The sequence below is a fragment of the Erinaceus europaeus genome, chromosome 12, assembly GCF_950295315.1.
Source record: "Erinaceus europaeus chromosome 12, mEriEur2.1, whole genome shotgun sequence".
Taxonomy (NCBI): domain Eukaryota; kingdom Metazoa; phylum Chordata; class Mammalia; order Eulipotyphla; family Erinaceidae; genus Erinaceus; species Erinaceus europaeus.
The window spans coordinates 87,241,753-87,385,931 of NC_080173.1; the positions used below are offsets into that span (position 1 = coordinate 87,241,753).

A 144,179-nucleotide genomic window follows, 5' to 3' on the forward strand; every position below is an offset into this window, starting at 1 on the left:
TCATTATTGTACCTATTACCATCACAGGATGAGGAAGAGCCTAACTGATGAAATGCAACAAATTTATGAATGGGTGAATGAGTAAATGAATGAATATATAGATGAGTGACATAGACACGTCCAGGACAGGATAAAGGACCAAGACTTCAGGCTCTCGGGGTGCAGAAATCAGAAGTGACATGGGCCATGTGGCCTAATGGGCAGGCAGTCCCCGGTCCTTATCAGCTTTGGCCTAACTGAATCGGAAATCACAAGCCGGTGTTGGCCTCTCCCAGCCTCACTGCTCCTCTTATCACCAGCAGCTGTCTCTGCAATGCGCTGTGTGTGGTGCCAGTGACTGTGGGCAGCCTCCCCGCCCCCCCCCCCGTCCCTGGAGAGGAGGAGGCCAGGCACCTCTGTTTGTATTTTTATCATTATTGTTAAAAATAATTGAAATTGAGAGGGGGGGGGAGGTAGGAGGAGAGAGACACACACACCTGCAGCACCGTTTCACAATCTCCATTTTGGGTGCGCACAGTGGGTGGCACTGAACCAGGAGACAGCTGTTTGCAAGAACACATTTCTTTTTAAAAATTTTTCTTTATTGGGGGATTACTGGTTTACAGACGTCTTTAAAATACAATAGTTTGTACATGTATAACATTTCCCAGCTTTCCACATTAACAACACAACCCCCACTAGGTCCTCCTCTGCCATCCTGTGCCAGGACCTGAACCTCCCCCACCCCCAGAGTCTTTTACTTTGGTGCAATACACCAGCTCCAGTCCAGGTTCTGCTTAGTGTTTTCCCTTCTGATCTTTTTTTTTCAACTGCTACCTGAGTGAGATCATCCCATATTCATCCTTCCATTTCTGATTTATCTCACTTAACATGATTCCTTCAAGCTCTATCCAAGATGGGATGAAAAAAAGTGAAATCACCATTTTTAACAGCTGAGCAGTATTATAGGAACACATTTCTTTTTTATTATTATAACTATTTTTAATTTTTTTCTTTTTAAAAAAATTTTATATTTATTTATTCCCTTTTTGTTGCCCTTGCTTTATTATTGTAGTTATTATTATTGTTGTTATCGATGTCATTGTCATTGGATAGGACAGAGAGAAATGGAGAGAGGAGGGGAAGACAGAGAGGGGGAGAGAAAGACAGACACCTGCAGACCTGCTTCACCGCCTGTGAAGTGACTCCCTTGCAGGTGAGGAGCCGGGGGGTTGAACCAGGAACCTTGAGCCGGTCCTTGTGCTTAGTGCCACCTGCGCTTAACCCCTCTGCACTATCGCCCCGACTCCCAGGAACACATTTCATTTCACTATCCTCATCGTCAGCTCAGGAGTTAGTGACAGTTGTGGAAATGGCTAAACTATAGCCTCAAGGCTCATGTAACTGGTGGTGTTGGATTTGAACCGGGAAATGACTAGCCAGGGGGTTCCCACAGGGAAGTACAGGCTGAGCCAATGCAGTGGTGCTCCCTGCCTCCCCACTTCACTGCATGGTGGTGGCATGGCTAGTCCCACCTGATGGCAAGTGAACACACACACACACACACACACACACACACACACACACACACACACCAGGAAGCAGCGGGCAGCAAAACTCCATTATACTCTAAAGCGGTGGTTCTTCCATATTACCCATCAGCCACCTGCAAGCTTATTAGCAACTAGCACTGTCTTGTTGTGAGGATGCAAAGGAAGAAATGGCAAGTGTTGCCAATTTTGCATCCACTGAAGAGCAGAGGTTGGGTTTTATTCAACTTTTCTGGGTCTCAGCTTCTGAGTGGTTGGAGAGCAGATCTGCAAACCCCTCTCCTGTTTCTGTAGCCGCTAGTCAATGCTGGTTCTGACCTGCGGCTGTAACTCTGCTCAGAGCAGTCTCTGGTCCTAAAGGTGAAGTTGCTTTGATTAGCTATGCAGGAAGGACGAGGACATTGAGTTTGGGGTAAGGTTGTCCCACATCATTCCTCCTCATCCATTCTCCTCTTTCTAGAGGTTTCTGGAGAGTTCCCTGGGCCAGCTCTCGGGCCTAGTGCAGCATTCATGTAGGATTTCCTTCCTGACAGCTTCCCAACACTGAGCAGCACACTTGTCTGGAATCCAGCCAACCCACTCAGGCCTGGCGTCCTCTTCCCCCTCCCACTTCCCACCCTTCCGTCCCACAGGACCTGTGAAGAGTATAGCTCTAAATATGAAGCCATATTTCTGCTATAGCGAAACCGTCTCTCAGATATCTGTACACAGTTTCCCTACCAGTGACATAAAAGGAGGTTTGAGAGAGCAGTGTAACTCACTGACTAAGAGCAGGGACTCTGGGGGGCCCTTCTCTGGGCCTGAATTCTGGGGCCCCTTTTTGCAGTCTCTCTCTTTGCGAATCCTTGACTTCTCTTTCAGTTTTTTAAAAAAATTTTTTCTTTTTAGAATTTATTTATTTATTCATGAGAGAGATAGGAGGAGAGAGAAAGAACCAGACATCACTCTGGTACATGTGCTGCCAGGGATTGAACTCAGGACCTCATGCTTGAGCATCTAATGCTTTATCCATTGCACCACTTCCCGGACCACCTGTCTCAGGTTTAGCATCTGTAAGATGGGTCATATGACCTGCATAAGCAGATAATCAACACGCAAAACATACAGATGGTACTTGACATGAGTACTTCATGACAGGAAATAAGAAATGAAGTAGAGTCACAGGAGGCTGGGTGGTAGTGCGCCTGGCTGAGCAAACACACTACAATGCACAAGGATCCAGGTTCAAGACCCTGGTCCCCACCTGCAGAGCAGAAGTTTCACAAGAAGTGAAGCAGTGCTGTAACTCTCTCTTCTCTCTCTCTCTCCCTCCCTCCCTCTCTCTCTCTTTCTACCACTCCCTTTTCCTCTCAATTTCTCTCTGTCTCTATTCAAAATAAATAAATAAATCTTAGAGAACACCAACAAAAAGCAAAGTAGAATCACTTGAGTAAGATAACTAACATAAAGGTGGAGGGTGACAGAGAATCAGACCACAGGCCTGCCAAGGCCTGGTCAGACATGTCCTCCTTCAGGAAGGAACTGAGATCAAGCCTACCTGTCACTGCCTGGACCAGCCCCCACCACCAGTAGCACACCAGCTGTTTGGTGGCTGCGCCTGAGGCAGCCAGAGCCTGCACCAAGTGGACTGGTGTGATTCAGGACTTTGTGAATCAGGACGCCCTGGGTTGAAGTCCTAACAAAATACCACATAAAAATGTCTCTTTCTCCTCAACCAGATCTCATTCATTCTGGGTTAATGAGTTAGTGGAGCCACTGCCAACACTCGTGTCTAGCGGAGAAGTAACTAGAGAAATCAGAACTCCCACCTTCTGCATCCCAGAAAGAATTTTGGTCCATAATCCCAGAGGGATAAACAATAGAGAAGTTTCCAGTGGAGGGGATGGGACACAGACCTGCATGGAATTTCACCCCAATTAGAATTATACCCCTAGGGACCAGGTGGTGGTGCCCTTGGTTGAGCGAGTACCTGTGTTGCAATGTGTGAGGACTGGGGTTCAAGCCCCCCATCCCCCACCTGCAGGGTGAAAGCTTCACAAGCGTCGAAACAGAGCTGCAGGTATCTCTTAAATTCTCTCCCTGTCTCCCCCTTCCTCTAAATTTCTGACTGTCTCTATCCAATAAATAAATAAATAAAAACAATAAAACTATTTTAAAAGGTTACAATTATATCCCTTACAGGCTTGTAGATCAATATTAAATTACTAACAGAGAATCCAGCTGTGTTACACCTGCTTGTGCATGAAAACTACCCATCCAACCTTCCCATTCCATGTGCCACTCCACTTGCCCCAACACCTCCCGCCGCACCCCCCATAAGGGATTGGTGTCTTTCACACTGCTGGAGGAGGGCAAGAAAACCGGGGGGGGGGGGGAGGTGGGGGGGGTGGACCTCCCCCCTCCCCCCCACCCCTCCCCTGGGAACACCTACTCCTTCTCCTACAAAGCAGGGTAAAAAAAGGTGTGTGTGAAGGGGGAATTCCTGTTTCAGTTTTGGTCTTTGCATTTCAACAGCTGGAGTTAAATTCAATCTCGTGGCCATCCTTTCCTCTCCTCTCACCACTATCCCGCCCCACAGCTGACAGTCTAAACCCAGACCTTTCGGGGAGGGCTCGATTTGGTCAGTGCTGGAAAACACTGGCTGCTGTCTTCTCTTGACATTTTCGTGGTAACGACCTAGCTGGGTTGTGATGACTATAAGGTCCAGTCATGCAGCTTCTTTTTCTTTCCTAGCACCAGAAACTCACACATATGCAATTGTACTGCTCCTCAGTCAATTCTTAGATTATTACTTAAGATAGTGACAGAGAGACGCACCGTAGCTCCATCTTCCCAGTGTTGTGTTGCTCCCACATGGTGCCAGGATTTGAACACATAGTAAGGTATGTGTTTGACTGGATGAACTATGGCCTTCCAACTCTAAATTCCCAAGGTGCACTGTTCCTTCTCATTTAGGCTGTGCAGAGAGGGGCACTGCGCAGCTGCCATGATCATACTCACCTTTCCAGGGATCACAGTCAGAACTGACAGGTGCTGTCACCTCAGTGTTTGTTCCCTCCCAAATTCATAGATTGAACCCCTAAAGAGATAGTACTAGGAAGTGGGGCTTTTGTGAAATAGTTAGGGTTAGATGAGGCCAGGAGGTTGGAACTCCTGCCCCCGCGGACTTATGTGCTAATAAAAAAGAGGAAAAGATCCCAGAGTTTCCTCTCTCTGCCTTGTGAAAACACAATGAGAAGGCAGCTGTCTGCAGCTCAGAAGGAGAGTCCTCACCGGACACAGAATCTGCCAGCATCTTGATCTTGGACTTCCTAGTCCCCAAAACAGTGAGACAAAAAGGCTTATTATTTAAGCCCTTCCACCCTGTGGTCTTTTGTTAACAGAAGTCAGAGCAGACTAAAGCACTGGAACTGTGATGTGTGCTGGGACACAGGTGTGACTGCCACGTGGAACAGACAGACATAATCTGGCACAGGTGGGAACAGTCTGCTACCAGTCTTTCTTTGTTCCCCCCGCCCCATGAGCAGGGCACCCCTTCTCGGGACTGTCAGTTTCCTTTCCCTGATTTTATTTTTTCACATGTATAGAACTCTGTGTTTTTGATTAGTGATTTAATATTTCTTTACAAAACTACAAGATAACAGGGGTACAACTCTGTACCATTCCCATTGCCAGAGTTCTGAATCCCCAATCCCTCCATTGTAAGCTACAGCAGTTCTCTTAAGGTTGCAGGTATGGGCCAACTGTTTTTCTACATCTATCTGTCTATATTTGCCCACCCCCCACATGGTCCCATCTTCTCTTCCTTTTCAAGCCACACATACACCCATTACTACATTCAAATGCTCTCCCACTCCTTTTTTTCCCCCCTCTTCTCTCTCTGCATCCTGATGGAGTTTGGGCTCAGAGCCCTCTGGTCATCTTCCCTCTATCATTTCTCCCCCACTGAGAATATGGATCAAAATTCTTTTTTTAAAAATAATATTCTTTTTAAATATTTATTTATTCATTCCCTTTTGTTGCCCTTGTTTTATTGTTGTAGTTATTATTGTTGTTGTTATTGATATCATTGTTGTTGGATAGGACAGAGAGAAATGGAGAGAGGAGGGGAAGACAGAGAGGGGGAGAGAAAGATAAACACCTGCAGACCTGCTTCACCACCTGTGAAGCGACTCCCCTGCAGGTGGGGAGCCGGGGGCTCAAAATGGGATCCTTACGCCGTCCTTGTGCTTCGTGCCACGTGCGCTTAACCCGCTGTGCTAATGCCCGACTCCTGGACCAAAATTCTTTATGGAGTGCAGAAGGTGGAAGTTCTGGCTTCTGTAATTGCTTCTCCTTTGGACATAGATATTGGCAGGTCAATCCATACCCCCAGCCTCTTTCTTTCTCTCTCTCTTTCTTTCTTTTTTTCTTTCTTTCTTTCCCTAATGGAATAGGGCTCGGAGAGGTGAGGTTCTGGGATATAGTGGTGAGGCCATCTGCCCAGTTCTTTCCCTGATTTTACAAGTAGGTTTTGAGGGAGGAAATAGTGGAATTCAGGGAAAGGAGAGAATAGCCCCTTCCTCCCACCCCAAACTTCCATACCCACAAAGAAAACCTAGAATCTCTCTTCCTGGGATAGCAGCTGACATCCCAGTGATGGCAGAGGTAGTGAGCATCAGAAGCCCTGGGCAGGCACCAGTGGGTCAGAACTCTAGCATCTCTTAGACAGATGAAGTTACAGGGACTCAGATCTCTCTAATCTTCCACTTTGAGCAGACAGAGAGGTCTGTAGGGGCTCCCTACCATCTACCATCAGGGGTGTGAGAAAATCCCGTTCTCCACAGGAAGTGTGATCTGGATGTCAGGGATCTCAGGAGAAATCTAAGAATGAGGACATATCACTACATCCAGACCCCAGAGGAAACTCTAGGCCTCCAGAGTACGAATTGAGAAACCTGCTTGATTAAAATGAAAACCATCTGTCCTGCTGATGTCACTGTGAAGAGAATAAGACAAGCCAGAAAAAAAAATAGTAACAGAATATGTCTAACAAAGGACTGGTAGCTAAAATATTCAGTGGACTCGTAAGTTTCAGCAACCAGAAAACAATTCAATTAGGAAATGAACAAATGGAGAGATAGCTCAGTCTGTTAAAACACAGGACTTACAAAAAACAAAACAAAACAAAACAAAAACACAGGACTTGCACGCCTGAGGTTTCAGAGGCCACAGGGTCAGTTTTCCAGCAGCATCATACTCTAGAGCTGAGCAGTGCTCTGGTCTTTCTCCCCTCTCTTGTTCTCTCATAAATAAATAAGCAAACAAATAAATATTTTAATAGGACAAATTGATTGGACCAGACACCTCCCCAAATAAGATGTACAGTTCACAAATAAACATACAAATATAAGTTCAACAGAATTACAAGTCAAAACAACCATGAGCTGTCACAGCACACCCTTAAGAATTGATGCAACCCTAGAGACCCATAATGCCACATGGTTGCTGTGCAGATATCCCCTCAGGTTAGTGTCAGTTCCCACGAGAGTTGGGACATTCTCGGAGCACCTGTTCCACCATTTTGTCCCCTCAGGCTAGTGCCTGTTCCCGCGAGAGTTAATACGATATTCTCGAAGTGCCCTTCCCAACCAATCCTGTCCCGGTTCGTCACTCCCAGTTTTTGCCCTTCTTCTTCCATCCCCTCTCTCTTGCCCGCTTTTCACTTCAGTGATTAGACACAGGGAAGGTTGCTGTGAGAGGTGGCCATTTTGGCTAGCTCCACATGGCCCAACCCACTGCGCTCTCACCCAACTCTGAGGTGCCCGCACGAATAAAGAATTGTGTTCCCTCTCTGCTACGGATCTCCTCTCTCTCTCTCTCTCTCCTCCGTGTCTCAGCCGACACCTGGTGCCCAACGTGGGGCTCGAACCCACGACCCTGAGATTAAGAGTCTCATGCTCTAGTCACAGGGACTCACTGTGGCTGGGGGATGCATTGGATCGACCTTCTCGTGGTGCATCCCGTGAGGACCCATTCATTGGGGAAACTGACGATCCTTCCTAGCCGACTGAATCCACATGGATCCCAGTCACTTTCAAAGCCAGCAACAAGCAGCTCCTGACAGCTTTCAAGCTGACGCTGTTGACTGGCTACGGAAGAAGGGCAAACGCTAGAACAAGAAGAAACTGTGGCTGACAAAAATGAAAAAGTACACAGACACTTGGGAACACAATTTGGCTTTATTATTATTATTATTGTTTTTTCCCACTAAAAATGCTGTGCACCATATGAACCAGCAGCTGTACTCTTCGGTGTTGACCTGAGGGAGCTGAAAATATATGTCCAAATGAAAACCTGCACATAAATATTTGTGGAAACTTTATTTATGGTTAGCAAAATTTGGAATAGACAAAGATGCCTTTTACTAAGTGGATGAATAAACAAATGGTCAATATAGTGGAATATTATTCACAACAAAGAGAAATGAACTGTGAACACAGACACACACACACACGCGTGCACGCACACACACATACACACACACACACACACACACACACACACACACACACACGAAACCTTAAATGCATATCTTAAGCAAAGAAGCCAATTTGGAAAGAATCTATAGTGGATGATTCCAACTATATGTCATTATGGAAAACCTGAAATCATGGAAACAAAAGAAAACGAGTGGTTGTCACTCTAGTAATCAAGAAAACAATGTCTCGGGCAGGATATGGCTTAATGGTAGAATAGATTTTGATGTGTGTGTGAGACCCCAGGTTCAGCCCCCAGCACCACATCTGCTGAAGGGGTGTTCTGGTCTCTCTCTTTTTAAACCTTTTTTCATCAAGTGAATGAATAAAAACTCTGAAAAACAAAACAAAACAAAACAAAAAAACTGATGCCTCCAATTTCCTTAATATGTATTAGCCTCTTCAGGATCTCCCTCATTTCTGTCAATTTGTATTTTTTAGGGGGAGGAATTTCTCCATTTTATCCAAATTGCCAATTTTCTCAATCTCTTTTAGAGTATTTCTTATCTTTTTAGTCTGTGTAGGATCTGTAGAGATGTCTTTTTTTCACTCACAATATTGCTAACTTGTCCCCTCATCAATCTTAACTGGGCAGGGGGCTGGGGGTTACTAATTATTATATTGCTTTTCTAATCCACTGACTGCAGCTTTTGAACTTATTTCCCTCTTTCTACCCTGTTTAAGACATACCTATTGGGAGTCGGGCTATAGTGCAGCAGGTTAAGCGCAGGTGGCGCAAAGCACAAGGACCGGCATAAGGATCCGGTTCGAACCCCGGCTCCCCACCTGCAGGGGAGTCGCTTCACAGGCGGTAAAGCAGGTGTCTATCTTTCTCTCCTCCTCTCTGTCTTCCCCTCCTCTCTCCATTTCTCTCTGTCCTATCCAACAACGACGACAACAACAATAATAACTACAACAATAAAACAACAAGAGCAACAAAAGGGAATAAATAAATAAATAAAATAAAATATTTTTAAAAATTTAAAAAAAAAGACATACCTATTGTTCTTTCTCTGAAATGGAAAGGAAAACAACTGATTTTTTTAGTCTTTGCCCCATCCTAAGCTATGCCTTTTATGGCAACAAATTGTCTCCTAAGTATATCTTTTTAATCTCGTGGGTTTCAATATCATTTATTTGTAACAAACTAGTTCAGAAGTCAGGGAGGTGGTGCAATGGAGAAAGTGTTTGACTCTGAAGCGTGGTGAGCCAGTTGAATACATTCTCTACTTTTCATTTTCACTCTTTCTTTCGGCCCTGGCTTGGTTGAGGACATCATGCTTGATCTCTAGGCAGCTGGATTGTATGGTGATTTTTGCAGTCAAGTGCTCTACCCCTGAGCTCTACCCCCTAATTTTTGTCACTGCTGCTGATATTCAGAAATACTGTGTGATATTCTATGTATACCTGAAAATAATGTGAATCCACCTGTTCTCGGGTACCAGATACTATTTGAAAGAGATCACATTTATTAATTGTGTTGTCCAGATCCTCTGCATTGCTGCTGGTTTTTACCAGTTCATTTGTTCTGTCAGCAATTGAGAGAGGCACATTAAAGCCCTTCACTACAACGGTGAAGAATTTAGTTATGTCATTTTTTTTTTGGTTTATAGTCTAAAATTATGTTACTGGATACACATGGATTTATAATCCTGGTTACCTTTAGTTGGACTGATCCCTTAATTTTTAGAAACATCTCTCTAGATCTCTTTATTTTTAATGACATTTCCTGTCTTAAAATCCTTTGTCTGGTACTAGCATAATCCGACTAGCTTGTTGAATTCAGTTTGCAAGGTGTTTTCATTTCTGTTATTTTGCTTTCAGCCTTTCTGTGTTAGTATATTTAGTGTCTCTTGTAAGTATGCTTCAGATATATGTATACATATATATGTGTGTGTATACACATATATCCACATGTATATAATTTTTATCACTTCAAAGATATCATTTTAGGCAGGGAGAGAACTCACCTGTAGGATTTCACCTTATGGGAGCACCAGGGGAAGCTGCCCTCTCTCTCCCTCTTTATACCTGAAATAAAAGGAAGGGACATGTTGATCCTGGAGCAGTGGAATCACCAAGTTCTGCCAAAAATGGGTGAATAAGTAAATCAATCAATCTATTGTCTTCTGGCTTCCACTGTTTCTTGAGAGGGGCTCCCAGTTTCATTGCTGACCTTTTAGAGATAAAGCGTATATTTTTCTTTTGACTGTCTTTAAGTTTATTCTCATTACCTACACACTCCCCAGGGGCATGATAATGGGGTAGGGGTGGTGTGTGTGTGTGTGTGTGTGTGTGTGTGTGTGTGTGTGTTAAACAGAACTCTAGACTTGAGATTTCACTGGTTATGCATTATCATCTTATATCTGTTTAAAGATTCAATCCATGGTACTGTATTGTTTTAAGTTTTCAGGTTTCCTTGGTGTCTTGGTCTGTGATGCTTATTCTTGTATTATTATTATTACTATTATTTATGACAGAGAGTCTAGAGGAGTACTGAACAGAGCATGCTGTAGAATGTTCCACAATCTGGGTGTGACTGATATTTTATTTTTTTCTCTCTCTCTTTTTAAACTTTATTTATTGGATAGAGACAGCCAGAAATCAAGAGGGAAGGGGAAAATAAAGAGAAAGAGAGACAGAGAGACACCTGCAGCCTGGCTTCACCACTTGCAAAGCTTTCCCTCTGCAGGCGGGGCTGATATCTTCTTCTCATGATGAAAGAGGGGTCCTAGAGTTTTGGAAAGAATCTTCAAGCTGAAATGCCCTTCTCATGGGATTTTTGTTTCCATTCTGTTGAAATTTGCTGGGCTTAGTGACTCTTTGTTGTGCTTCGCTGATCTTGGCTGACTGAATATTAGTGACCTGTGTCATTTCCAGGTTCTAGGAGGCACCCCATGTCACCAATCCCCCATACTAGCATAGTGGCCCACACTCCCTGAGGGACCTTCGGAGCAGACCTGAGCCCAACCTGCGGCTTGGAGCAAAGCCACTCTGTGTCCACTGAGATCAAGTGGCCCCTGGAAAGCCTGTAGGTGCATGACAAGAACAAAAGATGACAGTTTTAACACTGGATATTAGATATGTTCACTCTGCAGCAGCTGGCTGAATCAGAGCTGAGACAGCTCATGGTTTCCGTCTTTCATTCTGAGTAATTATCCTGGAGCCCAGTGCTTCTCTCAGGTCACAGGAGTCTTCCACCATTCATTTGCCTTCTCTTCTCTCCCATCTTCTGATCCAAGTGGAGAAAGAAAATGCAGAACCCCTGGTGCCGAACCCTCTGCATCACTCCGTCAGCAGTAATAGGCTCAGGCCTCCTCCCTGGGCCTTTTGGTTCTCAGTGTCACCTGGCTACATGGGCTTATACTCTCCAGTGAGGAGGCATAGGAAACCCCCACTGTCACGTCCTTCAGTCTAGGGATTATGTATGGGTAAGTGCGGTGACAGTTAACTAGAAAAGTGCCAGGGGGAAATTCAGCATTTTTTTTTTTTTTGCCACCAGGTTTATCACTGGGGATCTGTACCTATATGACCCAACCACTCCTTGAAGCCCCCCAACCCCACCCTTTATAAAATTTTAATTTATAAAATGGAAATATTGACAAGACCATAGGATCAGAGGGGTACGATTCCACACAATTCCCACCACCAGAACTCCATATCCCATCCCTTCCCCTGATAACTTTCCTTTCCTATTCTTTATCCCTCTGGGAGTATGGACCCAGGGTCATTACGGAGTGCAGAAGGTGAAAGGTCTGGCTTCTGTAATTACTTTCCCACTGAATATGGGCGTTGACAGGTCGATCCATACTCCCAGATTGTCTCTCTCTTTCCCTAGTGGGGCAGGGCTCTGGGGAAGCGGGGCTCCAGGACACATTAGTGAGGTTGTCTGCCCAGGGAAGTCAGGTTGGCATCATAGTAGCATCTGGAACCTGGTGGCTAAAAAAGAGTTAAGATATAAAGCCAAACAAATTGTTGACTAGTCATGAACGTAAAGGCAAGAATATTGCAGATGAAGATTTGGGGTTTCTATTTCGGAAAAAGCTAGTAGGTCTATTTTAGGTATATTCCAAGGAGCCCATGACATTATTAGTTTTTGCCTGAGCCTGACAGCTAACATGCAGGTGGACCCAAGTTATTGTCTGGGGAGGTGTTTTAAATAAAGAGTAAGACCCATGATCCTTAACAGGGAATTCTTGGAGTCCCCCATAGATAATAGGGACTTAGACCTCTAACAGATCTCTCCCTCTCTCTCTCTCTCTCTCTCTCTCTCTCTCTCTCTCTCTCTCTCCCATCACTGGTCATATTCATTGGGAACATCATCATAAACATGGGCTTCTTCGGGACTGTACCCTTGCTATGAACTAGCAACGATAGGGAATGCCACTCTCCGGAAGGGAGTGTGCATCATCCTATCCTGCCACTTGAAGAAGACAGGTTCAGAGGTGAGTGCAGCCTAGAATATTCCCAGTTGAGACTATAGACTGTGAGCTCAGTCTGACAGGGACTCAGAGATTATACAGGCTCCGGTGTTAAATATAAATAGATATGGGCTCTGGCTTAGATCATTATGATAAACATTTAGTTGCATTTATATATTTTTTAAGTTTTTTTATTGTTGGATAGAGACAGAGAGAAATTGAGAGGGGAGGAGATAGAGAGGGAGAGAGGCACAGACACCTGCAGCCCTGCTTCAACACTCTTGAACTTTTCCCCCTGTAGGTGGGGACCAGGGGCTTGAACCCAGGTCCTTGTGCTCTTTAGTGTGTGTGCTTAACCAGGTGTACCACCAGCTGGCCCCGGTTTTTTTTAAATCTTTATTTATTATATAGGGACAGCCAGAAATCAAGAGGGGAGTGGGAGATCGAGAGGGAGAGAGACAGAGAGAAACCTGCAGCACTCCACCACTCATAAAGCTTTCCCCCTGCAAGTGGGGACCAGGGGTTTGAACCCGGGTCCTTGTATATTATAACATGTGTGCTCAACCAGGTGTGCCACCACCTGGCCCCCATTTATATATACCTTTAAATCAAGTTTGCAAGCAACTCTTTGCCCTAATCCTTCTTCCTATTTCTATTTTCAACTCTGACACCATCTTCCCAGACAGTATTTCTGGTCTACCTCCACCCCCATGTAAGCTATCAAGCTCAAGCAAAGATTACTAAGACATAGGTTCCTAGGAACACACCTAAAATAGACTTCTTAGACTCCTTCCCCCCCACTTTCATCTGCTCTATTCCTACTTTTTGGTTCCTGTTTATTAAATATTTTGTCCTGCTTTTCATCTTACAGCCTTTCAGCCACCAAGTTCCAGATGCTACTATGATTCCATCTTGACTTCCCTAGACAGATGACCTCACCAATGCTCTCTGGAACTTATTGAGAAAATGGGAAGAAAAAAAATGTATATATACATATAGTTAGAGAGCTATAGAATCAGCCCATGTTGATGACCTTGGGAGAACTACTGCAGTTTCCAATAGAGGGGACAGAGACACAGAACTCTAGTGGTTGGAACTGTACGGAATTATACCTCTATTATCTCTTTTTTAAAATATTTATTTATTTTCCCTTTTGTTGCCCTTGTTGTTTTATTGTTGTTATAGTTATTGTTGTTGTTATTGATGTCTTTGATGGATAGGACAGAAAGAAATGGAGAGAGGAGGGGAAGACAGGGAGGGGGAGAGAAAGACACCTGCAGACCACTTCACCATTTGTAAAGTGACCCCCCCCCCGCAGGTGGCGAGCTGGGGGCTTGAACCAGGATCCTTATACCAGTCCTTGTGCTTCGCATCACCTGTGCTTAACCCGCTGAGCCTGACTCCCTATACCTCTATTGTCTTACAACTTTGTAAAATCGGTATTGTCAATAAGAACAGATTGAGCGACAAAGAGGAGAGACAACAATTTACCACTCCACCACTTGTGAGGCTTCCCCTCCAGACCTTCCCCCCTACCAACAGGAGCTCCCATGTGATGACCTAGGGATTGAACCCAGGTCCTTGCCCATGTGTGCACACTACCAAGAGGACCACTTCCTTCCTGACTGTCCCCCCAATTTTATATCTATACTCTATCAAATATCCCACTAGAAGTTAATTGTCATGCCACAAGAATGACTGTAAGTCATTAAACATCGTATAAATCCAGTTTTATTGGACAATAGTATTATGTTCCACTGGTTGATCATGTGAGATAAAATGCTCCCACAAAAACATATTAAAGGCAGAATGGTGACTGTTCCTTGGAGCAGTTACAAAAAAAAAATCCTCCAATAATCTTTTTGTTTGGTTTCTTTTGCTTGCCACTGGGTTTGCTGGGGGTGTGGGGGATAAGCCCCTGCAGGACAGCTGGCTCTGTCCACTTCTTTCAAGTCTTGAGTCCTCAGGGCTGCAGTTCCATGGGCTCCCAGAGACTGAGCACCTTCAGAGCAGGAGATCACAGGAGGAGGCAGGAGGAGAGCTCAGGATGTCCTTTCCCACCTCCACCAGTCTAGACCCTGAGCCAAGGCCTGCCTGTCCCCAGCCTCTAAAGTCTGCCTCAGACTCCTCCAACCTGGAGTCAAGACATTTCAGTTCTCATGTTCTATTACTCGTTCCCCCTAATCTAAGCTCGTCAGAGCCAGGCATTCCAGCCTCTCCTCCTCTGGGATCTTGCCCTGGCTCTAGAGCAGTGCCAGTGAGCTGCTGATCTGGAAGATCACATCACTCGCCAGCTCAAGGTGTGAGGGGAACAGGGGCCAACCTGAGAGAGGAGATGGGAGGGCCCCCGTGCAGCCCTCCCCGCCTTGCCCTGACAAAGGCACTTCAAGTGACCACTTCTCACCCCTCAATTTTGATCATGCCTTTCCCAGTACCTAGAAAGGCATCCCAGTGGCAGACAGGGGGGAGCCAGCAGCCTGCTATGTGCCAGCTGCTGCCTGGCTCCTTTGTGGACCATCTCATTTCAGCGCTTTAAGGAGGGCTTATACCCATCCCATCTTAGTGCTGGAAATAGAGACTTAGAGAAGTGACTTCACTTCCTTCTGGTCATTTAGCTAGAGGGTCACTGAGTCACTACTGAATCTCAGCCAGCCTTGTGTGCTGGGGACCTCAGATCCAGATAGGGGATCCAGAGAGACTCTCGTCCAGGTGCTGACAAGACAGGTAAAGTGTTAGTGCTGTTGTATAGGAGACCTAAGGAAGCTCGGAGGAAGGGAGAGAGAAAGGGAGGGAGAAGGAGAGAGGGAGGGGGAAGAAGGGAGGGAAGGAAGGAGGGAGGGAGAGAGAAAGAGAGAGAGAGAGGGAGGGAGAGAGAGAGAGAGAGAGAGTGGGTGTGTGTGCTGGCACTGAATTCAAGAAAGAAAAATCTCCAAGTCTCTGCTGTGTTTCTGACACTTTCATCCCTAGAAGAGGGACTCAACTCCCAGACACAAAGGGGCCCCCACGTTTCTGATGGAGGAAGGGTGACTCCAACTCATGTCGGGAAAGAAGCCAACTCCTACTCGCGCTTTCCAGAGGACCAGGCCTCGCTCTTTCATCTAGAAAGATGCTGGAACATTCTGGGACCTTTGGTAATCAGCCCATCCAGTCTTCTCCTCCTGCCACAAGGATGTGAGGGACCGACCGTGCAGCCAGGCCCCTTTCTCCCTGGTACCCAACCTTCTCCCAATGTTGGAGCTCCAAGAAATCTGATGGAGGCCCCAGGAAGCCTTCACCCCACTGCCCCCTGCTCACCACAGGGCTACAGCTGCACCCTGACCCAATACAGGGCCACTCAGCGGTAGGGGAGACTTGGGAAATGAGGCCCCCACAACAGACTGTCCATGTTCAGAGGAGGTTGCCCAGGTTTTCCTCCCGGCTGGTGCGGGGCAGCTCTAGGGTAGAGCTCCGCTGAACGTCATGATGGGCAGACAGAGGAGGGAGCAGAGGTCAGGTGTAGCCTGAGCCAGTGAGTGAGCTGGGTCCTGGGGTGTGGGGCTGAGGCTGCTCTTCTCTGGCTTGTAGCAGGGGGAGACTTCACACCTAGGGGCCAGGGCAGGAGTCAGGGTGAGCCTCCCATCCCCCCAGCTCCTCTGGAGTGGCGGGCGTGCAGAAGCTCACCCCCTCAGTGGGGTCCCCCCCACTCCCCACCTTTAGCTGAAGCAGACTCAGAGGTGGGGAGAGGGTTCTTTCCTTACCTGACCACACTTTGCAGGATCTTCCTCTCATCCTGATCCAGACACACAGCAAAGGGGCAGCCATTGGAGCCGATGATCTGTACCTTGTCCACTTTGATCTGGGATATGCTAATCTAGAAGGCAGGACAGGTCAGCCCACAGCCCTGGTTAGAGCTCCCTGCTCTGGGCAGTTCCTCCCTTTAGAGTGGCCCAATCAGGCCTGGGAGCTGGGGGATTGGCTGGGGTCCTAGGGCCTCCATCAGGTCATTTCCTGAGTCTAGGAGAAGCAGCTGTCCTTTGAGGAGAAACCAGGGTGCCTCGGCACAATGTCCACTCTGTCTTGGGCTGGGGGGCCCTCCAAGTGGCCACCCTAGAATCTCCCCACTTGGACACAGCCTCTCACATGGACACCCCTCCCTTCCTGAGAACCCACACCTGTGCACAACTTCAAGCTCCCTCTCACCCTATCTCTTTCCCTCTCCTCTCTCCCTCACATGTCTCACCTGCCCCTTCAGATACGGCTCCTCTCTCTTATGCAAATACACCCATAGACACACACACACAGTCAGTCAGTCATTCTCTCTCTCTCTCTCTCTCTTTCTCTCTCTCTCTCTCTCCTCCCTCTCCCTCTCCCTCTCCCATCCCCTCTCCCTCTCTCTCTCTTTCTCTCTCTCTCTCTCTAGCAAAAGCCCTTACCTGGTTAAAGCCCTTCTTGGATTTGGGGTTCTGCCTCTTCACCACTTCTGTCAGGTTTAGCGTTAGGGCCTCCATGCTGGAATCTGAAGGGCAAGAGCAGCTTAGAGGAGGCTGAGGAATCCAACCTCTTACCTCCTTGTCCCTCCGCCCAGCCCACCCTCACTCACCTAGCTCTTCATGCTTCCGGCAGGCCTTGTTGAGGTTGACGGAAGTGCAGACCTTCTCCATGTTGCTCCAGTGGCTCCGTCCACTGATGGCCCCCTGGAAATGTAGCAGACCCAGGCCCTCTCAGCTGGAGGCCCTATTCCAGCTGTGTTTGCTTTGAAGAGGTTCCAGACCCACCAGAAACAGGAGGCTGTCTGCAAACCTCAGTCTCTAAGCTTCTCTACCAAAGAGCCTTTGATGCCTATATAGACTAGACCTTATTGGCTGTAGGGAGGTGCCATGGGTCACTGGCTAGTGACCGCGTTGTACAGTGTGAGAGCTGAGAGCACCTTAAGTGGCAGTTCTTGGCCATCTTCTCCTGAGGCCAGAGTGAAGAAGAGATGAGCTCACAGGCATGGAATTCCAGGACAGAAACCCCTCCTTTGGGGGATCTTTCTGAACGTTTCTGTCATCAGGACCATATGGCTAAACCTCAAAAGATTTCCAAGTCCTCAATGTACAGCCCTAATAGGAGTATTTTGTTCAGCTCATCACTGTCCAGGCCTGAGTGTCCAGGATGGCATACCCTGGTTTCCCCAGCACTGGTCTGCTTACTGCTTCTTTGTTCTGTACAGCGATTCTCTTGTGGCCACGGTCACATGGTGCCCTGGACTTTCTTCAGGTTCTATGGTTTGTTCTACTCTCTCCATTAGGGAACTTCACCAATACCCTTTGCCCACTGTCACCTACACTCCCCTTCAAGTTTCACCTCTGAGTTCTGACTGAGCCACTCAACCACCTCCAACTCAACATGTCTCAAACTCAAAATCTCTCTTTTTTAGGCATGGTGGGTTTCTCCTGAGAAGATGACAACACTATCAGTCACAGAAGACAAATCCAGGAGTTTGGATCAAGTCTCTTTAGCCAATCTATCCCTAACCCGATTCTCAGAGAAGGAATTCACAAACACCTTCCATTTCTCCCCATCTCCACTGACACCACCACCCTAGTGCAGGCTGCCATTTTCTTCTGGACAACCACCTCCTGTACCCACTTTGGACTCAGAGTAGCCAGAGAGAGCTTCCAAAATTCAGACTTGATCATGCCCTGTACGTTCCTAGTTCTGACCCAAACTTAAGCCCCATTCAGTGGGTTCTCTTCATAGTCAAAACCCTTGGTATTCTGGCCCTACCTAGTTCATTATATTTATTTATTTAGTCTCCAGGGTTATCGCTGGGGCTTGGTGCCTGCACTACAAATCCACTGCTCCTGGAGGCCACTTTTTCCATTTTGTTGCCCTTGTTATTGTTACTGCTGCTATTGTTGTTGGATAGGACAGAGAGAAATCGAGAGAGAAGGGGAAGACAGAGAGGGGGAGAGAAAGGTAGACACCTTCGGACCTGCTTCACCGCCTGTGAAGTGATTCTCTGCAGGTGGGGAGCTGGAGGCTCAAACCAGGATCCTTAAATCAGTCCTTGTGCTTTGCGCCACGTGCGCTTAACCTGCTGCGCTACTGCCTGGCCCCTAGATTGTTATTTTTACATAAGCACCATGTCCTCATTCACGCTTTCCACCCCACCCTTCTGTCAGTGCCCTTTACATCCATATTTTTTCCTACCACAGGACCTTTGCACATGTTCTCTTTGCTTGCAAGGTACATACCCCTTTCTTTGATTAATTACTTCCTAGTTTTCTCTCCAACTTAATATCCTTACTTCAGAAAATCTTTCAACCTCTCTGAGTTGACTACTCCCCTTAGAGATTCCTTTACCTTGTCTGTCATAGTTATAATTACATATCTTGTGAGATCAACCAATGTCTCCCACCCCTTCTCGACTGTAGGAAAACATTCACTCTTCTGCATGTCCCTGTGCCTAGAACAAATCTGGGGGCACAGTAAGTGTTTAACAAGCATCTGGCACATAACACTAAGTGTGTCTCTCCTGCTCCCCCTTCTTGGTCATCAAACCCAAAGTAGCCCGGATGTCATTCCCATCAGCCCTTTATTGCCTTGTTGGTTTCATACTCTCCGACAGCATATATATATATTTAATTTTTATTTATTTATTGAATAGAGACAGCCAGAAATCAAGAGGGGAGGAGGAGTTGGAGAGGGAGAGAGAAAGAGAGACACCTGCAGCACCGTATCACCATTTGCAAAGCTAACCCCCTGCAGGTGGGGACAAGGGGCTCAAACCTGGGTCCTTAACACATTGTATCATGTGTGCTCAACCAGGTGCGCCACCACCTGGGCCCTCTCTGACAGCATCTTAACTACCTGTTTCCTGATTCCTGTCTCTCTCACTTCCTTCCCCTTCCTTTCCTGCCCCCCCTTCTCTCCCTTCACCCCCACCCACCTGGAGCCAGAATCCCAAGCAGGAGCTATTTCATCACCCTGGGCCGTTTTTTTCATTCAGAGAGAGAGACATAGAGAGAAGAAAAGAGAGAGACACCACAGCACTTGGAATTCTTCTAGCACTATAGCACCTCTCTCGGGATGCTGGAGGATCAAATCTGGGCTGCAAGAGAGGGAGCAGAGTACTGCTCAGCTCTGGTTTACAGCAGTACAGAGGGAGAAACCAGGGGGCCTCAGCTGTGCAAGTCATATGGTCTCACACTGAGATCTCTCTCCTGCTCCCGCTTTCTTGTCTCTCTCCTCCCTGAAGGAAAGTTAAGGGGAGGGCCTAGTCTTCTCCGACAACTGCTATTTCCTCTGGTCTAGCACAAGGCCTGGCATAAATAATACCTTTTCACTAGTGAAGGAAGGAAGGACTGGAGGAAGGAAGGAAGGACTGGAGGAAGGAAAGACAGAAAGCCTTTCCATCTGTGAGTCAGGCCTCTCTCCTGGCTTAAGTCAGGGGTGTGACATGTTCAGACCTCTTTCATGCTCATGGTCAGCAGCTCCACGCTGCCCCCTATGTCTCTTCACACCAGTCCTACCTCCCACACCCCCAGCCAGCCACAGGAGCCTCATAGCATAGTTGGCCTCTCTCTCACTCTTTCCCTGAAAGCTTCATACTTGCCCCATGCCCACCCACAGCCTTGTAGCCAGGCCCTCACACCTGACAGAAGCTGCTCTGTTCACTGTGGGAGAAGGGGGCAGCTTTGGAGGTGGTGATGGGAGGGATGTCCACTCCCTCTCCCACTCACTCCCCCTTCTGCCGCCTGCAGACTTCCAGGTTAAACATGGGGGCTCAGGACCCTGTGGATGAAGCTCTGAGGAGGGAGAATCAAGAACAGATTCCAGTGGCGAATGGGTCCCAGCAGGGATCTTACCTTGCTGTAAATAATCTGTAGTGTTAGAGGGACGGCCTCACGGTCACCATCAATGCCCAGCCTCTTGCTGCCACGACCTGTACCACACAGAGACCTTCTTTCTCAGATCTTGGGGTCCCACCTCTGGACTCCCTTCTAGCCCTGCCTCCCAACTAGCCTCCACCAACCACACCAGCACCCACCTGAAGCCTTGATGGCCCGTGTGGTTGCAGAGTGACCCAGCTCCAGGGAGTGGATGAAGATCTCTGACGTCTTCTCCCCGGTGATGAAAGTCAGCTGGAGAGGGAGAGGGTCCAGGCATCAGAGAAAGCCTTCCAGAGGGGCCCGTCATGTGGGTCCAGCAGGGCACAGGCTGGGCCTGCCACGCAGGAGACAAGTGGCCAGTGAAGGGAGGAGAGGCAGTGCAGGCGGTAGGGAGGCCTTACCTCTGTCTGATAGACCTGCAGCAGCACCGGCCGGGCCGCAAAGCGGCAGTAATAAAGCAGCATGTCCGCCAGGATGGGCAGCTGGGCAGGGGAGCCTTCTAGGGTGCAGGGCTCAGCCTTCAGAGACTAGTGGGGGTGGCGGGGACCCAGAGAGGCAGGTAAGTGAATAGTGAGGAGAGAGGGAGAGGGAGAGAGAGAGAGAGAGACCAGCACAGAGAGAAAAAGAAACAAATAGAGCGAGGAAGGGGAAATGAGATAGAGGAAGGAAACAGAATTGTCAGGGAGGTGTTCACTCTCCAACCTTGTGCCCCTCCTCCACTTACACATGGGCCACGAGAAAGGCCTTGGCTGGCCTGAGCAAAATGGGGGCTGGCTAAAAGAGGGGGAGTGGCTAAAGCCTCAGGTCCCCTGAGCCCGAAGGATCCTTGTTTCTGAAGTGATGCCATTCCATCCCTCGTCCCCAGTGCCCAGGGTTCAGGCTCAGTTCTGATAACCATGCCTCTGACTGATTCCTAAGTGAGCTCTGGAGACAGCTGGTGAGCTCTCACCCTCTTGCTGGGGACCACTCACCTGGCAGAGGACTTCAGGGGGCAGGTGCATGAGGCCCAGCACATTGCGCTCATACCAGGGGTCCAGCATGCCGAGGTAGTGGGAGATGTCATTGGTGCTCTCCTCCCAGGGGGCGGTGCCCAGTTCCTGAGGCAGAAGGGCAGAGTCACTCCCAGCCACCCTGGGAGGCTGCTCTCATATCCCCAGGGCCCTGGCTGGCATCTGCAGCCCCCATCTGAACTTCTCCTGGACCTCGCAGCTCTCTGACATCTTTCAGTCTATGCCATACAGAGAAATGCCCCCCCACAAGTGCAGGACAGAGGCTATTTCAGGGGGTGGGCACCAAGCTGGAGGAGACCCCCCTAACAGTGACTGCTGTTAGCCACTCCCCCTAGCTCCTGTCCAGTCCTATAGAGCCCCACATGTCCACTCTGCTTCCCACCCCTTTAGACGCAGGGCTAGGGACCTACTGCGGAACTGGGGTGCCTCGCAGCATCCGTGGGGAGCGGGGGCATCCGGCTGGGAGGGCCTGGGCTGGGCCCGGGGCTTCGTTTCATGGGCACATAGAAGAACTGAAGCTTGAAGAAGCGCGTGAGAAGAGGGCGGCTGCTCTCCAGCCTCCTGGCACAAAGTGGGGAAAGAAGAGAGGTCCTTGGTCCCTCCAGGACCCCAGATGCCAAGCAGCACTTCTCACTGCTTGCAACCCCCCCACTACAGCCAGGGCAGAGAAGCCCCCGCCAACACACACACTCAGACACACACACACACACACACACTCACACACTCACACCAACACACACACACCAACACACACACCAACACACACACTCACACCAACACACACACTCACACACACACTCACACCAACACACACACTCACACCAACACACACACACCAACACACACTCACACCAACACACACACTCACACCAACACACACACACTCACACACACACACTCACACCAACACACACACTCACACTAACACACACACACACCAACACACACACTCACACCAACACACACACACACACTCCAACACACACACACCAACACACACACCAACACACACACACACTCACACCAACACACACACTCACACACACACACACTCACACACACACCAACACACACACTCAAACCAACACACACACACCAACACACACACACCAACACACACACCAACACACACACTCACACCAACACACACACACCAACACACACACACCAACACACACACCAACACACACACACACACACCAACACACACACACTCACACCAACACACACACTCACACCAACACACACACTCACACTCACACACAAAGACACCAACACACACACACTCACACACACACTCACACCAACACACACACTCACAAAGACACCAACAAACACACCAACACACACACACTCACACCAACACACACTCACACACACACACACACCAACACACACACCAACACACCAACACACACACTCACACCAACACACACACACCAACACACACACACACCAACACACACACCAACACACACACTCACACACACACACACCAACACACACACACACTCACACCAACACACACACTCACACCAACACACACACTCACACTCACACACAAAGACACCAACACACACACTCACACACACTCACACCAACACACACACTCACAAAGACACCAACACACACACTCACACACACTCACACCAACACACACACTCACACACACACACCAACACACACACTCACACACACACTCACACACCAACACACACACTCACACCAACACACATACTCACACACACACACACCAACACACACACTCACACTAACACACACACACACCAACACACACACTCACACCAACACACACACACCAACACACACACACACCAACACACACACTCACACCAACACACACACACCAACACACACACCAACACACACACACACACTCACACCAACACACACACTCACACACACACACTCACACACACACCAACACACACACCAACACACACACTCACACACACACCAACACACACACTCACACCAACACACACACTCACACTCACACACAAAGACACCAACACACACACACTCACACACACACTCACACCAACACACACACTCACAAAGACACCAACACACACACCAACACACACACACTCACACCAACACACACACTCACACACACACCAACACACACACTCACACCAACACACACACACCAACACACACACACCAACACACCAACACACACACTCACACCAACACACACACACCAACACACACACCAACACACACACTCACACACACACACACCAACACACACACACACACACTCACACCAACACACACACTCACACCAACACACACACTCACACTCACACACAAAGACACCAACACACACACTCACACACACTCACACCAACACACACACTCACAAAGACACACACGCCAACACACCAACACACACACACACACCAACACACACACATCAACATAACACACACACACACTCTTCTTACCGCAGGTTGCTGTATGCCCGCGCCACCTTCCCGGAAATTCGGTCGGAGCCAAAGACCACGACGCGCAGGGTGGACGCCTTGGGGTCTTCGTCCCCGCTGAGGAAGGGGCGGCGGCGCTGGTGGCGGGAGGCGGGCGCCAGGAGCCAGCCGGGCAGCTGGGCGCAGAGCCGGGGCTGTGGCAGGGAGCGTGAGCGCTGGGCCCGCGCGGGTGGCGCCTGCTCGTCCAGGGGGCTGCAGAGGCTCCCGGTGCGCCGCAGGGGCAGGGCTGCGTCCAGGTTGCCCTCCAGGCCCCGGGAGTCCCTCCGCCGGACCAGCTGGCTGGTGCTCTTGAAGAGTTTATAAATCCTGTTCAACTTCTGCCCTGATCTGCGGGGCCCCCTCCGCTCCTGGCCACCCGGCCTCCTGGGCCACTCAGAGGAGCTCTCCTCGCTGTCCTCCACGTAGCCGCTGTCCATGCCATCGGAGGAGGCAAAGGAGCTCAGCAGTTGGTGGGGCAGGGTGGAGCCCGAGGCCTGGGACAGGGACAGTGACACGGCAGAGTCTCGAGAGACCACCGAGCTAGTGGACAGCACTGAGTCCCGTTCCGCACAATGCCCATCGGCTTCCAAGTCCTCCTCCTCTTCTTCCTCTTCCTCCTCTTCTTCCTCCTCCTCCTCATCGTCCCCTAGGATCCCCGGCTGCAGTAGCTCCTGTTCCTTGAGCAAGATCTCCTGCAGGATGTCTGCGGGGAAGCAAGGGAAGCCTCACCTGGGGGGGTCCAGATCCTCGAAACCCCTTCCTGCATACCCTTGGGAGGGAGGCAGGCAGAATGGATTTGGGGAGAAGAGGGCAGAAGAAGGGTCAAGGTCATCCCAGGGCTCAGGACACTGCCCTGCTTGCTACCTGCCCAGGAAGAAAGAAGAGGGTGGGAGGCAGCAGCACAGATCAGAGGCAGGAGGAGAGCTCACACAAGTTTGGAAGTGGGTGCCAGGAGGGGCCCAGCCAACCACTCACCAAAGCTGTCCTGGTTCCAGCTGTAGGTGTAGCACCTGGCCACTGGGATGGGGATGGTGCGGAGCTTGCTGGGTTTTTCAGTGTCTGTAAGAACAGGTGGGCAGGAAGTGAGCATGGGGAAGGGGCCTTGAGGCTGACTGGCATAGTCCCTTTACCTTAGAGAAGACACCACAGCAGGCAGAGGCCTCTGGCCCACGGGTGGAGGTCTGAGAATGAGCCAGAAGCTGGGCGCCTGGCTGGCAGCTGGAGCGCCTTCTACCAAAAATGTGTCACAGATGCCAGCCAGGTCCTTTGAGAAGTGGCATGAACGTGGTCAAGCCGTACCTTTGGGGCTTCGTTTTCTAAGGTCCAGATGGGACAGCAATGGCTCTATCTTGCTGGGTGTCCATGGGGAATGAGTGTCTCTATCTGTGGTGATGGGGTTGGAGAAAGGAGGTTCCCCAGGCTTCTTGAGCCAAGGTGGAGCCATGGGACTAAGGTGGATTCCTGAGGGTGTGATGCCTGCGGCTTCTGCCTTCTCTTCAGCATTACGATCGAAGCCCCTGGAGACTGGGAGATAACTCAACCTGCAGAGCACACGCTATGCTGTGTGCAAGGGCCCAGACTGAAGGCCCTGGCCACCAAGCCGGAGCACCATGTAAAAGGGAAGTCTTCATGAGCAGTGGAGCAGCGCTGTGGCGTCTTTCCTTTTCTTATTTATTTATTTATTTATTGCCACCAGCGTGATTGCCGGGGCTCAGTGCTGACACATATGTTCCTGGCAGCCACCTTTTAAACTTTGTATTTATTTTTATTCGACAAGACAGAAAGAAATTGAGAGAATAGAGGAGCTAGAGAGGGAGAGAGAGACACCTGTCGACCTGCTTTACCACTTATGAAGCTTTCCCCCTTCAGGTGGCGAGTGGGGGCTCGAACCCAGGTCCTTGCGCTTAGTGATATGTGCACTTAACTGGTTGTGTCATCACCTACCTGGCCCCTCTCCTTTCCACTCTATTTCTTGCCCTCTATCTACAAAAAAATTAATGAAGAGGCTGCCAGGAGCAGTGGGATTGTGAGAATGTGAAGCCCCAGCTGAAATAAATAAATAAATCCCTAGTGGCAAAAAAAAAAAAATTAACAAAATTAAAACCAAGTCCCTTGACCTCAATGATATAGGATTGTGTTCTCCTCTGCCCACAAGCTTCCACAGAAGAGCAACCCAACTCGAACCCTGCAGGCAGAATCCAGACCTCGAGAGCCTGTGGAGTAACAGGAAGTTGAAGAACTTGAATCCCTGAATGATGGTGTGGGTCAGAACCACCCAGTCAACCAGGAGTGCTCACCAGGATGACTCAGAGCAGGTGCTGGGAAGGTGCCCCACTCCCCACTCCAAGGAGCCTCACCTAAGACTCTGGGGAAGCCAGCTTTCTCTCCCACAGCCTGCAGCTTGGTCCTGAGCCACTGCCGGGCCTCAACAGCATTGCCAACGCCAGCGGCCAGCTCCTGAGCTTCTGCCGTCTCTGTGAAGATGTCCTCAAGTTCCGCCAGTGTCTTGGACTGAAAGCCCAGGAGACAGGATTATTCCTATACCACATCCAGGCTGCCTGATTCTTCCAGCTCCCGGTTCTAATGGGGGGTTGGAGTGACCAGCACTGTCCCTGATTTCACCACCTACCTCTACTCATGGCTTCCTAGGGAACCAGGCCTCTTCTCTCCATTCTCAGGAAATATTCATAAGTAAAAGCCCCAGAGACACCCGCCCTGGAACTGCAGATTTGGGAGGTACTACAAACATGCCATGGCAGCCCAGACAGGGGAAGGAGCTGTCCAGGACCACAGAACAGGCCTGTTAGAAAGCTCAGACCTTCAGCTTCTGGGAGAAGTTCATTCCCGTATCACCTGGCTAAGACCATTTTCTGAGGCTCTGTGCATAGCCCCCCCAGGCTGCCTCGCACCCAGTGAGGACCTAGCATAATAGAAACCCTCTCTATGAGAACAGCCCTCCAGCCACTGGCCCTTAAGGTCACTCAGGGTCAGGTAAGCCAGTGATGGCCGCAAGGCAGGGACTCAAGCTCTCAGAAGAAGAGTTCTATAGGGAGGGGCCAGTGAACCCCAGAGTCCTTGACACGTACCTGCAGCCTACCATGTAAACCCGGGAGGTCACATTGAGTCCCAAAGGTGGCCTGGAAGGCATGCAGGAGGAGGGTGGTGTAGGTGCTGTGGGGTGAGTGCCCGGGAGCACTCAACTGATTAGCCACAGACAGGAACTCAGCCTGCACCTCCACGGGGTTCAGCAGCAGCACAGTGCTGGGGAAACAGAGCCGGCTGTGAGCACTGGGTCCCAGCTGCACACCTCAGGCCTCCTGGTACTCAGGCCTCACTGAGGCAAGAGCCTCTTCACAGCCCAGGCAGGGCCCGTGGCCAGGAGAGGAACTGGAGGCTTGTAGGTCTCACCTAACTAGTTCCAAGGTGAAAGCTTATGGGCTGCTTTGAAGTGTTGTTCATCTGGTGTTCTCATCGCTCTTTTAAAGATTGAATTCAATTTTTAAAAAGTTTTTAATTTATGAAATGGAAACACTGACAAGACCATAGGATAAGAGGAGTACAACTCCACACAATTCCCACCACCACCATAACCCATCCCATCCCCTGATAGCTTTCCTATTCTTTAATCCTGTGGGAGTGTGGATGCAGGGTCATTCTAGGGTGCAGAAGATGGAAGGTCTGGCTTCTGTAGATTCTCTAGTATTTTAGGTGTGCTTTTTGAATGGTTGGTAATTCTCTTTCCTCTGTCTTTCAGTGAAATTTAATTTGGCACCTTACTCCCAACATCTACATTCAAAGTAATAAATTATTCTTTTGCTTGAGGCAGCATGCATCTTTTGATTCTTAGTGGAAATCGAGTGGCTTGGGGACTGACATTAATTCTAAAACATCTCTCTCTCTTTTTTAAGGGTTCAAGAAATTTTTCTACAATTTCAAGAACAGTATTACTAAAAATGGTGGATTTCTTAGTATATCACTAAGCATGCTAAATTGTCAAATTCAATTCTTTAAGAGCTAAACTTTAATTTTTCTTTTTAAAAATGTTTTTTTGTAATTTTGTTTATTTTCCCTTTTGTTGTCCTTGTTGTTTTTTTTTTTTTTTTACTGTTGTTGTAGTCATTATTGTTGTTACTGATGTCATCATTGTTGGAGAGGACAGAGAGAAATGGAGAGAGGAGGGGAAGGAAGACAGAGAGGGAGAGAGAAAGATAGATACCTGCAGACCTGCTTCACTGCCTGTGAAGTGACTCCCCTGCAGGTGGGGATCCAGGGCTCGAACCAGGATCCTTATGCCGGTCCTTGCGCTTTGTGCCAAGTGCGCTTAACCCGCTGTGCTACCGCCTGACTCCCAATTTTAATTTTTCTATGAACCTATTTCCTGACTGGTAACTGAATCAATGGAAGTCTGCTTAATGGAGGGTCATAGTTTATGTGGAGTGACTCCAAGCTAGGCAAACATTTTTGTGACATAAAATGTATGTCTGATTGTAGGTTCTGGTCCAAAGAGTTTGCAAAAAATGTAGAAAGGCATCATAGAAAGAGCATGGGAGGTAGGGTCAGCAGTTGGTTAAGCACAAAGATGGGCTCCATGATATGAGTTTGAGCCCCTGGCTCCCCACCTGCAGGGGGGATGCTTCACGAGCGGTGAAGTAGGTCCGTAGGTGTCTCCTTTTCTCTCTCCCTCTCTATATCCCCCTGTTCTCTCAATTTCTCTCTCAATTTCTATCCAATAAAATGGGAAAAAATGGCCTCTAGCAGCAGTGGATTCATAGTGCAGGCACTGAGCCCCAGCGATAACCCTGGAGATTAAAGGAAAAAAATGAAGAAGAAGAAGAAAAGGTAAAAAGAAAGAGCATAGACATTTGAGTAATATGGAGGTTCAAATGCTGCTTCCAATACTTAGCAGCTATGTGACCTTGAAGAAGTTGCTTGACCTCTCTGATCTCCAGCTTTCTCCTCTGCACAGTGGGAAGGAAAGTGAAGTACCGGGTGTAGGTAACTTTTCATCTGTTTTTAATTTTCTTCTTTTAAGTCTCAGACTCATCTAGGAATCTAATACAATGATACTCCATCTGGGGGGCTGGGAAGGGGTGTCCCTGTATCCGAAGTGTCAGCAGCAATTCCAACAAGTCCGTTTCTTGGTGGATGGGGTGGTGGTGGCAGAATGGAAAGGCTGGGAAGGTGGGATGGTCCCCGATCCTCTCCTCCACCCCTCCCCACACACTTCAGCCTCCCGGGAGCACTCACACGGTGGAGCTGCGATGACTCCGGATGGACAGGCCCTGCTCGGCCCTCACCAGCCGCTGGTAGGAGATTCCTGTTGCAAACAGACAAGCTGATGGGTTTCTGTGTTCCTTTAGCTCTGTGCCTCCCAGGAACCCAGCACTCAGCTATTTATACTGGGAGCTCCTAGATGATTCTCAGGACAAAGAGGCCCATTAGCTGTGTGCCCCCCATCACATTTAGGCTCATTCCCAGGCTCCAATTTAGCTGCAGGCAGTCAAACTTCACTGTTCAGGATCAGTGTGCAGAGCACCTTGGAGAGAACTGAGGCCCAGTTGTTCCCTCTCTGCTGGCCCCCACTGGCCTGCTGGTGAGCTGGGCCCCCCTCAGCATTTCTGTCAGGCTTCCCACAACCTCTCAGGGGTGAGTCTCCTTTGGTAGTGCTCCTTAGTAAGGCTGAGCACAATCTATCCTCCCCCATGACTTCTTCCACCTCCCTATCTCCTCTAACTGCCAAAGTGCAGAGAAGAAATGTGCCAGGGTAGGGCCCAGCGGTGGCGCAGTGAATTAAGTGCACATGGTGCAAAGCATAAGGACCATTGTAAGGATCCTGGTTCGAACCCCTGGTTCCCCACCAGCAGAGGTGTCAGAGGAGAGGCGAGGAGAGGAGAGGAGAGGAGAAGAGAGGAGAGGAGAGGAGAGAAGAGGAAAGGAAAGAAAAGAAAGAAGTTGGCGGTAACGCAGCAGGTTAAATGCATGTGGCGCAAAGCGCAAGGACTGGCATAAGGATCCCGGTTCAAGCCCCTGGCTCCCCACCTGCAGGGGAGTCGCTTCACAGGCGGTGAAGCAGGTCTGCAGGTGTCTAATTTTCTTTCCCCCTCTGTCTTCTCTTCCTCTCTCCATTTCTCTCTGCCTATCTAACAATGGCAATATCAACAACAATAATAACTACAACAATAATAGAAAACAAGGGCAACAAAAAGGGAAAATAAATACAAATTTTTTTTAAAAAATTTAAAAAAAGAAAAGAACAAAAGAAATGTGCCAGATGCTTTCCCCCTTATCCTTATCATTTGATGGCGCTCTGCAGTTGGGAAATGGATCCTAGTGCTATGCACTGAGTTCTGTGTCAGCTACTGGGAGATTAAGTGAACCCTTTCAGGGGTTGGGGTCACAGAAGCAGGAGCTGGGAGATGATATAAAGGTTATGCAAAAGACTCTCATGCCTGAGTTGCTAAGGTTCCATGTTCAATCCCAACATCACCATAAGCCAGAGCTGAGCAGTGCTCAAACCAAACAAATAAATCATCACAGGAGTCACTACTGGGGAGCTGGGCCACCCAGGACAGCATGTGAGCTGAAAGAGGGCCAGCTCCCGAGATAAAAAAGCAAAGAATGGACTGGGGTTAGAGACAGCTGTAAACAAAAAGGCCTTGATTTCTGTTCAGAAAAAAAAATGGCCTATTTATGCTATTAGAATTTAAGATCTGGTTGACTTGATTTGGAATCTTCTGTTAGATATTTATTTTCCAGAGGACGATGAGTATGGGACGATCCCATTCATAGACAGAAGTTGAAAAATAAGAACAGAAGGGAAAACATAAGCAGAACTTGGACTGGAGTTGGTGTATTGCAGCAAAGTAAAGGACTGGGGGGGGGGGGTTTCAGGTCCTGGTGCATGATGGGAGACGAGGACAGGGGTGTGTGTGGGGGAGGCCTAAACTGTTATGTGGAAAACTGAGAAATGTTGCACATGCCCCAACTACTGTATTATACTGCTGACTGTAAACCATTAATCTCCCCAATAAAGAAAAAAAAAGATTTCTTTCCTGTGCATAACTATCACATATCTGGAAGTTCATTGTTACGCTATTCTCATAGGACAGTCCCTGAAACAGCCACCAGGGTTATCACAGGGACTCAGTACCTACACAAAGATTCCACCACTCTACTCCTAACCGCCATTTTTTATAGAGATAGAAATCGAGAGGGAAGGGGTAAATAGAGAGGGAGAAAGAGAGGCATCTGTGATACTGTTTCACTGCTTGTGAAGCTTCTCCTCTGCAGGTGGGGACTGGGAGCTTGACCCTGGGTCCTCACACATAGTAATGTGTGCTCTCTATTCGGTCACCACTGCCTGACCCCAGGACTCACTTTTCTTTCATTCTCTTAATGAGAGGGAAATTAGAGCAGTGTTCTAGCACATACAGTATTGTGCATTCATGAGTGCAAAAAAGTCTACCAGATAGCCTACTTCCCTTTTTAGAATTGTAAACAGGGCCATTCTGCCATCAGACAGCTGACTATGAAGACAGAAGAGGCATGGCAGTCACCACTTGTGCAACCAAGTAAGAACTGATACTAGTGGGGCTGGGTGGTGGAGCACCTGGTTAAGTGCACATGTTGCAGTACACAAGGACCTGGGTTCAAGCCCTTAGTCCCTACCTGCAGGGAGACAGCTTCACAGGTGGTGATGCAGGTCTGCAGATATCTCTCTGTCTCTCTCCCTCTCTATCCTCCTTTCCTCTTGATTTCTGACTGTCTCTATCCAATAAAGATAACACAAATAAATAATTAAAATATATTTATAAAAATGATTTTAAAATAACAGATACTAGTTTAATGATACAGACATACACATGCTGGTGGTGTGTGGTAAAGAGCAGTAAGTCCAAAATTACTGTCGAGGCCCTTGGAGACGTGCCATTACATGAACTCATGTTTGTAACAACATCAATTCTACCACACTCTTATAGCCATAAACCCTCTTATAGCCATAAAGCCAGTGAAGTTTTTGTGGCATATTGCTGGTGGTAAAAACATCACATCACCAAACTTCTAAATAAATACCCAAGCTTGTCTATTTTAACAATAACTTGTAGTCATTCACTGATTTTTCAACCTGTTTATTCCAGTTCAGGGTGGAAGGTGGCTGGAGCCTATCCCAGCAGCTCAGAGTGCAAGGTAAAGCAGCCCTGGGCAGGGATCCCTCCCATCACAACCTCATTTAGCCCTGAGAGTGTACACACATCAGTTATCCTAGCTGTGCACATCTTCAGGATCAGTGAGGGAACCAGAGTTCCCAGTGGAAACTAACACAGACACAGGGAGAACTGCAGTGGCACTGGATGGACTTATTCCCTCCCCTCCCCATCAATGTTATAACAAGATGACAGTGAACAAAACAGCTTAGGCCCGATGGATTCCACCCTGTGACTTTTGGAACATCGACCTTCCATTCTCTTCCCAAAACTTCCTGTTATGATATTGTGATATAATAAGAGATGCATATTTGGTATCCATCCCAATTCCTGGAACAGAGATCCTAAAACCCTTGTATTTCCTGAGAGGTGTTGTTTTCGCCAGGCTAGGTTGTTTTCGCCGGGCTGGCTTCACGGGCGGGTAACAGACGACCAGGGACTCATGGTTGAGCTGTAGGCAGTATCTCTTTATTCATGCAGGACGCAGCACAATCTAAGACGAGCTAAGCTAAACTCAAGTACCCTAAAACTCACAATGCTGTCTTTATATATACTTGCCAAGTAGGGTGGAAACAGGATGTGACATAGAGAGGGTGGAGAGAAAAGTGACTGGTGAAAATCAGAGTGTGACAAGGAGGGGGCAGAGCAGGCGAGAATCCTCTCACTGAACTACCAATGCCCTGGAGTGCTTTATGTAAATGTAAAAGTGATTTATGTAAATAGACCAAAGCTTTGAATGGGATTAAATCTATCCCTATATAGGCATATGGTTAAGCAGAAGCCAGGGGGAGCTGGCATACTATCCAACAGAGAGGAGCATCTTTTGCATTCATAACAACTCCTTTGTAACTATACCTGAGTTTATGTTCATGAGGTGACTGAGTAGACTCCTGGACAACTTCAGGGTGGGGTTTGTTTATTTTTAGCCTGCAGGAATCTATCATATAACTAGAGGGCTAGAGCTTTTCACTCTCCTCAATCCCAACTTTTGGAGCAGGGAGCACTGAAGACTGATAAAATCACCAATGGCCAAGATTTTACTATCATGGCCTACATAACAGGACCTCTATAAAAACCTTAAACAATGGGATTTAGAGAACTTCTAGGCTGATGAACACAACCACACATCAGGAAGGCAGGCAGTGCACCCCAACTCCCCAGGGACACAGTCTCCTGCACTTAGGCCCCTTCTGTGCCTCGCTCTACGTACCTCAATGTCTGCTTGCTTAATCTGATCTTTCATAATGTCCTTATAATAAACCAGTGAGTATAAGTAAAGGGCTTTCCTGAATTCTGTGAGCCATTCTAGTAAACTTACATAACCTGAGGAGAGAATTGTGGGACTTTCCCAGTGAAAAGATGGTGGACCAGAAGTATGAGAGACTGAAACCAGTCAAGAATGGGAGACTCGACTTTGCAATGGGAGTCTGGAGTATGGTAGTCTGTGACACTGAGTCCTTAACCTTCGGGGTCTAGGCTAACTCTAGATGGTTAACATTGGAATTTAATTGAGTAACTGGACACTGGACACTCCATCCATGCCTACAGGGCTGGAAAATTGCTTGGTATGGAACTAGAAGTCATATATCATGGTAGAGGGTTCTGTGAATAAAAGCAGCCCATACCCTCATTGCTCATCAGTGATGGTTGACTTTCTTTCAAGCAGTCTAAACTGTTCATTCCATAATCAAACACAAAAAAGTCATTGCAAATGTCTCTTATGAGTAATAGTCCAAGGGAAACATTTCCACTAAAGAATATTTAGGATTTATCTGCTACCAGTTGATGGGCAAAACTGATCTAACTAGTCCAAGTCTGTTCCTGTTTCAACCGGAAACCAAAGGGTGAAGAAGCAATACATTTCTGAAAAGGAAAGAAGAAATTGACCAAGGCAGAAGGTACTTATGAGATGGCAGGTGAGTAGCCCAGGGTCTTTATGAGGCCCAATCATCTGCCTACTTGTAAGTAGAAACACATCTTTTTTTTTCCTCCAAGATTATTGCTGGAGCTCGTGCCTGCACTACAAATCCACTGCTCCTGGAGGCCAGGTTTTTTTTTCCATTTTATTATAACACAGAGAAATTGAGAGAGATGGGGGACATAGTGATAGACACCTGCAGACCTGCTTCACTGCTTGTGAAGTGACACCCCTGCCCCCAGGTGGGGAGTTGGAGGCTCAAACCAGGATCCTTGTGCCGGTCCTTGTGCTGGTCCTTGTGTGGGTCCCTGTGCGGGTCCTTGTGTGGGTCCCTGTGCTTCATTCTATGTGCACTTAACCTGGCACGCTGCCTGGCCCCCAGAAACACATCTCTGTTCAAGTATGTCAATATCAGACAGATCAAGTTTGAGTGCTAGACCTCTTGTTATCTATGTTGCCTTAAAAGTGACTTAACTATCTAGCCTTCAGTTTCATCACCTGGAAAATGGAAATAATAGCAAATACCCATGGGGCTGTTCTGAGCATAGACAAGAAAGGCCTTGGCAGTATTTAATACACAGTAATCATATAGTAAATGCAGCCATCACCATCACTGCCACCATCATTGTGAGTGACATTAGGAACAACAATTGCAGAATTACTTTTGACAAGCAGACTCAGAGAGCTTATGTAACCTGTCCAGGATGATAAACTGATAAGTGACAAAGTATTTATCTCTATCATACCAAGGCTCGAGTTCCTTCTCTCATGCTTGACTCTATAGACTGGGCAAGAAGCATTAGGCTTGGATGCCTTATGTATGAGTTAGAAATAATATTGTTCTTCACTCTGTAGTCCAGGCATGATAAGATCCTTGAGAGCTGCATATTCTGAAAACTACAGAATGACTTGTATATAAAATGCCCACTTTTGTCCCTTGAGGATTACAAATAACTCCTGTGTAGGCGAGTGTTGTGGCCTGCACAGTTGTGTAGGCACAGAGCACGCACCCAACAAACACGTGGGCTGAGCCCAAAAAGGGGTTGTGGTGGGTAGAACCTGGCAACACTGATGTGTGGTTTCCTGTCACCCCTCTGTAGGCAACCTTATTGGGGGTGGAGTCAGGAAGAAGGGGGAGGCCCACAGTCATGGTAACCTGCCTGCTTCCTCTGCCAAGTCAGCCACATCAAAGTGGTATAAACTGTTTCACTCATCTCCATGGCAACAGACCCTCTAAACCTCCATGGGTGGAGGGCCCAGCCCCCCAAGTCCCTTGTCATCTTCTCTCTACAACCTGGCCAGGAACAACCTCTTCAGCTAATGTCTCTTCAACTCCTGTTGCTCAGCCAGTGTGAGTGAAACCCATGCCAGCCAACACTGATTCTTACAAACTGCTCCCAGAGGAAGACAGTGTTATGCTCCCATTTAACAGATGAGGACGGCAAAGCTCCAATCAGTTAAATGTCTCATCAAAGACAAGATGTCTAGTATCAAGTACTGACAACCACTGAATGATTCAGTGAGGCCTCAGCCTGTCTTCCAAACACGTATTCCCCAGCCTGTCTTCCAGCTCCTTCTCCACTTCCTATATTGCCTCTTACCATGGAATAGTTGGGGCAGAGAAGTTCTGAATCACACTAAGTCATTCCCTAGCCTAACAGTCATATAGAAGAAAGTCATTTGAGTGGTCTGGGAGGTGGCACACTGGATGAAGCATTGGACTCTCAAGTATGAGGTCCTGAGTTCAGTCCCCTGCAGCAAATGTACCAGAGTGATGTCTGGTTCTCTCACTCCTCCTATCTTTCTCATAAATAAATAAATAAAATCTTTTTAAAAAAGGTGTTTGATTTAACTACTTTTTGTTATTGATGAAAGTTCAGGCTTTGTGAAATTAAAGGTTCATTTATGGATGGGAGATAAGTGATATTTGAGGTAGTTTCAAGCACAAGGCCCAGAGTTTGATCCCCAGCACCATATCTGACTGAGTAGTGCTCTGGTCTCCCTCAGAAGTAATCTCCTTTTGTTTCCATATGTAATATTGACTAACCTTGCAATCTTTTTTTTCTTTTTTTCTTTTGCCTCCAGGTTTATCGGTGGGGCTCGGTGCCTGCACTACAAATCCACTACTCCTGGAGGCTATCTTTTTCTTGGTTAGGGCAGAGAAAAATGGAGAGAGAGAAGAAGGGGAGACAGAGAGAGGAGAGAAAGATTGACACCTGCAAACCTGCTTCACTATGCTTGCAAAGTGAAGCCCCTGCAGGTAGAGAGCAGGGGGCGGGGGGGCTGGAACTGGGATCCTTCTGCTGGTCCTTGAGCTTTGCACTTTGTGTGCTTAACCCGCTGTGCTACCTTCTGGCCCCCTAACCTGGTAATCTTATTGAAGCTTATGTGAGAAAGCTCTGTCAGCTTCTTGTACCTTCCTTTAATCAGCTCCATCTTGCTGTGATATGAAAGACATACCAGAGATACATATAACTCGCTATTTAGACACCTGATAATTTGTCCTATTTTGCAATTAATAAAATGGTGGCAGGCAACAATACTACTTCACCCTTGCATTTAAACTGTCTGGGAATATGTGGCTATAGTTCTGTAGAAGAAATCGTTTATTATTGTTTACCAGCTTGTAAAACTCTAGTGCAAGAGCTTGACATCTAAATAAATAATGAAAGACATTCGTCATCATTGAAAAATAAAGACATAAGCAATAAGTAGGCCTTTAAAAGACCCACTTGACAGTGTATGAGTGTTAGGATTTATTTATTTATTTATTTATTTCCTTTTGTTCCCTTGTTTTATTGTTGTAGTTATTATTGATGTTGTCGTTGTTGGATAGGACAGAGAGAAATGGAGAGGGGAGGGAAAGACAGAGAGGGGGAGAGAAAGATAGACACATGCAGACCTGCTTCACGGCCTGTGAAGCGACTCCCCTGCAGGTGGGGAGCCAGGGGCTCAAACCGGGATCCTTAATGCCAGTCCTTGCACTTTGCACCACATGCGCTTAACCCACTGTGCTACCGCCTGAGTCCGGAGTGTCAGGATTTTTAACTGTTAGAATATGATGACTTTCTGACCTGAGAAAGAGCTAAAGCTTTCCTAATTTGGTTGTTTTCCCTGGAAAAGAAGTTCCTAGTTAGCCAGCCTGATATGAACCTCCCACTCTAGAATTTTCCTTTTTCTTAGTTGCCATAATATCTGAACCCTGGCACAGTCCCAGGATACCAATAAAGGTTCTTAAGTCCCTCCCTGTTCTGATTCCAAGGACCCTTGCTGTGGAGATAGCATAAAGGTTATGCAAAGAGACTCTCATGCCTGAAGCTCTAAAGTCCCAAGTTTAGTTCCTCACACAACTATAAACTCTTTAAAGCTGACAAGTGTTCTGCTTAAAATCAGTTCATTAATTAAAATGACAGAAGAGAGAAGGAACCACATGGTAGTGCACCCAGTAGCATACACATGGTAGTGCATGCCACCATGCACAAGGACCTGGATTAAGCAAAATAATGGTTACACAAAAAGACTCATGCCTGAGTTACCAAAGGCACTAAATCCAATCCCCAGCACCACCATACGCCAGAGCTGAGCAGTGTTCTGGGAAGAAAAAGAAGGAAAGAAGGGGAGTCGGGCAGTAGCACAGCAGGTTAAGCGCAGGTGGCACAAAGCACAAGGACCAGTGTAAGGATCCTGGTTCAAGCCCCCGGCTCCCCACCTGCAGGGGAGTCGCTTCACAGGCGGTGAAGCAGGTCTGCAGGTGTCTGTCTTTCTCTCCCCCTCTCTGTCTTCCCCTCCTCTCTCCATTTCTCTCTGTCCTAACAATGACATAAATAACAACAATAATAACTACAACAATGATAAAAAAAAAACAAGAGCAACAAAAGGGAAAATAAATAAATATAAAAAAAAGAAAAAGAAGGAAGGAAGAAAGAAAAGAGAGACAGAAAGGGAGGGGAGAAAGAAAGAGAAGGGAAGGGAATGGAAGGGGAGAGGAGGGGAAGAGGAGGGGAGGGGAGGGGAGGGGAGAGGAGAGGAGAGGAGAGGAGAGGAGAGGAGAGGAGAGGAGAGGAGAGGAGAGGGGAGGGGAGGAGAGGAGAGGAGAGGAGGGGAGAGGAGAGGGAAATAAAGGGAAGGAAAAGAAGAGAAAAGTTTACAAGGGTACTCACTGTTCTCACCTCCACGGGCAGTTCTGCCTGACTCTACCAGGCAGGCTTAGCTCCCCACAACCCCAGAGTCTAGGCCTCACAGCAACCACCTCCCCCCCCCCCCCAACACACACACATTTGCCTGCTGTGCTGCCCACAACAGTGTTCTTGCTCAGCTGCCACAAAATAAACCATCTCAAAGCATTCAGCTGAGGGGAGGCAGCTGGTTCTGCTTGAAACTAGGAAGGGATCATCCTTCCTGCTCAGAGGGGCCAGTCTTCCTTTGTTCATTGATATCTCCTTTGTTCATTTCAAAGTGAGTAAGAACCATTGAGATCTCTGACACAGATTGAAGGGTCTGACAAAGCATTTGCACTTAAGGCTACCATTATTTTTTTTATTAAAAATTCAGAAGGAAAGGAACATCGTGAGATCTGATTAAAGGGATTGTGATCACCAGGAAGGAGAAGGAGAAGGAGAAGGAGAAGGAGAAGGAGAAGGAGAAGGAGAAGGAGAAGGAGAAGGAGAAGGAGAAGTGAACTAGATCCGTTTGGCTGGGGGTAAGGGGTGTGCAGTGGGGAAGGAGGAATGAGAATGATTTACCTAAAATTGTGTTGTTCACTGAAGGCACCATGCAAAGTTAGACTGGCAGACTATTTTTCGTAGGTGCTTGAGAACCTTCCTCAGTCCTCTTCAGAGCCCTCTGGTTTCTTAATTTTTCTATTTAAGTGCCAATCATGAAGTGGAGTTCATATAATAATGGGTGGACCACCCCAGTCTGTACTTTTGTTCTGTGCCTTTGTAACAACTCAAAGCTGATTGGTTGGGCAGAGAGACCAGCTGACTGGTAGGTCAGCTGATTGGTTGGGGACAGACAAATCAATTCATAGATATTCATAGATATTCATAGAGAAGGAAGTCATGAATCTGACAGCAGACAACAAATTAAAGGATTCTAAGTTACAAAAGAAGAAGGAGGAGGAGGAAGGTGGGGGTCGGGTGGTGGCGCGTGGTGGCGCAGTGGGTTAAGCGCACGTGGTGCAAAGCGCAAGGACCGGCTTAGGGATCCCTGTTCGAGCCCCCGGCTCCCCACCTGCAGGGGAGTCGCTTCACAAGCGGTGAAGCAGGTCTGCAGGTGTCTGTCTTTCTCTCCCCCTGTCTGTCTTCCCCTCCTCTCTCCATTTCTCTCTGTCCTATCCAACAATGAACAACATCAACAATGGCAATAATAATAATCACAATGAGGCTACAACAACAAGGGCAACAAAGGGGGGAAAATGGCCTCCAGAAGCGGTGGATTCATGGCACAGGCACCGAGCCCAGCAATAACCCTGGAGGAAAAAAAAGAAAAGAAGAAGGAAATTCTTATTTCCAGATGATATGATTATATAGATAGAAAACCCTAAAGATGGCGTGTTGCACTAAAGTAAAGGACTCTGGGGGTGGAGGTGGAAGTGGGGGCCGGGGAAGGACTTGCATGTTGGGTAGTATGCCAGCTCCCCCTGGCTTCTGCTTAACCAAGTACTGGTATGCCTGTATAGGGATTGGTTTGATCCCATTCAAAGCGATCTATTTACATGGTTTGATCCCATTCAAAGCGGTCTATTTACATAAATCACTTTTACATAAAGCACCACACTCCCTCCAGGGCATTAGTGGTTCAGTGATAGAATTCTTGCCTGCTCCGCCCCCTCTCCTTGTCATACCCTGATTTTCACCAGTCACTTTTCTCTCCACCCTCTCTGCTTTGCATCCTGTTCCCACCCTACTGGGCTAGTATATTTATAAGGACAAGATTGTTTGTAGTAGTTGAGTTTAGCTTAGCTTGGTATAGATTGTGCTGCGTCCTGCATGAATAAAGAGATACTGCGTACAGCTCAACCATGAGTCCCTGGTCGTCTGTTACCCGCCCGTGAAGCCAGCCTGGCGAAAACAACACTTGCAGATCCTGGTGCATGATGGTGGAGGAAGACCTAGTCTGGGGATGAGAGTTCTGCAGAAAACGGAGAAATTTTACACAGGGATCAATAACTGTGTTTAATGTAAATCACTAATCTCCCAATAAAAAAAGAACAACAGCAACCAAAGAAAAAGGCTAAAGACTCTATCAACAATTAATGAATACAATAAAGTAGATGGTTACAAAATGAATATACAGAAGCCTATTGGATTCCTATAGGAAAATAGCAAATGTGAAGAAAACGGGGCTGGAGAGGGCACACTCTGCCATGCATAGGGACCGGGGCTCAGGTCCCCTGCCGCCACCCTGTGGGAGCAACTGCAAAGGAAGCTTCAGAAGCAGAGAAGTAGTGTCACAGCATCTCTCTTCTCCCCTTATTTATTTTTCTCTCCCTCTCTGTTTCCCACTATCTAAAAAGATAAAATAGGGCAAGGGTGATTTTATTGTAAGGATTGTATGATAAGGATAGAAAAATCAATGAACCAACAAAAATAAAAAGACAAAGCAGTGGATATAACAATAGAACTCTGGTTACCTGGTGAGAAGGCAAAAGGAGAAAGACAGGAGCTAGTACACGAAGAAGGACATCATGAACCCCTTCAAAGGAACTTGCACACAGCATTTCAATCTTGAGAGTCCATGAATTGCGAGGGAGTGAGACAGGGTACTTCTCTACTGGCTGTGTTGAATGTGTATGATAAGAATTAAACTCTTTGGGAGTTTGGCAGTAGCACAGTGGGTTAAGCGCGGGTGGCGCAAAGTGCAAGGGCCGGATTAAGGATCCCGGTTCCAGTCTCCAGGTCCACACCTGCAGGGGAGTCACTTCACAAGCCATGAAGTAGGTCTGCAGGTGTCTATCCTTCCTATCTTTCTCTCCCCCTCTCTGTCTTCCTTCCCCTCCTCTCTCCATTTCTCTCTGTCCTGTCTATCCAACAACAATGACATAAGTAACAATAATAGCTACAACAATTAAGAAAACAAGGGCAACAAAAGGGAATAAATAAATATTTTTAAAAAGAATTAAACTCTTTGTGTACTAAACATAGGCTGCTGATGCATATGGAGATTTATAAGGGGAAATGAGGTTTCAGTAGACATACTATCTGGAGACCTGCTATTTTTCTTTTTTTCACCAAGTTACTCAACAGCTTTTAATGACAGTAACTAGTTTTCTGGTATTGGTTTCTCATTGGATGAATGGCATTGCAGCAAACAGCTTTGTCCCCAATATATCCTAACGTGCTCAACATTTAGGTCTGTGGGAACTGACTGCTTATTAGGAAGACTACGTCGGTGAATATCCTTGTAACTCCTGGTAGTACGAGGAGTTTTAACTTTGTTAAATATTTGTACAGTCGTAGATATTCACCTGGAGGTGTTTCTAGGACACAGACTGCTGGATGAAAGTGTGCTTTTACTTTTTGATGCTTTCCAAAACATGCCCCTTTTTCTCCCCCTTTTCCTTCTCACCAATCCTGGTATTTTCATGCTGTTTTGTCTTGACTTTTATCTTTGCCACTTGGATGGGGGGAAAGTGTGGAAAAAAAGGTGTTTCATGTGATTTTGCATTTTCTTGATTACTAGTGAGGGTGTATATTTTTGGAGATGTTGGTGAGGCTTGTATGGTTCTTTTGGGATGGCTCGAAGCATGTTCTTTGTGCTGATTTCCATTGATGTGTTTCATTATTTTAAAATTTGACTCAGAAGAATTTATTCATGGCTTTGATTTATTTTTCTTAAGTATCATTTCCCTTTTACTTAGAATATACTTGAAATTTCATACACTCAAATTTGTTGGGATTCTTTTTATAATGTTTATCTTGGAGGAGCATGTCTGGGAAGGCTTCTCCATTCTAGGCCCTTCTAACCTACTTTCCTTACCATTATTTTTCACACTAAACATTTAATTCACCTACAGGTTATTTTCATATTTGAGCTCATACTCTTAATTTCTTTTTTGAGATAGAATTATAATTCAGTTTTATAGTCTCTTGGTCATCCTAGTACAGTTTATCAAATGATCGATTTTTTTTCAACCACTGGATTAAGGATGTCATTTTGTTATAAATAAAATTTTATATTTTATTCTGGTTCTGTCTGTTCTATTTTGTTCCATTAATGAATCTGTCCTCAAACCCGTAATTCATTCATTTTTATGACTATAGCTTTATATTACCTTCAAAAACCTGGTAAAAGAAGTAACCCAGTCGGGATATAGGCATCACCATGTCCATAGTGACTTTATTCACAATAGCAAACACTTGAAAATAACCAAAATGTCCTTCGACAGATGACTGGATAAAAAAGTTATGGGAATGGTGTGGGAGATGGTGCAGTGGATATAGCACTGGACTCTCAAGCATGAGGTCCCCAGTTCAATCCCCAATAGCACATGTACCAGAGTGATGTCTGATTCTTTCTCTCTCTCTCTTTCCACCTATCTTCTTCATAAATAGATAAATAATTTTTTAAATCCTTTTAAAAATATTTATTTATTTATTTTCCCTTTTGTTGCCCTGGTTGTTTTATCATTGTTGTGGTTATTGTTGTTGTTGTTATTGATGTTATTGTTGTTGGATAGATAGGAGAGAGAGAAATGGAGAGAGGAGGGGAAGGAAGACAGAGAGAGGGAGCGAAAGATAGACACCTGCAGACCTGCTTCACTGCTCGTGAAGTGACCCCCTAACAGATGGAGAGCCGGGGGCTCGAACTGGGATCCTTATGCTGGTCCTTGCACTGGGCACCATGTGCGCTTATCCTGCTGCGCTAACACCTGACCCCTTAAATAAATTTTTTTTGAAGTTATGGGACGTATACTCAATGAAGTATTATTCAATAATAAAATGGATAATATTGTGGTCTTTGGGATAAGAGGATGAAATTGGAGAAGATCATGCTTAGTCTGAATATTGGCCCCAGATCACATCAAATCGATGGGGTTTACAGTCAACAATATTTATACACCTTTCCCATATTTGGGAGCTACTCTCTTCCCTGACCCAGTTTTCTGGTCCTTTTCCCAGCCATAACATCATCTCCCCAGACAATAACTAGTATCCACTTGCATAGGCCCTTTGGAATATAACTAAAATATGCCTACTAGCTATCTACAAAACAGAGCCCCCCCACCCCCACCCAATTCTTCATCTGCACTACTCCAGCCTTTAGGTTCATGATTAGTCAACAACTTGTTTGGCTTTATATGCTAACTCTCTTTTCAGCTACCAGGTTCCAGATGCTAGAATGATGCCAACCAGACTTCCCTGGATAGACGACCCCACCAATATGTCCTGGAACTCCACCCAACTAGGGAAAGAGAGAGGCAGACTAGGAGTATGGATCGACCAATCAACGTCCATGTTCAGCGAGGAAGCAATCACAGAAGCCAGACCTTCCACCTTCTGCATTCCACAATGGCCTTGGGTCCATACTCCCAGAGGGTTAAAGAATAGGAAAGCTATCAAGGGAGGGGATGGGATACAGAGTTCTGGTGGTGGGAATTGGGTGGAGTTGTACCCCTCTTATCCTACGGTTTTGTCAGTGTTTCCTTTTTATAAATAAATTAAAAAAAGATCATACTTAGTGAAGCAATAAAGGAGGTGAAGGGCATCTACAGAATGGTTTCTACTCATATGAGGAATATAGAGAATTGAACATATGAATGTGAAAAAAAAATGTCAATTTATATCTAAGACTGTGGGAGAATTAGAGTGATTATCTATGGGGGTGGGGCTGGGAACACAGACGTTTGGTGATGGGAGTGTTGGAGAAAAAAAAAGACTACCCTGTAAACCATTACTTAATAAATCTCTAAAGTTAAAAAGAATAATAACCCAGTCCTATTCTTTCTAGAGAATACATAGAGGCCATGTGGTGGCGCACCTGGTTGAGCACATATGTTGCAATGCGCAAGGACCTAGGTTCAAGCCTCTAGGCTTCACCAGTGGTGAAGCAGTGCTGCAGGTGTCTCTCTGCGTCTCTTCCTCTCTACCTTCCCCTCCACTGTCCATATCTGGCTGTCTCTATCAAATAAATAAAGGTAAAAAAATTAAAAAGAATACACAGCTACATTATAGATTCTCCTTTTTTTTTTTTTTGTTTTTACTAGAGCAATGCTCAGTTCTGGTTTATAGTGGTATAGGGGATTGAACCTGGGACTTTGAAGACTCAAGCATGAGAGTCTCTTTACATAACCATTACGCTTATCTACCCCCCCATAGATACTTCTGTAAGACATTTGTTCTTTCAATTCACTGATAAATTATCAAAAGATTATTGATATTTTGATTATAGTTACACTTATTTATTTTTTAATTCTTTATTTATTAGATAGAGACAGAAATTTAGAGGGGGAGGAACAGATAGAGAGGGAAAGAGACAGAGAAAGACACCTGCAGTCCTGCTTCACCACTTGTGAAGCTTCCCCCCCTGCAGGTGGGGACCAGAGGCTTGAACCTGCGTCCTTGTGCACTGTAAAGTATGCACTTAACCAGGTGCACCACCCCCTGGCCCCTACACTTAATTCTATAACATCTGCCATTGCTACAATATTAACTCAATTTAACAACAGGTCTCTTAAATTATCCTTTACTGGATTTGTCTCCTCTGCATACATGGTTCACATTTCTGTTCTATTTCTATTATTATTGTAGCTTAATGTTTTTCCACCCTGTTTTCTTACTATATCTGACAGATTCTTGACAGAGCAGCCACTGTTTGATCTCCACATGATCATAATATTAGCTTCTCCATAAGAAGAATCACTCTTTAGTTTGCATAGGCAAAATACCTATGTGCATAAAGAGGAAGGTTATTGACCCACATAGAAATGCCTCTAGTGTTTCTCTATGGGCTGTTACCTCCTAAGGACATTTCCCTACATTCTCAACTAGTAGAGGGGTTTTGAATGCCAGGAATGGGCATGGATCTTTATCAAGTGTTTTAGAGGGATCTCTTGAGACGTTTATGCAACTTTGGTCTTCTCACCTACTGCTGCATTCAGTTACTCTCACATCGAGCCACCTCTTGGGAAACTGTACTTGATGAGGTTTTCTCTCATTCTATTCTTTTCTTGGACCTCATTTTCCATTTACTATATCAACTAGAACATCTCAATAACTCCAAATTTTCAACCCCCCTCTCCCAGATGAAACTTGGTACCAGACCTTGTCCACACTTGCCACGGTGTTCATCAGCCTGAGCTGTCTGGTATGAGACACCTTCCAGAAATGAATTTATTCACACATTCATTTCCGTGTTTGCAAAGAGAACACATAAGGGCCTCTTTCAATATCATGGGGGCTTCTCTGTGTGATGTAGGAAACCTTATGGATCCCTTAACTTTACCCTTTAAAAAAAAAGATTATTTATGTATTTATTAGAGAGGTAGAAGGAGAGAGAGAAAAAGAACCAGACATTACTCTGGTATATGTGCTGCCAGGGATCGAACTCAAGACCTTATGCATGAGTGTCTAATGCTTAATCCATTGCGCCACCTTCCAGACCACTTTTTTCTTACTTATTGTCACCAGAGTTATTGCTGAGGCTCAGTGCCTACATATAAAAACTGCAGCAAAGGTGGGCGCGTGGAATAACATCATTGCAAGACTGGCCAGCTCCTCATGGGGCGCGAGCGCTTCCACACTACGATCATCATCTCTGGCATTATGCTATTCCACTGCAGAATACTGTGCCCCAGGATGGTTCCGTAGCCCCCATGTCCACTCGGTCGATTCCAAATTATATTCCTCCATGAGGATAATTTCTGGAACCATCTGTTCCACCCCGGTCCCATGGCTGCCAGTTCTTAGCAACATCGCCCCGCCAGATATTCATCGGGATGCGGCATCATCTAAGTTCATTTCCCACGTCTACACTCGACCGGACCTGCCAATATACGTGGATATCTTCACCCACCCTGTCCAACGCTTGACGTCTCATCACCCAATCTGGTCCCCTACGCCTACACTGAACTTCTCTGTTCCAGACTCTTGGAAACAGAGTTGGCAGTCAGCTGAGGTCAAGAACAAACACCTCATCACAGACCCCTGCAAGCGTCAACCCGGCTTTGACCTAGCACGTTATGATTGGGCCCTCCTCAATCGCTATGGAACAGGCCATGGCCGGTGAGCCGCTATGTTCCATCGCTGGGGAGCCAGAGACGACCCGAACTGCCCCTGAGGCTCCAGACAGACTATGACCCACATAGTCAACGACTGCCACCTCTCCAGATTCAAAGGAGGTCTCGAAACTTTACATCAGGCTCAACCTGACGCTGTTGACTGGCTACGGAAGAAGGGCAAACGCTAGAAGAAGAAAAGTGCCTATATAGTAACTGTACTACATTATACCCAGTGGCCATTTTTTCCTTTTTTTTTTTTACTGGACAGAGAGAGATTGAAAGGAGTGAGGAGATAGAGAGGGTGAAGGAGAGACACGGACAGATCTGCTTCATTCTTTGTGAAGCTCCCCTACTGCGGGAGAGGGATTCTTGTGCACGGTAACATGTACATGCACTCAGTCAGGCAAGCCACCACCCAGCCCCCTCCCTTGACTTTCTAGAGCAGTGATATTGGCTTTGGGCCTAGGCGAGATCAATATGCCCAAACTCTTGTAAGAATTCCTAGTCTGTTGGTATGCATGAGACCCCTTCTGTTTCATTTGGTTTAAATCCCCCCCTGCTTAACACTATTCTATTTACATAACCACTTCATTCTATTTATATAACCGCTGTTAACAAGCACCTCCCTCCAGGGCATTGGTTCAATCCCCACTGTTTCATGATATGTTTTTGCTCCACCCCCCCTCCTTGTCACACTCTGATTGTCACCAGTCACTTTTCTCTCCACCCTCTCTATGTCACACCCTGTTTCCACCCTACTTGTCAAGTATATATAAAGACAGCATTGTGAGTTTTAGAGTACTTTACCTTGAGTTTAGCTTAGCTCGTCTTAGATTGTGCTGCGTCCTGCATGAATAAAGAGATACTGCCTACAGCTCAACTATGAGTCCCTGGTCGTCTGTTACCCGCCCGTGAAGCCAGCCCGGAGAAAACAACCTAACCCGTCGAAAACGACATATGGCGCCCAACGTGGGGCCAGACCTGCACAACTCCCAGATAAGTGAAGACTTTGCCTACCTATGCACTATGGTCTTTTACTTACGAAGAGGTTTGCCAAAGCCTCTACTGTTTCATCATGAGACCGTTACTCTGTCTCTGGAACATTTTGCTCTGGGCCAAACTCTGTTTCCCTGACCGGGAACTTTGGTTTCTTATGACCGGGATCATAGAGCTTGGGAGATGCATGGAGATTTCTCCTTGGACTTTCTGGATTCCCTCTCCCATGTTTCCTGAGGAAAAGGACTACATTTTGCTCCGGGCCACAGTTTGGTTCTTTATGACCGTGATCGTAGACCTTGGGATATGCATGGAGATTTCCCCTGGAACTTTCTGGACTTCTTCTCGAATGTTTCCCATGGAGAAGGACTACTCTAATTTGAAGAACATTCTCGAGTACCCTGGCAGTTCCCAAGTATGGAGACATGTGGTTAGTTCTACTCTCCTGATTGGATTCTTTCTTCAATGGGAAGACACTTTTAAAAATGGGTGCCTGAAGCAATCCAGCAGGAACAGTCAGAAACACCCTAAATGGAATTTCGAGGAGCTTTTTGGACTAGGTCGCCCTCCGGGGATTCTTAATCCTACATGGTGAGATCTTGATAATCTGGTTCAAGTTGCGTTTCATAAGAGAATGATTTGAATGACTGAATTTTTGTTTGACATTGACTTAAAAAAAAAAATGCTGGACGCAGCCATGATTTCTAGAGACATCCAGAAACAATCCAAAAAATTGTTTTTTTCCTCTTTTGATTTCTCTTTTACGTCTTGACATGAATCTGAAACGTTTAATCCTGAAAACTGTATGAGTTATGGGTGGGGCAGATAGTGCAATGATTATGTTAATTATTCTCATGCCTAAGGCTTTTAACCGTGGTTCTTCTGTTTACCTTTCCACATTTTATTGAGTTTAAAGTGTTTTAACAACCTTGAAATGATACTAGAAAGGACTTCCAATTATAATGGAGTTATCAATGATAGTAAACTTCTAATCTGCTACAAGTTTTGTTTGACAAGTAAGTGAATTTCAGCTGTCAAGTCTTCACATGAAAAAGCATCTACTCAAATGGAATTCCCGGAAATCCATTTGGACCCCTGTTCTCTGACATCGCCCCCGGAAACCAATGATGTGACCTGGCACGACCTGAAGAAACAGATTCACAGACTCGAAAGCTCACTCTCTACAGAAAAGCAGAATTCTGGTGGCCAACATTCCCCATCGAGACAGACGTGCAGCGTTTCATCCTCCGGCATTTTCTTCTGTGGTCAGCTACTTTGGACTGACACCTCCATCGGACTTACTGGTACACACAGCTGTGTTTCTCAAAGACTAACTTCAGCCAATTGCCTTGAAACTTTATAGACCATGTCCCCTCGCCTGCAGGCTCTGTCCCAGAGGCAGAAAGCTCCCCCTCCTTATTAGGTTATGCCCACAGAGGCATGAAGCGCCCCAAGAGGCAAGAGATGCCCACAGAGGCAGGAAATGCCCTTTGAGGCAAGAGATGCCCCCAGAGGCATGAAGCATTCCCAGAGGCAAGAAATGCCCTTTGAGGCAAGAGATGCCCCCAGAGGCATGAAGCATTCCCAGAGGCAAGAAATGCCCTTTCGCCTGCTAGGCCTTGCCCTTTGAGGCAAGAAAAGCTCCACTTGGCATCACACTGGTTATTGCTGCTCGCATATTTTGTTTTCCATGTCTTATGCCAGTTCTTTTGAAAACGCCTGTACGATATACGTTTCTGTTCACCCCGCAATGGCCATTAGTTAAAAAGAAAGGGGGAATTGTTGGTATGCATGAGACCCCTTCTGTTTCATTTGGTTTAAATCCCCCCTGCTTAACACTATTCTATTTACATAACCACTTCATTCTATTTATATAACCGCTGTTAACAAGCACCTCCCTCCAGGGCATTGGTTCAATCCCCACTGTTTCATGATATGTTTTTGCTCCACCCCCCCTCCTTGTCACACTCTGATTGTCACCAGTCACTTTTCTCTCCACCCTCTCTATGTCACACCCTGTTTCCACCCTACTTGTCAAGTATATATAAAGACAGCATTGTGAGTTTTAGAGTACTTTACCTTGAGTTTAGCTTAGCTCGTCTTAGATTGTGCTGCGTCCTGCATGAATAAAGAGATACTGCCTACAGCTCAACTATGAGTCCCTGGTCGTCTGTTACCCGCCCGTGAAGCCAGCCCGGAGAAAACAACCTAACCCGTCGAAAACGACACTAGTCAGAAAGCTTCCTGTGAGCACTGCTTTCAGCCATCTGGCATTGAGTGCACATGAAATGTTTGCAAGGTTTTAAAGCAGGATCTTGGGCCAAGATGAGCTCACAGATGTGAGGCAGGAGGGTCACAGAAAAACAAAAAACAACATTTGCAAAAGACCTAGATGCCTCTGGACAGGAGCATCCTTGCTGCCTCAGCACTCACCTGGGGCCTTGAGTTCAGCATCGATAAAGGTGAGCAGTTCCTGACAGATGCTGCAGTAAGGAACAGGCCAGGTCAGGAATCGATGGTAGGTTGTGGCTGCTTTCAGAAGGAGATCTGAGTCTGGGGGAAAGTGTGGAGTCTAGGGTGGAGAGGGAGAGAGAGAGAGATCTGGGTGAGAGACAGCTTTTGGTGTTCCAGTAGAGGCCTTGCTCCCTTTTGGAATGTTCCACAAAGGACATATATTTTCTGGCAGCAGAGTATCAGAAGAAAGGAAGAATTGAAGGTTACTCACAGGGAGTATATTACAGATGAGAAATAGGGTACCCAAGGTTATGTCTGCAAGAAGGGTCTAGTTTTTGCCAAACATGGTCTACACAATAATCAAGAGTGAGGGCCAGGCTGTGGCGCACCTGGTTGAGTGCACACATTACAGTGCACAAGGATCCGGGTTCAAGCCCCTGATCCCCACCTGCAGGGGGAAAGCTTCACAAGTGGTGAAGCAGGGCTGCAGGTGTCTCTCTGTCTATCTCACTCTCTATCTTCTCCTCCCCTCCCAATTTCTCTCTGTCCCTATCCAATAATAAATAAAAATATTTTTTAAAAGAGAGAAAAAATAATCAAGAGTGATTCTCTCCCGCTCTTTTCTTTCTTTCTTCTTCTTTTTGCTTCCAGGGTTAGCAGTTAGCTGGGGCTCTCCTGTCGGCATTACAAATCCACCACTCCCAGCAGCCATTTTTTTTTTCCTTTTTCCATTTTATTTGATAGGGCAGAGAGAAATTGAAAGGGGAGGAAAGACAGAGAGAAAGAGAAAGATAGACATCTGCAGACCTGCCTCACCACTCATGAAGCTTCTAGCCTGCAGATAGAGAGCAGGGGATTGAACGCTGGCCCTTACTTGGGTTCACAGTACTCTGTGTGCTTAACGGGTGACTCTCTTGGGGGCTGGGGACTGAGTGGGGGTCTGTCACCCTGAATGAAGCTCATTCTAAATGGGGCCACTGGTGCTACTCACTTCAGGAGGATGGTATTTAATGCCTAACCACTTTTATTTAAATATTCTACCAGAGGTGGGTGTGGTGTGGAACTATAAACTATAACCCACTCTTAATCACAAATAAAAAAATGAAAAAAAAATAAATGTTCTACCAGAAGCAACCATTTCTTTGAAGTGGGTCCACTCAGTGTATATGGAGTCATTGGTTGCCACTGGTTTGGTAGAGACAGATGGTGATTACACTGGGTACAACTGATCTCTGGCATGCAAAATGAAGTGATATAAAATCCCTCCACTGAAGGTCTCTATGACAGCTGTGACATCTCCACCAAGCACCACGGTGTGTCCACATGGAATTAATTACCAGACAGCTTTCAAGACGGCTGCACAGAAGCCATCAGAAATGTGAGCCCACCTCCAGCGGCCCCGCTTGATGAGTACTATCCTTGTACCTGTCTCCAGTGGCATGAAGGCTACGTTCCCTGGCCCCACCCGTGAAGATAGCTCTTTCCTCTCTCCCCACTCCCCTTCCTCCATACTCCCTGGCCTGGCGCATGGTGGAACTTACACCGAGGACTGTGGAGTAGAAGAGCAGGGCCAGGGGGGCCAGGAGGTCATAGGTGCCCTTCTCCTGAACCTGTGGAGAGATTAGGGAGAAGTGAGACTCATTCACAGGGTGCAGGGCCTGTGCTCTCTTGTTCTGTATCTTGTTCTTGTGACAAGTTATGTGGTCACAAGACATAAAATTGGAAATCAGCAGTTAGAAGGGGGGGGAAAAAACCCAGCTCAATTACTCAATATTAACCCTTTCTAATCACAACTATAGCTGATGTTACAATGTACTTCTCCTTACTCCATTTTTTTGTTGATTTTCTTCTACAGTTATACTCACTGCCTGCACGTTTTTCTCCAAATGTCTTTTATACAGAATATGTACACGTTTCACATATAATATTGACATATGAACGAATTTCTGATTTGCTATGTGGTCTCCAAAACCACCTCCCCCTGGGCCGTCCCCTCTCTTATACATTAATCTTTTATTTGTGTTGCCGTTTTTTTTTTTTTTTCCAGTTTGCTGTTTATCTCTTCATTTTATAGACTTTTTTAATGAACAGCAATTACAAGTATTGAGTTTTCTCTGTACAAGGTTTTGTTGATTATGTAACATAACTTCACCCTTATGTTTCTTGAAGCTTAATTTTTAAAAAAAAAATTAAATCTTTTAAAAAAAATTTTAAATATTTATTTATTTTCCCTTTTGCTGCCTTTGTTGTGGTTATTGATGTCATTGTTATTGGATAGGACAGAGAGAAGTAGAGAGAGGAGGGGAAGACAGAGAAGGGGAGAGAAAGATAGACACCTGCAGACCTGCTTCACCGCCTGTGAAGTGACTCCCCTGCAGGTGGGGAGCCGGGGGCTTGAACCGGGATCCTTACTCTGGTCCTTGTGCTTTGTGCCATGTGGGCTTAACCCACTGCACCACCACCCGACTCCTGAAGCTTCATTTTTCTCTTTCTTTCTCTTTTGTCTCTTCTTGTGATCAGGTTGCTTGATTCAGATCAAATAATACATGCTATGATTCTTTTCAAGCTCAGCATCACTTTATTGGGGGAATATAGATTTGCAGGATTGCTGGTCTCACTAGGGCACATTTCCATATTTCCCAATACAGATGTCAGACTACCTCACCTTCCATTAAATCTGCCTCCCACACTACCTAAAGGACTTAGAGTCCCATTTTCTCAGATGAAAATCTTTAGTTCATCTTTAATTTCATTTATTATAGGGTATGAATTGAGAAGCCCCTATTCTGTCTTTCTCTTAATGTCTAGTCAATTTTCACTCCTGACCATCTAATAAATATTTCTGATACAGTTTCACTGCATATTAAATTTTGTTTATGTTTTGGGACATTACCTATCATTTTTACTGACCTCAGACTACTCCTTTTGACACTTCTCCAAACTTTTTTTTTTTAGATTTATCTTATTTTTATTTTATTTATTTATTTTTTCACCAGAGCACCGATCAGCTCTGGTTTATGGTGGGGCAGGGCATTGAACCTGGGACTTTGGAGCCTCAGGCTTGGCAGTCTGTTTGCATAACCATTATGCTACCTACCCCTGCCCCCAGCTTTATCTTATTTTTATACATTTTTATTTGTCCTATTTTCATGAAAGACAGAGACACACAGAAAAAAGATACAGAGACCAGAGCACTGGTCAGCTCTGGCTTTTGGTGGTGTGGAGGGCTGAACCTGGAACTTTGGAGCCTCAAGTTTGAAAGTCTTTTTGCAAAACCATTGTTAACTTCTCAGTTACACTGAATTTATTTTAGACATTTGAGAGGATTACTGGCCCCCCTTTTTTTTTTTTTTAGAAAACAATTGTTTATTTTATGTGAGAGGGACTCTACAGGAGCACTCAGCATATGTGGTACCAGGATTTGAACTCAGAGCTTATCCTGTGCAAGTCCTGCACTCTAATACTAAAGGGGTTCCTAGCCACCAAAATGATTTTCTTGCTATTCAAAAGATTTTTTTCCCCTTTTGTTGCCATTGGTTGTTTTTTGTTGTTGTTGTTGTTATAGTTATTGTTGTTGTTATTGATGTCATCGTTGTTGGATAAAACAGAGAGGAGGGGAAGACAGAGGGGGGAGAGAAAGTTGCTTATGAAGCGACTCTCCTGCAGGTGGGGAGCCAGGGGTTTGAACCAGGATCCTCACACCTGACCTTGCACTTTTCACCACGTGCACTTAGCCCACTGCGCTACCGCCTGACCCCCCTCCTCAAAGATTTTAACATTCTTTATCTTTTAGGTATTTTATTTGTTCTTGTGGTGCCAGGGATCAAACCCAGGGCCCCATCAGGTAGAGCAAGACCCCACCACTGAGCTATACTTTTGATCTTTGAAACATATCACCAAATGGCTTTTTAAAACCTTGCACATATGAAAGTCCCAGTTAGCTGTACCTTTCTCCCACGTGGACTATTATACTTCTCCCCACCCCCAATTTTCTAGGCAAAATTTGTCTTGTTATGGTTTAAATTTACATTTATTTTATTTCAACTGAGGCAACACTCTCCCCATATTTGTATACAAGTCACTGACAGTACCACCTGGCATATCACCTGTAGAATCCTTTGGTAAAAAAACTGCTAAAGGTCTCTCAGTCTGTCCTGGAATGCAGGGGAGCTGGAGAGGCAGAGAGAGCTCTACCACCCCTAATGTACCCAGTGGTCTTGACAGGCTCATATGGAGAATTCTCCTGCTCTTTACTCTGAGAAGACCAAGTAGCTGATACATCTGCTGCTAGAACCTCTTTCAAAATCCTCTCTGAGTGCTACAGGGTAGTTGATCCTTGACAATGAAACTGGTTATAAATGTAATACTCCAGGAGGATGGGCGGTAGCGCAGCGGGTTAAGCACCTATGGTGCAAAGCACAAGGGCCGGCTTAAGGATCCCGGTTCGAGCCCCCAGCTCCCAACCTGCAGGGGAACCGCTTCACAAGCAGTGAAGCAGGTCTGCAGCTGTCTACTTTTCTCTCCCCCTCTGTCTTCCCTCCTTTCTCCATTTCTTCATTTCTCTCTGTCCTATACAACAACAATAATAACGATAAACAACAAGGACAACAAAAAGTGGGGGGATGGCCTCCAGGAGCAGTGGTTTTGTAGTGCAGGGACCAAGCCCAGTGATAACCCTGGAGGCAAAAAAAGTATTACTCCAGAAAAACATCTGCATTGTTCTGCTTATGATCAAGGTTCAAAAGAACCAGGTGAATGGTGCTGCCAGATTAGAAACTTGAATGTCTTGATAAGCCAAGACTTTGTTGCGATATGGACGGCTAATGAAGAGAAGATCACATACTATCCAGATTGCTCATGTATTTAAAAGAGCTGGGGAAGAGCTGGGTGTTGGCGCACCTGGCTGAGCACACATGCTATGGTGTGGAAGGACCTGGGGTTTGAGCCCCCGATCCACATCTGCGGGGAGAAAGCTTTTATGAGTGGTGAAGCAGGACTGCAGGTATCTCTCTGTCTCTCTCTCTGTCACCCCCTTCCTGCTCAACTTCTGGCTGTCCTTATCCAATAAATAAAGATAATTTAAAAAATTAAAATAATAATAATTTTTTTTAGATTTAAAAAAATTCTATTTTACTTATTTTCCCTTTTGTTGCCCTTGTTGTTTTTTATTGTTGTAGTTATTATTGTCATTGTTGTTGGGTAGGACAGAGAGAAATGGAGAGAGGAGGGGAAGACAGAGAGGGGGAGAGAAAGACAGACACCTACAGACCTGCTTCACCACTTGTGAAGTGACTCCCCTGCAGGTGGGGAGCCCAGGGCTCGAACGGGGATCCTTATTCCGGTCCTTGTGCTTTGCGCCACGTGTGCTTAAAAATAATAATAATTTTTAAAAAGCTTAAAAGAGTCAGAATTCTCTGTAGGGATTCACAGCTATTCTGGAATCAAATACCAGTTCAGCTCAGTGTTCAACACACTCCTTAGATTTCAGCTACCTTTCCAAACATTTTTTTTAATGTTTTTTTTTTTTGAGGGGAGGAGAGAAAGAGAGAACACAGCACCAAGGTTGTCTTCAATATGGGGGGGACCAGGCTCAAACCTGGGTTGTATGCATGGTAAAGCAGCACACTATCCAAACAGCTACTTAGCTGCTCAGTGAGCTTTCTCTTTCATATCTGCTTTTATGGATGTTTCTGAGGGAAGGCACTGGACACAGCTTCCTCCCTCCTTCCTAGCTAATACTGTGACTAACCAGCAGTGTGTACTTCCAGAAGTATCTTCAACTCAGAACCCTGGTTCACACATCTCACGTCCTGATTGAAAGTACCCCATACCACTTCTGAGAAACCCTCAATTCACAAGTGCCCTTGAAACAGACTGTTCACAGGTTCCCAGGCACCTGGGTCTGACATTCTGTTCTCTGAAAGCAATCCCGTCTCTGCCCTTCAATCGCTGGCTGCGCCTCACCTCTCGAGTTTTCTGCAAGATCAGTTCTAGGAGGATAAGGAAGTGGCCTGGGTCCCTGCTGACCAGCTCCTGGAGACTCCAACAGTTCAGACATAGCCCAGCTGGAAAGAAAGAAATGGGTAGGCAGTCAGTTTGGGACTGGGGAGAAGTAGGACTCCCTGGGGCTGCCCTGGGATATTTCTTTCTAAAGTAAGAGTCCCAAAGAATTCTGGATGGGCACTCAGTTTTAGCATGCCCAGGAAGATGCGATCCCAAGTTTCTAAGCCTTTTGCATAAACAGGATACTTAGGAAACACAGAGGTGGACTGAGACCCTCATGAGAGGCACTGAGCTGGTCATGATTCTGCCCCCTCCCTGCCCCTTCCTACCACCAGTTCTCCCACAACCTCTTCCACCCCTGTCCTGGTTTCCTTAGTGGGTATGGGAACCTCCTAGACCCAGGGAGTAGGGCAGAGGCAGGGTCTGCTGAAAGCATTGAGAAAGAAACCACAGAGAGTTCAACCCCAAGGTTCAAGGTCAAGTCCACCTCAGGCAGAAGCCACTGGGGCTTCTTGGGGCAGCCTGGCAGTAGAGGCCAGGAAGGGGAAACTACATCCATTCATATTTTGAGAGCTACAACAAGCATGTTGTCACTCTGTAACTTCCCCAGATTTCCCTGTTCTGTCACTCTTTGTTTCCCTGCAGTCAGCAAGGGTAAACCCCTAAAAATTCAAGGGGCATTCATAGAGGCCCATATGTGTGCGTGAGGGTGTGTGTGTGTGAGGGTGTGTGTGTGGGGGGGGGGCGTGCAGTCGTGGTAGAAGAATTTGATGGAACTTAAGCTCCAATAACTGTCATGTCGATGGGCTCCTTCGAAGGCCGTGAGACCCCTGACTGGGTTCATATGTCATGGGTCTTTGCAAAACTTGCGTAAGTCAGAGTATTCTGTATTCTTTTATAGAATGATAGTCCCTTAGATTCTGTAAGAATGGGTTCTCTTAGGCTGGGGAGACAGCATAATGGCTATGTAACAGCAAACTAAAAACAAATAAACAAAAACTTTCATGCCTGAACCTCTGAGGTCCCAGATTCAATCCCCACCACAAGCCAGAGCTGACCAGTGCTTCAGTAAAAAAAAAAAAAAAAAAAAAAAATCTCAAAATGTGAGTAGGAGGCAAGAAAGAAGAAGACTATCATTTCAGTGTGGAAAGTAAGGTTCCCTAGAGGATAAGAGGTTATGCAGACAATGAGAGAAAGATTTAATCCATTCTGCTTATGTCCACAGGAGAAGGCAAGCCTCTCAGAGAAAGTGACATCTGAGCAGAGAGACCAGAATGAGAAGGAGCCAGCTATGTGCTACAAGAGGAGAGTCCCAGTCTGCAGAGTCCCTGGGGTAGGAATGAAATACGTATGTCCCAGGAGTGATAGGTAGTTATCTCATGGGGGTAGTTAGGGAGGCGAGTGAAACATGAAATGTGAAAACAATTTGTAAGCATAAGGAATTATCACAAGTAGACACTAGAATTCAGACACAACTCCCCTAGCCTCCAGAGAACCCCCTTTTCTCAGTCCTGGGGAACAGGGAACCGGTTTCCATGCCTGGTCCAGGAGTCACCACAGTCCCCGAGGTGTCGTCCTTGGGCCCAAAGATGTTCTGCCAAGTACAGCAAGACTTACCTGACCAGGAGGTAGAGCGACGGTTGAGGCTGAGCCCGTGCAAGCAGCGCTCCAAGGCATGCAGGATGCGGTCCTCCGTGCACGTCGTGGCCCCTGGCTGCATCCTGAGTCATCGCCTACAAGGGGGGCAGATTCCAGTCACCCTGGAGAACCCCAGACTCTAGGAGCACATGGCCCAGCCAGCAGCAGAGCTGCAGAGTGAGGGGTCAGGGTAGGAGCAGAGAGGTGGACAAGAGCCTTCCTGCCACCAGGCAGTGCCAGGCACTTCCAAGCACAAGGAGAGTGCCCAGGGAATGTCCCAACCCCAGTGGGCTGAGCAGGAGAACCTCAAAGGAAAAGCATAAAACACTTGGGGGATTATTTCTGAATTTCCACACCTGTGCCTCCCATGGATGGGAATGGGAGGGTGGCCAGGGAACGCTGCAAGAGCTCCCTCAGTGTGCTGGGGGTTCGAAAGCTGAGGCTCAGCGGAGCTGTTTTCATGTATTCCCCACCCTTACCCCTGTGCTTAGATGTCCAGACTACAGGCACCTGGTCCTTTTCTGCCTTCACCTCCATTCTGACCACCTTCCCTATGCTTTCTCTGAATTTTGTTAAGAGTTGTAGCTATTCAAAGACCTCACTTGCCCCCCTTACTTTTGCCCCAATAGAGAGATGGCAGCTTAGCTCAGATTGAAAGGCTGCCAAGAAGGGGGTTTAAGACAGGTTTTTTTTTTTTTTTTTTGGGGGGGGGGAGATGCTCCGCCTATTAGAGCAACAACCTGCATGCCCAAGGACCCAGAGGTCCCAGGTTCAATCCCTGAGACCACCTGATGCCAGAGGTGAGTGTTTTATTTTTTTAATTTGGTTGGTTGTTTTATCTTTTTCATTTTTCCTCTCTCTTTGTCTCTCATAACAAATAATAAAAAGAGAACAATTAGCCCAAGAGGGGGAATATGTAGAATGTCAGATTCTGAGAGCCTTCAGCAGACCCAACTCATCTTCTTATGTCAGAGCTGCCTGCCATCCATTGGACAGCCATGACAGGAAGTGAGGCCCCGTGATTCTGCCTGGTCTCCAGCATCAACAGACTTAGCTTCAAACCTCAGCTCTGATACCTGTGAGTCACCCAACTGCAGGCACATTTCTGTAATTTTCTGAACCTCAGTTTACTTACCTGTGGGGGTGATAGTGGTGCTCCTGGCCCCCCACCCCTGCCAGGGATCTGCCATGCTGAGAAGCTTTCAAGAGCCAGAGTTACCATGCCACAGCTTTCACCACGGCCACCCTCGCCCTCGGGAATCTCCCTGCATTCACCCCATCCAGGCATGGCCCAATGCTGGCCAGTCAGTCCAGGTCACAGGGGAAGCAGTGGTCCAACTCCACAGAACCTGGGATGGACCAGGAAACCACAAGCAGAAGCATATGGCTTGGAACAGCCATGCAAACTACATGCAAAGCAATGTGTAACCCTCATAGTGCCCAGCAGCAGGGCTGGGGAACTAGGCTCCAGAGGCCTTATGCAGGCAAATCACACCCTCCCCCCATGGGGTACAGGAAAATCACTCCCTACACCCTGTGAGACAGATGCCTCTGTCCCTTGTGAACCTCCCAGCATCACTTTTCCTCAGGGATGTCCCTGGCATCATGCAGGGCTGGGGTGGCATAAAGTCATCCATTCTTCAAGTATTTGCTGACTACCCATGATGTGCCAGGTCCTAGGGGCACAGCAGCAGTGACTAAAGCAGGAGGCACAGATACAAAGGCTGGGGAGATGGTTCACTGGGCAGGGCGTGCCATGCGCAGCAGCACTGGAAGATATTCAGTGTTGTGATATCTCTCTTTCTGTAATTCCACCTCTTTCTCTCTCTCTCTCTCTCTCTCTCTCTCTCTCGCTGAAAAAGTCTGCCTGGGAGCAGTGAAATCACACCTGTGTGAGGTCCTGGCTCCAAAGAAAACACACACACAATCAATTTACGAAGAAAGGGTTCATCAAAGAAGCAGGTGCATGCTGTGAAGAAGGTGACGGTGCTGGGGGGTGCTGGATAGGGGGCCCCCTTTCTATCACTGGAAGGTCAGGGAAGCCCTCAGAAGGGTTATTTAAGCTGGCTGAAGATGCTTGGAGAGAAGGTGAAGGAACATTCCAGAGAGAGAAGACAGCGTGTGTGAAGAGTTAGGCGCAGGCTGAGCCTACCAGGGACTGAGACCCCAAAGTCTGAGGCTGGAGTCCCAGCCTAGCCCAGGACACACACCAGCCTGTTTCTCCTACATCTTACAGCTGGTTTTTGTTTATTTGGTTGTTTTTTTTTTGTTTGTTTGTTTGTTTGCTGTTGTTATCACTGGGGCTTGCTTTAAAACAAATCCACTGCAAAAAATCACTGAAGGAGAGAGAGAAAAGAGACACCTGTAGTGTGCTTTTCCCTGCAGGTGGAGACAGGGGTTTGAACCCAGGTCCTTGCACATGGCAATGTGTGTATACTATCAGATGCACCTCCACCCACCCCCATCCTTTCCTCCAACTGTTGAGTTCAGAGACACTCTCACTGGTGAGTCAGGACCACAGACCTTCGGTGTTTCCACTGACAGCACCTGGCTGCCCGAAGCCCTCCTCATGATCCTTCCTCCACAGTCATCCTTGGGCCTCTTATCAGCTGGCACCTCCTTGGGAAGCCCAGGTTGTAAGCTCCTCAACAGGCAGATATGAGGCTCCTGGCCCCTTCCCTCATGTAGAGAGTGCTGGTTGGGGATCTATGTCCCTGGGAATGAACACTGGACCCTCTGCCTTGAGTGGCAGGCCAAATACAAGGGTCTCTCAAGGGCGGCCCTATTAAGGATTAGGGCTAATAGCAGAGGTAGATAGCATAATGGTTATGTAGACAGGCACTCAGGCTTGAGGCTCCAGGGTCCCAGGTTCATTTCCCCTGCACCAGCATAAGCTAGAGCTGAGCAGTGCTCTGGCAACAACAACGACAACAACAACAACAACAACAACAACAAAAGGTTAGGGTGAATAGCAATTGCTGGGGGTAGGGGTACGGTAGACTGAGCACCTTCTAAAGGATGGGTTTGGGCCTTGATGGAATGGCCTGGCTGTCACCAATGGACCCCGTACCCCGATAGGCTAGCTCCCTCCATCACTTCCATCCTCCTTTTTATGGCAAGTTCTTGGAGGGAATTCAGGTCAGTCTCCCGTAAGCCTCTCATGTTACACAAAGGGGAGCAGCCTGGAGGCGAAAGAAGCAACAGAGTCAACGGCCAGGGGTATCAAATGGACCTTTTGTTATGGCCAAGGGTATCAAATGGACCTTCTGTTTTTTCCCAGTGGAGGCTAAAGCCCAGCTCAAGGACAAAGAAGCCCAATTACTTATATGTTAATGTCTCAGTCACAGCAAGCAGTCAGGAAATGAGGACAGAAATCACACAGGGGGTGGGGTGATGGGATATGTCAGTCCAGAATATCCCAGGGGCCCACCTACCCTGGTCATATGGCCTTGTCAATGCAGGAGGACTGAGGAGAGACAGCTTGTGATCCATTCAAGAGGGCCCTCCTTTGTCTCTCCAGAGGTGGGAGGGGGAGTTTCAGTGACTTCTTTACATACACTGGATGACTGACAGATGAGGTGCAGCCATTGTGTCCTCAGTTCTGTCTTAGCCAGTAGGTGTGCTCTCATGCTACCCATAAGCCACGGCAGGTAGATAGAAGGTGTGGGGTGAGGGAGCAATTTGCAGGCCCATTGGCAGGCAAACACACCCCTCTTTGTGTGTGTGTGTGTGGAGGGTTAGATAATAGGGATAAACTGGACTTGAGGGAGTCAGGCAGTAGTGCACCAGGTTAAGCGGACATGGTGCAAAGTGCAAGGACCAGCCCCTGGTTCTTCACCTGCAGGCCGGGGAAGGGGGGGGAGGTCACTTCACAAGTGGTGAAGCAGGTCTGCAGATGAGGTTTCTATCTTTCTCTCCCCCTGTCTTCCCTTCCTCTCTCCATTTCTCTGTCCTATCCAACAACAATAATAACCACAACAATGATAAAACAACAAGGGCAACAAAAGCAGAAAAAATAACCTCCGGGAGCCATGGATTTGTAGTGCAGGCACAGAGCTCCAACAATAACCCTGGAGGCAAAAAAACAAACAAACAAAAAAAAAAAACAGGACTTGAGTTACTTCCTTGATGCTTCCCCTAGAGGGCCCTTGGCAGGTTGTGGGGAACTTGGCAGGTCTCTCTTTGGGGCCAGGTGGTGGGGCAGTACAGCACACACATTACCATGAGCCAGGACCTGGGTTCAAGTCCCCAGTCCCCCCTGTTGGGGGGGAGCTTCACAGGTGGTGGAGCAGTACTACAAGTCTCTTTCAAAAAAAAGCTATGGAAAATATATAGCACAGTTCAGCAACTTGCCTGATGTCACACAGTGCAGTGCTGGCAAAGCCAGGATGTGAACTCAGGATTCCTGGCTTTTACCCGCTGCAGCAGTGCCCCTCGGCTCAGTCAGAGACAGTCACAAAAGGAAAACAAAGCCACTTCATGTTTCTACCCCAGCAAGTGAAGACCTAGTCTATAGCCTCCAGTATAACCTTGCCTAAAGACAACAAGAAGAAGCACAGTGGCTGGATCTGGAGTAGGAAAAAGCAGGTACTGGCAACCATCTTGAGCACACCATTCCAGTCTACACCGGCTATCCCCTGCAGCCCGGCCTTCTCCAGAGAGAGGGTAAGGCCTCGAAGCAGCATCAGCAGTCTAGCTGGAACAGGGCAGACCACGGTGGCTTTGCCAGTCTGGAGCGAAGGCCGAGCCATGTGAGCTGGGGCTTTATAAGACACTCTGTCAGCCCCTTCGGTGATGAGCAAGCTAGTTGTGTCACAAGGCATAAATGAATCAGCCTGCCTTCCCGTGTCCCTGTAACTCCTGCCAACACTAGATGCAAAGGAATATGATGATCTCAGTACAGCTCTGTCCTCCTGGGGTCGGAACACTGTCCTGTGGCTGCCAGGTGCTTCCCTGCATCCCTCTGGTGGTTGCCAGTCCCTGCTTTTTCCTGCTCCAGATCCAGGCATCTTTCCTATCTATGGGCCTCAGTGCTTTGAGCCATTCAATAAAGACAATCTAGGTCTCCTTGGAGGGCAGGGTATACCCAGGGCACTGGGCAGAGGTGCTGCAGTGCCAGACTCCCTACCATACTAACACCATCTCAAGTTCTCCTTGGAGGCAGGACTTGCCCAAGACACCAGACCCAGGGAGCCCAAAGGCCAGCTGAAAACTCTCCGGCTGAACTGCTGGGAACAGAGGTGAGAGGAGGAGTCTGGACCAGCACGCAGAGGCTCAGTGTCCTTTGGCTTTTCGGCAGGCTCATTTCCGTTTGATGAGTCAGTCACCAGTCGTTTCTTGTGACTTGTCAGCAGAACCCTGGTGGCTTTGGGGGTGGAGATGTAGGGAGAAGCATCCTCTTCTCCCTCCCTGAGGATGATGTCTTTTTTTTTTTCTTTTCCAGTGTTTTGACAGGCTAGGCTTGGCCTCCCCTGTACCCTCACTTCCAGAGCTTTTCTTTGTCTTGTCTTGCTCACAAGAGTTGCTGTTGTGAAATTCTACTGGTTGCTGCGGATGGGAATAAACCCCCACTTTCCATGGTGGGGAGTGTTGAAATATGCAGTAATCGGGCCTGACCCCATCATCAAGTTCCTCTTCTGAGCCTGTATGAGTGAATCTTTTCTGGGGACTCCGAACATAACAGTGAGGTCTGGAGTTGAGGAGGAACCCCAGAGGCAATGAGCGAGGCCTCCTTTCCACACACTGACATGACTCTAGGATGCAAGACGGGGTCGTCTCAGCTCAAGTGCAGGGCTAGACAGAGGGCCAAGGTTTGCCTAGGCCCACATGGTACATGACAGAGGGTTTCGTCTCTCATGGGGGTTCGCAAACGGAGTGGAATGGCCACCTTGGGGTGGGGGTGGGGGAGGCAACATCTCATGGGGGCAATGGTCTTGCAAGATCTGACAGGCCTTCCACACCACAACCTGGATGCTCTAAAACATTCCTGGTCCATGCTTTAACACCATAGAGACAGAGATGGGAATCGGTGAAGGACCAGGGTATGTTGCTTCTGCATTGATCGCACCTGCTTCAGTCCTGGGTCACACCACCCCCTTCCTGTTGTCCCCTGTGGCTTGACCTCCCTGCTCAGGCCCTTCTCTCCTCCTCATGATGGCTTACGGTACAGTCTGTTCTCTGACCTAATTTTTAAAATTCTCACATTCAGCACAGGAAGGATATATCAGAAGCTAAAGAGACTGGGGTGGGAGAGGAGAGGAGAGGAGAGGAGAGGAGAGGAGAGGAGAGGAGAGGAGAGGAGAGGAGAGGAGAGGAGAGGAGAGGAGAGGAGAGGAGAGGAGAGGAGAGGAGAGGAGAGGAGAGGAGACAGGGAATGTGAGAAATAGTAGTGATGGAGGAGGGACTAGCTATCACCCTGAGTCTTAGAACTATAGCAACATCTCACAAGCACCCCCCACACACCCAATTAACTCCAGTTAATCTGGATTTAGCTAATAGCATAAGTACTTAACATAATCTCATTCAAAGGTATGGGGAAATGAACAATCTAGCCTGTGTGACCTTAGAAAATAGTTAATACTATTGATATAAAGCTAAAGACAGAGAGTCAGGCAGTCGTGCACGTGGCACAAAGTGCAAGGACTGGCTTAAGGATCCTGGTTCCAGCCCCTGGCTCCCCACCTGCAGGAGAGTCGCTTCACAAGCAGTGAAGCAGGTCTGCAGGTGTCTATCTTTCTCTCCTCCTCTCTGTCTTCCCCTCCTCTCTCCATTTCTCTCTGCCCTATCCAACAATGACATCAATAACAACAATAATAACTACAACAATAAAACAAGGGCAAACTCCTCCTGTCTTCCCCTTCTCTCTCCATTTCTCTCTATCCTATCCAACAACAACGACATCAATAACAACAACTATAAAACAACAAGGGCAACAAAAGGGAATAAATAAATATTTAAAACTTTAAAAATAGGGAGTCAGGCGGTAGTGCAGCGGGTTAAGTGCACGTGGCACAAAGCACAAGGTCCAGCTCAAGGATCCCGGTTCGAGCCCCCGGTTCCCCACCTGCAGGGGAGTCACGTCACAAGCAGTGAAGCAGGTCTGCAGGTGTCTGTCTTTCTCTCCCCCTCTCTGTCTTCCTCTCCTCTGTCCATTTCTCTCTGTCCTATCCAACAACAACAACAATAAAACAACAAGGGCAACAAAAGGAAATATTTATTTTTTAAAATTACAAAATAAAACTAAAGACAGAAAAGAACTACATATAGATATTTTTGTTTGCTTTATTTATTTATTTATTTATTTATTGCCTCCAGGGTTATCGCTGGGGCTCGGTGCCTGCACTATGAATCCACTGCTCCTGGTGACCATTTTTTTTTATTGGATAAGACAGAGAGAAATTGGGGGGGAGGGTAGAGAGGGAGAGGGAACTGTTTTACTGCTTGTGAAACAATCCCCCTGCAGATGGGGAGCTGGGGGCTCAAACTGGGATTCTTGCGTGGGTCCCTGTGCTTTGTACTATATATTATGTGTGCTTAACCTGGTGTGCCACTGCCCACCCCCATACAGATATTTTTTTATAGTTATTAAAGCTGTTTCTCTAAGGGTGTGAGTTAAAAGGTCAAAAATCAGGCAGGTGGGGGCGTAGATAGCACAATGTTATGCAAACAAACTCATACTTAAGGATCCAAAGTTCAATCCCCTATACCACCATAAACTAGTGCTCTGGGGGGAGGGGGAAAAGGTTCAGAAATTTCTCAATACTTGCTCTAGGATTGGACAAATAAGTGAATAAATAAGTCATAAAGAAAGAGAGCCAGTTTCCAACTGTTGGAGAAATAAATTATACAGATAAGGACAGAGAGAAGTCTAGAATGAGTCAGTCTCGTGGCGTTGAACTAGAGCTGGAGAAATCAACATGAACGCGTGGTTACAGAGAGCTCGTGTAAAAATTGTGTGGATGGTTGGGTCAATGCACATGCATGTGTTATTGAGCTTTGTCTATTCAGAGGGCATAGAAATGATGTCCCAGCAGCAGTGAGCACACCTAGTGTTCAGATCTTGATTTCTAAAGACCATTATCCAATCAGAAGAAATGGGGCTCTGTATAGGAGTGGTGGATTCTAGGATTGGGGCAGGAAACACACAAGATAAATTCAGAGCATCGCTGAGTGTCAGAAAACAAGTCAGTCTTTGAAAATGATGTTATTAAGATAACTGGCCAGTCCTTCTCAAAGTGTCAAGGTATCCAGTCAAAGAACAATCTAACTACTTCAAAGATGGGCAAAAGGCTTAAATAAATACTTCTACAAAGTTATATAGATGGTCACTAAACACATGAGATATTCAACATCACTAATTATGCAAATGCAAGTTGAAAGCACAGTGAGCTATCACCTCATACTTAAGATAATGGCTACTGAGGGACCACAGAGATTGCACTGGGTAGGGGGCATGCCTTATCATGCATGCAGCCTAGGCTTGAGCCCCAGCACCATGTCAAAGGGTCTTGACAACAAGGAAGGCTCCAGTGCTGGTTTTTTCTCTCTCTCAAAAAATTTTTTTTCATTATCTTTATTTACTATTGGATGGAGACAGAAATCGAGAGGGAAAGAGGAGATAGAGAGGAAGAGAGACACCCCAAGCCCCAGGTTCAATCCCCCACACCACCATAAGACAGAGCTGAGCAGTGGTCTGATGTTTCTCTCTCTCTCTCTCTCTCTCTCTCTCTCTCTCTCTCTCAAAAAATAAAATAAAATAAATAATATATTTTTTTTAAAAAGAGAGAGAGAGGGAGAGCGACAGAGAGGCACCTGCAGCCCTGCTTCACCACTTGTGAAGCTTTCCCCCTGAAGATGGGGCCCAGGGGCTTGAACCTGGGTCCTGGTGCACTGTAACATATGCGCTCAACCAGGTGCACCACCACCCGGCCTCTCTATTTCTATTTCTGTATTTTTCCTTCTCTACCTGAATGCCAAAGCCAGGGTGGGAGGTGTTAAATTGTGCATGTACATACAGAGCTTGAGCTCCTCAACACACAAACAAAACTAAAAGGAAGTGAGCACTAATAGAAAGGTAGAGGAAATGGAATCTTTGCACACTTTGGGGGAGCGTGTCTAATGGACTCAGCCACCATGGGAAACACTATGGTGCTTGCTCAAAAAAAAAAAATTAAGAAATAGATCCAGTAAATGATTCCAAAATTCCCCTTCTGGGTCCAGTATCTGATTCCAAAATCCCACTTCTGGATCTAGAACCAAAAGAATCAAGCATAGGAACTTGAGCAGGCCATGGTCATCAAGGAGTCATTTGCAATATCCAGAGAGTAGAAGCAGCCCAAATGCCCATTGACAAAATTGAGTGTAACAGACTCTACCATTCAGCCTTAGGAAGAAAGAACATTCTGACCTTGATTTCACTCATAACATGAATGAATCTTGAGAACAGGATTCTAGTCACAGAAAGACAACGATGGTATTCCACCTATATGAGGAATCTAACACAGTCAATTTTGTAGAGATATAGAGCACAATGGGAGTTACTGTTTCATAGGTACAACATTGGATTATTTAACAGGCAGTAATAGTTTAATAGGAACAGTGTTTTACTTTTGCAAGAAGAAAAGAGTTGTGTAACGATGTGGTGACATCTTTGGGGTAGGTGAACTCCCTCTAAGTTTGGGTCTAAAGAACAGGATTGGAGGGAAAGACAGAGGGAGAAATGAAGGGAGGGAGGAAGGTTTCAATGAATGGTTTTTTTGTTTTGTTTTTTATCAACTACCATCCTAAGCATTTCCACTTAATTGCCTAGTTGAATCATCTCCTGATATATTCATGACTATTCACGGTTCCTTCAGTTTCAGAAAGGCCAGTCGTTAACTTGGCCAAGTCCCTGTGGCCACAGTTCTGACAGCCTGACCTGGAAGCATGTCCAAAACTAATTTCCAAAATGTCTATTCTTTCTGTGCCATGATCACAAGACATCATTTCCACTTTTTCCTAACACTGCAGAGACTGAGTCTGCAATTTTATCTCTGTATTATCATTTGAAGTTTCTAGGGAAGACATTTTGCACAAAAAATTGCCTGGATCCTCTTTCTCAGTGAGTCCTGTTCTAAGGATAAGGGTTGTTCCATTTCTCCTGTAGCCTTTTTTTTTTTTTTTACAGTGTGAGTCTTGAAGGGACATTTAATTAACAAGTTGAGTCTGTTATGCTGGGGGGATGGATCATCCTGCCAGTGCCCTTGTCCAGTGAAGAAGCAATTACAGAAACCAGAATTTCCACCTTCTACACCATCCCAATACCTCAAAAAGAGTGGTAGAAATGTTAGGGTAAGATGACCAAAGGTCTCTGAACTCCAACTCCATCAGGACTCAGAAGGAAAAGAAGAAAGAAAAATAAATAAATAAAAGAAAGGATCTTTGGAAGTAGTCATCAGTGTGGGTCTGACTTAGAAAATAAGAGAAAGGGGGTCGGGCGGTAGCGCAGCAGGTTAAGTGCACGTGGCACAAAGCGCAAGGACTGCCGTAAGAATCTCGGTTGGAGCCCCCAGCTCCCAACCTGCAGGGGAGTCGCTTCACAAGCAGTGAAGCAGGTCTGCAGGTGTCTGTCTTTCCCTCTCTCTGTCTTCCCCTCCTCTCTCCATTTCTCTCTGTCCTATCCAACAACAAACGACATCAACAACTACAATAATAACCACAACAAGGCTACAACAACTAGGGCAACAAAAGGGGAAAAAAATGGCCTCCAGGAGCAGTGGATTCATGGTGCAGCCACTGAGCCCCAGCAATAACCCTGAAGGCAAAAAAAAAAAAGTAAGAGAAGGCAGGAAATAGGAAAAATGGGCAAATATACACAAATATAGGCAGATAGTTATAGAGATAATAGTTAACCCATATCTACAACCTTAGGAGAACTACTGAGGCTTCCGATGGAAGGAATAGGGATCCAGAACTCTGGTGGTGAGAATGGTGCAGAATTATACCTGTTATCTTATCATTTTGCAAATCAGTATTAAGTAACTAATAAACTTTTAAAAATAAACAAATGATACAAAAGAAAAAAAAAGAGATGTAAAGGGAGCAGGGAGAGAGAGAATACAACCACTTGTAGCACTGCTCCACTGCTTGTGAAGTGTCCCTCCTGGAGCTCAGAACTGGGGGTTGAACCCAGGTCCTCCCACAATGTAAAGCCACCATCTGATTTCCATAGACATTTTTCTTATAAAGACAGTTATGACTGTGGTCCAGGAGATGGCTCAATGGATAAAGCATTGGAATCTCGAGCATGAGGTCCCGAGTTCAATCCCTGGCAGCACATGTACCAGAGTGATGTCTGGTTCTTTTCTCTCTCTCCTCCTATCATTTCTCATGAATAAATAAATAAAACCTTTAAAAAAAAAAAAAAAAAAGACAGTCATGACTTGCAAATCCAAAAACAACCTCCCCCCCAAAAAAAAAGTGAGTCTGTTATAGCAGTTGACTGTGGCTAAGGGGCTGCCAAAGGATTTGAGGTGAGAACAAAGTGGTGATGGTGTGGCGAGGAGTAAAGAGAGAAGAGGATGAAAGAATACATAAAAGGAGAACCACTGAAGCAGAAAGGGGCTAGGTGTTTGCCTGCTCCCCAGCATCGCTCACACTCTTCTTTACCAATGCAAGGGCACAGGAGTGCTCAGGAAGACGACAAGACAGCGCTGTGTTATGGTTAAGAAGAAATGGAATGGGGAATGGAGGAGGCAGAAGGACATTAGTACGTATGCAGCACTGGCTCCAAGCCAGATTCTCTGCTTAGGGCTTGAAGCGCATGCTCTCGTTTATTCTGAATGGACCCACAGCTCTCTGGACATACAAAGGTCGGTCAAGTAGAGCTCCTGAGGCTCCATGACTTTCACAAAATCACACACCAGCGAGTATCACAGGTCGGACTTGAACCCACATCATTCTGACTCCTTTTTACTCAGTCATCTCCAAGAGTACTGAATAAAAACAAGATATACGGTGTTGTCTTTGCAAATAACTACAGTCATAACAGCTGTTAGTCATAACAGTGAATTAAGGGCTTACCGCATGCTAGGCACTGTTAATTAGCTTTTTTTGGGGGGGGGAGCTCTGCATATACTTTTCCCCAGGGGCTGCACCAGCATTCTTTTCTCTCTAAATTCTTGCCAACATTTGTCATTTCCACTTTTTTTTCCCAGTGTGGGACACATTCACAGGCCATGGCCGGTGCGCCGCTATGTTCCATCGCTGGGGAGCCAGAGACGACCCGAACTGCCCCTGCGGCTCCAGACAGACTATGACCCACATAGTCAACGACTGCCACCTCTCCAGATTCAAAGGACGTCTCGAAACTTGACATCAGGCTCAACCTGATGTTGTTGACTGGCTACGGAAGAAGGGCAAACGCTAGAAGAAGGACTGGTGTGAGGTGGGATCTTATTGTGATTTGAAGTTTGCATTTCTCTAACAATACGTGATGTGAAACTTTTTTTTTTTTCAGATACTTGTGGGCTATTTGTATGTCTTCCTTGGAAAGTGTCTGTTCAGATCTTTTGCTCATTTTTTAATTAGGTTGCTTGTTGGTTGTTGTTGAGTAATATGGTTTCTTTATGTACTTTAGAGCTCAGTCACTTGTCAGATAATTGATATGGAAATATCTTCTCCCATTAGTTTGGTCACTTTTTTTTTTTACTTTTATGGTAGCTTCTCTCTATGTATAAAATTTTTTTAACTCCATGCAGTCACATTTCTTTATGTTTGCTTTAGTTTATTTTGCCAATGGAGTTGAATCTCCAGATACATCTATGATGTTAAGGTCCTGGCCTGCACCAACAATGTTTCTTTCTATACCCCACATGTCAGTAGTTTCAGGGCTAATATTCTAGTCTTGAATCTATCTTGAGTTAATTTTTTTTTTGTATGGTGTTAAATGATAGTCTGGTTTTCTTTTTCTGTACATGGCTCTCCAGTTTTCCCAACACCATTTGCTGAAGAGGCTTTCTTTCTCTCCACTGTGTGGTTTTGGCTCCTTGGTCATATACTAGCTGTCTATATCTGTGTGGCTTTATTTCTGCATGGACTGTCCTTTTGAATCTAACAGGAAATGTTTGCTCTCAGTACCAAATGTGTAGTAATCTTATTTAGCCTTCTCCTTTTCATTTCCTTCAAATTCTTGCCCAGTCATATAGCAAAAGTCCCTCACTTGTCCCTTTCTAACCCATTCATGAATGTGATTTAATTAGGACAAAGAGAAGCTTCTTTAACAAGAAAAAACTATCATGAAGGCTTGTGAACAGAAGTGCAATCAGGCACTCCTCCTGATACATGACCAGGTATGGCTCATGACTTTGAATGAAACAAAACCTTGATTTCCAGAGCCCTGTTAAGCTCAGGCTAGAACTCTCTAGGGCTCTACAGTGTCGTTTATTAAGATATCAGAACAGAGAGCACTGATACAGTCTCTCTAACTTCTCACCAAATAAAACACTGAAGACAAAGAAATAAGGAAAAGCAGGTGCACCACCACCCAAAGTGAGAACTACTGAAGACAACACAGTCGGGGACTGACACTGCGTCTAGGTCAGATGAAAACTGATTAAAGAAAACCAGGCTTCCTTCAAGTCAAATCTCTATAGAAATGGACAGAGCTTTATCCACGGTTGATTAAACTCTGCTCACCAAGTAGGTCTGTACTCTTTACAGATACTTGATTCCCTCTGTCTTTTCCTGTAATAGTGATGGGTGGGTCATCTGTGCTGAGGTGGGGAAGTTTGGGAAGAGGATAATTTAGGAGGAAAAAAGTAAAGCCAGAATCATGTCTTGGTCAAGTTATAGTCCATTTTAACCCGACAAAGAGATCCAGGTTGCAACTCTAGACTTGAGAGTTAATAAAACATAGTGATCAGTGAGGTTAGGAACAGTGTGAAGAGAGAAGTACAGGGAGCTTAGGACTCAGCCTCAGGGCATTCAGGGTTAAGAGATAGCACACGTGGGGGGCAGGTGATGGCACACTCAGTAGAACACATGTTAGAGATAGCACATGTTCAGGGATCCAGGTTCAAGCCTCCAGTCTCCACCTACTGGGGGGAAGTTTTATGGATGGTGGAATAGTGCTGCAGGTGTCTCTCCTTATCTATGTCTTTTATCATCTATCAAAACGAAAGACAAAGTAAAAATGGCCACAGGGAGCAATGGAGTTATGTAGGCTCCAAGTCCCAGTGATAATTCTGATGGCAAGAAAGGAAGAAAGAAAGAAAGAAAGAAAGAAAGAAAGAAAGAAAGAAAGGAAGGAAAGGAAGGAAGGGAAGGAAGGAAGGAAGGAAGGAAGGAAGGAAGGAAGGAGAGAAAGAAAGAAGGAAAGGAAGGGAGGGAAGAAGGAAGGAAGGGAGGAAGGAAGGAAGGAAGGAAGGAAGGAAGGAAGGAAGGAAGGAAGGAAGGAAGGCCAGACGGTGGTGCATTTGGTTGAGCACACACACTATAGTGCACAAGGACTCTGATTTGAGTACCTGGCTCTCACCTGCAAAGGGGAAGCTTCGCAAGTGCTGAAGCAGGTCTTCAGGTGTCTATTTCAGAAATAAGCACAGAAATGGGACAAATTTAGGTGTGTGTGTGTGTGTGTGTGTGTGTGTGTGTGTGTGTGTGTGTGCGTGTGCGTGTGCGTGTGCGTGTGTGTGTGTGTGTGTTGTGTGTGTGTGGTGTGTGTGTGTGTGAGTGCGTGTGTATATGTGTGTGTGTGTGGTGTGTGTGTGCGAGTGCGTGTGCGTGTGTGTTATAGTCACTTTGTGGTGTTAATGAAGACCACCATCTTGGATTTCCTTTCCCATCAAACAGTCAGTAATAAGCCCCTTCCCCACTTGGGTGGTGTCAGAGGAAGCCTGGTAGGGGAGTCAGGACTTTCACTTCTGTCCAGTGGTGATGAGGTCACTTCCTCTCCCCTGTGTTGTCTCTGGGGTAGTACTGAGCCAAGGGAGTTACCAGTGGGAAGCTGAATCTCCTACTTCGCGCAGCAAGAATAAGAAACGCCTTCCCAATGTCAGTGGAAACTGAGAGTAGAATCTGGATTTTAACTCACCGGCAATAACAAGGTAGTGGCCCTCCAACTTCTCTTTTCAGAGAAATGCTGGAAAAAAACCAGTTAAACTAGAAGGCTTAAGTAAGATCTAGAGCTCCTCACTTTCATAATACTCAAAACACCCAGGTTGAAAAGAATTTTTTTTTTTTGTCCAGAGCCCTGCTCAGTTCTTGCTTATAGTGGTATAGAGAATTGAACCTGGGACTTTTGGTGCCTCAGGCATGAAAGGCTTTTTGTATAACCCTTATGCTATCTCTCCAGCCCTAAGATAGAGAGGCAGAAAGTAAAAGCGACCATAGTACTGAAACTTCTATAGTGCAGTGAGGGCCAGGCTTGAATCCGGGTCGCACACATGACAGAGCGGCACACTATTCAAGTGAGCTATTTCACCAACTCAGAAATAAGTTGTCATAGCAAGAAGTTATCTCAGGGACTGGGTGGTGACACACCAGTTGAGCACACATATCACCGTGCACAAGGATCCTGGTCCAAGCCCCCAGCCCCCACCTACCTGTAGGAGGAAAGCTTCACGAGTAGTGGAGCAGTGCTGCAGATGTCTCTCTCCCAATCTATCATCCTGTCATCCCCTCCCATCTCAATTTCTCTGTCTCCATCCAATAAATGAACAAATAAAATGCTTAATAATAATAACACAAGAAGTTATCTCAAACTGAATGAAAGAAGGCAGTCAATGAATGGCAGTACCAAAATGATAGGTGATAAAATTACCTAACAAATGAGGAAGAGGCTGCTGGGGGATCTGACATAATGCTTATGCAAAATAGCTTTCACAGCTGGGGAAATGTGGACTTTTTAGCCAGAAAGAGATTACACTGCACTGGAATAGCTAAAACATAGCAGATCAACAATACCAAGCTGGCAAGGATATGAAGCCACTGCTTGCTGGTAGTTTTAAATTCAGGCTGGCGGTTTCATGAAGGTGAACGAGTACCGTCACTCTGACCCAATAATTCCAGTACTCTACCAAGGCAGATGCAAAAGCACATCAATGGTTCTTTGTAAGGTAATGTGTGAACACAAAACAATTTCAGGTGCTGTTAACTTATTTGCTTCTGTGCACTGATCCTTCTCTAGGGCTGTCCCCATGCTAATAAGACAGCCACCTGAGGGAATGTTCATGCAGGAAAGGGAAGGAAAAAAAAACAAACACATGGGAACTGAGCAAGTTTCTCTTTCTTTCTTTCTTCCTCTCTTTCTTTCTTTCTTTCTTTCTTCCTTTCTTCCTTTCTTTCTCTTTCTTTCTTTCTTCCTTTCTTCCTTTCTTCCTCTTTCTTTCTTCCTTTCTTTCTCTTTCTTCCTTTCTTTCTTTTTCTTTCTTCCTTTCTTTCTTCCTTCCTTCCTTCCTTCCTTTCTTCCTTCCTCCTTTCCTCTCTCCTCCCTTCTTTTCTTCTCTTTAGATAGAGGCAGAGAGAGAAAGAGCAAAAGACACCCCAGCACCAAAGTTTTATTCAGTGCAGTGAAGGTTGTACGCACGGCAAAGCAGCACTCTACCCAAATAAACATTTCACTGCCCGGCTGTCAAGCTTTCTAATAGTTTTCTGTTGCCACAGGATAAACTTCACCTCCTAATCCAGTTTACAAGTCACTGAGAAGCCTAAGCACGGTTCCCTGACCAGTCTGTCACCCTGTATTCCCTCCCCATAGTGAAACTCTTCTTGTATGGGCTGTGACAGAAGCATTACCACTTGCCTGACCTGTTTTTGATGCACCTCCAATGAACGCATTCTCCTGCCTTCCATTTACAATGGTCGCTTCTTCAAGGAAGGCCTGAGCATATCCGGGTTGATTTGGATGCCCATTCCAACCCTCTCTGTTCCCCCACTGTCTTCACACTATCACTTTGTTTCCTGGACTCAACTTTCAATTTTGGTACACATAAGGATGTCATGTTACGCATTTTTTTTTTTTTTTTAACTAGCACACTGCTCATCTCTGGCTTATGGTGGTGCAGAGGACTGAATCTGGGACTGCTAAACCTCAGGCATGAGAGTCTTTTTGCATAACCATTATGCTATTTCCCTGACCTCTTTTTTTCTTTTCTTACCCAGAGCACTGTTAAACTCTGGCTTATAGTGGCGCTGGGAATTCAACCTGGGACATTTTATGCCTCAGGCATAAAAGTCTTTTGCATAACCATTATGCTGTCTCCACAGCCCTCATATTAAGGATTCTAAACGCAGTATCTACCTCAGGATCCAAAAAGTCTCCCTGATCAGTTACACAGGTGAGGAAATGTGTCCAAGTGTGAAACCATGATGTTGTGACCACACAAGCAATAGGGGAAATTCTTCAGAACTCAAGGGACAATCACGTCTATTGTAACTTCCCAGTGAGTCAGTCCTCAGAGGTGTTGAAAGAGTCATTGTTGGCCACCCAAGATATGGACAGGTGCACTAGAGAGAGACCTGTTTCCTCCTGTATTTCCTCGGTCAAAGGTCAGGGGAAGAAATTCAGGTCAGAAACCAAGTCTCCAGAGCAGTGTATGGATACAGGGCATTCTTGGGAGCTCTTTGATTCTGTGCAGCTGTGTTTCCTTTCCTTGGCCTCTCCTCATGCTAATAAGACAACCACCATGTGAAAAATGCTTGAGGAAGGATAGTGAAAAACTGAGCTCCTGGACAGCTCCCGGCAGGATGGGCGTGGCTCAGAACTGGACTTCAGTTGATGTAAAAAGATTTAGAAGAAATGACCATTTCTTTTCTTGTTACTGTCTATAATTCTTTCAAATTTTTTAAAATCTTTATTTACTTATTGGATAGAGACAGCCAGAGATCAAGAGAAAAGGGGGTGATAGAGAGGGAGAAAGTCAGATAGACACCTGCAACACTGCTTGTCCACTCACAAAGCTTTCTCCCAGCAGGTGGGGACCGAGGGCTTGAACCTGGGTGCATTGCAACTTGTGAGTTCAACCAGGTGCACCACCACCAGGCCCCCAGACTATATATAATTTAGAGTAGTTTTAGGTTAGAAAAGTTGAACAGAAAGTACAAAGTTCCCATATGTCCCCACTCTCTCCACCCACAGTTTCCCCTACTATTAATATCTTCTATTAATGTGGAATCTAAGAAACAATTGATGGCCCAGTGTTGACACAATAATATTAACTAAAGTTCACAGTTTACATTAGGATTCACTCTGTGTTGTACAGTTCTATGGGTTTTCCCAAATTAAAAAAAAAGTCATATAGCCACTGTAATCCATATATAACAGTATCATACAAAACAGTTTCAGTACCCTAAAAAGGTCATAAAAATTTGGGGGAGATAGTTTAACTTGTTAGCGCACAAGGTTTGCATGCTAAGGTCCCCAAAGTCTCAGATCCAATTCCAGCACCAACATAAGCCAGAGCTAAGTAGTGCGCTGATCTTTGTGTCTCTGTTAAAATTATTGGGTTGTCATAAAAGTCATGACACATTTTTGCATAGAAAAAGATGGCATGACTTTTCCAACAACCGAATAACTAAATAATAGGGATGCAGGAGCTACTAATATAGTTTGTTGCCAACATTCACAACAGAAAGAAACACTAAACTTCCTTTACAGCTAATTAAAAGTTTAAAAGTCATATATACCTTTCAGCCACGAAGTTCCAGATGCTACTATGATTCCATCCTGACTTCCCTGGACAGACACCTCACCAATGTGTCTCTCCACAGTCTTATCCCACTAAAGAAAGATAAAAACAAGCTGGGAGTATGGATAGACATGCCAACATCCATGTGTAATGGGGAAGTAATTATAGAATTCAGAACTCCTTTCTGCACCGCAAAAAGAATTTTGGTCTATACTTCCAGAGGGAGAAATGATAAGGGAAAATGACCAGAGGGTTCTGAACCCCAGATTCATCAGGACCCGGAACGTTTATGACCAGGAACCTTGGTTTTTTGCCTCATTATTGAGAAGGAAGAGAATCTGAAGAACACCTGAGGAAGTCAGGCCCTGTTTCCCTAACCTGAGAGGGAAGAGTTAAAGGAAAGTCACTCAGAAGTCATAATAGGTGTAGGTGTGGCTTAGAAAGGATGTGAAGGCAGGGTCTTAGAAGTAAATAAAAACAGGCATCAGCTTCCACATGGGGTTATCAGTCTTTGCTCAAAAGGTCCATGTACTTCTCTGGTGTGTGCCTTTTCATTTTCCTGATTAAAATTTAAGATATCAGGAAAAAACAGAACCCTATGAGAAATATTTAGAGTTAAAGGTGGGGGGAATCTTTAACAACAGAATAAAAATCACTTATTTGAGTCTTATAAATACAAAAACAATAAAACACACACACACACAAATCCTGGGACATATGCTCAGTGGAGTATCACTAAGTTTTTTTTTGTTTGTTTGTTTTTTTAAAAAAAGACAATTATTTTGTCCTAAGGGATAAAGTGAATGGAACTGGCAGTGATTCTGCTTCATGAAGAGGACACCTATAAAGTGATTTCACTCAGATGTGGACTGTAGAGAGTCTAAACACATAAACTTGAAAAGAGGAGAAAATGCATATATGAACTGTCAATCCATATCTATGGCCTTGGGAGAACTATGGTGGTTATTGTTGGGGGGGGGGTCGGGGGCACAGACCTTTGGTGGTGGGAGTGATTATTATCTTATAATTTTGTAAATCACTAATAAATGTTCTTTAAGTTATGTACTCCCTGTGTAAGGCCATGTGACCCAGATGAATAAAAATTTAGGCTACTATGGGGCCCCAGGTCAGATTGATGGGGTTTACAGTTGACAGTAGTTATATACTTTTCTCATATTTGAGAGCTACTCTCTTACCTGATCCATCTTTCTAGTCCTATTTCCAACTCTGACACCATTTCCCAAGACAATACCTTTAGCCTGCCTGCATGTTAGCTGTTGGGCTCAGGCAAAAATGAGTAAAGTCATGGGCCCTTTGGAATATACCTAAAATAGACTTCCTAGCTTCTTCCAAAATGGAGACCCCCAAATCTCCTTAGAGCAAAGGTCCCTGAGTATTAAACAATTTGTTCTGCTTTATATCTTAGTGTTTCTTCAGCCACGAAGTTGCAGATGCTACCATGATGCCAACCTGACTTGCCTAGGCAGATGACCTCACCAATGTGTCCTGGAACCCCACCATCCCAGTGCCCTACCCCACTAGAGAAAGATAGAAACAGGCTATGGGTCGAACTGCTGATGTCCACGTCCAGCAGAGAAGATATTACAGAAACCAGACCTTCCACCTTCTGCACCCCATAATGATACAGGGTCCATTCTCACAAAGGGATAAAGAATAGGGAATCTTCCATGAGGGGATGGGAACTCTGGTGGTTTGGAATTGTGTGGAATTGTACCCCTCTTATTCTATAGTCTTGTCAATCATTATTTTAAAAAAAGAAAGAAAGAAAGAAAGAAAGAAAGAAAGAAAGAAAGAAAGAAAGAAAGAAAGAAAGGATATGGAAGCTTCCAGTGGAGGGGATGGGACACAGTTCTCTGGTGGTGGAACCGTATGGAATTGTACCCCTGTTATCTTACAATCTTGTGCCATGTTCACTTAACTCACTGCACCCCCCTCTTACAATCTTGTAAACCATTATTAAATAACTAATAAGGAGGGAGGATATAGGCTAGGAGAGAAGGGTGTTCCTCCCCTCCTGTGGGGCATGGGATTACCTTTAGACCATGGAGTCCTAGTAGGAGAATGGGTCCCCTTCCTGCCCACTCTCTCTCATTAGTGCATCAGATTTTAAATCCATTTCTTTTCTGGAAAGCTCCCTAAATACAGTGACTTAGACTGGCCCTTCATCTTAGTCCTCCATACCCCCACCTCTCTCTCTGGACAGTTCAATGCTATAAGAACAAATCCTCCTGAGAGGTGTGGGGAGTCTCTAGTTTCTTATGTTGGGCTTGTTGTATGACTTCAAAAGGGCAGCCCCTAAGCCTGGTTCCCTTGAGAGAGGGCAAAGCCATAGAAGGGAACCATGGAGAAAAAGCAACTCCCTGTACTGAGAACCACTAGCCTTCTTGGCTCCTGGAAGCCTGCCTGGAATTAAGCTGCTCTGAACCTCAGTTTCTTTATGCATAAAATGGGAGAATGGGTCCCTCCATGGCAGCACCTGTGGGTCAGGATATACTGAGTAAGAAGGCTGGAGCACATTTACAGACCAGCTACCAGGCCTGCTCTGCGCTCACTCCTGACAAGAAGAGACCCAGGATAATCCTGCCAAGCAACTCCAGGAAGCAACAGCACTTTCTAGTGTTTCCTTCAAGGTCCAATGCACAGAACAGTCTTTGCTAGCCTCCACTCTGTATTTCTAAGACACAGCCAGGAGGGAGGGGCTGGGCTGGAGCAGGTCAGAACTCAGAGCCACACCTCACTCCCTACTTACAACAGCCCCTTGATTATAATTTTGTGTATATGGAGCCAGAGAAAGACAGAGAGCAAAATACCAGCACTCCCCTTGGAGTGTCACAGCCCCTTGGACCTAGGTATTGGACAGTGCTGGGATTTGGATCTGGTTTGCACAGGCAACCTATCCAGTAGGCTATTTCTGCAGCCCCATTGTTCCTCATTCATTAAGCCCTTCAGTCTGGGGCCTTTGGAGAACCTCCCCCATCCCCCTCAGTTAATGTTTTATTTTTTGCTTGCCTCCAGGGTTTTTGCTGGGGCTTGGTACCGACACTATAAATCCACTGCTCTTGGTGGACTCCCCCCCCCCCATTTTATTGGCTAAGACAAAGAGAAATTGATAGGTGAGGGGAAGATAGAGAGGGGGAGAGAAAGACAGACACCTGCAGACCTGCTTCACTGCTTGTGAAGTGACGCCCCTGCAGGTGGGGATATGGGGGGGGGGCTTAAACTGGGATACTTGTGCACTTAACCCAGTGAGCCACCGCTTGAACACCCACTTCCCCCCAGCACCCCCTTCTCTCTCAGTTTCAATGTCTCAAGGATAAAATGACTTTGAGAGCCCTTGGGGCTGTGGCATGACCCAGGAGGGATGAGGCATGTCCCCTTCCTGGTCACATCACCCCCACCCCTTGTCAGCAAGACGACATCTGTCTTAGCAGCGACAGGTCCCAGTGCAGAGACCACTGTTTCCTGATTAACCACAGTGACAAAGGAGGTGGGACCCGAAAGGGTGGGAAGGGGTTGAACAGGTGCAGGAGAACCAAAGCACGTGCCGAGTTACATACATCACCAAGACAGGGCACCAGCTTCCACGATGGTTGCCTTGACCTGTCCCCTCCCCTCCGCAGTGATTAGGGGGAGCAGGAGAAAAGGTGGCAAAAGATCAGGGGGAGAGAGAGAAAAGAGGATGCCCAGGAAGGGCAAGGGTGGGGGAGATAGGGAGTCCCGAAGAGCAGAGTCGGGCAGAAATGTCCTAACAGCATTCTGAGACTGAGAAAGATGAAAGGAGTTCAAAAACAAAAACAAAAAAAAAGTCAAAATGTACACCCAAAGCCCCAATGTTTCCTGTTTTTCTAACAAATCACCAATGATTTCCAAGAAAAGCTGCACTGCACTGCACTCGGCCCTGGGCACAGCCACAGAATTTGCACATCTGGCCTGTGCTTCGAGAGTAAGCCAGGCAGCGCCTGGGCACAGGATGTGGCAGGGCTGCCCCGGCTGCTGCAGCTGAGGGTGCTCTCCAGGGAGCCCCCTGTCACATGTGGTCTGCTGCCTGTGTCAGTCACCAGACACACAGCAAGAAAAGAGGTGTTTTGGAACCCTTGCAGAGGACTGGGGTGGGGGGTTTAGTCTCTGTCTCTGCATAATCTGAGAACTTCCAGACAGGTGGGAGCAGGGGCTCCAGGCAAATATAGGGAGACACAGTTCTCGACACAGTGGAAGAAGATAAATCAAGGCAAGTGTGAGGCCCTGCGCCTACTCTCCCCACCCCATCTTAGCTCCTCTTCTGAGCATTTCACAGGGTCCCCCAGATCTTTCCTAGCCCCAGGAGGGGTCTGTAGACCCTACAGATAGGACTAAAGATTCACCTTCACCCGGCAAACCAGACCCACCAACCCCTGCTGACTGTGTCACCTGCTTCTCTCACCAACTGTGCAGGACCCACACCCTCCCCTGCCCCCAGACACCAGGTAGGAATCTATGGCTCCCCTCGCCTTCTTCCCTCCTCCAACCCTGATCAGAGCCTCCCTGAAATGCCTTCCCTCCCCCACCTGTGGTGGTGATCATGGAAGGGGGCCAGGGCACAGAACTTCAGTGGGGAGTGTGTGTAATTACACCCCTCCAATCCTGTAATCTTGTAAACTATATGAAACCACTTATAAGAAGAAAGTATTCCTCTACCCACAGCTCCTGATGCACCAACACTTAGAAAAGATGCCACTTTCTCAGCTGTCCTTCCATGCTGGGGAGCCAGGGCTCCTTTGCACAAAAAAACTAGGAGTCGGGAGTCGGGCGGTAGCAGAGTGGCACAAAGCGCAAAGTGGCACAAAGGGCAAGGACCGGCGTTAAGGATCCTGGTTCGAGCCCCTGGCTCCCCACCTGCAGAGGAGTCGCTTCACAGGCGGTGAAGCAGGTCTGCAGGGGTCTGTCTTTCTCGCCCCCTCTCTGTCCTCCCCTCCTCTCTCCATTTCTCTCTGTCCTAACAACAACGACATCAACAGCAACAACAATAATAACTACAACAATAATAAAAACTAGGGGGTCAGTCCAAACCTGAACATATCTGAAGTGCAGAAGCTCCACTGAACACTGCCTCCCCATCCCACACACATCCACACAAACACAGGCTGTGGGTGATAGTCGCAGATGGGAGAGCCACAGAATACCCCAGCCTCTGACCTTTGGTCTTATTCTTATTTGGTAGGAAGGTCTAATCCTCAAATCAGCAACACACACACACACACACACACACACACACACACACACACACACACACCCTAAGCCATTTAGAGCAAAGGCTATTTTCAGGCTGTGGATACTATGACAAGTCACTCTAAATATTAGACCAGTCCATATTAAACATGACCTCACATTACACATGCTCAGATGTAAACTCTGTTAAACTTGAGCTCCAGAAAATTCAGGCAGTTTGATACTTTAGCAAGCATCTCTTAAATAGGAAGGGCAACTCTCCCTGCTGATGACACATCATCACACCCAACAAGCGGAGAGGAATGGCACAGTGTGGTCTGTTCCGCTTCAGAGAACCTACTCTCACAGAACACCTGCTCTGTGCCTCAGTCCCACCTGCAGAGGTTTCATCTGTACAAAGGCAGCAGGGGAAGGAGGGAGGCTACTGACTCCAAGCATAAACACCCAGTGTTTATGTGGACTGGCCACAAATGAACATCTAGACACTCACCCAGTCCAGTGATAACACACAATAAGAATTCTTCCCAGGCTGGGTAGTGGTGCACCTGGTTGAGTGCACACATTATCAGGAGTAAGGGATCCAGGTTCTAGTCCCCAGTCCCTACCTGCAGGGTGGAAGCTTCATGAGTGGTGAAGCAGTGTTCCAGGTCGATCAATCAATCTATCTATCTATCTATCTATCTTCCCCTTCCTTATCAATTTTTCTCTGTCTCTATCCAAAACAAACAAACAAATAAGAGAGAATTCTTCCTCAGAGAAATAGAAGAGAAAAAAAATAAAGGCATATGAGTCTGTTTTGCAAAGATAGTCACACTCTCTATCCCATAGCCTGTTCTACAATGCAGCCTTACCACACACCCTCAACTAGGGGTGCAAACAAATTTCTTTCCCCATAAACCTGGGTGGACTCTTACAACGGCTTCAAGCAATAGAGGACAGTGAAGGTGACACTGTGTGGCTTCCACAGTCAGTCACAGCGAGGCAGTCTCACTTGCCAGGACACTGGTACTTAGAGCTCTGAGCCATTTCATAAGAAGTCTGACCATCCTTCAGGGTATAAGGAGGCCGGGGACACACGGAGAGGGTACTTTATGGGCATGCTGGTTAACAGTTCTAGCTCCACCCCCACCCCTGATGGACAAGTCTTCCTCCTCAAAGCCCAGACACAGTTGAACAAGCCATCACCACTGACCAAGTCTCAGGCAGCAGCATACTAACTAAACTGGCTGCAGTCTTACACTCCCACGTTTTGATTACACAGCCGTAGTATCGGGGATATGAATATCCACCGAAGACCCACACTAGGACAGAATCCAAACTGTAGGGCTGGAAGTTACTAGATGTGTGGGGTTTTTCTTTTTTGTTTTTGTTTTTGGAGCACAAATACAATTGCTAGAAAGAATACTACTCAGAGGAGCCAGGCGGTGGCACACGGCACACCTAGTTAAGCACACACACTACAGTGCACAAGAACCAGGTTCAAGCCCCTGGTCCCCACGTGAAGGGGGGAAGCTTCATGAGTGGTGAAGCAGGGCTGCAGGTGTCTCTCTGTCTCTCTCCCTCTCTTCTCTTAATTTCTCTCTGTCTCTATCCAATAAGAAATGAATATATATATATATATATATATTTTTTTTTTTTTTTTTGCCTCCAGGGTTATTGCTGGGGCTCAGTGCCTGCACCACGAATCCACTGCTCCTGGAGGCCTTTTTTTTTCCCTTTTGTTGCCCTGGTTGTTTTTATCATTGTTGCAGTTATTATTATCGCTGTTATTGATGTCTTTGTTGTTGGATAGGACAGAGAAAATGGAGAGAGGAGGGGAAGACAGAGAGGAGAGAAAGATAGACACCTGCAGACCTGCTTTACCACCTGTGAAGCGACTCCCCTACAGGGGGGGAGCTGGGGGCTCAAACCAGGATCCTTACGCCCGTCCTTGAGCTTTGCGCCATGTGCGCTTAACCCGCTGTGCTACCACCTGACCCCCGAATAAATTTTTTTTAAAGAATACTACTGGGGCCGGGTGGTGGTGCACTCGGTTGAGCACACATGTTACAGTGTTCAAGGACCCATGTTCATGCCCCCAATCCCCACCTGCAGAGGAAAAGCTTCATAAGTGATAAAGCAAGGCAGCAGGTGCCTCTCTTTCTCTTTCCCTTTCTATCACCCCCTTCTCTCTTGACTTCTGGCTGCTTCTAGCCAATAAATAAATAAAGATTAAAAAAAAAAAAAGAATGTTATCAGAGACGGTTTCATCCACCAAGTACCTAAGATAACCACGACAATTTAGAGGTGAAAGGATCCACCTCAGAGAATGAATGTCCAACTTAAACTCACTTACTTTGCTGGCAGATACAAAGGCGACTAACACACTGTCCTGAATTCTGGTTACTGAGCTGTGCTAATACCAGCACAGAAGCTGCCACATTCTGAAGATGAGCATGAACACCTGCTTCAGCACCTTTGCACCTACTGTTCTCCCAGCCTGGAAGGTTCTTCTCCCAGGGGCCATCTTGCTTCCCACCATCACCTTTTTCCAGTCTTTATATTATGTTCTTATCAAGACTTCTGCTTAATTCCCCACCCCCATCTCTTAAACACCAGCTGGTGGTGCTATACTTATTCCTCATATCATACTTATTGTAGGTCTCTTTTCTCTGGCCCCATTAGAATGTCAGCTCCATACTGTCTTCTCTGATCCTGCTTTCTGGTCCTTTTCCAGCCATAACCTCACCTCCCCAGACAATAATTTGGATCCACCTGCATATCAGATTTCAGGCTCAGAGGAAAAAAAAAAAAAAACTAGTATAGCCACAGGCCCTTTGAAATATAACTAAAATATGCCTACTAGCTATCTACAAAATGGAGGACCTCCCCCCAACTCTTCATCTGCACTATTCCAGCAATTAGGTCCATGATTGATCAACAATTTGTTTGGCTTTGTATGTTAACTCTCTTTTCAGCCACCAGGTTCCAGATGCTACCATAATGCCAACCAGACTTCCCTGGACAGACGACCCCACCAATGTGTCCTGGACTTCCAATTCCCCCAGAACCCTGCTCCACTAAGGAAAGAGAGAGGCAGGCTGGGAGTATGGATCGACCTGTCAATGCCCATGTCCAACGGAGAAGCAATTACAGAAGCCAGACTGTCCACCTTCTGCATCCCACAATGACCTTGGGTCCATACTCCCAGAGGGATAAAGAATAGGAAAGCTGTCAGGGGAGGGGATGGGATACAGAGATCTGATGGTGGGAATTGTGTGGAGTTGTACCCCTCTTATCCTATGATTTTGTTAATGTCTCCTTTTATAAATAAATAAAAATAATTTTTTTAAAAAAAGAAAGCTCCATGCCAGCAAAAGGCAATTCATGGCATATATATCCTCAGTGAACAAATGGAGAATGAGTGGATATGTAAAGAGTGAAAAGGTCTGAATGAAATAAAAGACTGAAACACCTGGGATCACACACAACTTGACTGAGAGAGGGAAGCTGTGTTCCTTATAGGAATCATAGAAGTGACCCACAGCTAGACCTATCCAGGGCTCATTGGGTTAAAACTGAAGCATCAAAGAAGCCCTCTGATAGTCCCATCTCTAGGAAGCTTCAGGGAAACAGTGGGGGAAAAAAACCACTTCCTATTTTTTATTCTGACCAAAGGTAATGAAAAGTTTGTATAAGAGACAGCACCTTAAAGTCTCACTAATCGTGGGGAAAAAAAAATGCTAGTCACACTCAGACACATTTCTTGGGCTTTTTAAAAAGCAAGATTCTAAGAGTTTGGGAGCCACAGAGGAGGGCTTCACAGATAAGAGGACTCTGAAAATTAAATTCTGGAGGGACAGAAATTGGAGTCTCATGAGAGAGGGCAAAGGGGGCCAATTTAGAAGGGCCAGTGTGACTTCCTGGGGTATACACAAAAGATGGAAGGTAATCTCCAAAGATCAATGGACAGAAAACAGAAAGAATGGGATCACTGAAACCAGGCTTTAGAAAAACACTGGTGATACCAACAAGGGCCTGTCGATGAGTTTCCATGCCCAAACCTGGATACATCACAGTTGTAGATAAGTCACAACTGCAGATAGAACTATCATTATTTTTCTCCATCTGTTTTCTTTTTTAAAATATTTTATTTATTTATTATTTATTGTCTAGAGGCAGAAGTTGAGGAGGGAAGGTGAGACAGAGAAGGAAAGAGAAAGAGAGACACCTGCAGACAACTTGTTTCACTGCTTGTGAAGCTCCCCACCCCCACCCCCACCCACGAAGCTTTCTTCCTGCACGTGGGTTCTCCATCTATTTTCCCAAGGAGAAGAGTTATCCTGTCAGAAAGTGTGTATCATCAGTGGGTTATTTAGCCAACAGCAAAGATAGATTGAGGGTCCACTATTTAAAGGAATTCTAAACCTGGGGGTTCAGGAATCTTATAGAACTCGTGGTCAGAAGAGACGAGTCTCTTAGAGGTCACCATACCATGTGAGAGAAGGAATAACAATAATTAAAGACAGACAAACCTGAAAGAAAAACAGATAACAGAATAGAATGGACCCTTCAGAAAAGATACCAAATGTCTGATAAACAAATGCTCCATTTCACTAGTCATCAGGAGATTACACATTAAAACCACAGTTCAATAGCACTGAACCCTACAAGGGTGCAAACAAACAAAAGATGGAAAGTCCTGTCAAGAAGTAAAGAAGCTTGAATGCTAATAACTGCACGTGGCGGTCTACGTAGGTAGAACCAACCACTTTCCAAAGGGAAAACCATACGGCAGTACTTGTGAACATCCACAGCCTGAACCTGTGCATACCCACCCCCCAGGACACAGCAATCCCACCCACCCCAGGACACAGCAATCCCACCCTAGCTCTGTTCCCAGAGGACATGTACCAGAATGTTCACAGTACTGTTCTCCCAGATCACCTTCAAGCTGGACCCTTCACAATAGGTTAGGTGTCCAGTGGATGTGAGGATGAGGCAGGTGCCTAGAGATAAAGAAAGTTGATTCACAAAGCTTCTCTAAGAGGCTCACTCTGAAGATAAGGCTTCAAGACAGAAAAAAAAAAAAAGCATTCAGGGGCCTGGGTAGTGGCACACCTGGTGGAGGGCACACCCAGCCTGAACCAGGTTCAAGGTCAACCCAGGTTCAAGCCTCTGGCTTTCACCTGCCAGGGGGAAGCTTCATAACTGGCAAAGCACTGTTGCAGTTGTCTCTTTTTTCCTCTTTCTTCTTCTACTTCCCCCTTTCTTCTCAATTTCTATCTCTATCCAAAATAAAGAAATATTTAAAAAGAAAGAAAGAGCATTCACCGTTCATGCAGGATAAAGTGTGGTATGAAGTACACTGAGAGAGAAAGCTCTTTGCGTGGGGGGGTGGCAGAATGTAAGTAGCTTTCTTTGTTTAGTTTTAATTTTTTTAATTACCTTTATTTACTTATTGGATAGAGACAGTCAGAAATTGAAGGGGGAAGGGGAGATAAAGAGGAAGAGAGACAGAGAGACACCTGTAGCACTGCTTCACCACTCACAAAGCTATCCCCCTGCAGGCAGGGGCTGAGGGCTCAAACCTGGGTCCTTGCACACTGTAATGTATGTGCTCAACCTTGCACACTGTATGTGCTCAACCAGGTGTGCCACTGCCTGGCCTCTCTTTTTCATATTTTCATTTATTTATTTTTATTATTGGATAGAGACAGAGAGAAATTTAGAGGAGAGAGAAGGGGTGAGACAGAGAGAGACACCTGCAGCCCTAACTTCACTACTGGAGAAGCTTTCCCCCAATAGGTAGAACCAGAATCTTGAACCTGGGTCCTTGTACACTGTAATGTATGCACTCAACCAGGTGTGCTACCTCCTGGCACTGGCAAGTGGCTTTCTATGTCATATTAATGCTCAAGGGCTCACACAAAGGCCATGTGGAGCTGTTGCGAAGGTGAATGACATACAGGTGAGATTTAGGTCACACCTATAAGGAGGCTGGGGAGAGTGTCCTGGCACTAAGGGGGGAAGGGTTCAGCCTAGAGGTCTCTAAAGTCAAATCGGGAACTTGCTGCTTGAAGTGAGGATAATATGTCTCAGAGTCATAAAGAAACTTGAGGCTGTGAGTAATTACTGCTACGTGGCCTTTTGAAGAATTGGAGAAAATGAAAGATGTACAGGGAGTGTGAAATAAATGAAGAAAGACACTTCGAAAGGGCTGACCCCATTTGGAGAAGGTGAAAACTATGCAATCTTAGAAACTACAATTTCTGGCAGACCATCCCCCCCCCCCCCCGGAAAGTTCTGTCCAAGCCACTACAAGGCAGTTTGTGAACATTCTAGAAAGAGTCCAGGCACCAGGAGGGGCTAGAGTGAGCTCACTAACTAAACAAGCAATACAATAAAGTAACAATTTTAAAAAGCCACAAAATTAGCGTATCTGAATTTTAGCAAGTTCTGCTATGGTCTCAAAACAGCCTGTTAAAATGTGAGCTCTGACAGCTTGGCAGAGGGTGAAATGTATTGACACCTATCTTGGGTGAGAATGTGCACTGTGAGAACAACAACCTATAACTCCACATTCTCTCAATAAAGTGAGGCTGGAGGTGAAAAAAAGGAAAATTTTAAAAAAGAAGAGGGAAGGGAAGGGGAGGGGAAGGGAAGGGAGGGGAGGGGAGGGGAGGGGAGGGGAGGGGAGGGGAGGGGAGGGGAGGGGAGGGGAGGGGAGGGGAGGGAAGGGGAAGGGGAGGGGAGGGAAAAGGAAGGGAGGGAAGGGGAGGGGAGGGGAGGGGAAAGGGAGGGGAGGGGAGGGGAAAGGAAGGGAGGGGAGGGGAGGGGAGGGAAAAGGAAGGGAGGGAAGGGGAGGGGAGGGGAGGGGAGGGGAGGGAAGGGAAGGGGAGGGGAAAGGAAGGGAGGGGAGGGGAGGGAAGGGAAGGGGAGGGGAGGGGAGGAAAAAATAAGAGGGAAGGGAAGGGAGGGGACGGGAGGGGAGGGGAGGGAAGGGAAGGGGAAGGGGAGGGGAGGGGAGGGGAAAGGAAGGGAGGGGAGGGGAAAGGAAGGGAGGGGAGGGGAAAGGAAGGATATTGTACACCTATGTTTATAGCAGCACAGTTCATAATAGCTAAAACCTGGAAGCAACCCAGGTGCCCAACAACAGATGAGTGGCTGAGAAAGCTGTGGTATATATACACAATGGAATACTATGCAGCTATTAAGAACAATGAACCCACCTTCTCTGATCCATCTTGGACAGAGCTAGAAGGAATTATGTTAAGTGAGCTAAGTCAGAAAGATAAAGATGAGTATGGGATGATCCCACTCATCAACAGAAGTTGAGAAAGAACAGAGAGGGAAACTAAAAATAGGATTTGACTAGATCTGGAGTAGGGCACCAAAGTAAAAACCCTGGGGTGAGGGTGAGGGTGGATACTCTGCTTCCTGGGGCAGTGAGGGGAGGTGGGGGGTGGGGGGTGTGATGGGACACAGTCTTTTGGTGGTGGGAATGGTGTTTATGTACACTCCTATTAATTTGTAGTCATATAAATCTCTAATTAATATGAGAGGGAAAAATTGACTGTATGTCGCAAACTTTTTAAAGCACAGACTGAGTCTTTTTAATACATAGGCTGAGTCTTTGATATATTGACTCTCTCAAAAGCCTAGACCATGGAAAACAGAAGCAACCAGTGGCACAGCTGTATACAAACAATGTCAAAGGACATAAATTATGGTGATGTTGGGTATTATACAGCAAATCCTAACAAAGGGATTTTTCAAAGTTAACCCAATTACCAAACAATGTGATTATAATAATAACTATCTATTGTCTTCTTGAACCCTAAGACAGCAGGAACCTCACATTTCGACTATAGAGCCTATATTTCCCCCAGTCCTGGAACCTTAGAGTGGGGCACACTTTCCTGCATGATTCTCTTAATTCATACCAAATAATATTGCATCCGCTGATCCCAACCTAATCAACGCAACGAGTACCACCTCAGCATGCTTCACTTCAGACTGTGTCCAGGGACTTCAGGTGTGGAATGACAACCCTTCAGCTTCATTACTTGGGTGACACCTTTCCTTTCATAGTATTTTCTAATTCCATTCCAGATGGTTCACTTTCTAACAGTCCCAAACCTAGATATAGACTAGGTCCCGTGAGATAGAGCATATGTTCACATGTATCCATAAACTAGGGCAAAATATATACCTGAAAGCAAAAATACACAATAGTCTGCAGTGAGTACCCCCTAACACTTCATCTGCACTATTCCAGCCTTTAGGTCCATGATTGTTCAACAATTTGTTTGGCTTTGTATGTTAACTCTCTTTTCAGCCACCAGGTTCCAGATGCCAGCATGATGCCGACCAGACTTTCCTGGACAGACAACATCACCAATGTGTCCTGGAGCTCCACTTCCCCAGAGCCCCACTCCACTAGGGAAAGAGAGAGGCAGGCTGGGAGTATGGATCAAACCAGTCAACACCCATGTTCAGCGGGCAAGCAATTACAGAAGCCTTTACCTTCCACCTTCTGCATCCCACATTGACCTTGGGTCCATACTCCCAGAGGGATAAAGAATAGGAAAGCTATCAGGAGAAGGGAGGGGATACGGAGATCTGGTGGTGGGAATTGTGTGGAATTGTATCCCTCTTATCCTATGGTTGTGTTAATGTCTCTTTTTTTTTTAAATAAAAATAAAATAAAAAATTCTGGACCATTATTCTCAGACTGGTACATGAAAGAGAAATAAACTTCTTTCTTATTGAAGACATTGCTAGTTTGGGTCTTTCTGCTATAACAAACAAACCAATAAGTAACTAAGATTTTAGTCATACTGAGTGATCTAAGAAGCAAAACCACATTTTCATTTGCCTGTTCATATGTCATTTAGATAAAACTGTTGGGGTTTCCCCCAGATTTGTAGGGTATGTTTCATGGTCTGACCTTAGATTAAAAAAAAAAAAAAAAAAAAAAGTTGTACCCAAAATTCCCTTGTAAAGGGACAACCCATAAAAACGTGTTTCCCCTTCAGAGAAACAATATGCATTTTACACCTGGCTTGTTCATTTCTATATATTCAGCCCTGGGGCAACAACAGCAATGATTGATTGGTTTAAAAGTCAGACACTGCTAGTAAACTGGGTTGGTGAATTAGTATTGAACCTATTCAAATTGAGAGGGTGCTCTTTAGGCATATGAATTAGAAATCACCTAATTCTGATGAGTGAATATTTACCTTGAGAATAAAGAATGCATATTACAAAAGCCTTCCTTCCTAAACAAGTGAAAAATAGTGACTTTCTCAAGGAACTAGGGGAACAATAAAAAGATCAAATCAATGATCACCAGGTGAATAGGCGGGAGTTTTTTTCATGTAGTGAAAATACTTGCTGTGTTCTAATAGTAGTTGCAAATCATTAGAATACACACCAGTCAGAGTGAACCCTAATGTAAACTCTGGACTTGGAGTGCTTACAGTGAGTCAACATAGGCTCACTGTTGGTAAAAACAAAGGTGTCATTCTGGTTAGCAACGCTGTTAAGTGAGAGAGATTGTGGGTCTATCAGGATAGAAGGTATATGGGCAATCTTTATAGCTTCCCTTCATTTTTATTGTGAACTTAAAGTTGTTGTACAATTAAGCCTTTGTAAAATAATAATAATGATAGTGATAATAATAATAATGTTTCCATCTACAAAGTCAGTGAAAAGTCATCCCTGTCTTCACTGAATGAGTAGGAGGAGTAGGAGGAGGGGAACAGACCTTTCTTTTTTTATTTTTCAGATAGAGATAGGGGATGTGGTGAAGGTGGAAGGACACAGCGCGGAAGCTTTTCCCAGTGCAACTGGAACCAGGTAGGAGCCCGGTTCACACGCAGTAAAGTTCCCACCCCACCCCCCCAAGAGCTGTCTTACCGGTCTCTGTTGGTTACTCTCTTTCTTTGTATTTTTTATTATCTCTATTTGTTTATTGGATAGAGGCAGCCAAAAATCAAGAGGGAAGGAGGTGACAGAGAGAGGGAAAGAGACAGAGAGACACCTGCAGCCCTGCTTCACCACTTGCAATGCTTTCCCCCTGCAGGTGGGGACCGGGAGCTTGAACCCCAGACCTTGCACATTGTGACATGTGCGCTCAACCAGGTGCGCCACCACCCGGCCGGCCCCGTGGTTCCTTCATCTATAACCATTATATCCAGTATTGACCCCGTACTGAAACTTGCTTCTATCAAATCAACCCAAACACCACCAGTATGCTTTTCTAGAGGATTCAATAGCTTCTAGAACAACGACCTCTGCTGAACTCCAAATACTCGTGTGCTTTGGGTAAGAGCTTAGATTCACTACTTAGGACATACATTTTCTTGATCTCATTCAGCTCCATCTCCTAATTCTGCCACCCAGGTCAACCTCTACATATCTCACACAGAAATTTTTCATCATCTTTAATGAGTACCGTGGTACCATGACCCTCAGGCTAGTTTGTTAACATCACAGGAGTCCTGTACACATTTACCCTAGAGCCAAGTGGCTCATGTTCTGTATCCTTTCTCTAATAAATTCAGAGACAGGATTCACCACAGAAAACATCCTCAGGTCAGTGAAAATTAGGTAGTGAGAGCAAGGCCCATCTTTGAATCATCTACTTCAGAACTGCCCATATACTAGAGAAGGAAGATAAGAGTAGTCCTGAGAGCCGGGCGGTAGCGCAGTGGGTTAAGTGCACGTGTTGCAAAGCGCAAGGACCATAGTAAGGATCCATGTTCAAGCCCCTGGCTCCCCATCTTCAGGGGAGTCGCTTCACAAGCGGTGAAGAAGCAGATTTGCAGATGTCTATCTTTCTCTCCCCCTGTCTTCCCCTCCTCTCTCCATTTCTCTCTGTCCTATCCAACAACAACAACATCAATAACTACAACAAGGACAATAAAAGGGAATAATAAATAAGTAAATATTAAGAGAGAGAGAGTAGTACTATCCCTAATTGAAGAAAACCTGAGGCATTTCCCCAGATCTTTCTAGATCTCCAGATTCTAGTCAAGCAAGCAGTCAGTCACCAGACTGGGTGTAGATCCTCAGGGCCTCTCCTGCTGTCAGCCTCCGAGAAATTCTCAAGTTAGGTCTAACTAATGTGGAGGGTGGGAAGAGGCATTCCAAGAAGCAGGGTCCCAGCAGCACCTGCAGTTTGTCAGGGCCTCATAAGGTCTGAAGCAGCCCAGAGACCCTTGACACAAACTTCTGTTCTTGTGGGTGCCATGTTGGCAGTTCCAGGCTAATGGAAAGGAGCCACAGGACAGCCATGGTCCTCTGAGAAGGCAGGAAGCCAGCCAGCTTCTTGGGCCAGTTTATTGAGTGTGTATAGGAAGCTGCATCATACCCACCTTAGATGAACTCAGAACACAAATGGAGGGTCCTTCTCCCAGAAAATCCTCTTACCTCTCCTTACAAAAGAATACTGGCGGAGCCAGGAGGTGGCGCACCTGGTTAAACACACACACTACAGTGTGCAAGGACCCAGGTTCAAGCCCCTAGTCCCCACCTACAGAAGGGAAACTTCACAAGTGGTAAAGCAGAGCTGCAGGTGTCTGTCTATAGCTCTCCCCCTCTCTCTCCTCCCTCCCCTCTCATCTCAATTTCTCTCTGTCTCTATCTAATAATAAATAAAAAAATTTTTTGAAAGAATACTGCCTCATTATGTGGAAAATTAAGAAATGGTATACATGTAGAAACTACTGTATTTTACTGTCAACTCTAAACCATTAATCCCCCAATAAAGAAATTAAAACAGGGGCCAGGCAGTGGCTCATCTGGTTAAGCAATCACATTACAGTACACAAGGACCCAGGTTCAAGCCCCTGGTCCCCACCTGCAGGGGGAAAGCTTCACAAGTGATAAAACAGGGATGCAGGTGTCTCTCTGTCTCTCTCCCTCTCTATCTCCCCCTCCTCTCTCGATTTCTGGCTGTCTCTATCCAATAATAAATAAAATAAAATAAATTTTTTAAAAAAGAAAAATTAAAACAAACGAATAAAAAAGAATACTGGCTCAGGAGGTAGAGTGGTGGGTAAAATACTAGACTTGCAAGCACAATGTTCTGAGTTTGACCCTGGGCACTGTATGTACCAGAATGATGTTTCAGTTCTCGCTCTCTCTATATAGATTTTTTTTTTGCCTCCAGGGTTATCACAGGGGCTCCGCGCTGGCATTACAAATCCACTGCTCCGGGTGGCCATTTTTTCCATTTTATTAAATAGGACAGAGATTGGGGTGGGGAGATAAAGAGGGAGGGAGAAAGACAGACACCTGCAGACCCGCTTCACTGCTTGTGAAGCAACCCCCCTGCAGGTGGGGAGCTGAGGACTCAAACCCGGATCCTTGAGTGGGTCATTGCGCTTTGTACTATGTTCACTTAACCAGGTGTACCACAGCCTGCCCCCCCCAATAGAGGACTAAATATTTTAAAGAGGAGGGAGGAACAGGAGAAGGAGGAGGAAAGAGAAAGGGAAAAAAGGAATTTCATCCTTACTTACTCTGACTCCTACAGTTTGAGAGCGACAGAGGAGAGGCTGTTTTTTGTTCTAAAGGGCTCTCTATCTTAGACTAGTTGGCCACACTTCTGACAACGGTAAGCTGTAAAAGAGGACATATAAATTAATACTGATTAGTAGTAAGACCTTTTTATGTCCCAACTTAAAAAACTTGACCCCTTGACTTCTTACAGGGTCAGCATGGCCCCACACCCCAGAAGAATATCTAAAAAAAATTCTCAAAACCCTGCAGACAGTTCTTTGCCCCACTCTCCCTTGAAAACACAGCTCTTGGTTGCCCCACAGCCGCTGGCCCGGTAGGCGGGACAGGAAGCCCCTCTGTCATGTAAACACTCTGTTGCAAGCAGATACTTCTCCAAGTCAGTCACCAATCTGGGTGTGGTTTGCTTGGGGGTGGATCTCAGGTGTCAGCCTTAGAGATTCTCAAATTAGGCCGAACTAACGTGGAGGGTGGGGGGGAAGCATTCCAAGAAGCAGGGTCCCAGCAGCACCTGCAGTTTGTCAGGGCCTCATGGGGTCTGAAGCAGCCCAGGAGTGGGTGGGTTTCTGCCTTATCCTAAACTGGAGGGTGAAAACACAGGGTTGTGCCTCTTCCAGTGCCCACAGAAGTTCAGTGAAGTGCCTGGGAGGTAACAGTCCTTGAGCAACGAACCCCCAAAAGATCTAAGAGTTGGGGGGCTAATAGGGGGTCCATTCCACCAAATTAGCTGCCATCTGAGTATGAGCTCCCTCCATGCTGGCTGTCATTCATTCAGGAAGCACTGGCCAGAGCTGGCCCCACTAGGCACTCACTGGTGAGTCAACACTGAACAAAATGGCAAGGAAGTTATCCCCAACAGGAAGGAGATGGGAGAGGCAAGAGCACACATTAGGCCTTGGGGAAAACTGAGCTGAGCATTCAGCTAGAGGAGAGGATGAAGATTTATGGACAAGGGGCCAGGTGGTGGTGCACCTAGTTGGGTACATGTTACAGTGCTCAAGGGCTCAGGTTCTAGCCCCCAGTCCTTACCTGCAAGGGGAAAGTTTTGTGAGTGGTGAAGCAGTGATGCAGATGTCTCTCTCTCTCCTTTTCTATTTCCCCCTACTCTTTCAGTTTGGGGTAGGGGTGTCTCTAGCCAATAAATAAAGATAAATAAAAAAATAAAATAAAATAAAATAAGGATTCCAGTTCAAGTCCCTGGCTCCCCACCTGCAGGGGAGTCGCTTCACAAGCGGTGAAGCAGGGCTGCAGATGTCTGTCTTTCTCTCCCCCTCTCTGTCTTCCCCTCCTCTCTCCATTTCTCTCTGTCCTATCCAACGACGACAGTAATAACCACAACAATGTTAAACAACAAGGGCAACAAAAGGGAAAATAAATAAATATAAAAAATTAAAAGAATAAATAAAATAAAAAAGAGATTTATGGCAAAAGAATGGGACTCAATTTTTTTTTTCCTCTAGGGTATCACTAGAACTCGGTGCCAGCACTGCGAATCCACTGCTCTTGGTGGCCATTTTTTTCCATTGTTGTAGTTGGGTAGGACAGAGAGAAATTAAGAGGGGGAGAGAAAGACAGACATCTGCAAACCTGCTTCACCACTTGCAAAGTGACCCCCCACACACACACACACACACCTGCACGTGGGAGACAGAGGCTCGAACCAGGATCCTTGAGCCCATCCCTGCGCTTCGCACAATGTGTGCTTAACCCGGTGCACTACCGCCTGGCCCCCTGGGACTCAGTTATTAAGCTGGAATACAAGACTGAGAACTTGGGATTTTCCACCTGAGTGGAGATGGCAGGAAAATCTCTGAGCATAGTGGTGACAGTCTTCTTAAGGTTCTCGCGGTGAAGCAACAAATACACTGTGACCTGGAAGGTCCCGTGGAAGGCAACAAAAGCTGACGTGGGTGGCAGAGGAGACAATGGAGAAGTGAGAGACGTGAGAACCCCAGAGGAAAGGAAGAACTATGCCAGCCAGAGAACAGGAAGACAGAGGGCAGACCCAGAGATGAGTCCTAAGTTTTGGGACTGGGAGTCCGGTTTCACCGGAGAGAAAAATGGGGAAGTCTGCAGAAGACACCTGCTTTGTGGATGAAGAGCTGAGCTCTGGATTTGTGTTCGAGTTGAAACTGTGAAAAGAACAAGAAAGTCTTGAAGTCAAGGGTTTGGACAGGAGAGATAGACATATTCAGGGGTGGCAAGAGAGATTGCAGAGGAGCACTGAGAGGTGTATTTGGCAAGAGAACAAATCCCAAGTGAGAGTACTAGGCATCAAAGGCTGTAGAAAATGTTTAGAAGGAAGTCGGGTGGTAGTGCAGTGGGTTAAGCGCACGTGGCAGGAAGCCCAAGGACCGGCTCAAGGATCCCGGTTCGAGTCCCCAGCTCCCCACCTGCAGGGGAGTCGCTTCACAATCAGTGAAGCAGATCTGCAGGTGTCTGTCTTTCTCTCCCCCTCTCTGTCTTCCCCTCCTCTCTCCACTTTTCTCTGTCCTATCCAACAATGACAACATCAGTAACAACAACAATAACTACAACAATAAAACAACAAAAAGGAAATAAATAAATATATATATAAAAAAGAAAAATTTTAGAGACTTTTAGTGTGCACATGTTATGATGCTGAAGGACCTGAGTTCTATAGGGGCAAAGCTACAGGAACAGTGAAGCTATGCTGTGGGTCTCCTCTCTCTCTCTTCCTTTCTATCTCCCCCATCCTTAACAATTTCATTCTGTCTTTAATATATATTTAACAAAACAAAGTTCTGGGGCTGAGTGGTGGTGCACCTGGTTGAATACACATGCTACAATGCACAAGGACCCAGGTCTGAGCCCCCAGTCCTGCAGGGGGAAAGCTTTGTGAGTAGTGAAGTAGGGCTGCAGGTGTGTCTTTCTCTCGCTTTCATCTCCATCTCCCTTTCCCACCCAATTTCTGGCTGTCTTTATCCAATAAATAAATAATCATAAAAATATTTTAAAGAAAGAAAGGAAGGAAGGAAGGAAGGAAGGAAGGAAGGAAGGAAGGAAGGGAGAAAAAGAAATAACTGACTGCCATGAGGGAGGGGGGCAGGTCCTTTTTGCTAAACTCACTGGAGTAAAATTCTTACAGTCCTAAGCTGAAGAGCAGTCTTTGAAAACTCACAGGGGGGCAGGGGTAGATAGCATAATGGTTATACAAACAGACTGTCATGCCTGAGGCTTTGAAAACTCACAGGGTGTCAGAATAATAGAGTCCATCTGATTCAGGAGAACCACTTCAGAGAGATGAAGAATAAATAAGGGGGCAGGCAGTGGCTCACCTTGTTAAGCAATTACAGTGTGCCAGAATCGGGGTTCAATCCCCTGGTTCCCCCACACATGCAGGAGGAAAGTCTCACAAGTGGTGAAGCAGGGCTGCAGGTATCTCTCTGTCTCCCTCTCTATCTCCCCTCCCCCTTTCAATTTCTCTCTGCTTCTCTTTTTCAAACTTAAAAAAAAATTATAAAAAATCTTTATTATAAAATATTTATTATTATAATAAATCTTTATTTATTGGATAGGGACAGCCAGAAGTGGAAAGGAAAGGGGGCGATAGAGAAGGCAAGAGACAGAGAGACACCTGCAGCCCTGCTTCACCACTTGCAAAGCTTTCCTCATGCAGGTGGGGACCAGGGGCTTGAACTCAGATCCTTGTGCATTGCAACATGTACGCTCAACCAGGTGCATCACCACCCAGCACTCTCTGTTTCCAATAATGTATAAAGAATATTTTTTTAAATGAGTAAGTAGGGAGTCGGGTGGTAGCACAGTGGGTTAAGCGCACGTGGCGCAAAGCGCAAAGACCTGTGTAAGGATCCCGGTTCAAGCCCCCGGCTCTCCTGTAAGGATCCCGGTTCAAGCCCCCGGCTCTCCGCTTGCAGGGGAGTCGCTTCACAAGCAGTGAAGCAGGTCTGCAGGTGTCTTTCTCTCCTCCTCTCTGTCTTCCCCTCCTCTCTCCATTTCTCTGTCCTATCCAACAGCAATATCAGTAACAACAACAATAATAATTACAACAAGGGCAACAAAAGGGAATAAATAAATAAATACTTAAAAAAGAATTTTAAAAATGAGTAAGTAAAAAAATAAATTTAAAAAAGGGAAGAGCTGGAACCTGAGATCACATCTTCTGCTCTCGTCCTGTCCTGTAGTGTGATCATTATGTGACAGACTCAAGAAAACTTGAAGCTCTGTAGTTTTCTCAAAATGAAACTCCTGAGATGTCAGTACAAAAGTGAATGTAAAATCAAAAGGGTTATGTTATGTTGGTCCAAAAAAACCCAAGACTGAGAGGCCATTAATAACCAGTCCAGCCTGGAGTCTGCATAAGATGGCCCTGAAATGGGACTTCATTAGATCATTTCACCAGATTTGGGAAGGGAAAAAGAAAGAAAGAAAGAAAACAAAACAAAAAACAGAGAAGTGGTTGCATGGGTTCTTGGATCATCTCTATTTATGTGAGTAGACACTAACATACATTTTTCTCTGACTCTTATTCTAAACTTAAATCTGTCCTCTGGCGGGGTGGGTAGCAGAGAAGATTTCTTGTAAGAACTCCATCAGATACAGTAAATCTCTTTAATCATCTTGGAAAGTGGGCAGAAATTGGGGCTTGCTGAAAAATCCAGAAAGTGAACACAGGGCGGAGGTGGGGTGATTGGTCAGGGGCTCAGGCCCCAGCGCACACATCACCTCACGCTATCACCAATGAGTCACCAGAAGCCTCACTGCGGTCTGCAGATTTTCATTATCATCATTATCATCTCTCTCTCTCTCTCTCTCTCTCTCTCTCTCTCTCTCTCCTACACACACACACACACACACACACACACACACACACACACACACACCACTTGCCTGTGACAACAGCTTACTCCAGCATGGAGCTATGCTGGGCTTTAGCCAAAGAAGTCCTGTGAACTACAGATGTCCGAGAGGATCCTTACATTTTAAACGTTTCTCTCCTTTAAAAGTTTCTCTCCTCTTTTAAGTTTAAAAGAGAAGGAGAGGGAGTCGGGCAGTGGCGCAGTGGGTTAAGCGCACGTGGCGCAAAGCACAGGGACCGGCGTAAGGATCCGGGTTCAAGCCCCCGGCTCCCCACCTGCAGGGGAGTCGCTTCACAGGCGGTGAAGCAGGTCTGCAGGTGTCTATCTTTCTCTCCCCTCTCTCTCTGTCTTCCCCTCCTCTCTCCATTTCTCTCTGTCCTATCCAACAACAAAGCAACGTCAACAATGACAATAATAACCACAACGAGACTGCAACAACTAGGGCAACAAAAAGGGGGAAAAAATGGCCTCCAGGAGCGGTGGATTCATGGTGCAGGCACCGAGCCCAGCAATAACCCTGGAGGAAAAAAAAAAGAAAAAAAAGAGGAGAGAAACTATTCGTGCACATGCAAATGGGTGGGGAGGGGGAGATGAGTTATCACTTTTTTTTTTTTAGTCCCTACCTGCAGGGGTAAAGCCTTGCGAGTGGTGAAGAAGGGCTGCAGGGGTCTCTCTGTCTCTCTCCCACTCTATTTCCCCCTTCCTTCTCAAAATCTGGCTGTCTCTATCAAATAGATAGATAGATAGATAGATAGATAGATAGATAGATAGATAGATAAGATAGTGGTCTGGGAGGTGGTGCAGTGGATAAAGCACTGCACTCTTAAACATGAGGTCCTGAGTTCAATCCCCGGTAGCACATGTACCAGGGTGATGTCTGGTTCTTTCCCTCTCTCCTCCTACCTTTCTAATAAATACATAATCTTTTTTTAAAAGTATTTGATATTTATTTATTTATGGATAGAGACACAGAAGGCAGAGAAGCAGAGAAAGTGAAAAAAAGAGCACCGCATTGAAGCTTCTTACAATGCTATGGCGGCCAGGCTCAAAGCTGGGTCTCAAACACAGCAAAGTAGTACACTGTGCAAGTGAACTATTGTGCCGGTCCAAGTACTTGTTATTTACCTTTAGGTCTAGAATTAATTTTTGTGTAGGTGTTAGGAAACGAATTGAAAAAATAAACAAAATAAAAAAATTAATGGTGACTGTTTTGTAGTTATGTTTACCTTCTAGATTACTTTATTTTTTCAAAAGATGTATTTATTTGCTTAATTAGGAAAGGAAAAGAGACAGAGAGAGAACCAGGGGCCAGGTGATGACGCACCTGGTTGAGTGCACAGGTTACAGTGCACAAGAAGCCAGGTTCAAGCCCTTAGTCCTCACCCACAGGGAAAAAGCTTTTTAAGTGGTGAAGCAGTGCTGCAGGTGTCTCTCTGTCTCTCTCACTCTCCATCACCCCCTTCCCTCTAGAGTTCTGGCTGTCTCTATCCAATAAATAAATAAAGATAATAAAATTTAAAAGAGAGAGAGAACCATACAGCACTCAGGCTCATGACTGAACTTGACTTCACCTATGTAAGTCCTATGTTCTACCACCGAACCACCTTGCTGGATTCTCTACATGATTCACTTTTTTTTTGTTTTTCAAAGAAGGCCATTATTAAGAGTTTGAAACTCTACTTTAGAAGCCGTACGTGTAGATGCAATCTAACTGACATACAAAATACAAAGAAAGGGGGGGAAAATGCAATGAGGAGGTGGCTACCTCAACCGGGCTGTGTGAAGATCTGCCTGACAAGAACCAAAACCACCACGCCATTCAGGAGCAAACGCTCAGGCCACAAACCGAGTGGCAGGCCTACAGAGACCTCTGCAGTTCTGGGAAGACAAATTGGGATGAGGAAGAAGGATGCAGGAGCCAAATGAGCAACTTCTTGGTTGCTAAGGAAAACCCAGGTTTCCTAACCCTGTGAGAGCAGCAGCTCCTGAGTAAAGGACTGGAGGGAGCTTCAGCACATAACACCACGGAGCTGTCTGTGGAGGAGTGTGTCCTCATGCTTATGGAGAAAAAGAATGACCGCAAAGCACAGATGGATGCAGAGTAAGAAGCCCACAGCTACAATCGCACTGAAACATGCTCTCAGGTGGCTATTAGAAGAAAAGAAAAGAGAAGCAACCTGTAATGGTGTGTACACGTTTAGTGGGCTGCACTTGGCCGTTGAAGTTGGGGGCTGGACAGCGAAGGCTAAGATGGGGTTCAGGGGATAAGCCCCTGGTCTATGCTGGACAACCGTCAGTCTGTATCTCATCTGATCAACCTTCGTAGGAGAGACACTGCCAATATTCCACAAAGTTGCTGAAAGAAACACATGAGAGGAGGCCAGGTAGTGGTGCACCCAGTTAGACACACGTAGTACTAACAGCAAAGACCCACCTAGTAGACCAGCAAGCATACAGGTTCGAGCCCCCGCCCCTTCACCTGCAGGGGTCTGCTTCACGAGCAATAAAGCAGGTCTGCAGGTGTCTATCCTTCTCTCTCCGTCTCTATCTCCACCTCCTCTCTCAATTTCTCTCTGACCTATGCAATAAAATGGGAAAAAAAAATGGCTGCCAGGAGCAGTGGGTTTGTAGTGCCAACACCCAGCCCCAGTGATAAACTTGGAGGCAAGAATAAAAAAAGAAAGAAAGAAAGAAAGAAAGAAAGAAAGAAAGAAAGAAAATACACGAGAAGATATATCCAGAGAGCATGCATCTGCTATTTCTATTCGCATCATTATTTTCTTTTATATTGATCTGGTACCAAGGGGCTCTGTATGAGTGCTGAGTCAGCACACAGAATGTTGACAGTTAAGAACCTCCTACAGAAAGGTCCTAGTGCCACACTTCAAGGTGGCTGGGAAACTGACACCCAGAAAAGTGTGAGCACTTAATCACAGTCACACTGGAGAGGAGGACTCAGGCAGAAACAAGACTCCCAACTCCAGAGGAGTCAGAAGCCTGGGAGCCATCTTGCCCTCACACCCAGCCTTGCCCTGCCCCCACAAGGAAACCACACATGCTCATTTGCCTAAGTCAACAACAGCAGCAAGAAGACTCTGGAAGACCTGAAAATGAAAAGCATGCCACTCCCTTGGGACCCCACCCTTTGCCCCTCACCAGGTTCTCCCCCAGGACAGCTTGCTTTGCTGATACGCATGAACCTCTTACTTAGTATTGGGTGATTTTGTGGTAACAGCTTAGTAGCCATGCTGAGTACTCAGTGACTAGCAAGCAAGCCATCAAGCCACTGTTCAGATCCTATAGACCAGGTGATCAGTGGTCTGGCAGGTCAAAAGAGTCATGGTAAGGATGGAAGGAGGGGTGGTCAGTGGAGGATAAAGAGGGAACTTAGAGAAAACTTCAAAGATGTGAGGTTTATGTAGGGCATCAGAGGATGGATTCAGTCTACCAGACAAGTGGAGATGAAGAGCAGTGTGGGGAGGGAGCAAGACCAGCATGTGCAAAGGCACAGGGCTTTTGCCTGAGGTTCAGAAGATGAAGTAGGTGAAGGGGTAGCTATAGTAGGCGGTTGGGACCTTCTCCCAAAGTGTAATGCAGCTCTGAGAGTTCACAGTGGAAAAGTGACTTGCTCAGAGTTGTTGTCCAACATTACTGTAGTAACAAGAGAGACTAGACTAGGACTGGAGGAAGGCTCAAAGCCTAGTACCCCAACTGGTAGACCGAGTAGACCCCGTGTCTGTTCTGTGTCACCAGTCACATCCTTTAACCCCTACCTCTTTATGTTAGTGAGTACACCTTACTATAGGTATATCTCACTTATGCAGAAACTACTTAAACAATAACCCCAACTATCCAGACCCTAGATTCCAGTCTAGTGACAGAGTGATCTGTGGACATCCACCATTCACACCCCCAGAGTTAGGCCCTAAATGGCATGTACTTCATACCTATGGGTACAAAAGGGCTGTCATAATGTCTTGATCATCTCTGGTGTAAAGCAGACTCCAGAGTCATCCAGCTTTGGCATTTTCTCAGATAAAATGGGAACAATAACCATGGCTAACTTTAGAATGTGACTGTGAAGATAAATGACATGAAGTATTGGGCCCAATGCTCGAAACCATAAATTTACAGCTAAGGGGGACAAGGCAAAGAGAAAGGTTAGAGAGGAAGGACAAAAAAGTGTACCCTAAGCAGAGCCAAGATACTAAAGAGTCATTTGATATTTTCAGCAAATTATAAAGTCATCTGCAGTGTGCTATATTTCTAAAGACATGCAGCATACTTCACAAAGATTTCCATTAAAACTAGCTACAATGGAAAGTTTTGGTGTTTAGGAAATAGATGCACTGGAAAATTTATATATGCAATTTCACTTATGGGAATGCCATATTCTGTGTACATCTATGCACATTCAAATATCTCATCAAATTTGTAAAACACACATTGCAATTTGAATAGGATCTAAGATACCATCAGTGGGAAGAAGCACCATTATTTTGTGAGCCACTAAGGAAGGAATATTTCTGTCTATTACAAAATGGTAAGATGCCGCAGATAGCTAAGATACATTTGAATATTTAGAGTTATTCTAATGTGAAAGTATGGGTGGGCAGAGATAGCATAATGATTATGTACAAAGACTTTTCATGCCTAAGGCTCAGAGATGCCAAGTTCAGTCCTCCAAATCACCATAAGCCACTGTAAGTCAGTGGAGAAGTGCTCTGGTAAAGAATTAAATAGGGGGGGGGGGGCAGGCGGTAGTGCAGCAGGTTAAGCACACATGGTACAAAGTCCAAGGACTGGCTCAAGGATCCCGGTTCGAGCCCCCGGCTCCCCACCTGCAGGGGTGTCCCTTCACAGGCAGTGAAACAGGTCTGCAGGTGTCTGTCTTTCTCTCTCCCTCTCTGTCTTCCCCTCCTCTCTCGATTTCTTTCTGTCCTATCCAACAACAATTAGCAACAACAACGATAAACAACAAGGGCAACAAAAGGAAAAAAAGAGCCTCCAAGAGCAATGGATTTGTAGTGCAGGCACTGAGCCCCAGCAATAACCTCAAGGCAAAATAACTAAATAAATAAATAAAATGTGAAAATGTGTACATCTTCAAATCAATGTTATATCCTAACATGCAATATATGACTGAGATGAGAGCACCTTACTTCCCCCTTGAGCAGAAGTTCCACCTAGTCTTTCATTTGAGCCCCCTCCACACACACACCAAATGCCAGAGACTCAGAAATTTAAATGTAACACCTTTCCCTAGAGCTGATGATGATCTCTACTCTAGAAGCTTCCTCTCTCTAGAAGATTCCTCTCTCCCAAGCTTCAGGACACCTACTGCTGAGTCACAGAAGTCTTCTGACTTGTGGCAGTCCACCGGGTCCAGTCAGCTCTGTCCCTAGGGGCAAGTCACTTCTGAATGAAGCTCAAATCTACTCAGGTTGACTGAGCAGTTAAACCCAAGCTTGGGCTTCCAACTGCAGGTTTTAAAAGCCTATGAGCTCCATCCAACACTCAAAAGACCCTGAACCTTCCTCCCCACCTCATGATCCCCACCCCATAGTTATGCTTCAAAAAGCTAAGTGGGGTATCTCCAGCAGGAAGAGAGAATGAGGTCATCTGAAACTGTCTTCTTTGCCTTCCATAGACCCACACCACCATGGCCACACTGAGGAAGTAGGGAAGCACTTGACACAACTCCGTTGGTCGGCAAACACACAGGGCGCAACTCTCATGTGGAGTCACCCTCACCAGGCTTTTCATTTGCTTTTCCCCCACCTCTGTGAGGTGCTCTTACAGATGGGGAAACCAGGTAGAGAGAGGTGGGTAGTAAGATGTTCTAGGAAACACAGCTGGGTCTGACTGGACTCAAATCTCCTTTCTACACCACACGGGGCTCCCAAGCAAGTGTTCCAACAGCATCATTTCAAGAACTCAATCGAGTTTTCGAAAAATACACATTTCAAACCCCATCCCTGGAAAATGGCATGGTAGGGCTGGGACCAGGAGAACATGTGCTCTGGGCATGAGTGGGAAGAAAAGGAAGGTGTGAGTGGGAAGACATAGGGATCGTGGGAGAAAGAGAAGGAGAAGCCAGAAGGAACCTTTCAGGTAGACTTGCCTACTTTTAGACCTCGATTTTTTTTTTTTTTTTTGCTCAAATCCACTCCTCTCTGCACTGAGGTTTGTTAACTCACTGGATACCACATCCTGTGGCTTTCGTCTAGTCTTCCTTTTTCCTCCCAATAATATCCTTGTCCCACTGACCTGAACTTCTCGCTCCTGTACCCCGTGCCTGAGGTGGGCCGCATCGGCTCAGAAGAGCAAGACACCGGGGTGTGAAGAGCGCCCAGCACGCAATTCCATAGAGCAGCCGCTGTCTGCAGATCCAGCCACAGCAGCAAAGGTCCAGCTGAGGCTGACAGTTGTCCCCCCCACACACACACACCCACTTTCAGGTTCTGATGACAGACAACCCCCACACACACACCAATGCTCACCAAAACAGCTTTTGGGGGTGGGGGGGGGAGACAGGAGGGGACTCCCTGATCCCTGGACCAGACTGGCTGCAGCACAAAAGTGTCCAGCAGTGGCTTACTAGACAACCATCGACAACGTTCCCGGGGGCGCTCCTTCTGTCTGTCTGCGGGGTTACTGGGAACGCCCGCTTGCGGGCCTCGTGCCCTGGCAGCGGGAGCAGCACGGAGCTGGGCGACAGACAGCGGGTTCTGTCCTGCTCTGCAGAGCCCTGGCTCCCCGACGGCCCCTAGCCCGCTCAGGCTCAACCTCTTGACCCCGCGCGTGCCCCTGGCCCCCTAACTCCCACCCTGATGTCCCCCCAGACACCTGCAGTCTCCGCCGGGCGTCGAGCCCCACTCCAGCGGCCACTCCCTGCGACCCGGGACACCGTCGGGACCACAGCTCCCGGGCTGCCGCGGCGCGGGATCCCCAGCATCTATCAGCCTCACAGCAGCCTAAGGGGGCGGGGCCACCTGCTGGGCGTGGTCTGTGGTGGGCGTGGTCACATAATGGGTGGGGCGTGGTCGCCGAGGGGCGGGGCTTTCTCTCCCCAAGGCTCATGCACCACGCCCAGCCCGCCTTCCGCGCCACCTGGTGGGCGGGCCTGGTGCCACCCGGGTTCCCAAGCCCACTGCAGCCCCCAGCTTTATGCAGCTCTCTGGTCGAAAGGAGCAGGCGCTGCTGGACGGGTGACCAGCTCTGGCGACTCCCCGCCTAGACCCGGGTAGTGGAAGCCTGGCTTCGGTTCCGGGACGAGCGGTGGGCGGAGCTGGGGAGAGGTTTGGGGTGGGGGCTTCGGGGAAAGAGGAAAAAAGGGAACCTCAGACAGACTGCTTCCTTCTCTTACATCGACCCAGCGCCCCACTTCCTCCTCTTACTTCTATTTTCTTTTGAGTGCCCTTAACCTTTAAAGTGCCTGTACCCGTGAGGGCAGACGGACACCCTGACTTTATTCTTGACAGAAACCTTCCTAGAAATACCAGCCAATCCAGACTTCTGACGCCTCACACCCAAACACCCCTTCCTTCTCTCTTCTCCCCCATGGGACATCTCCCCCAACACACACACACACACACACACACACACACACACACACACACACACACACATACACACACACACACACACACACACACACACACACACACTCACCAGTCTTGGTGACTTCCCTGCTTTCCCCAGGCCAGTGCCAGATGTGGCTGTTACTGCAGCCTCTGTCCAGCTCCTCCAAACTCCTGTCTCCAGAGGCAAGACCCTTGTCGTGGCTGGTCTTTCCCCACAGACAAGTGCTGTTATGAGTTCAAAGAACTTGGCGTGGAATCCTGGAAGCCGCCATAAGTCCGTGTCTCAATTTCCTCATTTGCAAAATAGTGGTGAGGTTGGCTACCGTGTAAGCAGCTTTTTAAAAAAATTTCTTTATTGGGGAATTAATGTTTTACATTCGACAGTAAATACAATAGTTTGTACATGCATAACATTTCCAGGTTTTCCATATAACAATACAACCCGCACTAGGTCCTCTGTCATTCTTTTTGGACCTGTATTCTCTGCCTCCACTCACCCCAGAGTCTTTTACTTTGGTGCAACATGCCAATTCCAGTTCAGGTTCTACTTGTGTTTTCTCTTCTGATCTTGTTTTTCAGCTTCTGCCTGAGAATGAGATCATCCCATAATCAGTCTTCTGTTTCTGATTTATTTCACTTAACATGAATTTTTCAAGGTCCATCCAAGTTCGACTGAAAATGGTGAAGTCACTGTTTTTAATAGCTGAGTAGTATTCCATTGTGTATATAGACCACAAGTTGCTCAGCCACTCATCTGTTGTTGGACACCTGGGTTGCTTCCAGGCTTTGGTTATTACAAATTGTGCTGCCAAGAACATATGTGTACACAGATCTTTTTGGATGGGTGTGTTGGGTTCCTTAGGATATATCCCCAGGAGAGGAATTGCAGGATCATAGGGTAGGTCCATTTCTAGCCTTCTGAGAGTTCTCCAGACTGTTCTCCACAGAGGTTGGACCAATTTACATTCCCACCAGCAGTGTAGGAGGGTTCCTGTGACCCCACAACCTCTCCAGCATTTGCTACTGTTACCTTTTCTGATGTATGACATTCTCACAGGAATGAAGTGGCATCTCATTGTTGTCTTTATTTGCAATCAGAGGCTTGGAGCATTTTTTCATGTGTTTCTCGGCCTTTTGGATCTCTTCTGTGGTGAATATTCTGTCCATGTCCTCTCCCCATTTTTGGATGGCGTTATTTGTTTTCTTGTTGTTGAGTTTGGCAAGTTTTTTATATATTTTGGTTATTAGTCTCTTGTCTGATGTATGGCATGTAAAGATTTCCCATTCTTTGAGGGGTTTCTTGTGCATGCAGCTTTTGTAATGAAATGAGCTCTCTGCGTTGAATTTTTTTTAAAAGGTAAGTCAAGGGTCAGGAATTAGCTCACTCAGTAGAGTACATACTACTATGGCAGAGAGCCTGGGTTCGAGTCTCTGATCACCTTGTGGGAGCATCATTCAAAGGGGATGCTTCAAGAACTGTGGTGTGTCTCCTTCTCTCTTCTCTTTCTCTCACTCTTTATGTGGAAAACAGTAAGAAGGGGGAGGAGAAATAAGTCTACAGGGAGAATGGCATCTGGAAGGCCCAAAATTCTAGTGATAACTTGGCCAAAAAGAGAGAGAGAGACTGAAATCACCACTTCACAGTTGAATGATACTCCTTGCCACAATTTCTGTTCAAGATATTCCAGATCTCAGGCAAGATAGCTCACATGGCAGGGCCCCTGCCTTGCTATGCAGAACTCAGGCTCACCCCTCCCTTCACCTCCCAAAACACACTATACACCTCATGGGGTACTGAGGAGGGGAGCACTGGGGAAGCTTTGGTGCTGTGATGTCTCTCCTCCTGTCTGTCTGTCTGCTTCTCTCTTTCTGAAAATTAATGTGGTAGGGGAGAAATCTTGCATGCAAGAGTCCTTAGAAACGCGCACACACACACACACACACACACACACACACACACACACACACACAATAACCCAACCTGAGACTTTGAAAGATGTGCACATCAATGAGTTTTCTTTTCCTGACTCCCTAAATATGAAGAAAAAGCAACTTCTCCAAAGGCACAGAAACAGAAAGAGCCCTTTTGTGAACCTGTAGTTCTCATTCCATTCTGTGGCTTGACACAAGGAAAGGTGCTCAGAACCCACTGGCTGAGATGGGTCCTCCTACTTCTTTTTTTTTTAAATTTTTTTTAATTTCTTTATTGGGGAATTAATGTTTTACATTTAACAGTAAATACAATAGTTTGTACATGCATAACATTCCTCAGTTTCCCATATAACAATACAACCCCCACTAGGTCTTCTATCATCCTTAATGGACCTGTATTCTCCCCACCCACCCACTCCTGAGTCTCTGACTTTGGTGCGATGTGCCAATTCCATTTCAGGTTCTACTTGTGTTTTCTTTTCTGATCTTGTTTTTCAACTTCTGCCTGAGGTCCTGAGTCCTCCTGCTTCTTAACCACTGCATCCCACACCAGCATTCTACAAACGAGGCGGAACCAGGACAGGGAGAGAACACACACAGATCCTGCAACTGGGCAAGGGCGTGGTCTCCTCAATCCTAGTTGGAAAGATGGAGGCAGCTCCTAGGTGATCAGGGTAAGGAGGAAGCAGCAGAAACCCCCGGGAATCAGAAACTGATTAGCAAAAGTGACCCTGTTTGCCAGTGCACATGTTGGATTAAGATTTGAAAGGCAGATGGAGTAAATAGCATAAGGTTATGCTATATGTTATAAATAGCATAAAGGCAGGAGTAAATAGCATAGTGGTTATGTAAAGAGACTGCCATGCCTGAGGCTCCAAAATTCCAGGTTCAATCTGCTGCACCACCATTAACCAGAGCTGACCAGTGCAGTGCTCTGGTGAAAAAAAAGAAAAGAAGGCAGATGAAATGCTGAAAAAAAAATTTAATTTATATTTATTTATTTATTTTCCCTTTTGTTGCCCTTGTTGTTTTTCACTGTTGTAGTTATTGATGTCGTCGTTGTTGGATAGGACAGAGAGAAATGGAGAGGAGGGAAAGACAGAGAGGGGGAGAGAAAGACAGACACCTGCAGACGTGCTTCACCACTTGTGAAGCGACTCCCCTGCAGGTGGGGAACCGGGGGCGTGAACCCAGATCCTTAGACCAGTCCTTGAGCTTTGCACCACCTGCACTTAACCTGCTGCGCTACCGCCCAGCTCCTGAAATGCTGAAAATTTTATGGCATCCTTAGCTTCTTCCATATCCTCATGCCTTTAGTATGACTAAGGGAAGCTGCAGAGATATCTCTTAGAGCGCTGTATATCTAGTGATACCGTCCTACCCCGCATCACTTCTGAGTGGGAAATCTGTTCTCCACCAGCAGGTGTGACCCAGATGTTGAATTTGCAAGTTATTCATCCCTTCACAGTTTCCCCCCTGCCCCCTTGTCCCTAGAAGACCAGCCACCAAGCAGGAGGTCTGATCAGCACCTGACACCTATTGGCCAGAACTGAGAACTACAACCACTAAACAGCTCTGCCCTCCCACCTTCCCAAAACTACCTCTTGTGGCGCCTAGAGAGAGAGGTCTTTGTGCAACTATGTTGTTGCTTCATTTTGAAAATGTGTCTGTTTTTTAAACTCTTTCCTATCACCACCTAATGTTCAAAGACTGTACTATCTCCACTTCCTTATTTGTATTTATTCCTCAATACTCAGAAAAGGCCTTCTTCTAGCGTTTGCCAGAAAAGGCCTGATCTAATGGTGTAATCGTCTTACCTCACTGAAACATTCTATGCTACACCTTGACTTTGCCTGCTCAACCTCTGATCAATACTTTTTTTTTCCTTATCAATGATTAGTACTTTACAGAAAACAGTAAAGTACAGTAATTGCTACAAGTGTAACATTTCTCAGTTTCCTCCTCTGCCATCCTGTTGCAGGACCTGAGCCCCCACCCTTCACCCTAGAGTCCTTTGCTTTGGTGCAATACACAAACTCCAGTCCAAGTTCTGCTTAGTGTTTTCTTTTCTGTTCTTATTTTTCAACTTATGTATATGAGTGAGATTATTTCCATATTCATCCTTCTGTTTCTGGCTTGTCTCACTTAACATGATTCCTTCATGCTCCATCCAAGATAAGGTGAAGAAGGTGAATTCACCATTTTTAATAGATGAGTAGTATTCCATTGTGTATATAGATCACAGCTTACTCAGCTACTTATCTGTTGTTGGATACCTAGGTTGCTTCCAGGTTTTTGTTGATCAATATTTCTGTTTTATCTTTCTGGCTTCACTTTCATAAAGACAGAAATGTGTGAGGCTTTTTGTGAGTCTCTTTCTCATTCAGTCCCATCATGCTGAAACCTTTCAGAGCTATAGCACAGACCTCTATCATGAGCCCCTGATTTAGAACTCCAGATGTTTACCTATCCCGGGACAACCCAAAGGCATATCATCACTCTATGATTTGAAATGGATTCCTCATCTTCCCCCCACCCCAACTCTCTTTTCATTGCCTTTTCCACTTCTTCTTCTTCTAGCGTTTGCCCTTCTTCTGTAGCCAGTCAATAGCATCAGGTTGAGCCTGATGTCTGCTTGTTGCTGGCTTTGAAAGTGACTGGGATCCATGTGGATTCAGTCGGCTAGGAAGGATCATCAGTTTCCCCAATAAATGGGTACTCACGGGATGCACCACAAGAAGGTCGATACAATGCATCCCCCTTTTCCACTTATTTTAAACAGCAGAAACCTTTCTATATAATTAGCATATCCGGAACATATAAAACAAACAAACACCCACAACTCAATTTTTAAAAATTTTTATTTATAAAAAGGAAACACTCACAAAAACCATAGGATAAGAGGGGTACAACTCCACACAATTCCCACCACCAGAACTCCGTATCCCATCCCATCCCCTGATAGCTTTCCTATTCTTTATCCCAGGGTCAGAAGGTGGAAGATCTGGCTTCTGTAATTGCTTCCCCACTGAACATGGGCATTGGCAGGTCAATCCATACTCCCAGCCTGTCTCTCTCTTTCCCTACTGGGATAGGGCTCTGGGGAAGTGGGGCTCCAGGACACACTGGTGAGGTTGTCTGTCCAGGGAAGTCCAGTTGGCATCAAATTAGCATCTGGAGCCTGGTGGCTGAAAAAAGAGTTAACATATAGAGTCAAAGTCGATCTAGGACTGGGAATCGGCTCAGAGGGTGATGTGCACAACTTCCATGCCTGAGGCCCTGGCTTTGCTCCTCACCACCACAGTGGAGGCTCCATGAACAACTGCAAGGAGACTTGGTAGACTGTGGAGTTGCACTTCAGTGTCTTTCCCTCTCATCCGCCTCTTCCTATATCTACATGGATACTGAGCACAAGATTTCCATGCAAAGGTCAAGGTTCAGCCCTGGCACTTTATATGCCAGGGCTTAATGGTCCTGTAGTTTCTTTCTCTTAATGAAATAAGAACAATTGTTTTTTTTAAAATTGAATGTGTGAACAACTGTTTTGTAAACCATTAAACCCCCTCCACATTAAGAAAGGGGAGAAAAAAATGGAATCCGTGTTGCAGCACCTTTGGAAAGCTGTGGAGAGTCCTTAAATGAAGAAAAATTGAATTATCTTTTGATCCAGCAATATCACTCTTAGGCATTTGCCTAAAAGACATGCAAACACTAATTTGAAAGGACATATACACTGCTATGTTCATAGCTGCGTTATTTACAATAGTCAAAGAGTAGAAGCAGCCTAAATGTCCGTCAAAAGATGACCGTATGAAGAAGTTATGGAATATATACCTCGTGGAATACTACTTTGCCATCAAAAAGAGGATATTGTGTCCTTAGAGACAAAGTGGATGGAACTGCAGGTGATGATAGTAAAATAAGTAAAGAGGTAACGAACTAAAACAACAACTGGATGGTTTCACTCATATTTGGACTCTAGAAAACTGGAACACATGAACTTGCAAAAAACAAAATAGTCTTCGGGAGGCAGGTAGCGCACTGGGTTAAACACACATGGTGTGAAGCTCCAGGACTGATGCAAGTCCCGGCTTCCCACCTACAGGGGGCGGGGGGGGGGGGGGGGCTGGGGGTAGGGGGGTTGATTCACCCCTGACGATAACAAGGGCAACGAAAGGGGGAAAAAACAGCCTCCAGGAGCAGTGGATTCGTAGTGCAGGCACCCAGCTACAGTGATAACCCTGGAGGCAAAACAAAACCAGTCTAAGACTTTGTAAGAACTATGGCAGTTATCACTGGGAGGACTGAGAACACAACTTTGGTGGTAGGGATGGTGTGGAACTGTATCGTGTAATCTTAGAATCTATAGATCTCTATTAATCACATTTTTTTAATGGCTTAACAACAAAAATTGAACCAGTAAGTCTGCTCTGCGGTGTTGCACATGCGCAAATCTGTGAACTAGCTCCCCGGCACTGCATTTTAAAAAATGACAGTTCGGGAGTCGGGCTATAACGCAGCGGGTTAAGCACAGGTGGCACAAAGCACAAGGACCAGTGTAAGGATTAGGTTCGAGACTTCGGCTCCCCACCTGCAGGGGCGTTGCTTCACAAGCAGTGAAGCAGGTCTGCAGGTATCCATCTTTCTCTCCCCCTCTGTCTTCCCCTCTTCTCTCCATTTGTCTCTGTCCTATACAACGACAACATCGATAATAACAACAATAAAACAAGGGCAAAAAAGAGAATAAATAAATATTTTTTAAAATAAAAAAATGACAGTTCATCTTTAAAGTGAGCAAACAGCGGGTTAATGGACAGACTTGTGACAGGCAGGCAAATGATATGTGTGTGTACTTCCTAGCTCTGTTGTCTGGCTAGAAGCAATGATACTCCAGTAACAATGTGGAACCTAGCTCGCAGCTCTTACAAAGACAGGAACCAGGAAGTGATATGAAATCTGGACTCCGTGGGAAAATGATAAAAAGTACTGGTCAAGGGAAGAACATCAATCTAGAACTTGTGGTACTAGAAAGTAATAAGACACTCAAAACAAATTATTCAGGGTTTGGGGCTAGATAATAGTGCACCCAGTTAAGCGCACACACTATCGTGCTTGAGGACTTGGGTACAAGCCACCTGCAGCGGGAAGCTTTATAAACAGTCAAGCAGTGCTGCGGGTATCTCTCTCTTTTTAAATTATTTTAATTATTGGATAGAGATAGTCAGAAATCAACAAGGAAAGGGGAGAGAGATGGAGAGAGACAGAGAGACACCTGCAGCCCTGCTTCACCACTCGCAAAGCTTTCCCCCTGCAGGTGTAGACTGGGGGTTTGAACCCAGGTCCTTAGGCATTGTAACATGTGCACTCAACCAGGTATGCCACCACCCATATTCTCTCTCTCTCTCTCTCTCCCACTCCCTCCCTCTCATCCTTTATCCAAAAATCTAACCCTTGTGGCAAAAAAAAGAGAAAAAATGGGAGAGATAGTGTGATGTTTATGCAAAGAGATTCTAATGTCTGAGGCTTCAAAGCCCAGGCTCAGCCCCCTGTACTGTCATAAACCAGAGGTGAGCAGTGTTCTGGAAGGGAGGCAGAAAGAAGAGCACAGGGCCAGAGAAATAGCTCACTCGGAGAGTGTGCTGCTTTGCCATGCATGAAACCCAGGTTTGAACCTGGCCCTCATCACATTGAAGAAAGATATGCTACTGTCCCCCCCTTTCTCTTTCTCTGTCTCTGTCTCTGTCTCTCTGTCTCTGTCTCTCTCTCCCTCAACAAAACAAAGGAAAACAGGAACAACTTGGAGGGACCCCTAGTGGCCAAATTTTGAACAATTTGAGCAGTACAGTAAATAAGAACAGTTATGGGGAGTCAGGCAGCGGGTTAAGCGCAGGTGGCGCTAAACGCAAGGACCGGCGTAAGGATCCTGGTTCAAGGCCCGGCTCCCCACCTGTAGGAGAGTCGCTTCACAAGCGGTGAAGCATGTCTGCAGGTGTCTATCTTTCTCTCCTCCTCTCTGTCTTCCCCTCCTCTCTCCGTTTCTCTCTGTCCTATCTAACAATGACATCAATAATAAAAACAATAATAACTACAACAATAAATGAAATTTTAAAAAAAGAACAGTTATTCCTAGCCCCACAAGTTCATACTGACACAATGGTTAAATGTAGAAGAGACAGTGATCCTTAAAGGCAGAAGGAATGATCATTTTATACAGCCATCATCTGGTAAGCCTCACAGCAATAATATTGCTTGCAAGAATCATCAGTGGATGATTTGGAACTGCTAAATGTCATGGGTAAAGGTATAGTAAAGAATGGGTATTCATTTAGACTGAAAGTGGAATAAATAAAATAAAACGCTTTTTAAAAAATATTTATTTTCCCTTTTGTTGTCCTTGTTATTTATTGTTGGTGTAGTTATTATTGTTGTTGGGTGGGGGCGGGGACTTGAACCCCAGACCTGGAGTGTTGTGTCATGTGTGCTCAACCGGGTGCACCACCACCTGGGCCCCTGCCCCCATTTCTCTTTAAGTTTCTTTTTGACTTTTCTGCATTTACTAGAGACTTCATAATCAGAAAGAGGTACTTGTGCCTAAGTTTATTCAAAGACAACACGTCACACAAATATCAAAACTAGCAACAGACCTTGGGGTCTGAGAAACAATTGGTGTGGAGATAATAGGGTGTGGGAAAGATGCAAATGAGGGGTCCCCTGAAAGGGTTGCCTGAGGCCCAGCTCTAGCCCACCTTGACCTTAGTGGGAATTCAAGTCAGAAGATCTGAATTTTAAAGGGAAACCCAAAATTGCCTAATTTTTTTTTTTGTTTTTGCTGCTTTTTTTTCTTTTCTTTTTTTCTTCCAATTTTACGTGATAGAACAGAGAAACCCAGGGACCAGGCAGTGGTGCACCTGGTTAAGCACTCACATGACAGTATACAAGGACCCAGGTTCAAACCCCTAGTCCCCACCTGCAGGGGGAAATCTTCACAAGTCGTGAAGCAGGGCTGCAGGTGTCTCTTGGTCTCTCCCCCTTCCCTCTCAGTATACCTCTGTCTCTATCCAATAATAAAGAAAAAAAATTTTTTTAAATAGAAACTGAGTGGGTAGCGCAGCGGGTTAAGCGCACGTGACACACATGACACAAAGCACAAGGACCGGCATAAGGATCCAGGTTCTAGCCCCCGGCTCCCCACCTGCAGGGGAGTCGCTTCACAAGCGGTGAAGCAGGTCTGCAGGTGTCTATCTTTTCCCTCCCCCTCTGTCTTCCCCTTATCTCTCCATTTCTCTCTGTCCTATCCAACAACGACATCAACAACAACTACAACAATAAAACAACAAGGGCAACAAAAAGGGAATAAATTAAATAAATAAATATTTTTTAAAAATAGAAACTGAGAGGGGAAGGTGGGGAAAGACAGAAAGAGGCCCAGTTACACATATCACCAAGCTCAGGGACCCAAGTTCAAGCCCCGGCTCCCCACTTGTAGGGGGTACAATTCATTAGTGGTGAAGCAGGTCTGCAGGTATATAGCCTGTTCCCTCTCTATCTCCTCACCTCTCTCAATTTCTCATTGTCCTGTCAAATAAAAAAGTAGAATGTGTAAGAGATGGTTAGGTCTTAGGTTCAAAGTAACATGGTTAGAAAGATCAGTAAAAAAAAAAATGTACATTGTTAATTATAGTCACCTGTGGTCAGTAATTCTGCATTCTTTAAGTCAGATAACAGTTACATGCAGTGCCTGCTAACCTTCCAATAGAAACTCTCTTCCTTTCCCTATTTAGACAACAGAGAGATTGTAAACTCTGAAGCCCAGCCCAGGGATGGAGGAGACAGTTCTACGTCAGGCATGAAAGAAGAACAGGGTGAGGGTTGCATGCTGCTGCCTGACTGACTGCCACTGTTGGCCGCACACCTTTTTGCAAAAGAATAAACACCTTGCTTCAACTCCTTATCTTTTGCCTGAAGAAGTAATTTTAATTCAACATCATTTACAACAAAAGGAAAAAGTGGCCTCAGGGGAGTTGGGCGGTAGCGCAGCGGGTTAAGCGCACTTGGCGCCAAGCGCAAGGACCAGCATAAGGAGCCCTGTTCGAGCCCCCAGCTCCCCACCTGAAGGAGAGTCGCTTCACAATCGGTGAAGCAGGTCTGTACAAGCGGTAAAATGGTCTCTCCCCCTCTGTGTCTTCCCCTCCTCTCCATTTCTCTCTGTCGTATCCAACAACAACATCAATAATAACAATAATAACTATAACAATTAAAAAACAAGGGCAACAAAAGGGAATAAATAAATAAATAAATATTTTAAAATGGCCTCAGGTAGCAGCGGATTCATAGTACAGGCACCAAAACTCTATTGGCAATGACAGAGAGAGAGTCAGAAAGAGAGAGAGAGAGAGAAGAGAGAGAGACAGAGAGAGAGTCAGAGAGAGAGGGAGAGAGAGAGGGAGAGAGAGAGACAGAGAGAGTCAGAGAGAGAGAGAGAAAGAGAGAGAAGAGAGACAGAGAGTCAGAGAAAGAGAGAGACAGAGAGAGTCAGAGAGAGAGAGAGTCAGAGAGAAAGAGAGAGAGAGACAGAGAGAATACCTGAAGTATTCCCCCTGCTGGTGGAAAGCAAGGGCTCTAACTCGGGTCCTTGTAAAGTGTGCATTTAGCCGAAGTGGCCACCACCCAACCCCTTTGATGCTCTCTTATAAGTGACACTTTTTTCAAAAAATATCTATTTATTTATTGTACAGAGACAGCCAGAAATCAAGTAGGAAGGGGGTGATAGAGAGGGAGAGAGACAGAGACACCTGAAGCCCTGCTTCACCACTTGCAAAGCTTTCCCCCTGCAGGTGGGGACCAGGGGCTCGAACCCAGATCCTTGTGTTTTGTAACATGTGCGTTCAACCTGGTGTGCCACCACCCAGCCCCATAAATTACACTTATATTGGTTTGTACTATTGTAAATTTTGGAAGCACAACTTCAAATCTCTGTCTATATAACCATACCCACTATTCCCTCTCTACTCTTTCCTTCTACCTCGCCTCCCCTCCCCCTGCTGGTGATTATCATCTCTGTCACAGAGTCCTAAGAGTTATCTCTTGTGATTTGCTCGCTAGTTTGCTTGGGGCTCTTATAATTTACATATGATGGAAACCATTCAGTAGTTGTCCAAAATCTGGAATTCTTATCTGAAATCTGATTTTTAAATGCTGGAAACTAATTTAAAACAGTATTGGAAAACCTCTTGCAGACCAAACCAGACCTGACCTGGCAACTTTCAGTTTGTGACAGCTGTTCTATATTATCCTGATGGGACCTGCAGCAGTGAAATCTGAGTTATTTCTGTTAAGTGAGCTAATTTATTCCCACTGGCTGGGGAGATGCTTAGTTTATAAAATATTTAAAGTGTATTAATGTTGTGTGTTATATGAATATGAAACAAGACAGGAAAAATGAGGAAATGATTTTAGTGAGTTAGCCCCTGATGAAAACTCTAGTAATTGGTGCTTTTTTAAAAAAATTTTTTTAAGTATTTTATTTGTTTTATTTTTGAGAACGATACAGAGAGAGAAAGACACAGAAACACCAGAGCACTGCACAGCTCTGGCTTATTGTGGTGTGGGGGATTGAACCTGGGACTTCGGAACCTCAGGCATGAGAGTCTCTTTGCATAATCATTATGCTATCTACCCCCGCCCTTTTAAAAAAATTTTGTATTATCTTTACTTATTGGATAGAGACAGCCAGAAATTGAGAAGGGGGGGGTAATAGAGAGGGAGAGAGACAGATACTTGCCACACTGCTTCACCAGTTGCAAAGCTTTTCCCCTGCTGTTGGGGACTGGGGCCTCAAACTTGTGTCCTTGAGCATTATAACATGCGTGCTCAACCAGCTGCATCACTATCCGGTTCCATGACTGGTGCTTTAAAAGAATGTAAGGGCAGGGAGGCAGTAGCACAGTAGGTTAAGCACACAGCTTACCATGCATAAAGATCTGGAGTCGAGCCCCTTCTCCACCTGCAGGGGGCGCTTCATGAACAGTGAAGCAGCTTGGAGGTGTCTTTCTCCCTTTCTATCTCCCACTCCCCTCTCAATTTCTGTCTTAACAAATAAAACGGGGGTGGGGGGGGATGGCGGCTGGGAGCGGTAGATTTGTAGTGCCAGCACCAAGCCCCAGGGATAACCCTGGTGGCAATTAAAAAAAAAAGTGTCAAAATGATAAATGAGGTGGAGAGATAGCTCTGGGTGAGGCCCGTGCCTTGCTTTGTGTGTGTGTGTGTGTGTGTGTGTGTGTGTGTGTGTGTGTGTGTAGTTCAGGTGTGAAGCTTTGCTTCACACGAGAGTGTCAAAGCATCGTGGGACGCTCTACTGCTGTGATGTCCCTCTATCTACCCAAGTTTTTTCTTTCTTTTTTTTTTTTTTTTACCACCAGGATTGTTTCAGGGGTGTGTTGCCTATATAATGAATCCATTGCTTCTGGTGGCCATAGGTTTTTTTTTTTTTTTTTTACCTTTTTTATTTTTTGATAGAGACAGAGAAAAATGGAAAGAGGAAAGGGGGAGAGACAGACAGACAGACACTTGCTGTACTACTTCACACCTCATGAAGCTTCTCTCCTGCAAGTAGGAACATGGGCCTTGAACCCAGGTCCCCCTCCCCATACAAGGCGATGTGTGTGCTCTACTGTGTATCATCACCCAGTCCTTCTATCCAATTTGGTTTTTAAGTAGCTGGCCAGAGAGCTAGCTCAGCCTAATAGATCCCCAAGTTGTATATCTGAGGCCCAAGGGGTCACAGATTCAGTACCCAAGTTGAGCAGTGATCTGTTCTCTTGATTTCCTTTCTCATTCTCCCTGAAAAATAAGTACATAAATAAATACATCTTTTTTAAAAAAAATTTACTAAGAGAAGCAACCTGGAAGTGATATAACTGCACATACATAGGGCATAGTTCTGCCCAATAAATCAATACATTTATGCACCTATTTCAACTCAACAGACATTATGGTAGTGGGAGATAACTTAGAACTGACAGCAAATATAGTCCTTAATAAAAGGGCATTCCTTTGAAAATGAAGAACAGATTGACAACCATATATTCTGCACATAGTGACAGATTTGACTATTCCTTCCATATTTCTTTCTTCTCCCATTGTCTGTCCCTGAATTACAAACAATAAGAGAAGAAAAATAATTTTGCAAGAAGTAGTCAAAGTTATCATGATTTGCAGAATACATGATTATCTAGTTGAGAACCCCTAGCTAATGGTCTGAAGAGTGTTGAGTAGTTAGACACACACGACAAATATGAAATTCAAGTTTTTATATCCAGTCATCAAATTAAAAACAAAACTCATTCAGGTCTGGGTGGTGGTGCATCCAGCTGACAGAATCCAGCATTACTGTGCATAAGGACCCAAGCTCAAGCCGCCAGTCCCCATCTAAGGTGGGGCTTCACAAGTGGGGAAGCACTGCTGCAGGTGTCTCCCTCCCTCCCTATTTTTAGCCCCCTCAATTTATCTCTGACCTATCAAACAAAACAAATACTTATAAAATAATAAAACATTTATCCAGCAACAAAAATATCAAGGAACAAGAAATCAAAGAAGTCATTCTTGAAAAAAGTATAACGTGGATGGAGGAGTCAATTTTCCTGATTCCAAAGCTTAACACAAAGCTATGGTAATTGAGATACTGAATACCAGCATAAGGATAGATGTATCTATCAGTGGAATAGAAATGAGAGTCCAGAAATAAACCACCACATATACAGTTAGACTGTTGACAGAGGTACCAATACAATTCTAAGGGGGAAAGTTTTTTTTTTTTTCTTTTTTCAAAATGATGCTGAGACAATTGGCTGTTCATATGAAAAAGAATGAACATGGTCCCTTTCTCACCACTAACAGAAAATTAATTCAAAATGGGTCAAAGACCCAAATGTAGAAGTTAAAGTTACACAGTTCTTAGAGGTAAATATAGACATAAGTCTTTGTGACCCAGGGTAACGTGATGGTTCTTTTAAATATGACATTGAAAACACGGGCAACAATAGGGAAAAACATAGCTCAAGTGGACATCATCAACATTAAAAACTTATGTGCTTCACTGAGCCCATTAAGAAATGAAAGGGGAGTTGAGAGTAGCGCAGCGGGTTAAGCGCAGGTGGCGTAAAGCGCAAGGACCGGCGTAAGGATCCCTATTCGAGCCCCTGGCTCCCCACCTGCAGGGAAGTCGCTTCACAGGCGGTGAAGCAGGTCTGCAGGTGTCTATCTGTCTCTCCCCCTCTCTGTCTTCCCCTCCTCTCTCCATTTCTCTCTGTCCTATCCAACAACAATGACAGCAATAACAACAACAACGATAAACAGCAAGGGCAACAAAAGGGAAAATAAATAAATTAATAAATGTAAAAAAAAAGAAAGAAATGAAAGACAGCACACAGAATGAGAGAAGATGATGGCAAAGCATATACTTAATGGACTTGAACTAGAATATATAGAGAATTCCCGGGCGTCGGGCGGTAGCGCAGCGGGTTAAGCGCACTTGGCGCCAAGCGCAAGGATGCCGGTTGGAGCCCCCGGTTCCCCACCGGCAGGGGGGTCACTTCACAAGTGGTGAAGCAGGTCTGCAGGTGTTAATCTTTCTCTCCTCCTCTCTGTCTTCCCCTCCTCTCTCGATTTCTCTCTGTCCTATCCAACAATGACGACAGCAATAACAATAAACAACAAGGGGCAACAAAAGGGGGGGGAATCGCCTCCAGGAACAGTGGATTCGTAGTGCAGGCACTGAACCCCAACAATAACACTGGAGGCAAAAAAAAAATGAAAAAGAAAGAAAGAAAGAATTCCCTTCATTCGACAATAAAAGAACAATACCCAAATTAGACTTAGAGAACTGATAAAAATAACTATTTCTTTTAAGATATACAAATGGCCAAAAGGCATGCAAAAAAGAAATGTTCAACATGGTTAGCTAGCAAGGAGATACAAATAAAAACCACATTGAAATACCATTTCATAGCCACTAAAGTAAAGACTGATAAAAATAAGTGTTGACAAGAATGTAGAGAAGCTGGCACTCTTACACAGACATTGCTGGTGAGAAGCTGACTTGTCCGTCAGTTACCATATGAGTCGGAAACTCCCTTCTGAGCGTCTGTGTGGGACGAGTGAAAATATCTGTGCACGTCAATACTTGCATGCGAGTGCGCCTAACAGCACTATTTATGATGGTCAAAAAATGGAAACAGCACATATGTCTATCAGCTGATGAATGAAAAAATAAAATGTGGTGTAGACCATCCATGGAATTTTTATTTGGCACTGGGTAAGCAGCATAATGCTCATGCATAAAGACTCTTCCTGGCATGGCCACTACAGCAAACATGTTGTAATGTGCAAGGACCCAGGCTCAAGCCCCCCGTCCCCTCAGGAGTGACGGAGTACTGCTGCAGGTATCTCTTTCTCTGGCTGCCTCTCCCTCTCCCTCCCCTCTGCCTCTGCCTCTCACATCAAAAAAGAAAACAGGAGAGGGAAAAGAGAGAGAGAGAGAGAAAATAATTGTCACTGGCATCAGTGGAACTGTACAGGTTGAGTGTGCAGCAGAGGTACCCTTTAGAGCACACATTATTCGATGACCAGGCTCAAGCCCGCCAGTCCCCACTTGCAAAGGGAAAGCTTTAGGTAAAAAGGGGTGCTGCAGGTCTGTCTGTCTATCTATCTATCTAATCTATCTCCCTCTTCCCTTTCAATATCTCTCTATCATATATATAGACATATACACACACACACACACATATATATATATATATATATATATATATATATATATATATATATATATGTGAAAAAACTAAAGACTTTCATGTCTGAAACTCCAAAAGTCCCAGCTTCAATCTTTGGTACTACCACAAACCTGAGCTGAACAGTGTTCTGGTAGAAGGAAAGAGAGAGGGAAGGAGAGAAGGAAGAAAGGGAGGGGGGAAGGAAGGCAGGAAGGAAGGGAAGGAAGACAGGAAAGAAGAGAAAGAAAGGGAAGGAAGACAGGAAAGAAGGGAGGGTAGCAATAAAGGAAAACAGATGCTGATACACGCTACAAAATGGGTGAACCCTGGAAACATGCCATAATGAAATCAGATAAAGGACCACATACTATTTGATTTCATTGATATAAATGTTCAGAATAGGTAAATCCATAAAGCTGAAAATTAAAACAGTAATTGCCTACGGCTGAGATAGTTGGAGGGAAATGGGAAAAAAATGAAATTTCTCTCTGGGGATGGCGAAGAGGGTCACAAATGGACTAGAACAATGACTGCACAAATCTAATACATCAAAACCCATTTAGCCCTACACTGTAAATGGGTGAGTTGATTAGTATATGAATTATATGTCAAAAAAGCTGTTATTCTTTATTCTTCTCTCCCCAGAGCTGTTATTCTGAAAATTACAAACTTTATTATGGCACACAAAAAATGTCTTACATAAGTGGAAAGAAATCTTATAGTTTTGCATTGGAAAATGATATTATAAAAAGAGATCCATACTCCCCCGCCCCCCCCCCCAGCTGGGTATATAAGTATCATGCAGTTTCAATCAAAAGACTTTTCAATGAGGAGGAGAAAGGAGATTGGTAAAATCAGTTTACATTTCACTATGAAAAATAACTGTATAATTTAGCATTAGAGAAACGCAACCAAAAACCACACTGAGACTCCACCTCACACATGTGAGGATGGTTTACATCAAAAAGAATGGACATAGAAAGTGCTGATGAGAATATGGAGAAAAAAAAAACACACCAAGGTACACGATTGGTGGGGGTACAGACATGTGCATACCCTGTGGAGAATATTATGGCGTGTCCAAAATAAATAAAACTGCAAATACATTGTGATCCTATAATGTCACTCCTAGGCATAGATCCAAAGAACATGGAAACACTCATTCAAAGGGACACATATACCCTGCGTTAGCTGTATTATTCACAGTAGATAAGGAATGGAAACACTCTAAGTGCCCACCAACAGATAGTTGGATAAAGAAGTTATAGGACATATATACAATGAAACACTACTCTGCTCTCTCTCTCTCTCTCTTTTTTTTTTGTTTTGTTTTGTTTTCCCCATCAGAGCACTGCTCAGCTCTGGTTTATGGTGATACAGAGGATTGAACCTGTGACATTAGAGCCAAAAGCACAAGAACTAAAGACTTCATGTATAACCATTATACTGGTCATACATTTTACTGGTTATACACGACTTTCCACGTTTTCTAACCAACAGATTATTATAAATTGGGAGTTTCCACCGGCTTCTCCTAAGGTCTGATCATTTGCTAGAAAGACTCACCTATGACACTCACGTATGCTCTTTACTTATATTGGCTATTTTATTATAAAGGACCCAACTTAGCAACAATCAAATGCATAAGATACTTAGGACAATGTGTGTGTGTGTGTGTGTGTGTGTGTGTGTGTGTGTGTGTGTGTGTGCAAACAGAGCTTCCATGACTGCTCCAGTATAATACTCTCTCAGAACTTTGGTGTCTACCAACATGGAAACTCAGCCAGTCCCATAGTTCCAACAGGTCTATAGAACTTAATCTCAATCACTAGTTCCATCCTGGGACTATCTGGAGGCCCCACCCTGTCACTTTTTATTTTATTTTATATCCATTCTGTTGGATGGGACAGAGAGAAATTGAGAGATGGGGGGGGTGAGACAGAGAGGAAGAAAGAAAAATACCTGCAGACTTGCTTCACTACTAGTGAAGCGTCCTCCCTCGCAGGTGCGGAACGGGGGCTCTTGAACCCAGATCTCGCACAAATCCTTGTGCGACATAGTACTATGTGCACTTAACTGAATGTACCACCACCCGCCACCCCCTACCCCCATCACTTTATGTGTCAACTCCATTGTGATCAAAGGGGGCTTATGAATAACAAAAGAAACTCCATCATTCGGGAATGTGGACAAAGATCAAACACATTTTTTTTTTTGCCTCCAGGGTTATCGCTGGGGCTCAGTGCCTGCACTATAAATCCACTTCTCCTGGAGGCTATTTTTTCCCTTTTGTTGCCCTTATTGTTTATTGTTGTTGTTGTTATCATTATTGTTATTGTTGTTGATGTTGTTGGACAGGACAGAGAGAAATCAGAGAGGAGTGGAGACAGAGAGGGGGAGAGAAAGATAGACACCTGCAGACCTGCTTCACTGCTTGTGAAGCGACTCCCCTGCAGGTGGGGAGCCGGGAGATCAAACCGGGATCCTTGAAAGGGTCCTTGTGCTTGGTGCCATGTGCACTTTACCCGGTGTGCTACCGCCTGGCTTCACGATCAAATACATTTTATAGTTAGTCACAGTCTGGATTCTTTTACTCAACATGATTGTTTGAACATACATATGTGTTGGTGCATATATCAAAGGTTTGTCTCTCTTTCTTGCTAAATAATATTCCATTTCTCTTCCCATGACGTCCATTTACCACTGATGAACGTGAGCTTTTCCCCACTTGGGATACTACTAATAAACCTGCTATAAACATTCATGTACATGTCTTGCATACGTGATCTCATATCTCATATTTCATGTCCATGTCTTGCGTATGTGATCTCATATTTCTTGGGCCAATGTCTAGGATGGAACAGCTGTGCTGTATGGTAGGTGTACACTTAACATTGTAAGACATTGTCACACTCTCTTCCAAGTAAGCTGTGGTATTTTACATTCCAACCAGTAAAATATGGATTACAGTTGTTTCACGTCCTTGCTAACGTGTAATAATGTGATCTTTTTAAAGTAGTCTTTACTGCCACCAGGGTTATCACAGTGTCCATAACAATGAAGCTACCACTTACAGTTACCATTTACCTCCTTCCTTCCTCCCTTCTTCCCTTCCTTCCTTTTATAGATAGAAATAGGCAGCGAGAGAGAGAGCATTTACGAGGAACTAACCTTTTTCTACTGTACTGCAATTATACATTTTGTGTTGAACTATATATTCACTTATCAATACTATCTTCTACTATTAAAACCACAAACTCGGGAGTAGGGCTGTAGCGCAGCTGGTGAAGTGCACGTGGCAGGAAGCGCAAGGACCAGCATAAGGATCCCGGTTTGAGCCCTTGGCTCCCCACCTGCAGGGGAGTCACTTCACAAGCAGTGAAGCAGGTCTGCAGGTGTCTATCTTTCTCTCCCCCTCTCTGTCTTTCCCTCCCCTCTCCATTTCTCTCTGTCCTATCCAACAACGACATCAATAACAACAATAATAACTACAACAATAAAACAAGGGCAATAAAAGGGAATAAATAAATAAATAAATATAAAAAACAACAAGGGCAACAAAAGGAAAAATAAATATAAATAAATATAAAAAACTTTTAAAACAATAACTACAACAACAATAAAAAATAAGGGCAACAAAAGGGAAAATAAATAAATATAAAAAATTAAAACCACAAACTCTTAATTTCAGATAGTGTATTTCTTAGTTCTAGAATGTCCACTTATTTTTTTAAAACTTATTTTATTCATCCATTTATGAGAGATAGAGAAAGAGTTTCCCAACCACCATGTCACCCCTGACATTCAGCAAATATTCCATAGGGAAAAATAAGAATCCTCTAGATCCCAGTCCATTATGTCAGCCCGTGCAGCCATTAAAAAGCACTGCTGTCCGGGGTCAGGCTGTGGCACACCGGGTTAAGCACACATAGTGTGGAGCCCCCAACTCCCCACCGATGGGGGGTGGGGTGGTCGCTTCACAAACAGTGAAGCAGGTCTGCAGATGTTTTTCTCTCTCCCTCTCTGTCTTCCCCTCCTCTCTCCATTTCTCTCTGTCCTATCTAACAATGATGACATCAATAACAACAACAATAATAACTACAGCAACAATAAAAAAAAACAACTAGGGCAACAACAAAAGGGAAAATAAATAAATATAAAAAATAAAAATAAATTTAAAAAACAATAGCAGCAACAGCGTCAATGGGAAAAAAGATGGCCACCAGGAGCAGTGGATTCGTAGAGCAGGCACTGAGCCCCAGCTGATAACCCTGGAGGAAAAAACAAAACAGAACAAAACACTGCTATCATCCAAAGGGCGTGCACTAGCTTGCATTCCCACCAGCAGTGTAGCAGAGTTCCCTTCTCCTCCACAACCTTGCCAACATCTGTCATCTCCTGTTTGGTTGATGTATGCCGTTCTCACACACGTGTGAGATGGAATCCCGGTGACGTCATAATTTGCATTTCTCTAATGGTAAGTGAAGTGGAGTATTTACTTATATGTCCGTTGGCCACGTGTGTCTTTAGAAAGCTGTCTATAGGGAGGTGGGCAGCAGTGCAGCGGTTAAGGGCACGTGGCACAAAGCTCAAGGACCCGCTTAAGGATCCTGGTTTGAGCCCCCGGCTCCCCACCAGCAGGGGGGTCGCTTTACAAGTGGTGAAGCAGGTCTCCAGGTGTCTCTTTCTCTCCCTCCTCTCTGTCTTCCCCTCTTCTCTCCATTTCTCTCCTTCCTATCCAGCAACGACGACATCAATAACAGCAACAATCATAACTACAACAATAAAACAACAAGGGCAACGAAAAAGGAAAATGAATAAATAAATAAATATATTTTTTAAAACTCTGTCTATTTAGTTCTTTGGCCCACTTTTTTTTTATTGACTAATTTTTTTCTTTTGTTGAGCTGTATCAGTTCTTTACAGATGTTTGATTATCAGTCACTTGTCAGATGTCATCTACTGGGTTGCCTGGCTACCCTTGTGTAGCTGACTTTTGATATGTAGAAGCTTTTTTAGTTTGGTGTGGTCCTACTTATTTACTCTTGCTTTCATTTCCCAGACCCATGAGTTGAGTCTTCAAATGCATCTTTGATGTGGAGATCCTGCAACTTTCCACCAATGCTTTCTTCTATAAATTTAAATTCTCTGTCCTAATATTCAGCTCTTTCATCCACTTTTATTTGATTTTGGTGTATGGTGATAAGTGGTGGTTTATTATCTCTTCATGTGACTGTCCAATTTTTCCAACATTATTTCTTTGCCCCATTGAATGGTTTCGGCCTCTTCATGATATATTAGGTGGCTGTATATGTGTGTATATTCATTTCTGGGCTTTTGATTTTGTTCCATTGATCTAAGCATCCATTTTTATTCCAGTACCACAGTGTTTTAATTATTACTACTCTGTAATTTATTATGACCCAGGAATGCTACTCCTGGGCATTTATTCACAGTCTACGCATTCTTCCTGCACCAGAGAAATAGTACAGCTATTCACACAACAGAACTTCATCAAACACTTAACAGGAATTGGAGGGGTAAAAGTTCTTCCACTTCTGAAACTTTCATTAATCTCATCTCTGCTTCCACAGCTCTTTGATGTATTTGAAAAATATTTTTATAAATTATCCAGCTGTTTCTATTGCTTTAACAAAAGTTTATCACTACTACTATAGCCTGCCTGATAATAGACGCCTCCCACATAGATTCACCACTTACCTGTGGAAAAGTGAAAGGTAAAAAACACTGAATGGAAGACATAAGAGAATGTCTTTATGACCATGGGTTAGCTATTTCTCAAACACAGTAAAAAGGCACACATAATGAAATAAGATTAAAGTATTTAAAAGCCTTTAAAATTAATATCGTCTACTAATTAGAGGACACTACAGAGTGGGGACTGGGTGGTAACATACTTAGCAAAGCATACATGTCATAATATGCAAGGACCCAGAATCATACCTCTGGTCCCTACCTGCAGGGGGAAAGCTTCATGTGCAGTAAAGCAGGGCTGCAGGTATCTCTCTGTTTCTTTCTCTCTCTATCTCTATCTCCCTCTCCCCCCCACCCATCACTATCCAATAAATAAAATATATTTTTTAAATAATGTATTTTTTTTAAAAAAAAGATACTACAAAGGATCAGGGTGTAGCTCATCTGGTAGAATGCACACTTCCACCTGTGTAAGAACCTGGGTTCAAGACCCTGGTCACCACATGGAAGTGCCTTGCAGTAGGGAGACTTTGAGAATGTTGAATGGTGCTATACTATCTCTCTCTGCCTTTCTCTGTCTTAAAAAGGAATCTGTCGGTAGCAGTGAAACTGTCCTGGTACAAAGTCCCAACAAACGTTCTGTAGGTCTGTTCTGATCTAGCTTTCTAGTCTGACACCATTTTCCCAGGCAATATTTTTAGTAAATGGCCACAATTATGGACCCCTAGGAACAGGCCTAAAATAGACTTCCTAGCTTCTATCCACCTGAAGATCCTTATTCCCATCTCCTCCTCGATTCCTTCTTTCTGGTTCCTGCTCAGTAAACATTTTGTCCTTTTTTATATCTTACTGCATTTTAGCCACCAAGTTGTGGAGGCTACTATAATTTCATCCTGAACTCCTGGGACAGAGCACCTCAGCATTGTGTCCTGGAACCTCATCTTTCCAAAGCCCTCCCTCACTAGGGAAAGAGTGAAACAGGCTGAGGTGATGGATCCACCTGCCAACGTCCATGTCCAGCAGAAAAGCAACTACAGAAGCCAGACCTTCCACCTTCTGTACCCCATACAGATCTTTTGTCCAATACTGTCAGAGGGGTAAGTATTAGGGGAAAGATGACTAGAGGACTCCGAACTCTTAATTCTCTCAGGACCCAGAGAGAGAAAAGAAAGAAAAAAAAAGGGCGTGGGGCGGCAGGGAGGACACTCAGAAGTAGTAGGTGTGACTTAGAAAGGAAAAGAAAGCAGGACCTAGATAGGTACTTACAGAAATAATAATCAACACAAATCTACGATCTTGGGGAAAGTACTGCAGGTTCCTAAAGAGGGAATGGGGACACAGAACTCTAGTGCTGGGAGCTGGGCGGTGGCACAGCAGTTTAAGCACACATGGTGTGAAGCGCAAGGACCTGTTTAAGGATCTGGGTTCGAGCCCCCAGCTCCCTAACTTCAGGGAAGTCCCTTCACAGGCGGTGAAGCAGGTCTGCATATGTCTGTCTTTCTCTCTCCCTCTCTGTCTTCCTCTCCTCTCTCCATTTCTCTCTGTCCTATCCAACAACAATAACAACAATACTACTAACAACAATAATCATAAAAGCAATGATAAACAACAAGGGCAACAAAAAAGGGGGGGATAGCCTCCAGGAGCAGTGAATTCATGATGCAGGCACCAAGCCCTAGTGATAAATGAATAAACAAATAAATAAATAAATAAAATTCTAGTGGTGGGGAAGATGTGGAGCTATACCCGGTTATCTTATAATTTTGTAAATTGATATTAAATCACTAATAGATTTTTAAATGACTAATAAAGTTTAAATCCTATAGGCAAAAAGTAATAATAAATTTAAAAGACTACAAAAATGAAAAGATTAACTTTTAGCTTGGAATATGTATTTTTCAGTACATATAAATAACAACATATATAAGATGATTTTGTAAGATATGAAGTTAAAAATATATATTTGAATAGAAGATGGCCATAAGACATAAACTAGTATCTCACGGGAGGGGGAGCATAACTAATAAGCTATCAGAACATGTTCAGATCTTATTAGTAACCAGCAACTGAAAAACTGAAATACAAATGGAGAGAGTGGTTACCTCGAGGAAAGAGTTTTGTGTTACAACCACAAAGAAACCTTGTCAGGCTCAAGAAGGAGGAAATGTCTTTATTTCTTGGTAGTAACTACACTTTCCACAGTTGTGTTTCAAGCTATGTACCTATGCTGGGTACCTTCTCCTGGCATGTGCTATTTGTCACAATAGAAATATTTTTAGGGAGTCAGCGGTAGCGCAGTGGGTTAAGTGTAAAAACCTGAATAGGGATCCCAGTTTGAGCCCCCAATTCCCCACCTGCAAGGGGCGTCGCTTCATAGGTGGTGAAGCAGGTCTGCAGGTGTCTGTCTTTCTCTCCTCCTCTCTGTCTCCCCTCCTCTCTCGATTTCTCTTTGTCCTATCCAACAACAACGACATCTGCGGCAACAATGATAATAAACACAACAATAAAACAACAAGGGAAACAAAAGGGAAAAAATATAGCCTCCAGGAGCAGTAGATTCATGGTGCAAACCCCAGCGATAACCCTGATAACTCCAGCGATAACCTTTAAAAAATATATATATATTTTTTTTAAAGGTATACTTTTTTCCCTCCTCCTGTTTCTTCTTTATATATATCTTCTCCTCCAGAATTATTGCTGGGGCTTGGTGCCAGCACTATGAATCTGCTGCTCCTGGAGGCCAGTTTCCCCTTATTTTATTGGATAGGATAAAGAGAAATTGAGAGGGGAGGGGAAAACAGAGAGGGGGAGAGAAAGATAGACACCTGCAGACCTGCTTCACCGCCTGTGAAGTGACTCCCGCAACCCATACCTCTGCAGGTGGGTCCTTGCGCTTTGTACTATGTGTGTTTAATTCAGTGTGCTGCAATCTGGTTTCTCTTCCTCTTCCTCTCTTCCTCCCCTTTCAACTTTTTTTTTTTTTTTTGATAAAGATAGAGAGGCATCGAGGCAAAGAGAATGAAAGAGAACACCTCCCTTGGTGGATCTGGTCAAGCAACTCTTTCTAAAGCCAGGGTACTAACCATTTTTTTAAATTAAATTTTATCTTATTTTCCTTTTTTATATTTATTTATTTATTTGTTCCCTTTTGTTGCCCTTGTTTTATTGTTGTAGTTATTATTGTTGTTGTTATTGGTGTCTTGTTGTTGGATAGGACAGAAAAATGGAGAGAGGAGGGGAAGACAGAGAGGGGGAGAGAAAGATAGACACCTGCAGACCTGCTTCACCGCCTGTGAAGCGACTCCCCTGCAGGTGCGGAGCCCGGGGCTTGAACTGGGATCCTTACGCTGGTCCTTTCGCTTTGTGCCACCTGGCTTAACCCACTGCACTAGCGCCCGACTCCCATCCTCAACCATTTTAATGCCTTCTGGCATCCCAAGGAGCCCACTGGTGGCACATCCAATTGAGCCCATGTGTGCAAAGGACCTGGGTTCAAGCTCCTGGTCTCCACATGTATGGGGTAAGCTTCACAAGCAGTGAAGCAATGCTGTAGGTGTCTTCCTCTTCCCCTCTATAGCCCCTTCCTTTTCAATTTCTCTCTGTCTCTATCCTATACATAAAAAAATAAAATATTTCAGCCTTGCTTTGGAATAATGTTTCAAATGCGCAAAATAAAATACATAGGGCTACAAACAAGTATTTTTAGAAAGAACAGTTTACTCCTAATGAGAGACAACTGCTCCTTAGTTTTTAACCCTTCTCCAATGAGCCTCAGATTTCCTGCCCCAAGTTCTCCTCCTTGATTTCCACACACCTCCAAACCTTTACATGCCCACCCTGGCGACAGTGGAGGTGTAACGTATGCTGTGAGCATCTGCAATGCACATGGGAGGCTTCCATCCATCCACCATCCCTCACAGGGGGCTGCTAATACTGTGGGAGTCACCCCAGTTTGCTCATGTGAAGCCCTTGGCTGTCACCATAGTCCGGGCTCTGGACCAGCCGGACCCACAAGAACCTATAGCACTGGGGCCTAATCGGAGAGTCCTGAGGTTCCCAAACAGACATGATGGGCCTAGACCTCAAATAAATCCCTCTCTCCATTGTTACCGATCATTTCTATCAGGAACAACACAATAGACACCTTTGTGGGCCCCCATAGGACCTTGCCCTCAACTTGGATCAACAATGGTAGAGAATGTTCCATCCTCCAAAGGGAGGATGGCCAACATAGTCTATGCTACACCTGAGGAAGATGGGTCTATATTGGGGCATTTTGGAACATTCCTACTCATGACCACAGAATGTGAGCTCAGATCTACAGGGATGCAGAGGTCACATAGGCTCTTAAGCTGAATATGGGCCCCAGATCACATCAAATCGATGGGGTTTATAGTCAACAGTATTTATACCCCTTTCCCATATATGGGAGCTACACTCTTCCCTGATCCAGCTTTCTGGTTCTTTTTCCAATCATAACATTATCTGTTGTTAAAATTTTCGGAGGCTCTTGCCGGCCGGGCTAGCTTCACGGGCGGGTAACAGAGACGCGGAGACAACGGCTGGGCAGGGAAGCTGTATTGCCAAGCGGCCTGCGAAATTAACAGGACTGATCCAATTCTCTTGGCGGGGGAGAACTAGAACCCAATGTAAAGCATACAACAATTATCTCCCCAGACAATAACTTGGATATACCTCATATCAGATTTCAGGCTCAAGGGAAAAAAGAAAAAGAAAAAAAAAAACTAGTATAGCCGCAGGCCCTTTGGAATATAACTAAAATATATCTACTAGCTTTCTACAAAATGGAGGACCCCCCCAACTCTTCATCTGCACTATTCCAGCCTTTAGGTCCATGACTGGCCAACAGTTTGTTTGGCTTTGTATGTTAACTCTCTTTTCAACCACCAGGTTCCAGATGCTAGCATGATGCCAACCAGACTTCCCTGGACAGACAACCCTGCCAATGTGTCCTGGAGCTCCACTTCCCCAGAGCCCTTCCCCACTAGGGAAAAAGAGAGACAGGCGGAGTATGGATCGACCAGTCAGCACCCATGTTCAGTGGGGAAGCAATTACAGAAGCCAGACCTCCTACCTTCTGCAACCCACAACGACCTGACCCTGGGTCCATGCTCCCAGAGGGATAGAGAATGAGAAAGCTATCAGGGGGAGGGGATAGGGTATGGAGATTGGGTGGTGGGAATTGTGTGGAGTTGTACCCCTTCTACCCCATGGTTTTGTTAATTTATCCTTTCTTAAATAAAAAATAAACTAAAAAATGAATTTAAAATTTTTTTAATAAATAAAATATTTAAAAAATTTTTATAGAACAGTCTGGATACATAATGGGTGATCAAACCATACTGACTGTAGCTATGATTTCTTTCTTTTTAAAAATTTTTTCTTTAATCTTTTTATTTATTGGATAGAGACAGCCAGAAATTGAGAAGGAGGGAGGAAGAGAGAGAGAGAGAGATAAGACACATGCAGCCCTGCTTCTCCACTTGCAAAGCTTTCATCCTGCAGGTGGGCACTGGAGGCTCGAACCTGGGTCCTTGCGCATTGTAACACATGTGCTCAACCAGGTGTGCCACCACGCAGCCCCATAGCTATGATTTCTTGGCCACACCAAACTGACTTTTTCCCCCCTTTTGTTGCCCTTATTGTTTTTTATTGTAGGTATTATTGTTGTTATTATTGATGTCATCATTGTTGGACAGGACAGAGAGAAATGGAGAGAGAAGGGGAAGACAGAGAGGGGGAAAGAAAGATAGACACCTGCAGACCTGCTTCACTACTTGTGAAGCAACTCCCCTGCAGGTGGGGAGCTGGGGGCTCGAACCAGGATCCTTATGCTGGTCGTTGTACTTCGTGCCACATGCGCTTAACCCACCACACTACCGCCAACCCTCTCCAAACTGACTTCTGACTTTGGGCTTTCACCTGTGCCATTCCAGCCACAAGGAAGACTCCCCCTATCCTCTTCACCTAACTAATGCAGTCTCATACTTCAAGTGGCAACACAAAAGATTCTCAGTGACATCGGGCTGCCAGTTGTCCAGCCTTTGCTATATACTCCATCGCCTGATTCCTGTTTCCTTGTAATGCTCACCTGAGTTGCAATCATAAAGCTTTTATTGTTGTGGGGAGGTGAAGATTAACACCTACAGGTGGGGAGCCGGGGGCTGGAACCGGGATCCTTACACCGGTCCTTGCGCTTTGTGCCACATGCGCTTAACCCAACGCGCTACCGCCCGACTCCCAAAGTTTTTATTGTTCATGTTGATTGAATACCTGCCTTCACAAGCAGAGTACCAACCCTATGAGGACAAGAGCTGTGTCTTCCCGGGACTCACCATGCCCATAGGTCCTGACAAGTCCCGCCTGCTTACAGCAGCAGGTGCACAGGTTCCCCGGGGGAGAAACATCTGGACTGCTGTCTGAGCAGCAGACATACACAAACTTACAGCCCTCTGACCCTTTTGTTTGATGATGGGGAGGTTTCTGGCCCCTTCAGCTGCCCTTTTTACACCCAAGTCTAGGAGGGAATTCTTGAGGTGTCAAAACCTGTGTTGTCGAGGACCAGCTGGCGCTGAGACATCAATTGGCAGAAGTGATGGAATGTGAACAGAGAGATACAGCTGCTCTGTTGAGGAGAGATCCACTTTTGGTTTGCTAAACCAGCTGAATTCCAGGAATACCAGCAAGGGATTGGGTCATGTCATACCTGCCTCTCAAGACAAACAAGCTGAAAGTGGTGGAGCAAGGGGGTGGCGGGGGGGTTGGGGGGGGCAAGGAGGTGCTGTAGCTGCCAAGAAAAAGGATGGGCCCGATGCAAGGACAGAAAAAAAAAATAGCCCCATAGCAGGTGGAGGTGAACATAATTAATGGAGTCCACTGAGCAAGTCTGTGCATGCCAACACGTCAAATCCTTATCCCAAAGAGCCCTGGTCTTGTTAGCCCCATCCCTGAGAAAGCCGAGCTTGACTTTGACATGCTAAGCAAATGTGTAGCAGGGAATTCCCATAAGCCCCAGGTTTGCTCAGAGGCCCTGGCCCCCGAGGCTAAAATCAGGATTATGTCTGTACTGATTTACTTCCCAGCTGGGTTTTAAGAAAAGTTTCAAAAAGACCACTGGGCTATGCCCAAGATTGGCAGGCGAAGTCAGACTCCCTCCAGACTCCCCTTTCTGGACAAACAGTAAAAAAAAAAAAAAAAAAAAAAGGAAAGTGGGCACTCAAAGGAAAAGACCCCATCTCACAGCCCCTCTCTCCAGTGCCAGACAAGTGTATTTGTATGAACTAGAGACAGTAAAATGCCTTTCACACATCGAGGCTTAAGCAGACCGAGTGTCAGCTTCACAGGAAACATCCAAAGCAGTTGGGTCCCGACCAAGCCATACTAGATGGAAACATTACTGAAATGTGGTCTTGGGTTATCTCTGTAGCTGGGGACAGTACTGCATCACCAGACATCCCAAGTGGCATGAGTGACAGCTATCTATGGCACAAGTCCCCACACAACATTTATTATTGATTTGTTTGCTTACTTTTTTAAAAAATATTTTTTTCTTTTTTTAAAGATTTTATTTATTTATTAATGAGAAAGATAGGAGGAAAGAGAGAAAGAACCAGACATCACTCTGGTACATGTGCTGCTGGGGATCGAACTCAGGACCTTATGCTTGAGAGTCCAGTGCCTTATCCACTGTGCCATCTCCTGGACCACCTTTTTTTTTTTTTTTTGCTGATGCAGGGGATTGAATCTGGGGCCCTGGAACCTCAGACATGAAGGTCCTTTGGCATAATCACTATGCTGTCTCCCCTTCTGCCCCCACCCCACACAACTTTTACATGTTCCACTGGACACTAACAAAGGTGAAAAATGTATCTGCTCCCAGAGCCCAACTTTATTTTGTCTATGAGCACAGTTTTTATTTTGTCGGTTTTCTTTCTTTCTTTCCTTGGCATGAGGGTTATTGCTCTTTCTTTGTTTCTTTCTCCCTTTCTTTCTTTGATAGGACAGATAGAAATTAAGAGGAGAGAGGGAAATAGACATGGAGACAAAGAGATACCTATAGATATGCTTCACTGCTTATGACACTTTCCCTCCTGCTGGTGGGGAGTGGGGGGGCGGCTTGAGTCTAAAGTGTGTGTTTTACCAGGTGCACCACTATCCAAGTCCCCTGCTTTGTCTGTTTGCATTCACTACTTCTACATGGACTAACATTTCCAGGGAAGACAATTTGACCAAAATCTACTGCCTAGGCCATACCTCTCAGAATGTTCGAATCAGCAGGGTAACACACCTCTACCAGATATCTTTTGTGTCACTGTAGTCTTTTTGGTAATTTTATTCATGGAAGGAAGCATGCATGATTTCATTCTTATTTCTGATATATGTGCATGGTGTTCATGGGGAAGGAAATTCTGTGTGTCAGAGAATGGTATTGTCTAAATGAAATTTCATCTCAGGAAGATAAGGGTATTACAGAATATATGTTCTTAAAAGTAGGATACTGTGGGAAGACACATATACATACTCACCCCTTGGTTGAATTGCAGTGCAGTGCATGAGATGGTGTGGAATTGACATTTTACCCAGACCATAGGCTTTAGTGTAGATTATGAACTGACGTCTGGATTGAAAGAAACTGTTTCCAGTGAGTGGCACTGATTAGAGGAATTTGCTCCACTATGGGTGATATTGCTAAATATAGCTCACAGATGGAAGGAAGCACAGGCATTAGCAAACTATTTGCATGGTTTTTCAAAGTCTACAGTTTAAATTTGCAAGAAACCCTGGGGCCATTTTCATGCCTGAAGTGGTGCTCCTCCGCCACCTAGTGGGATAAAAGGAAATAGCATATCCATGAGATCCATAATCTATGAACGGATGGCACAATACTGGAATAATAATAGAAATTTAAACTGATGTGGCGCCTAGCACATTTTATCACTTTACACATATCAACTCATTATACTGATATAATTCCATGGACACTGTTATATCTCTACTTTTCATACTAACAGATTGAAGCACAAAGGAGATGAGTGGTGGCTACTAAGTAGTGAAAGGCACTATTGGGATTTGAAACATGGATGTGTGGGACCATAGTTGCTACTCTTATTCAGAGTGTGATGGTCTTGGAAGCAACTTCTCTCTTTTCCTTGTGCTTTGTGCCACGTGCGCTTAACCTGCTGCACTACCGCCTGACTCCCAGCTTCTCTCTTTTCCAAGAGCAAAAGGCCATGGACATATCTGTAGGGTTACGTAAAATAATTTCTTTCAGGACATGAGGCTTGCCAAGAGGAATAATAGAAAGTTAATACCTGGGGGTCAGGTGGTAGCACAGCGGGTTAAGCACAGGTGGCGCAAAGCACAAGGACCAGCATAAGGATCCCAGTTTGAGCCCCCAGCTCCCCACCTGCAGGGGAGTTGCTTCACAGGCGGTGAAGTAGGTCTGCAGGTGTCTATCTTTCTCTCCCCCTCTGTCTTCCCCTTCTCTCTTGATTTCTCTCTGTCCTATCCAATAACGACATCAACATCAACAACAATAATAACCACAACAAGGCTACAACAACAAGGGCAACAAACAGGTGGGGGGGATGGCCTCCAGGAGCAGTGGATTCATGGTGCAGGCACTGAGCCCCAGCAGTAACCCTGCAGGCAGAAAAAAAAAAAGAAAGGAAAAGAGAAAGTTAATACCTAGGGGCTGAGTGGTAAGGCACCCAGTATAGCACATTTGTTACACATTCATGAGGATCTGGGTTCAAGGCCCCACCTACAGGAGGGAGAAGTTTCACAAGCAGTGGAACAGTGCTGCAGTATCAAAAAAGGAAGGAAGGGAGGAAGGAAGGAAGGGAGGAAGGGAGGGAGGGAGGGAGGAACAAGGGAGAAAGGAAGGTAGGAAAGGAGGGAGGAAGGAAGGAAGGAAGGAAGGAAGGAAGGGAGGGAGGAAGGAAGGGGGGAGGGAGTCGGGCACAGTGGGTTAAGTGCACGTGGTGCAAAGTATAAGGACTGGCATAAGGATCCTGGTTCAAGCCCCCGGCTCCCCACCTGCAGGGGAGTCGCTTCATAGGCAGTGAAGCAGGTCTGCAGGTGTCTGTCTTTATCTCCCCCCTCTCTGTCTTCCCCTCCTCTCTCCATTTCTCTCTGTCCTATCCAACAACGACAACATCAATAACAACAACAATAATAACTACAACCATAAAACAACAAGGGCAACAAAAGGGAATACATAAATAAATATTTAAAGAGAGAGAGAGAGAAAGGCAGGAAGGAATAAAATAAGGCCTATAGGAGTAGTGGATTTGGTCTTGTAGATACCGAGCCCCAGAGATAACCTTGGTGGCAAAAATATATATATATATGTTAAAGTTTACTATTTAAGTACTAGAAGACTGTAACATTCATAAAGTAAGCTTTTCCTCTGTATGAATCACAAAGACCTTAAGTCTGAAGAGTGCTTCATTCTTTTGGCAGATCATCTAGCCCTGCAATGCCTAAACTCCCAATTATGCTGTAAACTTCAGGAGAGCAGAATTCACACTTCATTTCTGTGTCATCAGCACTTTCTCCATCTCTGGATGCAAACTGGGTATACAATCAATATTTTACATAATTGAAGTCAGGGTATAATTGCCTTGAAACAATTCACTTACCAACACGTTCATCTACTTGGCATGTACAATGCAATGGTTTTCTATCTCTTCACAAAGTTGTGGGACCATCTCTAAAACCATGTTTTACCACTTTCAAAATAAAATCCCTTCCCATTATTCACAACCCCTGGCCTCACAAGCACTCTCTCTAATTTACTGCCTTTCACTACAGCTTTGCTTACACTTTACACATCTAGATCACACACAAAACACACACACACACACACACACATACACACACACATGGTTGAAACCAGGGTCTCATACATGTGAATCATGTGTTTTTACAATAGCTATATCCCCAGTCTGCATATTTCATAATAAGTGAAATTATACTTTATGTGATCTTCTGTCACTGGTTTCTTTATATATTTTATTTTGCATAGAGACAGAGAGAAACTGAGAGGGACTGGGGAGATAGAGAAGAAGAGAGAGAGAGAGAGAGAGAGACCTGAAGCTCTGCTTCACCACTCTTATTGCTTCCCCATTGCAGGTGGGGACTGGAGGTTTGAACCAAGGTCCTTATGCACTGTAACATGTGTGCTCTACTGAGTGTGACACTGCACAGCCCTGGCACTGATTTCTTTGATTTAGCATAATGTTTTCAACTTTTAACCTTATTGTAGCATGTATCAGGACTTCATTCTTTTCATAGCTGAATAATATTACATTATATGAATGTGTCACATTTTAAAACCTATTCATCAGTTGATGGACATCTGCTTTGTTCTCACTTTGTGCTATTTTGAATCATGCTAGTATTAATATCTGTGTTGTGTATGTACTTAGGTTTTTGTTTCTCTTGTGTATATACCTAGGAATAGAATTTCAGAATCACATGGTAACCATTTGAGAAATGTCCAAACTATTTTCCAAACATTGCACTGATTCTGTTTCTACTAGGAATGTGTGAGGGCTCCAATGTTTCCACATCTTCATCAGCACTTGTTATGAGCTTTTAAAATTATAGATGTCCTAACAATTGTGATGTGATATCTTATAGTGGAGAGATGGCATTGACTACCAGGATAGCCTGAGGGTGCTTCTTCCCAAGCACATGCTCTCTGGATTGGAGAGAACTCGACTTGAGCCAACCTAGGCTGCTGGGAGAGGGATCAGGAACTCATGTCGGGCTAGTGTCACAGGAGAGAGACTCTGGGACTTGTGGAGCCAGAAAGCAATCCAATGTGTGTTTAATCAGAAAAGAATCTGTATTTATACTCACCAAGAAGGAAAATGTAGGGTGGAAAACAGGATGTGACGAAGAGAGGGTGGAGGGGAAAGAGAGTGCAAACCAGTGGGGATTAAACTGAGGAAAAAAGGGTGTGACTAGGAGAGGGGACTGAGCGAAAAGAGAGTTCGAACCAGTGGGATTAAACCAGTGCCCTGCAGGCAGGGCGGGTCTCAGGTAAAACAGTGGTTATGTAAATAGACCACAGTTAAGCAATGGAGCAGGGGGGAGCTGGCCAACAACTGACTAATTGATTCCCAGTTTTTCGGTGTTGGATGAGATTACAGTAGCTCAGTTTCTTCCTTTTCCAGGAAAAGCAATAAAGGTGAAAAGAAAAAGGACTTATCAAATGTCACAATTAGTAAAGGAGGCAGCCACAGAGTCTATTTACTTTAAGAAAGTTAAACTGAAATCTGTTAGCTAGAAAAGAATACAACTCTGCAAGATACTAGTCTCTAAAAATGGTAGGTTTCTGCAACTATAAAAGCCAGATGAGGAATGGGTGAGTGACAGTCACAACACTGATAAGACCTGAGAGTCACACTTTTAGTACCTGATTGTCACACTGATAGTTACTTGATAGTCACAAATAGTGACATGCACAGATCCTCCATGCACTTTGGCCACAAAAGAAAAAGAGTGATAACACTCTCTTACAGAGTTGTGAGTGTCAACAAGAAACTAAAGATTCTATGTCTGTGTGTTATCATTGAGGTCACAGAGCTAGGTTTCGTACAACTACTCAGAAAGTCCATCTCCTATATATCTTTCCCCCCTACTCAGAGTAACATTTCAGCGATGAGAAAGTAATGAAAATAAGGAGCACAGGAATCAGGAAGATTTGTAAGGAACAGCAGCAAACATCCAAGACAGGGAAACGGAGTTACAAATGCAGCTTGAAATTTCAATACAAATACAAATACAAACAAAAAAAGTTTTTGCAGGAGAGGACAAAACGTAAGCTTTGCAGAGTGGCCTGAAGCGAGGTCGTTTTGACCAGCAAACCTGAGGCCAGCTCAGCACCTCTGCTGAGGCTCCAGCCGCTTTGTCAACTGTCTCCCCAGAGTTTAAGGGAGGCGCAAGGCAGGAGAGAGTGGCTCCACCTCGCCCGATGCAGAGTAGGCATTCTTCCAACATGGCCTCGGGCTTTTAAACTTCTCTGTTTCAAGGATGTAAATGACACCTTGGCCTGGTTTAAGTGGCGACCGCTCTCTACTTTGTGTCGCCTCGGCCACTTCAGTGGTGACTGTAGCTCGCCATCTTGAATCAAGAGCGAGAGACCCAGCTCCAGCCCTGGGACTTAGGGCGCAACCCCAAGTGATGACAGGGGGGCGGGGTGGGGGTGGCGACACAATCATTCCTCCCTGGACAAGACTTCTCAACCTTCTCATCCTCCCCACCACAACCATCCGGCAACATTCATATCCCACTCAAAATAAATAAATAAATCCAGAAATAACTAAATCGTTCCGTGCCCAGACTCTCCAAATCTAAGGTGGCCAGGACTGGTGATTTTTTTTTCCCCTCGGGCATCCGCGTGTCTCCAAAAGCGCGCCCGCCCTTCATGCGCTCCTGCGCCTTTGGCTCACCTCGGCCGGAGCGGGCGCGGCAGGGCGGCGAGTTGGCAGGGGTCCTGCCCAGGGCGGGCTGGGAGCCGGGTGGCCGCGGGGGTGCGGAGGCGCGGCGGCCCGGCCCGCTCGACACCACCTGGCGGAGTCTCGCGGAAGAGTCTTAAAGGCGCGCGCCCCCCAGCGCCCGGCGCACTCGAGCGGGAGCCTCCGGGAGCTCGCCTGCCTCGCCCGCCCCGCGCCTCGGGAGGTAAGTGCGGCCGGCGGCGGGAGTCGCGGCCGGCTGGGGGCGGCCCTGCACGGCCCCTAGCTCTGCTCCGCGCGCTCAGCTCCGGCTCGGGCTGAGGGCGGCGCCCAAGTTTTTGTTTTTTTTTTTTTTTTGGAAATGCAGCCGGAGCGGCGGCACGGCATGTGGGTGCATGGATGGCGGGTGGGCGCGAGCCGGGGCAGTCTGGGGGCGGCCTTCCCGCTCTGCTCTGGAGAGAGACCCCGCGCGCCCCCCGCGCCCCCGCGCCCCGCGCCCCGCGCCCCGCGCCCCAAGCACTTGGCGCGCTCTGGCCGCGGTCCCGGCGAGTTCCAGCCGGCGGCAGCCCCGCACCCGGCTCCGCGCCTCCCCGCCCGCCTCGGCCCCTCGCAGCCGGCCGCCCCGCGGTCGCGCCGGGTCACGCCGGCAGGTCGCGCTCGGCTGCCGGCCAGGCTCGCCTCCGCCCGCGCCCGCGCCCCGGGCCACCCCGCCTGGCCTCTCGGCGCTGCGCCCCTCTCCTTCCCCAGCTCTCCCCAGCTCTCCCCATCTCCAGCCGCTCGCTATTTTCACACCTCCCGGTGCCTGGGCCCCGGAGCCCGATTCAGTGCTTAGTAATTAATTTGGCGTTTCAGAATGGTCAGCGGGCTGGATAATGGGCGCATTCATCCCCTGGGCTAATCTGAACAGAGGTGGGAAGAAAGGCTTTCACAGACAGAAAATGCCGTTCGCCGAGTGCTCAAAGGGGCTGTCACTCCCAGAATAAATCGCCGCCGCGCCCGCCGGCTTCTCGGGCTATTTCCATACAAGCCCGGCCGGCTCCGGGGACCCGCCGGCCTCGGCCCCGGCTCCGGGAATCGCTCAGCCGAGCGCCTTCGACGGGAAAGTAGGGCGAGAGCGAGCCCCCGGCGGGGGCCCAGGGGAAACGTGGAAGCCGGGGTCTCGAGCTAAGGCCTCAGGGGACAAAGGGATTGATTAGGAAATCAGATGCTAAACTAGCCAGAGGCGCAGTTGTAGCCTGGCGCTGGCGCTGGGGCGCTTCTGTCTCGGGCCACTGGGGACCCGCGATCCTCAGCCATCGCCAGTGCGCCCGGGGTCACGCTGCAAGCTCGTGGATCTCGCAAACCATCCGTGCAGTCCAGTGCACAAGCATTTTTAAACCAGCGCTGGTTAGCACAGTCCTGACCCACACTGGACGTTGGATTCCACATTGCTTGCGATCTACGTTCTTCCGCCCGCGGGGACAGGGCGGTGACTAAGTGACCCCCTGCCTGTACCCAGATTCCACCAGGAAGCATCAGCCAAGGGGTGACTGCGGCCTTGTCCTCTAACCTCTTCTGGACGCAAGGGTCACTAAAGAGGGGGCGGGCACATAGGGCTGGAAGCTGGGGCCTTTCTCCTGGCTCTCAACAGGAGTGGATTCGTGTCCTATGCTCCCCTTCCTCCTGCACCCTGCATCCCTCTGCCATAGCCCTAACCCTAGCCCTAACCCTAACCCTAACCCTAACCCTAACCCTAACCCTAACCCTAACCCTAACCCTAACCCTAACCCTAACCCTAACCCTAACCCTAACCCTAACCTCCTGGATTGAGGGCTGACAGCGCCCCAGCCGGGCGCTGACATCTCCAAGTGAGCTGAGTTAGCTCTGTCCAGGGTGAAGCCCCAGAAGCTGGGTGTTCCCGCTGTGGGGAGCTCACTGTGTGCCCACCTGGAAGGGAGATTTGGCCCTGGACGCTTCCATCCTGTGGGACTCTCCTAGTAGTGGCTCTGGGGTCTAGAGAGCAGTTCAGTTGAGATGCTCAATGACAAGGGAAGCAACTGGTGCCAAGGAGCAGTTCTGGAAGAGCCACATGTCCCAGGGTGTGTAGGAGAGATCAAGCCTTATACCACTCACTCTTATTTAAAGTTTTTTTTCTTAAGTATTGCACAGGAGAGAGAGCAAGTTTCACACATGAGGCAGAGAGAACAGAGGAAGAGAGAGAGAGAGACAGAGAGAGAGAGAGAAGCCAGAGTACCACTCTGGTTCATGCAGTGCTGGGGATGGGACCCAAAACCCATTTGTCCCCAGTTGCCCACTCACTAACTCCACTAACTCGTGTGTGGAAGTTACTCCTCCCTGCAGAGACCCAGTGTCCTTGTCTGCAAAGCAAGGGTGATGTGAGATCACTTTTGGTCCCAAGTGCAGGAGCCTTAATAGAAGGAATTCACATACCACTCATATCCTCAGTCCCTATTCCGGCCTTACAGCCCCCTGAGATCTCTCCTGGTCTTCAGCAATACCCTACTTTGACACTTTAGTGATTGACCACCACCACCACCCCCCAACACACACACACACACACACACACACACACACACACACACACCCTCTTCATTACTGCTTCTGGGTTCTTGTATCCAGTTCCCTTGAAACCTCACATGTTAAGAACTTGCAGGAGCCTTTCCAAAATTCTGGAGCCTTTCCAAGGTATAGATGGTGGTTCTGAGGCCAGACATCATGGTCCATCATGTCACCTGGTCAGCTAGACAGTTGACTTGAGCAGAACAGTGGGTTTCAGTCTCTGAGAAAGCTTCCTCAGGCCTTGGGAAGGAGACAGCACTCATTTTAGTGTGTAAAGATCCGGTTTTTGGGAGTCAGGTGCAGCAGGTTAAGCACAGGTGGTGCAAAACGCAAGGACCAACACAAGGATCCCAGTTTGAGCCCCTGGCTCCCCATCTGCAGGGGAGTCACTTCACAGGCAGTGAAGCAGGTCTGCAGGTGTCTGTCTTTCTCTTCCACTCTGTCTCCCCTCCTCTCTCGATTTCTCTCTGTCCTATCCAACAATGACAACATCAATAACAATAATGACTACAACAATAAAACAACAAGGGCAACAAAAGGGAAAATAAATAAATAAATAAAAAAGATTTGGTTGTTGACCATATAGAGCTCCATCCAGAGCTCTGCTCAGGCCTATATGCTACCAGGGAATAA

The 144,179-nt window shown here is 45.8% G+C and overlaps 1 protein-coding gene across 4 annotated transcripts; it reads right to left on the bottom strand.

Annotated features, from left to right (window-relative positions):
- Positions 1–14,185: 14,185 nt before the first annotated feature.
- PIK3R5 (phosphoinositide-3-kinase regulatory subunit 5) lies at positions 14,186–106,319 on the bottom strand. Of its 4 annotated transcripts, XM_060204416.1 has the most exons (20): positions 105,348–105,462; positions 93,660–93,759; positions 57,239–57,354; positions 55,583–55,683; positions 51,160–51,228; positions 49,598–49,736; positions 29,074–29,143; positions 26,913–27,087; positions 26,184–26,337; positions 24,802–24,885; positions 23,809–24,529; positions 21,745–21,895; positions 21,296–21,421; positions 20,726–20,851; positions 20,483–20,576; positions 20,301–20,377; positions 17,048–17,141; positions 16,881–16,963; positions 16,206–16,318; positions 14,186–16,050 (listed from the first exon to the last, which is right to left on the bottom strand). In XM_060204416.1, the coding sequence occupies exons 3-20, from the start codon at positions 57,339–57,341 to the stop codon at positions 15,903–15,905; spliced, it is 2,628 nt and encodes an 875-aa protein (XP_060060399.1). In that variant the 5' UTR covers positions 57,342–57,354; positions 93,660–93,759; positions 105,348–105,462; the 3' UTR covers positions 14,186–15,902. The 4 variants fall into 4 exon arrangements, with proteins under 4 accessions (XP_060060399.1, XP_060060398.1, XP_007522620.1 ...); XM_060204415.1 differs by lacking the exons at positions 93,660–93,759; positions 105,348–105,462 and adding an exon at positions 106,173–106,319; XM_007522558.3 differs by lacking the exon at positions 93,660–93,759 and having other exon boundaries at positions 105,348–105,500.
- Positions 106,320–144,179: the final 37,860 nt, after the last annotated feature.

What these genes read in the sequence shown, in the direction of transcription:
- PIK3R5 (XM_060204415.1), bottom strand. Translation starts at nt 57,341, where the DNA reads ATGCAGCCAGGGGCCACGACGTGCACGGAGGACCGCATCCTGCATGCC. An exon ending in TGGCTTCCCCAGAGTCTTAG is followed by an intron (nt 24,886 to 26,183) that starts GTGAGGCTCCTT and finishes CTGTTCTTACAG; the next exon opens with ACACTGAAAAACCCAGCAAG. An exon ending in ATCCTGCAAAGTGTGGTCAG is followed by an intron (nt 16,051 to 16,205) that starts GTAAGGAAAGAA and finishes CCTGGCCCCTAG; the next exon opens with GTGTGAAGTCTCCCCCTGCT.